The sequence below is a fragment of the Mus pahari genome, chromosome 17 (genome assembly GCF_900095145.1).
Source record: "Mus pahari chromosome 17, PAHARI_EIJ_v1.1, whole genome shotgun sequence".
NCBI lineage: Eukaryota > Metazoa > Chordata > Mammalia > Rodentia > Muridae > Mus > Mus pahari.
The window spans coordinates 39,541,004-39,676,649 of record NC_034606.1 but is presented as its reverse complement, the minus strand read 5'-3'; the positions used below and the strand labels follow the sequence as shown (position 1 = coordinate 39,676,649).

Genomic DNA, 135,646 nt, shown 5'->3' with positions numbered 1-135,646 from the left:
GGTGGGCGGTCCTGCCATGGCGGTCCGGCGGTGGGCGGTCCGGCGGTGGGCGGTCCGGCGGCGGCGGTCCGGCGGTGGGCGGTTCGAGGACGCTGTGTTCCGGCTGGTCTGGTGCGCTCCAGCTGCTGTACTCCGGCGTCCCTGTAAAAGGCAGGACCCAACAACCAGGGCCGGAGCTCTATCCACAACAGTGCACATCAACACTACAAATCTTGGTGCGGCTGGCATGAAGTCTCTGCAAACAACACTCAGGATGAGCAGCCAGATTGGAGGCTGGGTGGACCGTGGGAGCCAAGAGCAGAGAAAGCATGAGGAGGGCAGGCCACGGCTAGGGGTTATGCCCATAAGAGGCTGGGCTGGGGAAGGGGAAGGCCATGTCCCTCCAGAGCACCAGGGGACAACTAGGGACATGAGCCTGTTGGGGACGGGGGGAGGGGGGAGGCAGCTTTGACAGCATGTGTGATAGAAGGTTCCACTAAAGTACAACAATATGCCTCCCTCCATCTTGGGCACATTACAATAACTGTATTTTTATGTGTTGCTGGAAAATTCTAAAGGCTTAAAAGTGGTTAAAGGCTTAAAGAGGCTTAAAGAGCCATCAGACAATGAGCTGGTGTAAGAATGGGGAGGGAAGGCACTGAGAAATCAGGGTCTCTGAGGACTGATGAGATCATGGCACTGGGGTTAGAAGACAGGCCCTGGCTCCCACAGGCTGTGCTAGGCTAACTCCAAAGGCTCCCCAACCTGTGGGGCCAGGGAACGCTAGAACCAGAGGAGCAGGAGTGGGGTCAAGGCCTGTCCAACCCCAGAGATCTTATCTCAAGAGTGGTAGAAAGTGGGACAACCCCCTCCCCTGCCTTAGACCTGCATGTCCCAGTGCACAGGGTCCTGTGCCCCCACCTTTGCCCACACCAGAGGAGGTCACATAGTCACAGTCAGGTTAAACTTCCTGGAACTCTTCTTACAAGGTCAGGTCCAGCAAGCACCTGAAATTCCTCCTTACGCAAATGAGGAATCCTCAGCACCCTGCCCCCCAATGCTGTACCTCCACCTCATTAGCTCCTATGCACCCCAAAGGTTTAATACACCCACCCAATAAGCCCCTACGTACCCCTAAAGGTTTAATGCACTCACCCAATAGCCCCTACTCACCCCCAAAGGTTTAAAACACCTTCGCTCCCCTCACCACGCCCCAGTTAAGTGAGCTTCTTCCTGAAGCCTACTCCCGAGAAGTCTGTTTCTTGCTGCACTTACTCATTGCCTGAGGTCTCCGTGACCCCCTGTTGCTCCTGCCTCACTGCCCCTCTCTGGGTCTTCTGGCTGTGGTCACAGATCACTCCATAAGGGAAGTGGAGAGGATGGGAACAAGAAGCACCCGCCCATTTCCAAGATGGAGGGACAGAGCTTCCCTGCAGTGAGGCGCTCCCACCATGCACCTTCTTTGTACAGACAACAGGGTTCAACCACACACACGGATGCCTGACAGTCACTTAGAGGCAGAAGGTCCGTAGCCTCACCAGAGGAGCTGAGAGCCGTCTCAGCAGATTTCGGCTCCCACGAACTTGAGATACCACAATGAACAGAACAGAACAGTTAAAACGGCCATGCGTGAAACAGACAGGACAAATTATCTCACCGGAAAGGGCTAAAGAGAACGAGATGGAATTCGGAGAAACTCTCTAGAACAGAAGAGACGCTCAAGTCTGTGACCACAAGGAGAGAGGTGCATACCAAGTAACAGAAAGCAACGTAAAGAGTGGGCTTGAAAACGGAAAGGAAGAGACACCCCACCCCACCCCACCCCACCTCCAGGAATAACAGACAGCTTTGGAGCAGAGGTGATGTCAACTGGGAGAGAGTACAGTGACATTCTTAGTGGCTGCCCCGGAGTATGAACACTAAGTTCCAAGCAGAAAGGCAAAAGTGATGGAGACAGAATTATTTGAGTGTCCCTTTAGACAGGGATTGAAGGGCTGTCCACGCCCACAGAAAATAGAACTGGCTGCTTCTCCCAGAATGCTACACTAAAGCCAGCACAGGCTAAGATGGGCCGCACAGAGAATAGCTTCTAAGGTAGCAGGGGTCGGTGGAGAAGACGGATGTCACCTGTGGACATCTGGAGCAAACTCCAAAGGCACAAACTGTTCCTGTACTCAGGAGGTTGAGGCAGAAGGATGATCACAAGTTTCAGGCAGCCCGAGCTACGTGGCTTCCTCAAAATGAAAATGAAAATCTATGGCAAACAAAACCACCCCCCCCCCAAAAAAAATCCTAGCAACCCAACATCCTGGGAAGTATCACCGCCACTGGGTGTGCGGCCGCTGACAGATACGTGGATGGCGTGAAGGAACCACAGCAACAGCTAGGCGGCTGGATGGTGCGGCCAGCTTGACTCGGAATCACCATGGAAACACACATCAGGGTGTGTCTGTGAGGATGTATCAGAAAGGATTAGTGGAGGAAGAAAGACCCACCTTGAATAGGGGTGACACCATCTGAGAACTGGGGTCCCAGACTGAACTAAAAGGACAGAGCGTGCTTAGCCCCAGCACTGGGCTCTGCTTCCTTGCCACGGGTGACAATGTGACTGGCTAGCTGCATCACACTCCTGCCTCGTGGGTCTTTTCTTCCACAGTGAGCTGTCTGCCTTGAACTGTGAGACTTACCAAATCCCTTCCTTCCTCAAGCTGATTTCGTCAGGTTTCTGTCACCGTGAGGAGAGAAGGAATTAATACAGGTGGGCTACAGAAGACACAAACAAGCCCAGAGAAGCAGCGACGTCAGCAGAGGAATGGGTCAAGAACACAGGGGACAGTTTACAGAAGACCCAGGGCCAACAGATACAGGGAAAGAAACAGAAGCTTGAGGATCACGAGGGGCACTATGCCTGCAACCGAGCCCTCTACACTTCTTTGGTAAGTCTGACAGGCTGATGGCTGCTGTGTGTGAGGCTGTAGGTACATCACGGCAGAGTACAACTGGAGCACAGCCTGATGCCACATGGCCTGACAAAGACCGCAGAGCAACGCTGGCCGGTGGTCCAACTCCTGAGTTCTCACACCAGGCTACAGCTGGCCGGTGTGAGGTTGTGTCCAGCAGGAGAGCTCATGAGATCAAGTTTGAAGTAATTGGAGAAAGCATGGGGAATGCATACACAAAGCATCGTGAGGCCATGAGGGGGGTCGGATAGACGGAAACCTCTCTCCTGCTAGATGCAGCTATATCCCATGTACTGCACAGTTGCAAAGTGTTCTGGGCTGGTCTCTAGTCTCACTTTCCCTCTGGTATTCCCTGACCAATACTCAAAAGTGATCTAAAACCTAGACACGTCCATCAGGCGCCATCAGAAAAAGCTACCTGTTTGTGGTCCAGGAGCTGGAGATGGCTCCTCTAGGGAGTTAATGTCCCTCTGCTTTCTGCGTGCTTCTGTCTGGTGCTCCAGCCTTGGGAAATCTTGACTCGAGCAGTACCAGCACTGAAGACACCGACCTCAGAGGCAGGTGTGGGGAGTGAGAGAGCAGGGGATGCCCTCGCTTTTCTGTTTTCTCTTTGCCTCCTTGGCTCCTGAGCCAGGAGATGACCAGTTGCACAGATGCCTCATAGAGCCAAGAATCTAAAGCTCCCATTTGGAAAGCCAGTTTTGCAATCTAAAATTAAGTAACCTATAGAGAGTCTGGAAAGCCTCGACAGTTGCAAAGGGAAAGGACACGTGACGGATTGCAGGCCAAACGAGGCAGGGTCCCAAGGGTGAATGTTTAAAGATTTTACACATCCCTTTGTCACCATTGCTCTAAGATGTGATGCCATAGGCAGGAAACAGAGACGTTGCCACAGAACACTGATGAAACATGTACAGAGGGACAGGGGAACGACAGGAGGATCAAGCAGAAAAACAAGAACCAAACAGAGAAACAAGACCGGAAAAACAGAATCAGACAGGATCGAGAAAAGAAAACAGAGTAATCAAACAGAGAAACTGGACAGAAATAAGGCCCAAAGCAGAGGTGCTGACTGGAAACAAGCTGACGGGCAGAGCCCACTAGAACCCAGGAGGAGCCCGATGTGCCGTTCCCTGAGAGTGAACTGAGGAAGAGAGGCATCATGGTACCACATCCTCTTAACTTCCTTCTTGCCCAAAAGTTATCAAATTGGGAGCATGGCTGGAAGGATGGCTCAGGGGTTAGAGCACCTGTTGCTTCCTCCAGGGACCCAGGTTCACTTCCTGGCACATGCATGTTGTTCACAATCATTTGTAACTTTAGTTTTAGGGGACCCAGCACCCTCTTCTGAACTCTGTAGGCACGGCACACACTTAGCGCACAGACATACACACAAGCAAAACACCCACACACATAAACTAAAAATAGAGGCTAATTTGTTTTGAATTTTAAAATGAAGTTATGAGAGTGTCTGTGTAGGGGTAGTGGCAGCTCACAGCTGGAATTCTAACACTTGAGTGACTGAGCCAGGAGGAGTGCCATGAGACGGGGGCCAGCCTGGAACTACACAGTGGGTTCCAGGCTAACCTAGACTAAAGTATTAGATGCTGTTTCCAACCCCAAAACCGTCAGAATGGATGTTAGAGAAAAATGCAAAACTAAAAACTCCTAGACTTTAGAGAAAAATGCAAAACTAAAAACTCCTAGACTTTAGCAATGAGTCCCTAGGAGTCATCCTGAAAAAAATCAACAACCCCCCCCCCCGCAGTGTTAGACCTCTTCACAGACCTTGCTTGGAGGAGGAGGGGTTGGCCCAGAGCTGGGAAAAAGTGGAAGAAAGAAGTTAAGAGAGACAGTACTAGGCACCCTGCGTGTAGTATGATGGTTGGAAACAGCTAGACACACGTGGTGAGGGAAGGCAGGTGACGCGTGGCCTCTGAGGCAGACAAACTAAATACAGTCTTGACCTTCTTTCTGGTCTAGACATTATGGTCCAAGGGGTTTACCTGAAGGAGGTGAAAGCCTATGACCATACTGGAGAAAAAAAAAAAAAAAGGACTTTGACAACAGTTTCTTAACTTCCCCAACCAATCTAGATGCAATTTGACAACAGTTTCTTAACTTCCCCAACCAATCTAGATGCAATCTAGATACCTCTCAGTAGCAGACTGGATTGACATGTTGTGTTCAAATAGTGAGCCACTGGTTGCTAAAAGAGGCAACATGTTAAGCCATAGCAGCAGCCTTATATGCAGATTCTGAGGTTAAAAAACAAACAAACAAACAAACAAACAAACAACAACAAAAACAAAAACACCAGCCTAGAGTTGGGGAGATGGTGCCGTGGGCAAGAACAAGGGGGTACAGGCTGAGTTTAAATTCAGCATCCACGTGAAAGTCAGGCGTGGCCATACACACACCATGGTAACTCCAGTGTTGTGGAGACAGGCTGATTCCAGAGCTCACTAGGCAAACAGTGAGCTCTGATTTAGTGGAATAATAATAATAATAATAATAATAATAATAATAATAATAATAATGAGAGAGCAATAGAGAAAGACACTCAGTGTCCTCCCCTGGTCTCTACATGCATCTACACGCGTGTGTACACATAAACGGAATACGCCTGCCTGTAAAGGCTGCCAACTATGCAAGCCCGGAGACTGGAAGGCGGAGGTTAGAAGATCATTTATTCCAGACGAGCATGGGAAGCTTTCTGTGCCCCGGACTCAAGGCTGAGAGAGCAAGTAGGGTACGGCTCAGTGATGGGATGTCCACCTACCAAGCATGGGGCCCTGGGTCCAATCACAGTGTTGCAGAATTAAGGAAAATCAGGCCAGGCTCCCAGGGGAGGATTTGATGGGAAAACGAATTGGAGGCTTGGGACGCTATTCTTGGTCCTGCCCTTTGCCTCAGTTATCCACACCCAAGTCACAGGGAAGCACACACTTGAGCAAGCTCATTGAACACTCCAAATGCACAGTTCATGGTACATATATATATATATATATATATGAATGCTGCCCTGCTTCACTTGAATGAAATGGTGGAACCCAAGAACCTATGGCCGTGTTCATCACCATGTGTTGAGTATAGCTCTATGTAATTTGAGCTGTGTGCTTGGCTTTATGTATTCTTATTAAAATAACCCACGTTGAGAGAGGAAAAGAGGAAGAGGTAACAGATCGGATGCACACGTAACAACCAGATGGGTGGCTTTTAAAATGTGCTTAGTGGAAAATTTTTAGATATGGGTTAAGATAGAGAGCAATACTGAAGTGAGATGTGCTTTGATCACTGGGCCCTGGTTATTATGTAAGGTGCTAGTGGGAGGGGACGCTTGGGAAAGGGCCACCAAACTCACCACAATCTCTTTGCACTTTTCTCTATGCCTGGAATGGTCACCGAAACTGCGAAGGAGCCTTTAAACAGAAGCCACACATCAAGAAAATCAAATCGCTCCTTACAGGCTTGGGCAGGATTGTAGGGACACAAGGAAAGCCCGGGGCTTCTCAGAGGTCAATAGTAGAAATAAGTGGATGTGGGTAACTCAGTCCTTGACAGCAGAGAGACAGACTGAGGGAGGGAGGGAGGGTTAGGGGAGGGAGGACTTTGGGAGGGAGGGGGAGGCAGGGAGGGAGAGAGATCAATAACAATCCAATAACTACTCACTGTAGTCTTGAAGGCTTATGTCCCAGGAGACAAGCCTGGGATCCCAGCCAGTGACCCCAGATGAAGCCCACACACCGGTAGCACAGGTAGCACCTTACACTGCCAACAGAAATGAGACGATAGCGTCCCACATGCAGAGTTATCAAATACGGGACTGAAACAGCAGATAGAGTCCCTGGCCACAGCCAGGGTCCAGAGCAAGGTTCTGAGATCCTTGAGCCGTTGAGAGTGATGTGTATGTATGAGTGTGTGTGTGTGTGTGTGTGTGTGTGTGTGTGTGTGTGTGTGTGTGTGTGTGTGTGTGTGTGTGCCCTTGTGACAGCCTGGATCCTTGCATTCCTCAAAACACACAGAGCAGCCTTTGACAGGACTGCAGGGAATTTTCCACTACGACAGTGGGAATTTTCCATATGTCTTTTGCAGTCACTGAACGGTTGAGCAGATACAAAAAAATCCCAAAAGGTTATGAGAAAAACAGCAGGAAAGAGTCTCCTGCCTGACTAGTCACTTCCGCCACCAGAGAGGCGCACCGGCTGTGACCTTAGTAGCTGGGTGCCCTTCATCTCACCACACCTGGCACCTGGACAGGGTCAGACGCTGCAGGCTGAGGGCTGCATCCTCTAAGATGCCCAGCTGTAGACCGTCCTTTGGCGCTTCTGAGCACCTGGCTCCCATCCTCCACCTCTGGCTTGCAGCCCCTTCTTAGGTGCAATACTTACTTGGAAGTCTCCCGACCTCTGTCCTTGAGGAGTTTCTTGGGGATGACAGTATGTAGGCGTGGCTGGTAAATTACCAGCCAGAGCAGCAGAAGATTAGCCATCCATAAGCCAAGAAGAGAGGCCTCAGGGGAAGAAGCCAGACCCACCCACACCTTGATCATGAACCACAGCCTCTAGAAAACACCCATCCCAAATAATTGTTTGGCCACCAGTGGTCGATTTAACCTTCACTGTTAGTCCTTTCTCCCTTCCTGGATGTCTCAGGAGACTGGCAGTCTCCACTCCCTAGTCCTGCCAGTGGGCTTTCCTGTGAGCAGCCACTTCCTCAGGCTGTGGAAGAGCTCCTAGCTTGTAACCTTCACATTAGCCTACCAAGGACATTCATCACCCCCAAGACTCCACAAGTCCCAGGAGCCAAGTGCATATGTGTGTCAAAAAAGCAAAGACAGGAACCCGACTTTAATAGATCACAGAAGTATAGATTTGAGCCCTAAAACTGACCATCCCGACTTCCTGAACATGACAGTGACTCTACTCTGGGCTGAGAAAATGTGGTATGGAATATTCATGAGAATGGTCACATCTTATGCAACAGAGCATTTGTCATACAGACCGCATTCTACCGGAATGATAGTTAAATCAGGACTCACAAGTGGGGGTGTACACCTCTGATCCCAGCACTTGAGAGGGGTGAAAGGGTCCCCTGTGATCGGGTCCAGACTACCTGGGGTACCTAAGAAGAAACCACCCTGTCAGAAAAAAAAAGAAAAGAAAGAAGTCATAAACTGAGAGATATGTTTTTTTTTTTCTAAAACCCTAGCTTAGAATTCTTAAAAACGTGTATAAAAGAACTTGTCTACCCAAAGACGGCTTTCTTGTTAAAATTAGAAGAATAATTACAACTGAATGATAAAAATAATGCGTACGGGAACCTGTAGGATGGAACTCAAGTGACACGTTGAGAGAAGCTGGTGGCCTAAGATGCTTATATTAGACACTCAGAGAGGCTAACAGCTCATGTGGGAGGGATCCAACTTGAGCTGCTTGTCTGCCTTCACTACCTTGCTAAGGCAAAGAAGGAAGTGACAAGCAAGGATTCACACAGGGACCCAGAGGGCACGCAGCTGTGTCCTCAGCAAGGTGACCCAGAGAAAACATAGTTCCCACGTCTCCGGACTGACAAAAGGGACCAGACGTGTCAACAGTTCTGAGAGCAACAAGAGGTTATTATGAGCCCTGCCAGGCAACGTGGCCGAGGTAGATTCCCAAAGACATCACATGAAATAATTGACATAAAAAAAAAAAAAAAAAAAAAAAAAAAAATAAAAAAAAAAAAAAAAAAAAAAAAAAAGCCCCGCAAAGTCTGCACAGGGTTGTAATTAACTGCTGAGAAGGATTTGGTTAAGGGGTGGTCTGGAAGAGCATGGGGTGGGGACAGCCTTGCGTGAAGGGTCCAGTGGGGACTCCAGGATGGGTAGTCAGGAGGGATCTGAAGCCAGCAGAAGCCGGAAGTGGGGCAGTGCTGGGCCGCTGGGATGTGAGTGGCTTTGGGAGGGTGACTGCATTCTTCTGCCTGATCCTGTGCTGAGCCACTTTGGCCAGACACACTTCCTATTTGAGACTCCATGAAAACCCCAGGCCCAGATCTGCACCGCTCCTTGTTCTTGCCTTGGTGTTGATCTGGCAATGGAAATTGTGTGCGTCCTCAACTCTATTACATGTGACAGGAGACATGTTGTGGGAACAGAAGAGTAGAGAGCAGCCTAGAGTCTGCCTGCACCCCACTGGCTTACTTCCACCTTTGGCTGGGTGTGCCCACCCACCCTCTTCCTTAGTTTCCTCCTTTACAAAGTAGAACAATGGCAATTAACGACCCTCCCCTCGGGGTCCTGGAAACTCTTACAAATATCTGCCCTTACCATCCCTCCATTTAGTTCAGCCACGTGATGACCCATCATGACCGACACCACGCGGACCCTGAGTTGTCCTGTGCTCCAGGGTCCCTCTTAGGCACTATGCTGGCAAGAGCCTCCTTTGAGCCCATCTTTTGGTTCAAGGTCCATGTCTTGAGAATCAGCCTGATAGGAGGCATTTAAGGGTGAGCGAGGGGTGGGGCCAGGCCATGCCAGGCCGTGGAGAGGAAGGTCTTAGCAAGATCTGGGCTGGGTGCTTGTTGCAGATGCGGGCGGACTGAGGGAAAGTCGTGGCATATGAAGAGAGTCACACCCCTATGGTTAATTCACTCACCCCTACTCACCCCTGCCCAATTCACTCCTTACTCACCCCTGCCCATGTCTATCTACCCTCCCTTTCTCCCATTCTGGTCTTTGTCCACTGGGAGTGGAGCCTCTGAGAGAATCCTTAAGCCTCAGCAGGACCTGGTGGCACCTAATAAAGGTGCTAATCAGTGAGGAGTGGCCCCAGCTCCATGTCCACGGTAAACTCAGTGAGTCTTAGCCACAGAGCCATCCTGGCTTGCAGCTCCATACTTCTGTCAGAAACTCCAGGGAGAGAGAGAAAGAACAGGAGGATGTTAATGGGATGGCTGCTTCTAGCCTCCCCCATCCTTGAGTGAAGTACATATGGTGTTCCCAGGAAGCCATAAGGAACCCAGCAACACCTCCTCTGCTTGGGGACAGCTGTGTGTCACTGTCCCGCCCCATGTCAGCCTCCTTACACCCATCTGGTCCCATTTCCTAGTGAGTCCATAGTGGTGGTGAGGGGAAACTCCCAGACCCTATGGGATGTGTGTGGGCTCACACAGTGTCACTGAGATGAGGTGACTGATGGCCCTAAGAGTCCATACTACTAAGTTCACGGCTCCAGCTAGAGGCTTCTAAAGTCCCCAAACTGACCTTCCAAGTTCCAGGACCCAAGAGCAGACCGCTTTAATGAATTGCCTAGTAAGCTCTGGGCACCCGGAACAAACCAGGCTCCCAGGTCCCTGAGTCACACTGGCTCTGGGGGATACTCTGAGGGTGCAGGGAGGGAGGGAAGGTTCTGGAATCCACGTCAGTGCCTCGGAGCTTGCGTTCTGTCTTCCGCTTTGCCTAGGCCTTATTTGGAGGTGCTTCCGCTGCGTGGGGTGCTGGCTGGCACATTTGCGAGCTACTCAGAGTTCCTCCTGCCTGGTTATTTTTAAACCCTGACAAAGGGGAGCCCGAAGCTTTCTCGACTACCCAAGGAGCTTTGAGTTAAAAATCTGGGGACCTGGGAGTCCTCAGGGACTTGTGGTTGGTCCCAGGAGGGGACCTGAGACCCAGAGGGGAGAATGTGAGACATGGTGAAGAGTAGACGTGACCTTCTTTACCTGGTCATCCCTGGGAGGTCCGTGAGGCAGCAGAGACCACCCCTGGCAGGGTTGCGCTGCATACACCCAGCTCAGACCCTGATGCGCAGGTGCTCTGAAGCCAAGTCTGAGATGCCTCCTCCACTTAGACTCCTCCTCAGGAGGCTTGGTTCCTCAGGACCAAGGGACTAGAAAGGATCCGAGGACTGAGCAAACCAGGACCACAGAACTTTACATCTAAGAGTATTACCTGGCCACCCCTGCCCATGCAGAAAAGCCAAGGGTAGCTGAGAGTGATGGTTTCTGGGCTCTTTGGGTGTTTCATCAGCTGCCCCATAGCCTCATGGGCATTTAGAAAGCCACAGGGAGCTGGCATCTATTCAGCCCTCATCTTCCAACACAGCCCCCACTTCCCAAGGCCATCACAGGGAGATGAGGGCAGGCTGAAGAAGGGAAATTCCATCTAGCAGAAGATTCTGGAACAAGTCAAAGAGTCAGTGTCATCTTGTATGTTTGATCCCATCTGGGACCAGCCGAGGGGAAGCAGGGCTCAGGGAGGAGAATGGGGTGAAGGAGAAAACCAAAGGGTAGAAATTTCCTGGGCAACAGGAACCCTCATGTGACAGAGCGCAAGGCAGATGGGTTAGATGCAAAGGACTTGCTCGTAGTACGTCTTTTTGTCATGTTGGGGTCAGGAAATGGAAGAAAGGTCACTGTAGCGCTTTGGCACAGAGGTTTCCAGCCTGCCTAGAGGCAAGGCATTATGGGAAGGGGCAGAGCATCTCTAAGGCCACTCTCAGCAGCGTTTGCATTAGTCACAGGTGGAAATGAGCAGACAGAGGCAGGTAAGGAGGGGTGTCCTCCAGATTGTAGGGGTGTGGGTGTTGATAAGAACACAGTACTTGCTGGCAGCTGCTCCTGCTGGCCGCACCCCCAGTTGACGCAGGAACTCATTGTCCTCATGTGTCCTTTTTCCTTCACATTCCCCAGTCCATAGGAGTCAGGAACCAGTGAACTGTAAGACCCAGGTTCTAATCCCATCAGCGCCATTACCGTACCCAGAGATCACAGTAGCTACTGCTGTCCACCACCAGGCACCACCAGGACAAGTGTTAGTCACAACCATGACCACCACCACCACCCTCACTAGCACCATTACTATGACTATGTGACTATTTGTTGATGTTTCACTATTGCTGTTATCAGCCTTACCAGTGTCACCATCACCATCATCACCAACCTCACCATTACTCCATTACCTCACCGACATCATCACCACCACCATCGTGGCACAACCATTGTTAATTATGGTTAACCTTACTACATCATTATCACCATCATCACTATCACCATCATCATGCTCACCACCAGTAAAATCTCCAGTTCTATGTCTATAAACCAAACTTTCACCACCAACGTTACCCGCCCCCAACACTGTGCCAGAAACAATGGTGACCACCATCAATTCCAAGACCCACATCTCCTAAGGCAAGGTAGTTCTAATGATGGCAGATGGCGGGTGGCAGCGAGTACTCTCAGGTTCACTTGTGACGGGTTGCTAAAAAGGGTGGCCGGGTACGACAGCCAAGTCACACAAGGAAGGCCTGGGAAGATCTCTCGAGAGGCTCAGCCATCTGAGGTGCCAAAGTATGAGAGTGCCTTATGGTGGTAGAGGCAGCTAAGGATGGTGTTGGTGGCCTTAGGAAAGAGACCCATTGGGGGAGCATCCAGGAGAGCTGAGTTGCCGGTAAAGCCCTTCCTGACCTACAGCATACCAGCAGCACGCTCTAGTTACCCTGAGTCTGGGTCTTCACTATAGACAGTATGATGGTTTGTATATGCTCAGCCCAGGGAGTGGCACTATTAGAAGGTTTGGCCCTGTTGGAGTGGATGTGTCACTGAGTGTGGGCTATAAGACCCTCATCCTAGCTGTCTAGAACTGAATATTCCACTTTCAGATGAAGATGTAGAACTCTAAACTCCTCCTATACTATGCCTGTCTGGATGCTGCCAGGTTCCCGCCTTGATGATAATGGACCGAACCTCTGAACCTGGAAGCCAGACCCAATTAAATGTTGTTCTTATAAAAAGTTGTTTTGGTCACGTACTGGCTGGTTTTGTGTGTCAACTTGACACAGGCTGGAGTGATCACAGAGAACCATGGGGGAAGCACCTCCATGAGATCCAGCTGTGGGGTATTTTCTCGGTTGGTGATCAAGGGGGGAGGGCCCAGTGTGGGTGGTACCATCCCTGGGTGGATAGTCGTGGGTTCTATAAGAGAGCAAGCTAAGCAAGCCAGGGGAAGCAAGTCAGTAAGTAACATCTCTCCATGGCCTCTGCATCAGCTCCTGCTTCCTGACCTGCTTGAGTTCCTGTCTTGACTTCCTTTGATGATGAACAGCAGTGTGGAAAGTGTAAGCCGAATAAACCCTTTCCTCCCCAAACTTGCTTCTTGGTCATGATGTTTGTGCAGGAATAGAAACCCTGACTAAGACAGGTCACAGTGTCTGTTCATAGCAAGTAAAACCCTAAGACAGACAGGATCATGACCCTGCTTGCCAGGTGTTAGGAGCACAGCACTCCAAAGAGACCTGACAGCAATCCATGAAAAGGCTCCTGTCCCCACAAGGGTTCTGGGTCAAGGTGACACTTGGTACTTGGTATGGACTCCCCTTTGGAATGTGCATGGAGCCTGCTGGAGTGGGGCCCACTGGAGCAAGGCTCAGGGTGCTGGTGAAGTTCAGCCTTTGCCGGCCAGCTTCCTGTGCCAAAAGTAGATAGCAATTTCCGTTATGAGTCTCTCTAGGAGGAGGAAGAGGAGCCAGGACTCCTAGCACAAATATCCCTCCAGAGGGAGGGCCTGCAGTGGGGGTTGGCGGGGAGAGCTGCCTCTGGACACACTGCATTTTGACAGAGCTTTGACTCCAGCAGTCAAGTCTCTCCCTTCACGTGGATGGTATGAGGGGCTAGGGTATTCTTGGCTGCTTTGTGTTTTGTTGCAGGTGGAGAGGACAGACAGGGACAGGGCTTTCTCTACCTGTACCAGTAGACCCTCTCAGCTTCTTTCATTGTTTAATAGCTAGTGGTGAGGAGGAGACTCCAGCCACTCAACTCATAGGGAGCTCTCCAGTGCTGAAAGGTAGGACCTTTGTGCACAGACAGCAGGTGCATTATGATAGTGATTCTTCATGTGACCAGCAGGAGGCGCTGTGATGGGGGCTTAGAAACCTTCCATTCCAGATCATAGGCACCGGTGCATACGCGGTTCACATTAGCCATGGCACGGTCTAGGCTGGGTCTTATTTTGTTGCCAAATCTCACCGAAGCCTTGGTGGGGTGTTTGTTTTGTTGTTTGTGGTCTAGGGTCTATCCTGGGCTCTACATGCCCTTCTCTGGCCATCTGTAGACTTGTCTCTCCTCACTCACCATTCAGCCGCCCGTGTTTGTGCACCCAGGGGTGTGAATAGCCATCCCAGTTACCTGAGCTCACTGTGGTCACTATACCAACAAGCACTATCCCTATCCTGTCCCTGCTGCTAAAATGGACGCTGGGGAGGGGGCGGCGTGTCAAAGACAGTGAAGGAAGGAAGGGAGGGAGGGAGAAGATTTGGGTGAGGGTATAAAAGGAACCTATATGGGGCTGGACTCCTTTTCTAGCTGTTAGTATTTTGTTGGGGTCCCGGAGGCTTCACCTGTCCCTCAGGGCCAGTGGTCTGCATCTGGATCCCAGTTCACACTGGGGTCTGAAGGGTTCTGCCTGCAGAGGACCAGGTTTGTGCAGTCCCAGCGTTCGGGAAAGGAAGGATCGGCTAGCTTCCCAGCCAGACTCCTTGAGTGGCTTAGGCTTCCCCCTGCTGGAAACTCTGGGAAATGCAAGAATGTTGATGCTGGGGTGGCAGGCATCTGGTTGATTTGTTAGGGAATCTGACCATGCTCACCAAGTTCACACCACTGATAGGACCGCCATGGGCTGGGAACAGGACAAAGGGAGCCAGTACTGGGCCCTACAAAACAGTAGGGCAGGCCTGTTCAAGATGGGCTCAGGGGAGCTGCTAGAACCCAGCTACAACCCATATTTTGTTTCTTTTCTTTCACTATTTCTAGTTGTTTTAAAATTGCTACCTGTAAACTCTGTCCTTCCCAGGTGACTCAGGGGGCCAGGGAGTAAAATTAAGTCCAGCCTCAAAGGACCATGTGGAGGGCCGGCACCCAGGGCAGGACAGGACAGGCCAGGACAGGCCAGGACAGGCCAGGACAGGAGTTGCCTACTGAAGTGGAGCCGCTCTGCTACAGGAAAAGAAAGAAAGAAAGAAAGAAAGAAAGAAAGAAAGAAAGAAAGAAAGAAAGAAAGAAAGAAAGAAAGAAAGAAAGAAAGAAAGAAAGAAAATAAGACTACAAAGCTGGGTTTTTAATTCTTTTTATTGAAGAAAAGAAAGGGAGAGAAAAAATAGATTCCCCACCCCGCTTCTTTCCAGAGTGGTCTCAGTCCTGTCCCAGGGGGTCTGGGTCAGGACCATGCTCTCTGCCTGGGTCTGGGAGGGGCCCAGGGTCCTGGAAGGGAGTGGGGGGTCTGGCTGCTTCCCAAGGGGTAGGGGTGTCTAAAAATCGGAGCCAGGCTGGTGAGCCACAGGCAGTCCTCTGCAGTGGTGGCTGAAGTGGGCATCCTGGGGACGCTGGCCACACCAGGCCTGTCCGTGTTCACAGCAGCTCGCCTGCCTGCCTGCCCGGGCTTGCCCAAGGAGGGCAGAGTCTGAGGCATCATCTGGCCTCTGGATCCCTGTGCCCGCCGGCCATGCCACCTCCTGTCCTGTGTCTGGCTCTGGTCCCAGCACCGCGGGCCCTCTGCCTGGCCGCCTCTGAGCGCCCTGAGGCCGGGGCTGGACCCGGCCCGCCACCGCGAGCGCATCTGTGCCCGTCCTATGGCGGAGCGGGCAGAGCAGCATCCCACCTCCTGGCCCGGTGTGGGGCCACGGCCCGCCCGCTCAGACCTCGGTCTGGAGGTCAATGATGTCCTGGCCAACCAGTGGGATGGTGGCACCCGCCTTCTCCCACTCCACGCTCCGCAGCTCCATTGGAGACGGGGGCAATGGCTCCAGCTCCTTCTTTACCCAGGCAGGTGTCCCGTGGGGCTTGCGGAGGCTTTCCCAGGCCCTCTTGTTGGGAGTCTGCTGCTTCTCTGGCTACTCAAGGCCAGGGGTGGAGTCAGGGCAGAGGAGGAAGGAGAGAGAGAAGGGCTCTTAGGAAAAGATTGCCAGACAGAGCAGTAACGCACGCACGCATCCCACAGCCCGAGTCCCGGCAGTAGCTGCAGTTCCCATGCTGGGGTCAGTGCTGTGGAGAAGGACAGTCTGGAACCTGCCAGATGGAGCCAGGCTCGGGATCCCCCTGCCCTGCCCTGCCCTTTGCACATCTGAGAAGGGGCAGCTAGCCCAGGGAAAGGCCAACCAAAGAATCCAGGGAGTGAGGGTGTGAAGAGAGTGGGCAGAAGCCCGTGGTGGCTGGGGCAGAGCCCCTGCTTCTGACCTTGCTGTCTACGCCTGGCACCTCCTTCTCCTTCTCAGCCGCATGTTGCAGCTTCCGGTTCAGGTCCTGGAACATGTCCTGGTGTCGCTTCCGTGTGTGCATGATCTTCTGTGGGTTGGGACCACGAGTCCTGAGCCCGGATGGGCATCCACAGCCACCCCTTCGTCCTCCCTGCTGTTGGTCCCTGCCGTGAGCCCCTCTCCAATTCCCATTGCTGAAATGGCCCTGGTACCCATCCTCTCTGGTCAGAGAGAGGCCCCTGCACTTACCTCAAAGTCCAGTTCTGCATACCGTGATTTCCGCCGCTGCAGGAGAAAGGAGTTGTGTGCATGGGCAATGTGTTCCCTAAAACTGCCTTGACCACAAGTCCAGGCCCTCTGGCCTGACAATTGGGGAGACACCAGCCTGCCTTCAGGGGTCTTGCTGAGGGTGCACCAAGTACCCAGGCTGCCTATTCCCGAGCTCTGGGTTTGGAGGGGCTGCTGAAACTGAAGGGGAACCCTTGACAATGATGGAATGAGGATGGGGTCTCTGTGAGCAATGAGGACTCCCATCCCTGCTCTAGGCCCATTTGCCTTTGCTCTCCCTCTGCAGTGTTGAGCTCAGGCAGGCCACACAGGTCACATGGTTGGACCCCCAACAGTGAACTCAGTGCTGGTTGCACCTAAGAGGTAGAAGGCTAGATGGTGGCACATCCTACTGTGGGTCAGGGGCTCCCCAAGGTTGCTATCCTAGCCTCTGCCCCTTGTCCTAAAGGCTGAATAAGGTACAGGGGGAACACAAGCACTGGGTTAACCAGACTGTTGTGTGCTACCAACTATGAAATGGGATGGATTGCAAAAAGATCCTGTCCCTGGGCTAGCCTTACCCACTTCTGACATACCCAGAGCCTACAGGGCAGGGAGGCACCAGCCCTTGGCTGGGGGTCTACCCATCTCTGCCTTGGCAGACTCTAAACCATCCTCACCTCCAGGGAGCTCACTGACAAGGTGGCCACGTTCTCATTCTTGGCCCCAGCACCTGAACTGGGTCCCGGGTGGGCCGCAGGCTCCCCCGTGTCCCCCAGGCTGGGAGGTGCAGGCTCCAGGGTGGGTGGTGGGGGTATGGGCTGCTGGGGTGGAGGGGGTGGTGGAGGTGGTGGTGGTGGGGGCTGGACAGGGGGCACCTCAGGGGGTGCACCGCCTGGGGGCTCACGGGTGGGTGGGCTTCGGGTAGGGAAGCTGGCATCAGGCGCCATGCTAAGGTGGATGAGGCGGGTCTGAGGCATCTGGTCGATGTTGATGCTGTATTTGGGTTCCTCCTTGGGTTTGGGCCGGAGTGTGGCCGTGGCCGTGGGCAGGATCACGTAGCTCGTGTCCAGAGCCTTCTCCTGGGCTCGGCTCAGCTCGGAGTCCAGTTTCTTAAAGATGTCCCCATCGCCAATAAAAGAGGACTTGGGAGCCTTGTCCTTTTTGAGGGTGAGTGAGTGATTAGGGAAGTCAGGCAGTGGCCCACCAGGATAGCGGGGTGAACCGTGCAGGTGCAGCTTGGACACATTAGCTGGCAGGCTGTTGAAGGTGGGGGGTGGGCCCTTGGCCAGCTTCATCTTCTCCTCTTCAGGCAGTGATGGTCGCTTGAAGGTACCTGTGATAGTTGCTGTGCGGCAGGCTGCAATGTCTTTGTTCAGCACTAGTGGGGGATCATCGGAAAAGACAGTCGACAGGAAAAGGGGATCAGAGGGGTAAGGATGGCCTGCAGCAGCAGGGGCTCACTCCCAGCCAATACTGCTGCCACCCTGGTCTCCACCCACAGCAGCCCTGACATCCACTCCAGACTCATGGGGCACTTGGGCAGCTAAAGCTCCTTTGTCTTTTCTAATGAGGCTGGCCCACAGGGGTTTCTGTCTGCCTCCCAAGACAACCGGACTGTTGCTCATACAAAGCCCCCATCATGGCAATTCCGAAAGGCAGGTGAGGGCGCCCTCTGCTGGAAAGCGCAGAGCGAGGTACTTCCAGGCTGAAAGAGCTCCCTACCCCACTCTCCACCAGCGCTTCTGCAGCACACAAGCCCTTGCGGAGGGGAGGATGTGCTTGGCATAGACATATCGGCTCCAAGCATCATGAGACCTAGCACAACAGGTCACTCCCTCTGAAGCGCTCTCCTGCATTAACTTCCCTTGTGCCTTCATAAAGACCCTTTCCCTGAAGTGTCCGCCCTGCCACCTCTCTTGTGGTCCACCTGGCATCTGGCCTGGACTCCGGTTCACCAAACATCCCATCTGTCACTTGCCCATCAACCCAGCCCCACTGGCCGGTAGAGTACCGGATTAATTCTCACCCAAGGCAGCTGTCCACGCTGCCCTTCCTGGGTGCTCTTTCCAGAGCAGGGTCACACTCTCTTCTTAGGAAGACGGTCCCAGGTCTGCATACTGCCTGTTCTGGTCACACCTAGCCCCACCTAACCCTTGGGGCTCACCAGCATTTCTTGCCGTCTTATCAACTATGGTCACCCACAACATTCTAGCTTCCCAGGCTGAAGGTCCCTCACCCTCCCAGCTCGCCTCCAATGACAACTATACTGTCACCCAGTATGGCGGCTTGAATAAGAACAACCCCATAGGCTAATATGTTTGAATTCTTAGTCTTCGGGGAGTAGCATTATTTGAAAGGAATCAGGAGGCGTGGCCTTGTTGGAGGAAGTGCGTCACTAGGGATGGGCTTTGAGGTCTCAGAGCCCGTCTCAGGCCCAGGGTCTATACCTGTGGATCGTGGTGTAGCTCTCAGCTACTGCTTGTCTGCTGCAGTGCTTCCCGCCATGACGATGAACTAAAACCCTGAATCTCTAAGCAGGCCTCCAGCTAAATGCTTTCCTTTCTACGAGCTGCCTCGGTCACGGTGTCTTCCCAGCAATAGGACAGTGACTAAGTCACCCAGCACTGCCATCCTCCAGCCCTTCCCCAGTACCCCAGCAGTGAACTAGCCACCTTTCTATCAATTTGTATGCACCTTTCCAAAGACCAACCCCATCTCAAGGACCTCTGCGGCCTGCACCCAGATCAGCCCAACACCCTCCCAGTAGGGACTCTGCCCCACCATGGACATTTATACACAGACACCCATTCACTGTGTGCCCACCAGCCACATTCGGCCCGTGACATCACGAGGCACAGCTGGGTGTAGGGAGCACAGAGCACACCACTACGGCTGGGTCAGCACCCAACCCCTAGTGCCTGGGTCATCTCTTTGGTAGGCTATGGAGCTGGGTCTTTGAAGACTTAGAAAGGATTCTTCTGCCCCAAGTCACACCTCCTCCAGGAGTCTTACCCAGGAATCAGCTGACATTGCCCGGCACAAAGCCAGGTGACCTCTCCACTGTTGGCCATCGCCCTAGTCCCTGGTTCACAGGTGCTATGACTTGATGGTGGGATCACGGGGGGGGGGGGAGGGAAGACACAGCGTCCCTTCTTGACTGTGCTTCCAGGAAGATCTGCATTGGCAGAGCGCCAGGAGCAGTTCCTTCCCCTTGTGTTCTTCCTGCCTCACAGAGATGCACCCCGCCCCTCCCCTCCCCCGTTGAACAACAAAGAAACAAAGACAACACAGAACACTGGTGCTTGGGAGAGGGCAGGCAGGAGGCAGGTGAGGACAGTGAGTGTGCAGACAGAGGAGGGGCAGGGCTGGGTCCCACACAGAGCTGGGGCCCATCTGCTCTGCCCTATGAGAGGAGAAGGGAGAGACGGACACATGAACAGCAAACAAAGATGGTCCCAGCCCAGCTCCACAACAGCTTTCTGGGGCCTCCTGAAGCCCTTGAGGGGGAGGGGGCCCAGACTGGGCCATGTGGCAGTAGGTGTGGGATGGGGATGGGAAAGGCACACAGATGCTAGGAGTGAAGAAGGAAGCAGAAGGGCCGACCGGCCACCATGGCTCTCACCTGTCAGGCGCTCACCTGATCTACAGGCCAGATCCACGTCCTTCTCAAAGTCGGTCTGCAAGACAGAGAGCGAGGGCGAGGTGAGGGCAGGGCTGGTAGCAGGTGGTGCTGCAAGCGGCAGGGTGGTAGGAAAGGGGCCACCAAAGCCACACCCACACCTCGGAGGTCACAGCTGTCACCAAGAACCCCGGCCCGCATTATTAGTCTATGGACCACACAGTGTGGCCGTGCATCTGTATGCTTGTCTGTGCAAGCATGGGTGTGTCGGTCAGCATTCACATGCATGTGTGTGCCGTGTTTCTGTATGTTCGCAGCGCGTCTGCCTTTTCGAGTACACAGGCGCACACTGTGTGAGCATGGACATAGATGTTGAGAGGAAGACCGTATGACTCACAATTGAGCCGGAGTTGACCTCTACGAATTTACGTGAAGGGGCATATGCACGTGTTTCTCCATGCATGTGTTTGTGTCTGTCTGTCTGTGCGTGCGATCAACCATGCGTGCTCTCCCTCCAAGGCATCACGGAGCAGCCGGCCTCTGCCTCTCTGGCCATGCTCCCCCCAAAGCCATGCAGCCACCAGGGCTTCCAGAGCCTCTGCCATTCCATCCAAGACAGACAGCAGGGGACAGACACAGACCTGGGCCAGCACCAGCCTCCCCTAGAGCAGAGACATGGTCCCCCCTGCATCTCTGAGGACAGCAGCTGGGGAGGCCAGAGTGGTGACCCAGGACCACCTTAGACGCTTGGGTCTACAAGACCCATCCATAGGCCACAGGGCTCCAGGGGAGTCAGTCTGGCCTTTAATCTCAAACTGGAGGTCTTTCCCTGAAATGCAGGAGCCAAGATGCTGGGAAGGCAGCCATCTTCCCCTGAGGTCAGAGGTCAGGCCAGGAGAAACATCAAGAGGAGGGAAAACAGTGTCCCCCAAATGACAAAGTACCTGTCCAGCTGACACTTGTTCCCTCTAGATGGTGGCACTGAGGCCCAGAGGGTTGGCCCTGTGTAGACACCACCTGGAGATGTTCCCCAGGACCTCACCCCGGGGGGTGCTGGACACCTGGGACAATATACGGGTGATGCCAGAGGGGCAGGAAGCTGGCCAGCCAGCAGAGCCCAGGGCTCTGCTCAGAGGCTACTGTGCCTAGATCCCATAGTTGAAGCAGTCGGCATGGGTTAACTCACAGTTGGCTTGTGCACAGTTCTGGAAGGGCCAGCTTTGAGGAAGGCAAGAATGCCCCCACCCAACTCACCAACAGCCTTACCCAGCTCAACACCCTGCATCAAGGATTTCAACTTGGCCTCAGTTTCTCCAATTGCAAACTGAGGTCAGAATTCATCTAATAGGGCTGCCAGGGCCCAGCAGAATTCTGGGCACAGGGAGGACCTAGAGGTCCCTGGCGGGACAGCTTGTATCTCCAGGCAGTCAGTCCTACCATGAGCTGGGCGTGGCCGTTCTGGAAGGAGCCCCCTGAGTCCCCGTTGCCCTCCTCTTGTCGGTCCACCACACGGCACTTCACAGCATCCTGGACCTGGAGGAGGGAGAACATGTCAGCAGGGAGACATGGCCCCCACACAGCACCTCTGCAAGGAGACTCCTTGGAGCACAGCAGCATACTGTACTGCCTGGTTTTGAGTGTCAGCTTGACACCGGCTGGAGTTATCACAGAGAAAGGAGCCTCCCTTGAGGAAATGCCTCCACGAGATCCAGCTGTAAGGCATTTTCTCAATTAGTGATGAAGCGGGGAGGGTCCATTGTGGGTGGTGCCATCTCTGGGCTGATAGCCTTGGGTTCCATAAGAAAGCAAGCTGAGCAAGCCAGTGGAAGCAAGCCAGTAAGTAACATCCCTCCATGGCCTCTGCATCAGCTCCTGCTTCCTGACCTGCTTGAGTTCCTGTCCTGACTTCCTTTGGTGATGAACAGCAGTATAGAAGTGTAAGCTGAATAAACCCTTTCCTCCCCAACTTGCTTCTTGGTCATGATGTTTGTGCAGGAATAGAAACCCTGAATAAGGCACACACCTTGCGCGAGAAGAGAGCATGTAAGATGAAGACATGTGGAGCTTCTGATGCTGTGAAGGAGCTGGAGGCACCACTGGCTGGAGGCCACTGTAAGGATGTAAGCCTGAAGCAGGCACCCAGCTTCAGGGCTGGCCTGGACCCCAAAAGCCTTTATTGACTGCAGGCGGTGAGCCTGCTCATCATGGCAGGCTGTATGGGCAAGGCTAAGGCCAGCCACAAGGCCGGCATAAATCTTGGCAAGTAGAACCAACCGAAGGACACGAGATCACATATTACCTATAATCTAGGCTCTGGAGACAGCCTGTATCAAGAGCCACACAGGGTTGAAGCTGCTTCTGTGTGCTCACTCTGCCCAACATGGAACTGTAGGCCCTTAGGCTGTTAGTCACATCTGAGCTTTTTGACCACGAGGCTTTCGACAGATCCCTAGGCTAGACCTGAATGGGATGTTCTGCTACTCTTCTGACATCTGTCCTGCTGCCCTTTCTGGAGTGCCTACTTTGAGACAACTGGTCCTGCAGGCCTCTCCTTCCAACTGACCTTGTAGTCTTTCTTCCCATCTGATACGCTTAGGCGGGAGAAGCCTCACTCTCCCCAGCCTAGCTCTGAAGCTGCTGTTCTGGAGTGAGGAATGCTCAAGCTCCTTCTGTCTGTGTAAGGCTCCAAGGTCCTTTCTCACATGACACTGCTCATCTCATAGAAGGAAGGCAGAGCACTGAGAGAAGAACAGAGGGCAGGAGGGCAACTTCGGAGCAGATCGGGGGCCTTAGAACCTGAGACCAGACTTCACTTGCCTGTGGGCTGAAAGCTGTGGCATCTGATGGAGGGGCTATTGAGAACTGCGGATTCAGTGCTTAGGTAGCTGGGGCAAGTGGGCTCAGAAGTCTCTTCTCTTCCTGTGAGCTGCCGTGGCACTTGATGGCTTCTCACAGTAGCTTCCTTCCCACAGCTGAGTGACACATGACTAGTGCAGGGAAGTGGAAGGAGGGCCTAGACTGTTGTGGGGATATGTTTTGCAATGCAGGCAACCCTCTTTTCCAGAGTGTTCCACCAGAACCTCCCTAGAGACCTCCTCCCTGGACCTCCTCATTGCCCTGCTGGCTCAGTCTTTTCTGTCACCTGAGGTTCCCCACCCTGGTTCCTGCAGCTACAGTCGATTGTGTCCTCTCATAGCTCCTGCTTTTTAAGTTCCTCAACAGCATTCTAAAAGGTTCTGAAGAGAATGGAGGCAACAGGCTCTCTCTTGGCCATAGCCATGTCCTGGCTCTGTTTGGGGCAGACGTACTTCCATCCACAGGGCTGTCTCTCTGAGGTCGGGACAACCACCTAGTCTCATTACTACCTCCTCCTGGTGGCCATCAGGACATAGCTGGACGGAAACATCATATTCTCACCTTCCAAAAGATTCAGAAAATGCTAGACGCATCTAGCACTGGCTCTCCTACTCTGCCCTGTCAGCTGCAGACCTCCCACAGCTGATAAGGCATCCTGGGATATGAGCTATCCTCCAAAGGGGGCTATTCCCAGCAACGCTTGTACCAAGAGATGGGCACGAGTCCACCTCGAGGGACACAGGTGGCTCCCAGACCCAGGGCGCCCACCTCTCTGCGCAGAATGCAGTGCACCATCACGATGACGAAGCCCTCCAGTGAGTCAAAGACAGCGAAGAGGATCTGGAAGAGGGCGGAGCGGCGGTCGGTGACAGCAAGCACAGCAGACATCCAGGTCAGCGCCAGCAGCGGCAGCACCACGCAGGAGCTCCACAGGGAGGCCCTGGGGATGGAGGGCATCAGGGCGGCCCCATGGGCGCTCCACCTCTCCTGAGGACACCCCTTTCCCCCATCCCCAGGCCAGAGGGCTTGGAAGGGACCCAGCAAAGTAGAGGAGCGCTTTGGGAGAGAACTTGGACCCTGTCCGGGAAGTTGACGGGAGGGAGACAGACAGGAAGGACACTGGGATGGGAGAGATGCACGGAGCAAAGCAACCCCTGATTCCATCTTCTAGGCCCTGAGCCCTGGACCCAGAGACCCAGGGCTCCAACTGCAATGCAAGATGGCCGTGGGGGACAGGAGTCAGGGGGAAAGTACTGAGAGAATGAGAGAGAGAAACTGTGAGGGAGAAACAGGACAGACAGTGGACAGTTGGACAAGGCCAGAGGGTCAAAGGAGAGAGACCAAGACAAACAGAACAGACAGAGGGTGTTCTTCCTCTTCCGAGGCTGCAGCTGCTCTCCTGGGCCTCAGCGCCCTCCTGTGGCCCTGACCTGTGAGCCACCCCTGCCATCATCCCTCAGTCTCTTGGAGCATCAGGCTGGCAGAGAGAGCCTGCAGCCTGAGCCCTCCACCAGTACCTGGCCTGCACCTACCACGGAGCTCAGGTAGGGATAATGGTACTGCCTCGAGGCCGTGGGACAGGTAAGTGCTTGAGAACTGTGCCTGGGCCCCAGCCCCAGGACTCTTGTGGTTCCAGGAGCCACTGTGGCCTGTCTGTAGCCCCTGTCGTTGCCAGGAGTCAGGGGTGACATCAGGATCACTTCTCCCTCTCCTCTTGGGGGGGGATCATCTTGCTGTCCCCTCAAAGGAGCAGATGGGAGAAGGGGACTGAACACAGAGTGGGGTCTAGGGCAGTGGGGCTGATGGGAGAGGCTAGAGGATCTGATGGCCCAGTTAGGCAGAAGGTCCTCCAAACTCCCACCAAACTGGAGAGTCCAGCCATGGCAGGGGTCCTCACCTCCTCGCTGGCCTCTGGGGCCATACAGCTAGCTACAGTAGCCCTTTATCATCACCTCGTCCAGGCCTACCTCTGTGCCCTCTGAAGCCATGCTACGCTGACCCCAGGGATCTTTTTGCCTGCAGCCGGAGCTATTACCACTTGGTGAACATAGTAGCCGCCAGTAGCCAGAGCACACAGGACTGGCTCTCTTAGCCCTGCCCAGACCTCTGTCTGCTCACCTTCCCCAACTCAGGCCCCAGTCAGGAATCCATCTGATGATCCCAGCCTTCCCCCATGCCCTGAAGTATGGGCTCCTAAACTGTACATTATATAGCCCCCACCTCCAGTCAACTGTCATTCCCTTCTTAGAGGCAGGAAGCCCCAGTTTCTGGATCCCTACTACCCCACTCATATTTTCGAAGCGGAGGATAGAGTGGAGTCTCCCAGCACAGAGCTAGCTACTCCACCTTCCTCTCCCTTGCTGCGTAAGCCAGCTGCTACCCTGACCCCTACCCCGGCTGTGAGCTCACCTGTCCCTGAATCTAGAAGAGAACAGTGGCAGGCTGGCTCCCCTAGTAAATTACTTCCCATCACCAGCAGGAACATTCTCAGCTTTAAACTGGTTCCTACCACAGCACTGGGCCCAGTGACATCTTCCCTCTCCTTCAAAGCAGGCACCCTTTGATCTGGGACCCTGACGCCTCCTGTCACCCGTGTCTGGTATAGGAAGAGATCTTCCCGTTAGCAGAGACCCCTTGGCTTCCCACAAAACCAGCACTGCCATTTCTCTACTTCCCCCAGGCCACCAGTTTCCAAATCATTTCCCCAGAAGCCCCGAGGAAGAGGAGCCATACGTTCCCTAAAGACTCAGATACCCCCAAGGCAGAGGAACTCCAGGGAGGCCTGGGTGTCACCACTTCTAGCTGCTGCCTGACCTTTGGAATCCTGACCCTCAGCTGATTGGCTCAGGTTGGAGCTGAGTTCGTCTGCATTCTACCTAGAAAGACTGCTGATCCAAAAGTTGGGCCACCGAGACTCACAGCAGCATGGGCCCAGCATGGGAACAGGCCAAGCTACTTGGATGGGTCCTCAACCATACACATCTTCTTACCCACACAGCCTGAGGTACGAAGAGTCCTGAGTTCCAGTGTCTGCTCAAGAGGGTTAGCGTTTGGGGTCTCTGCTATTGTTATTGCTATGTCCCGAACAAAATGAGCTTTTGGTTGGACCTTCTATGCTGAGCTCCACCCACTCAAAACACAGGTAAGTTGTCACACCAAGTCAGGGAGGGGTCAACACGCCCTTGGGCTCAGTACCCTGTTTCCATGGCCATATCTTCCTGAGCTCCTACACAGCACATATACCTATAGGGGATAAGACATGCATCTATATGCACTTGTCCATGCCCAGTTACACGTTTGCAGGCACACACACACACACACACACACACACCCATCCACACACATACTCACACCGACTTACCATTCATTCACTTGCTTGCAAGTTCACACTTGCATACTTTTTCCTCACATCTGTACACACCAGTCACTCTCTCTGCCACGTGCAGCACACTGTCCACACACCCAGTTACTCTCACATATGGGAAACTCTCTGCACAGCTGCATACTACAAACATACCCACTCCCCCACACAGGCACCATCCCCGTGCACACTGGCACATGTAGACTATATACACATCCAACTACTCTTACACATGAGCAATGCTAACAGGTTCATACCCCCCCACACCCCAAACACTCATATGTATATACACACTCACATGACTCCAGCCTCTATCCACTCATCCTATGGAGGTAGGGGGCTGTGGCTAAGCTCTGGGCCAGCATTGTTGGGGGCACTCAGGGAGCGGCAGGAAGCAGTGCAGACCCACCCCAACTGACCTTGGACTCAGTCCCATTCTGCTACCTTAGCTGGCCCACTCCTTGCCTCCCAAGTATCTTATATGCTGCATAGCAAGCAGGTCTTGAATTGAGAAAGACAAGCCTGCAGGCAGAGGGTGGGTAGAGGCCAGGGCTGCCTTGGAAACCCAGAGGGGACTGCAGAAATGAAAGAAGTGAAAGAAAAACATAAAAACAAATAAATGTGAGTCAGGGGGGAGCAGAGCCCGCGCAGGGCTGCTCCAAGGTGGCAGCGAGGCACTAACATGGCATTACTGGTGGCGTCGGAGGTGGCTTCGGCCGCAGAGAGGACTCCGCATTCAGCACACGTGAGGGCACGCCCGAGGGGGGGCACGGGCAGCTGACTGCAAGTGAAATTAAAGGCTGAAACAAAAGCAAACAGGTTCCCTCGGAAACGCGAGGCAAGGAGCAGAGATGGCAGCCCGAGGCTCTCGGGCGTCTAAGGGACCCAAGCCGCCTAGGGCAGGGACTGCAGGCTGCCTGCAGCTGCTGACTGACAGACAGCACGCCTCAGTGTGGAGAGCAGTAAGATCTGAAGGAGGCTTTGCTATCTTTCCTCCTCCCACATAGGCACAGCAGATGTTATCACATGGGCTGCCCTCACAAGGAGAGCAGAAATAGACAGGCTGAGCTGTACGACAGCCCAGTCCAGGCATGCCCATGGGTGTGCGAGGGGGGCGTGCACGCACACAGCGGGAAGACGCCCCCTCATCTAGGCACTGGCCCAGGATACCCACAGCTGGGGTCTGACTCTAGCTCCCAGCTTTCCCCATCTCCTAAACCCCTGTTTACTCTGATAGGAGGGGGATATACACATGGAAGCTTGCCCTGTGGCTACTCTAATAGCAAATCAAGCAGGCCAGTGCTGGAGAGTCCAGGGGGACCTCCACATCTACAGCTTCAGCCACAGTTCAACCCACATGTGAGCTGGGTCTCAGACTCGGATGTTGGCCCACTCTTCTGGGGTGGACAGCCAGGCTGGGGCGAGAAGCCCAGGCCCAAGCTCTCCACCACAGAGGTAAACCCTGCACGCTGACAGTTCCCTAGCCGGCTCAAGAGCTCTAACCAGGACCAGAGTCCACCAGGCACCCAGGGAAGTCACCGGGCAGAAAAGGAGGAACCAGAAAAAAGAGAAGACAGTGAGAGACAGAGAAAGACACCAAGCAAGACAGGCACAGGGGGGAGGGGTGGGGGGAGGACCCCCCACAAAGACACCAGCACACCAGCTGCAGGATGTGGAAGGCTGGACAGGGAGAACGCTGGGCAGGGCAAGGCTACCACCCCAGTTTCCTGCGACCCTTTGAATGTCCCTGAGCCAAGGCAGCAGTGACTCCCCCCCACGCCCCGTGTCATCCCTCACTCCCAGGACAACCCACAGAGCAGGTGCCTGAGTAGTGTGGGAGGAGCCTTGTCCCATCTGTCCCTAGCTATCCTCCAGTGATGAAGGCACCAGATAGGCAAGGCCTCTTGAGGTGGGAGTCAGGGAACAGGGATGAGGGCTCCCAGCCTTGGGCCTGGGGTGTCCTCCCACCAGCCTGAGCCCAGTAGGGGGCGCGCTCTTTGAGAAATGAGCCTTAACAGTTTCTGGAGACTCTGCAGGGTCCCGCCTTGTTACAGGTCAGGTAGAGAGACGGGGGCACAGAGCAAAGCAGAGACCAACCGGCTAGAAAAAGCCTTTGTATTCTATGCCCCAGTTTCCCAGCCTGTTCCGGGACACCTGAACTGTCAGACTGGATTGGGGACTTCGTGGTGGGTGGGCTCTGGGTCTTTCCAGCCAAGAAGGGCAAGGTGCCAGGGCCACAGGGCCTACCCTGCCCGCTCCTTCAGCTTCTTGTCCGTGATGCCGTCCTTGGACACGAGCTTGTTGAACACCAGGATCCCGATCACCATGTTCACCTGCCGGGCAGAGGCAGGAGTGGGCCAGAGCCCGTGGGTGGCTAGATCAGCAGTGACCATGCCCAGAATGTCCACAGTCTTCTAAGGGTTCCTCATGTGCCCCCACGATTCAGACCCCAGTGCTGGCCAGGTGGGTCCATCCAGAGCCCCGTTCTCAACGTGCCCACACCACCAACACCCTTCCCCTGGCCCCTGATGATGGCAAGCTCCTAGTTGCAGGTGAGTCCTAGGGTCAAGGATGGCTTCAACTGGCTAATACTGGGTACCCCTTGCTCTTGATCTCCTCCGATCCCACTGACGCTCAGCCCCGTTAACAATATTCACTGGGTGCCTCCTGAGTGCTTCTTAGGTTGTCAGGTGTATCTTCCAAGCTGCTCACTGACTTACTATCCAAGATCAGAATCAGTCTCAAGTCCACTGTCAGAGCCTCCACGCCCTAGGACCCTGGCACCTTGCCTGTCTTTGATTATCTCTGCCAAGGTATGGAATAAGGGATAAGGTGTTGCTCAAATCTTTCTTCTCGTTCCACTTTGAGAGAATTCCTGAAGGCCTCGAGGTAATTACCTTTTTGTAGAAAAGCTTCCAGGACCTTGACCTGGCCCTAAGGGGCAAGGGGCAAGATAGGGAGATACTCTGGACTCTTGTGCCAGAGACCATGCCCAGAGAGGCTTAGGGGCTGACAGTTTCCATGACTCTGCAGTCAGGATTTCATGTGCAGGGCCTTGCTTCCTGGTGTGGCCCTGCCTCATAGCCTGCTGACCACATGGCTGGGTTGCAGGTATTCTAGGACTGGCTCCCCTCCTGCGATAGTCTCTGCTTGGCTGTCATAGGATGAGTGGTCAGGGTACAGGATCCTATGATGCAGCCCCTGGAGCCTGTTCTTAAATGGCACCTGTTCTGACCCAGCAGCTATCCTCAGGGGCACTGACCAGTTATAGCCACCTGGCCTTCCATCGGATGCCTTTGAGGAAGAAGAAGCAAGGATTCTGGCAGCCACCCAACTGTCTCTCCCCACCTACACACTCACCCCAGACTCGAGTCTCACACTCTGCAGGGTCAGTCACTCCTGGGCCACCTGTCTACCACACTGACTTGAGCCAAGCTCTCTGACCACCCCTCTCCCACAGAGAGAGTAAGCTGGGGTGACAAGAGAGAGAGCATCTACTCCCATGCTGAGCCAGGCCAGTCCTGGCTCAGGGCCAGCCCCCAGCTAGAGTTCTGGACTCCTCTCCAAATGGGCGTGTCAACTGAAGGACCAGGAAAAAACAAGGTCCCTCTGACACCAGGAAGCAAGCAACCTCAGGTCTTAGCACGCTGGGTGCTGACAGTTGTGGTGGACATGCATGACCCGAACCAAGTCTACTCAATCCCTGTAGCTTCAGCTATCCATCTGTCCGTCTGTCCCCACCTCATCAAACTCACAAAGACCTCCCAGCAGGTACGTATTCAATGCCCAATACCCAGGCAAGCCATGCTCATGGAGATAAGAGGGTGACAGGGTACCACACTGAGTGACTGGTGCGGGGTGACAGTGCTGCCACTGCTGGTGACCAGAGATCCCCCACAGGTCATCTAAGGGACAGGTAAGGACCCAGGGGTCCAGCCCGGGAGGTAGGGGAGGGGTAGGAGTGGGTCAGTACCAGCACAACTGCAGCCGCTGGTCCCACGAAGGCATACAAAAGTCCCCCCTCCAGGGAGAGCCAGCAACTGGGGAAGGAAACAAGCGGTCAGAAACCAGCAGCGCCATGCCCAAGAGAGAGTAGGCAACAAGTGTGTCAGGGAGAAGTGTATGAGCCCGGCAGCCATGGCAGAAATAGGGAAATTTGCACACACTTTTGTTTGTTTGTTTGTTTGTTTGTTTGTATCCCCAGGAGTCCCTATGCAGACACTGCTACCTCCAATTACGCATGGAGGTATGGCCCAGAGCAAGGGTAGGCCTCCTTAGAAGCCCTGGGGCTCCTCTCTGTTCTCTGTGAGTGGGGGCACTTCTGGCTCTTCTCCCAGAGTCTCTGGCAGACCCTGAATGAATGAGGTTCCTGTCCTAGGTCCCTAGCCCTAGGCTCCAAAGCCCCTGGACACCTTCCATGATAGCAGCACCCTAGAGCGGTGCTTCTCAGCCTTCCCGGTGCTGGGACCCTTTACTCCAGCTCCTCATGCTATGCCGACCCCAGCCACAAAATTACTTGGTTGCCACTTCGTAACTATCATTTTGCTAGTGTGGTGAATTGTAATGTAAATATCTGATATGTGGGGTATCTGATATGTGACCCCTACGGGGGCTGAGACCCTCTGGCTGAGAATCACTGACAGAGAGGGTCCTCTGCATGCCACAGACCTGTTCCCAGCTCTGGCCTGGGCACTCTAGCCAATGCTGCTAAACGCACCCCTCTTCATTCTTCAGAATCCCACCGGTGTCTTCGGCATGGCTCCAGCTCACCTCCCGGGAGCTTCCGAGTAAGTCAGGTTTGCTCTGACCCACCCGCTGATGGTTTCAGCCACCCAACTCCCAACTAGTGTGAGCCAACCAACCCTGCAGGTCTCTGTTCCCCTTTCTAGCTCCATCCTACGCCTGGGATCCTACACTGCCCGTGGAGCCCACTCTGCTTGAGATCAGTTGTTGTGGTCCCAGGGGCTTCATCTGTGAAACTGACTGACCCTTATAATGTTCACAGAGAGGGTGCATCTGCTGTTCTCAGGGGGTTTCCTCAACACTTCACACATGGAGAGGACGACCATAGGGGCTCATGGCCATCAAAGTCACCCACTGAGGAAGCAAGAGGCTCTGATGGCCCTGGGCATTCTTCTCATCTCCCTGGCCAGGCTGGACAGGACCTGATTGCTTGGGAGCGAGAAAGCTATCCAATGTCTCGCCCTCCTAAGCCTGGCTGATACAACTCCATCAAGGCTGGGCATGTCCTGGGTCTGCAGAACACCATCCCATCCCCACCTGCCCAACTCACTAGTTCATGGTGCTGTAACCCTTGGCCTTGGTGAATCCCACGGAGATGGCCACTACCAGTGCAGGGAGCCCTGGAAGAGGAGCAGAAGAACAGGGGTCAGTCCTGCCATCCCCTTTCCACGTGAGTTGAGGGAGGGACAAGCTGCATAAGGGAAGCCCCAAATGAGAGCAGTACTACAGGAAAGAGGTAGGCAGGGATGGGATGGTGCAGAACTGCAGATCAGGGGGCCAGGCTCGACCTGTTAACCACTCACTCTAATAGAAAGAGCATGTGTCCCAAGTACTATGAAAGGTACAGTATACTGTCATTGTCATCTGAATGCCTATGGGACTGGACCGGTTGGGCTGCATTTTCTGGCAACCTTATAAAGGAATGGCAGCTCAAAGGGAGAAGCCAGAATGGCAAATGGAGACTCTAGAAGACGCAGAAACAAGCAGGGGCCAGAACAAAAACGCCAAGAGCAGAGTTAGCCCATCAATCATCCCATCCAGGCTACCCATCCCCTGAGGGTTTGCCTAACCCAGTCCACTGCATACCGTCTCTCCAGCCGCATGTCCTCACTCCTCACTAGCCCCAGACCACTGCCCACCCTCACATACCCCAACACCCCTAGCCACAGTCCGCCCTCACCCCCCCCAACCCCAGCTCCCCTGCTCACCCCAGCCCAGGCAGAGAAAGCGTTTGCGGACGAGCCGGCTCCGGAGGCGGCCAGTGACGGCCATGTAGGATTGCCAGGCCTCGGTGAGCACCCAGCAGAATGAGGACAGGAAGAAGAAGTGCAAGAAGGCAGCCACCAGCGTGCACACAACCTGGGCGGGCAGGGGCCAAGGGGACTGGGCAGGTGCTCGAGGGCTCTCACCCATCCCCTATGTACATGTGGCAACAGATGGGAAAAACCTAGCACCCAATGACTGAGACCAGCCAAGTTCCTGGGCGGGAAGCAACCTGGTCCTCACCCTGAGATGGACCACTGGTGGGTCCCCCCACCCCCAGCTCCCAGCAAACTGGGCCCAGGAGTCCACTGAGAAGCCCCAGTCAGGTCTATTCCTGAGGGTCGGGGGTCAGGGGGAGTCACACCCCAAGACCCGCATCAAGTCACAGGCAAGGCCATTGCAACTGTGAGTTTCTACCATGGCACACAGCAGTGTCTGGTGCTAGACCTTCTCTCTGTCTCCAACACATTAGGGTGGCACGTGAAGACAGCCTCCCCCCCCCCCCAAAGCTTAGCCCCTGGGTCGCATTTGTCAGGACAGGGAATGGCGGTCACAGGGTAGGAGTGAGGAAGGGGTCCTAGGAAAGGCACATGGAGACCCTTACACTGAGCTGCCCAGTGCAAGGCAGGGCAGGGCAGGAGGCTGCCTACCTTGTTGCGGGTCTGGGTCTGCCCGATGAGGATGAGAGCATTAGAGGAGATGATGGACAGGCAGAAGTTGATGAGGATGACGGACCGCTCTGAGCGAATGTACCTGCGAGAGGGGTCAGGACCTGAGGTCAGCACTTCACAGGGACCACAGTCATGTGGTCTGCCTAAGAACCAGAGTTCCATTTCCTCCCTGAAATTACTGCCTGTCACCACCATCATCACCATCGCTACTGTCATTACGAAGCCCATCACTACCACCATCACCACCCCAATCCTCACCACCATCATCTGCACCTCCACTCTCACGTCTAGCATAACCATCACAACCTACGTCACCATCATCGTCACTACCACGGTCACCGTTATCACCACCATCATCATTTCATCTGTCCCCCCACTCCCTAACTGGCCATCGGGACGGTTCCTGTCTGCAGCTCACAGGGCACAGTGACGCCAGCGAGGCTCACTGAGAAAGGTGCTTTAAATCCCAAGATGCCTCCTGTCCAGGTCAGACTTGAGTCCAGCCTCTGAGCTGCTAAGAGACTGCAGAGGGAGTTCTATGGGAAGCATTCTGGATATTCTGTCTCTGGGAAGAACACAGAGGGCACCTGATGCTAGAGGCTGCCTTCCTCCCCAATCACATCAATCTCTTGTTGTTGCCTGCAGGCACTGACTGGCACATCAATTTCGATTATTGGCTACCATCATATGGGGTAGAGAATTGGAATAGCCAGCCACAGGGGCCAGCCATGGCTGCACGGGGAGTCCTAGAACAGCTCTGTGTACAATGACCTTGAATGTACCTCAGTGTAAACGACTGGGTGGGACTGGATGCTGGCGAGCAGGGAGGACGCCATCCTACTGGCTCATGCCTGTGGTTACATATACACATGTGCACTGACACACCTGTGACCTGGGTGAGCTCCTAATGCCTTCACCATAAGGGGAGTCACACAATGCAAGTCTCCTATATACACACTTGCCTGGAGTTTAGCCAGGCTATGCCACCCTATAACCTACACAGGGGCAGATAGGGCCTGCAGTGGACATGGTCCTGATGATCCTTGTAGCCTTGGGATCCTGACCCCAGGGAGTTTGCAGGCCCAGGTATGAGAGTACACGCGAATACTGGGTAGCCACAGGAACCCGAGTAAGCAAAGGCTAACTGCTCATTGTGCCCAGCTGGGGCCTGGGCTCAAAGTTGGTGGCTGTCAAGGAATGTAGTCAGGTGACAATAGGAACAAGAATCTGCATATTCAACATGTCCCCCCATTCTGCCTCTGTGGTCCCTGAGTGACCCAGAAAATCAGGAACCTGGAATGATAACAGAGATAGCATGGGACGAAGGGGTCAGCTGATCCAGAGTAGATGGTACAAGGGAAAAGAAGGGAGGGAGGGAGGGAGGGAGGGAGGGAGGGCTGAATCTCTGGCTTCTGGAGTGGGCACCTACCTCCACACAGACACGTAGATGATGACCAGCATGAGCAGGGTGAGGGAAGACACGCCACAGCCCACAATGAGCGTCACAGAGGGCACGGTCACCTTATCCATGGTCTGGGAAGCAGGGGAGACAAGGAATGAGACATGACCCATGATGAGCCAACAGAGATCTGGCCCAGGCCCCAGGCAGCCCCAGGGGTCTTGTGCTCTTCCACACCAGTCCTCTGACTTTCTCTGCTGGGCAGTTTTTGTCCCTGGCTGAAGACAAACCCTCACAAGTATAATGACAGTCACAGGTCACGTCTGGCAATAGTCCTCACCTCCTCCATGTCACAGCCCCGCAACTCCGGGAGGGTATGCCCCACATCACAGGTAGGGTGAGGGAGGCATAGACTCAGCCCTGTGCCCACAGTCAGCTCTGTGACTCTACACTGCCAGAGCCCAGGATGGTGTCTGTCCCCAGTTCCCACTATATCTAAACGGGCAGCCAGCCAACACCCCTAACTCCATGGCTACCCACCCCAACATTCTTCCCCCAGTTCCATTTCTCATCGCCTCGCCAAAGCTCCTCTTTTTGTCTTCCCCCTGCTCTCGTGGGGTACCTTGATTCACCTCCATAGCTTGATTGTCCCCTCCCCGCTTGGTTCAGGCCACTGGGCGGCCTTGTTTCCCTCTCAGAGTCTTTGTATGTGAGACTCGCTCTGCCCAAGACTCACTTCCCAACTCCACAAGACTAAGGCCTTGGTCCTTCTGATCTACCTGTGTAGGGGCAGGGCCCATAGACCCCACCATGCTCTACTACATGCCCAGTACAACCCAGAAACAGCAGGCTGGCCCGGCTCACACAAGGGAATGTTCACTGCAAATGATGACACAGACCATGGCTCATACCATAAGCCATGTGGTGTCCCAGGCCATAGTCATGGGATTAAGAGAGGAACCTCTGCACCATCACCCCAGCTCCTCATGCCCCCTTCCTTTCCCTCTTCCCAATGAAAAGAGGTCTGAGGAGGCCTAAGTAGGCTCTACCCCCAGGGTGACACGGACAATATGCTTAACACGCCCCGGCACCCACCTACCTGATCTACCTGATTCACATACAGATATACAATATATATATATATGCCTGGCACAAGCAGGAAGATTCCTGCTCTGGCTCTAACACCAAGCCTGCTTTTCATGCCTGCTGGGATTCTATGCTCCAGCCAAACCTACTCTGGAAAGAGACTGAACTTCTGCCGCAGGAGCCTCTAATTACCCTAGGCCCCTGAGCCTTGAAGGCGACCGGAGTGACCAGCCCTGTGACTCAGTCACCGCAAAAGTCTCTAGCCATAATGGCAAGTGGAGACATCACTACATCCACTACACTGAAACGTTGGACATCTTTCCCCGGGCAGGAGCCTTCTAGGATCAAACAGTCTTATCATACTTTCCTTTACCAGTGAAGAACCTGGGTCCCAGGTGAGGGGAGGCCAGGTGACTGGGACAGGTAGGGGTTGTGGCCAGCAAATATTCCAAAACTCTGGGCAGGTCACAGTCAATTGAGCAAGTGGCTCACACCCATGCCACGACTGACTCCACTTTCGACCTCTATGGCCATCTGCCTTGTCTGCCCTCATTAGGCCTGGCAGCCACCAGACACCCCTAGCCTGCTTGCTTCTCCCAACTGGCACTCATGAAAGCCTCAGCTCTGGATTCTGTGGGGTGGGGTGGGGGCAGCAGCAAGCTGTGAAGCAGGAGTGTCAAGAGAATGCCAGGCCTTATTAGGAGGGTCAGACTAGAGACCCCAAGGACAAGAAACAGACCCTAAATCCTAGAGAGAAGACAGGACCAGGCTGGCCCACTGTGGGACATCAGCTTTAATGCCAAGCTCGGCATGCCCGAGGGCCTTTGCACAGACTGTTCCCATCATCCATCACTGTCTTGACCTTCATGTGCCTAGCTCTTCTCTTAGCTGAGATGTCACCACCTTCTAGAGACCCTAGGAACACTCCGTCTGACCCAGCCTCAGGTTCTCTGCCTGTCGCTTTCTCTCAAGCGCTCTGAGCGACTCACCAATGGCGTGTCTCGGTTGCACATTACACAGTTACTGTTACTTTGCACCCTGTAAACTCCTGAGTCTCCAAATGGTCTACACACCTTGCCTCCTAAAGAGCAACTTCCGCCACTCAATGCCAGCTTCCTCCTGTTCCTGTCTCACTGTTATCTACGGCTCTGAACTACCCATAAAGTACCCCACCTCAGAGACTAAGTCACGTGATAACGGTACATATTCCTCCATTGCCCATCACCAATAACACATACTGAGTCTTGATCCCAGTCATATTTCCACTCTGCTTCTTGATCTGGTGCATATTCTGAGTACCGATATCAGGTAGACATCGAGCTTTGATCCTTATCATAGGCTGAGCTCTGGACATAGTCACATACTGAGTCCTGACTCTGGTCACAAGTTGAACTCTGACCGTGTACATACACACTAAGCCCTGATTCAGGTCACAGGCTGAGCCACAATCCTGGCCACACACTGAGCCCTGATCCTGGTTACACTCTGAACCCTGCCCCTATTCACACACTGAGCCCTGATCCTGGTTACACTCTGAGCCCTGACCAATCCCAGTTATGCTTTGAACCCTGTCCCTGATCATACCCTTGAGTGTAACCCTGGTTACACTCTGCTACCTGACCCTGCCACACCTTGGCTTGACCCTACTCACACACCTGCCCCTATCCTGGTCACATGCTGAGCCCTGATCCTGGTGACATACTCGGCCCCGAGTCAGGTTAAATGTTGGTACCAATCCTGGTTACTTACACACAGGATTAGGGCCTGGTCCCCGACCAGCTAAGTCTGAGACATGTCCCAGAAGCAACGACACCAACAGCTGGCCTCACATTGTGTTTACTACGGCCAGGCTGCGTCGGGCACCATAAACACACTGCCTAGTCCATCCACAAAGCTCAGGCAGGTGGTGCACCCCACTCACAGGTGTGACTCAGAGCAGTTACTCACCTCCCGCAGCCCCAGCCGCAGCCCAGCAGCATCTGCGCCCACACCCTGGCTCCCAGCCAGCTCCCCGCTCCTAGGTCTGTCTCCCTCATGGCATGCCTTGACCAGTTTGCAACCCTGGCTTTGAGTGTCACACACTCTACCTCCACCTCAGGTCCCCTGAGCCACTGTGTCTGGTACATTGTCTCTGCCCAGACTGAGATGCCTTCCAACTATCTGGTTCAGATAGTCTCGCTGTCGGCCAGGGAGAGGAACACCTGTCTCTCTCTGCAGCCACCTACCCCAGCTTTGGCCACCGCTCTGAAGCCAGACAGGTTGTCCATTGCTTGCTTATTCCTGCCAGGGTCTCGTCTCCCCTGCTGGTCTCTGCCCTGTCTCGCCTGTCTTCCCTTCCCTTGGTATGAAGCTAAGCTCTCCCTCACACCCTGTCTACTTTGTCTCTCCTGTCCTGTGCTCCATGCCTCTCTCACATCCCGCACATCCCTGGCAGCCCTGTGCCTTTCTCACCTAAATGGAATAGCTGTCACCTGCTACCCCTAGCTAGGCTTGTGAACTTCTGTGTGCCCCCAGGACCTCACGTCAAACCTCCTCTTTACAAACTCCTTCTAGATGCTGCTTTCGGGGAAGGAGGATCCTGCCTGTTTCCAGGTCTCCCGATCTCCCTACAGGGCACCAACCAGGTTCTGCCTAAGCCCCCAGTCCTGAGCATTCAAATGTCAGCTTGGGCCAAGTAAGCTAGCTAAAGGTCAGGAAGACCTTAACAGGAGCACTTTCTGGACCCTCCCTACCTTCCAGCATCTTAAGTGGGGTCTCACCCCTACGGAAGCCAATCTGGGTGAGATAGGAGGGGTAGGTAGAAAGGAAAGAAAGACCAAAAGGAGACCTGGTAGGAGGTAAACAGAAACCACACCCACAATAGTCGTCTGCCCACCTCCACTCCCTGCTCAAGCTCCGCACTAAACATAGACTGCTTTCAAGGGAGTCCTGCAGTTAGGAGGGCGGGTTGCTATCGCATCACACAAGGGAAAAGGCTCCAGGAGGTACCACCTGGCTCTGAACTCAGCTTCTGGGGCCTGGCTTGGGCTACAGAGACTGGGAGCTCTGAGAGGACGCCCTGCAGAGACACTGTTTTGTGACCACTGACCTGATAAGCAGAAGCCCCCAGAGCACCCATGGATTTCTGCCACACAAAGCAGAGCTGGGGACAGTCCATCTGCTCCTCCCTGTCAGGGTGGCCTCATTCTCCCTGTCCCAGGCACTTATCATGGTCAGCTCAACCTGTGAAGGCTCCACACCCAAACCCTCTGCTCCCTCCCTGCATCAGGAGCGTCACACCAGCTATGGCTGATCCAGGGGTCCAGCTCACAACAACAGTGCTCTTCCCTAAGGACAAAGGACCCCCTCCTTTTTACAAGGGGAACTGAGACTCTAACAGACAGAAGGCCGATCCAGGATAGTGCCATGTGTAAGAAGCAAGCCCATTTTTTCCAGTCTTCGACTCCGATCTCCTACAGCCCAATCTTAGGCTGGAACAAAGGAAGTAGGGACATGGCCTCTGCATGGCCCTGTTCTGGTCCTACTTCCATGTCCTGAGGCACAGCAACATAGGAGCCCAGGCTAGACCTATGATGCCCAGGTCGGCCTCTGGAAGTCCTGGAATGAACATGCAATGGCCATCTATACAGAAGTCACTTCTTGCACGGAGTTTCTAGGGTGGCCCCAGCCATTGCCCTCGTCTTGCCCACAGACTTTTCAATATAAGCAGTCCTTCTGAAGGATCTGTCCAGTTGGAAGGCACATGGGACCCAGACTCACAATGGGACCCGGAACTGGCCCTTCTTGGCCTCAGATTCCATGACTATCAAAGAGGAGTTTGGTAGCAACTATTGAGGTCCCTCTGGTTCTGAGCATCCATGAGACCCCAGCTGACACAGTATGCCCTCCTCGCTTTCGGAGAATAAGAAGGTGGCCAAGCATCTACATGGAGTTTGGGCTCTCAGAGGGCCAAGATCTGTCTGCCCACATCCAGGAGAGCCAAGTCCTCTCCCCAGAGTCCTTCATTCCAACCCTGGGGCCCCTTCCACAAGAGTGCTGGGCTGGGCCAGGGGCCAGGTCTCAGACCCTGGCTCTTTCCCTTCCTGGGCCAGTCTGTCCCAAGAACTCTGCAGCTCCAGTCCCTACCCCCACTCTCCTGGCCTTCTTGAGGCTGTAGAGACAGGAAAGCCCACCAGTCTAGAGGGCTGGGCCAGCACCCAGAGCCCCAGGCAGCAAGCTGGCCTGAGATGCTGTCACCATAGAAACCAGCAGCCCCCACAAGAATCACAGGAACAACAACAAAAAAAAGGAGGCCCCTGAGACCATGGGGCCTGTCTAGGGACTTGGGCCAGGCCCAGCAGCCTCAGCCACCCCCAGAACCCTGCCTGGGGACACAGCCACCTCCGCAGCTCAGGCTCCACAGGGGCGGGGGCAGGCAGAAGCGCTGTGCGAAGGAGCTCCTCTTCTCGGTTCTCTGGCAAAGCTAAGCGAAGGGGTCCACAGGCCCGCCTCCCAGCCCCAGCTTAAGGTCTCCAAGGCCCTAGGCCTCCAAGGAGAGTGGAGACAGGACCCACCTAACAATCACTTCCTGAGGGTCTCTTAAACTCCACACTGCCACCCACCAGGCTCCCACTCACCATCTCCAGGACTTCAACGGGACACTGTGGCTGCCAGGCGCTGAGACCCCTGGTGGGGAGCCGGGCCTGGCCCTGCGCCTCCCGCCCGCCCGCGCTCACGTCCCCGCCCGCGTCCCGCGCCCCGAGCCCCCCGCCGCCCGGGTCTCACCGCGTCGGCGCTGAGCTGGGCTAAGATGGCGAAGGTGGAGAGCCGGTCACACAGGCAGCGAGTCCGGAGGGCATCGAGGGGCACCGTGCGGCAGCCGCGCCACGACCAGGGCCCGAGCTGCGGGGGGGCGGAGGAGGAGGGTCTGCGGGCGGCGGGACGGGAGACAGCGTCAGCGGCGGCGCGCGGGCCCCTCGCCCGCCCGGCCCGGCCCGGCCCGCACCTGCGCCCGCCGCGCGACCGCCCCGCCGCCAGGACCCGCCGCCCCGGCGCCCATGGCCGCGCTCTGCACCGCCCGCCGCGCGCTGGAGACGCGGAGCGCGGCCCGCGGGAGCGCGGGCCGCGGGAGCGGCGGGAGGGAGGCGGGAGCTGGCCCGGGGCCCGGCCGCCCCGCCCGCCAGCTTGCCCGGCCGCGAGCCCGCGCGAGCCCGAGGCCCCGGCGCGGGGGCGCGCGAGGGGCCGCCCCGGAGTACCCCAGCCTCACAGCCCGGGGCTCTTCGGAGCTGGTGACCTTGGGATGGCTCCATCCCGCGCGGCCGCGCGGCTGCATCCTCCAGGACCGGCCGCCAGGGTATCTGCGGCTCCAAGTCCCGGACTAGCACAGCCCTCCCTGCAGGGAGCTGGCCAGCTGCTGGAAACTTCCCTCTGCGCGCTGACCCTGGCCCCTCCTGCTGCCTCCAGGCCTCCGCTGGCCCCATTTCAGTTAAGCAAAGTGCTAGCTAGCTATGTTCTGGGTGCACCAAGATCTGAAGGATTCCAGCAAATATCCCCCCTCCTCCTTTTTCTACCTCCCCTGGGGCCTACCAGGCAGTTCTCTGAACAGAAAGTTGCCAGCTTCCATCCTTCACCCTCTGGCCCTGGGGTTGAGCTTGCCCTGCAGGAAGTGCCAGGGGGCACCTTTTTGGAACTCAGTCTTGTTCCTGTTCCAGAAGCAACCCCCACCCCCACCCCCATGATTTGGACTAATGAGAGTCGCAGGTGGGAGTGATCTCTTGAACCCAAGGCCAGGAAGGCTTTATCCTTTCCCAGCCCAAGGCTTTGGGAGGCCAGCCAGATGTCCTCTTTGTGCACTCAGGAAGCCTTTAGGCTGTAGCTTCCATTCCTAGCCAGAATGATGGCTTGAGGCCCTTTTCCAGGCCCCCTCCACAGTGCCAGTGAAGACTATAAAATCCATAGACAGGAATGGGCCTGCCTATCTACACCTGTGGTGGGTTTTCTTTGTCGGGTTGCTTTCCCTGGTGGCATTGGACAACTTCCCTGTGCACAGCCCTGACCAACCCATAGTCCCGACTGCACATACATACTAAGAATGAAAAGACTAGCACCTCTGCTGCATCCTACCTGCAGGAGCACAGTTATTCCTGCCCCCCCCCCGCCTCAGTTTCCTTGTCTCTAAAGAGGGGAGGGACCCCCAACACAGCGCAGCACTGCACAACTCAGTGCCTGACTGGAACGCATGCTGGCAGCCAACAGCAGCCTTAGCTGTCAGGAGTCTAAGGCTTTCCCTTAATCCCCAGTGACTCCTTCCTTCCTTCCCCCTCTTCTCAACAACCCAGTGAGTCAGGCCCAGGGAGATAGGACCCGCAGCATCTGCATCTCCCTCTCGGTCCCTCTGCCCCTCAGAAAGAATGACTCCAGAGAAGCCTGGCAGGTTACGAACTAGCCCAGGGGCTGCAGCGCTGCTCTGGGCGTTGGGGGTTCCTCTCCATCCCCTATGCTGGTTACCTCACTCTGAGAGATGCAGTGCACGCCGAACTACAAGGCTCCTGGCCCATGATTGCCAGGATTTGAGGCCCAAAGTTTGAGAAAAGGCCCTCCAATGCAGAAGTTTTGCCCTCAGGAAAGTCTCTAAACCTTGAGACCCTGTCCCATCAGAACTTTGCCTGTCCCCAAAGGGCAGCCACAGTATCAACTCCAGGGAACGGAGAGGACCACTACTCAAGTACCAGCCTGTTACCCTGCACAGCCAGCACTATAAGTCCCTGGTTATAGCCCAGGACAAACATATATTATCCCCACTAGAGAAGACTACAGATCCTACTGGGAAGGACCTAGGGTACAAAGAGAACAGGAAAGGAAATGTGGGCTCCCCCAAAAGCCCCTTGCTCTGAACAGCACCCCAGATTCGCCACCATCCCTAGAGGTTTTCCAAGATCAGACTTGTGTGCCAGACATGCCTCTGGCTACCTCTACCTCCCCCTCCAGGCCCACCCTTCAGGTCAGGAGCCATGGTGTCTTGGCTCTCACGGTACCCACTCTCAGGGTTAGGAGTGACAAAGGGACAGTCTCACGCCACAGACGACAGACCAGACACAGAAGGCCAGCACAGACTAACAAATGTCATCGGCATACACACATTCCAAGAAAGTCCTGTGTGCTGGGCCAGCATGCCACCGCTGGCCTGACCATGTTGTTGGCCAATGGGACCCTGAGATCTCAGCTAACCTACCTGCCTGACGGTTGCTGGGAAGATTCAGAGGAATAGCACCCTGAGGCAGGGTGAGGGAAACGAGGCTGGCGGCCTGACAGCCTCGCAGATACCCACTGGGCGCCAGGCTGACTAGTGCTGGCCACCACTGGGAGACCGCCAGCCTGAGAGCCAGAGAGGCCCAGGATCTCTGCTTTAGCACCAATTAGCTTAGCCTCCCAGGGGCAGGGGAGGAGTGGCTGCCGCCTTACCCAGATGAGGGTCACCAGGGCCAGACTCTCCAGTTCCAGTCTGTGGGAGGCAGGGAAGGTACCTGTGTGGGCCCAGAGACCCAGCCAGCCAGCCGGGCTTGGCATGGAAAAGGGGGCAGAGCTAACCTCTGTAAGCTGCCCAGACTGCCATATGGGCCCGCCTCTGCCTGCCTACCTCTCTAGTCAAGTGCCGCCACGTGTGTTAGGAGTACCGTGGGCACCCCACGTGCCGCCCAGGGACAAGTCCTCTCCTCACCTCCCTCCCCAGCTTCCGCTCTGCTCTGAGGCACCTGTGCGTTTCATCTTCCGTTCTCTGCTGCAGCCCTCGGGTCAGCTTTGTAGACGCTGAAAGGAAGCTGTAGGGGTGCGGCTGACCACACAGCAAGAGGGCAGCGGGGCCTAGATTCCAGCTTTTCTCCACTGCTGCCCCCCAGCTGTCCCCATCTGAACCCTGGCTGAAAGTAGATCTGATCAGGCCCCTTTCAGCAACCCAGAATCCCAGATGGGCCCCAAGCCAGGAGGAGAACTCAGTCTGAGAAGCCATGGAGGAGCTACCCCCAAAGCCCTGGACCACAGGCCTTTCAGCACAAGTTGGAGGTTGCCCTAGTCGGTGGACTCTTGTACTTCTGACACCCTACCTGTTGAAGGTGGGAGAAAGCCCCCATCCCCCCTTTCATAAAATTTGGGGTTCTGACATCTGGAAGTTCTTCCCCAAGCCTCACTGAAAGCCACCCTGCTGTGAGAATCTCTACTCACACAGGCACACACAGCACACACAGGCATCCCTTTCTCCCTTGCTTGCTGCTCCCACAGTGGAAGCTGTTGCCACCTGTCCTCTGGGCCTCAGAAATGTGACCTGGGTCATCCAGCCGGGCCCCTATCCTGAACCAGGACTAAGGAATCTGGGACAGTCATACCTGCTCCCCCACCCACCATGTCCTGGCAACAGATCCAGAACTTGGGAAGGAGCTGGACCAGCGACACCTTTCTGGACAGAGACCAGCAAGAAATCATAACAAGGAACCCCATCATCCTGTGTAGGTGGAGGCCTGCAGCCCTCAGACGGGTCCCAGGGTGGACCTGGATACTGCCCATCTCTATGCCACTCATGACCTTTCTCCATTATGGGAATTCTATCTGGCTCCTGCCGCGATGCCCAATGATATACATGTCGCCACACATGGCCCTGGAGGCAACTCCCTGTCCCATCACTCCACCTCTAATGACCCCCTGGCCTGATTCAACTTCCTCTACCCCAGGCACAGGTTCTGACAGGTCACCGTCACCCCCTAACTAGCAGGCATGTTTGTAGGGTAGGGTATCCAGTACAGACCCCAGGCAAGGAAGGCAGGCAGGAAGGATAAAGGCCCAGCAAGGCTCTGTGGATGCCACTCATTCACTCTGTCCATGGGAAGTGTGTCCATTCCCTGCTTCCCCAGCGCCTGCACATGCTGGTCACCTGCCCTAGCAGCCTCTGTCAGGGTGGTTGCCTCCCGCTGGCCTGGCCCTCCAAGGGGACCTGCTGGGGATCTACCACTATCACCTGGCTTCTGCGTCCCAGCTCAGCCTCAGCCCCGCTGTCTACATGACCTCCTAAACCATCCTCTGCCCGAAGAACTTCCCAGGCTCTATCCTCACACGAATCCAAGGCCATATTGCTCCCCACAGAACTACAGGACCATTGGGGACTGACCCCAGCCACACCAGCCAAGAACCTTAGCTCTATGTCGCTCTCCCTAAACCTGGGAGCAGCCACAACTCCCATTGCAGCCTCTGAGCCAATGTAGCCCCCTACTTCATTTCACCCTCAGCTCCAAGAGCAGAGTCACAACCCTATCCCCAGGTCCCAGGGACAGTGGTACAAAAAAGACATTCATTACCAATTGACTGCCTAGCATCCCCTCCCCTCCCTCCCCCCCGTTACAGGCACCTCCAGTAGTGTCCAAAATAGGTGGCCCCAACAAATTAGGAAGACCCTGAGGGGACATCCCTGCAGCTGGCCACACACGCAGCTTCTGATTTTGCTCTCCTCGTACCTGCCAGCCCAGGAGAAATGAACCTCTGTTCTTGACCCTACCTCACTCGGAGCCGAGCTACCTGTTAGGCAGCGGGTAGGCAGTTACCTGTACTTGTTCTGAGAACGATAGATTCTTCAGGGCCTGTGTGTTTGAGGAACATGAGGGGACAGTATGCAGAGAGTGCATGGAGCCCACCACCCACCCACTGAGCAAGGGCCTTCGCTGCATCGTGATGCCTCCCGCCAGCCCACGAGCAGGTGCTATTATAGGACTGCGCCTGTCGGGGTCCCCTTGGATCTGATGGGCTAATTCACACCCCAGTATGAATGACTCATAGGGTGTCCACCCACAGGGTATAAAACAGCCAGGAGTGGGCACAGTGCACTCCACTGGGGGATCTTAGGCTCTGGGCAGGGGTGGGACTGAAGCTCCTGCAGTTGAGGGGTTCTCAACTGGGCCTTTGAGAAACCCTCACGAGCCAGCCTCTATCTGCACCCCAGAAATCAACTCCCCTGATCCATCTCCATCCCAGGTCTCAGCCTGTTTAGTCACACCTCCTCCATCAGGTGTGCCCATTTCCCAGAGCCATCTACCGACTTCTCGCTTCGCATCAAGATGGCTGCTGCTGGCTCCAGAAGACCAGATGTGCAAGCTCTTTGTCTTTTCTTCCCATGAGGAACTGATCACTATGCCCAGCCTCGGGGCTATTCCACCCTGCCGCTGAGCTGGCGCCCCTCCTGTGCTGTTTCTGAGACTCTAGTCCAGGCCTGGCTTTCTGAGATCCAAACACCTGGAGTCTGGTGCCCTTGCCTATAGAGATGCGGCCATCTGAGCCCTTCTTTGCATCTCAGATCTGTGCAGAGCCTTGGGGGCTTCTCCTGTTCCTCCCACCCAGACGCTAGTCTCTTCTCTCCTACCTGGCGCCAGACACTGCACTGGGGCTTCTGGTCTCAGACTGTCCCTCTCTATGCCTAGTGGCTCCTCTCAGGTTACCAGGCAGGGCACATGGGTCATGGCTGTCTGACGGACAGAGTGGGGGAACCTGAGGAGAGTGAACAATGGCTCCACAGTCTGGCAAAAACAACCTGTCCTGGAGAACAGGGTCCTACTGGCTGCACCTGGCTCAGAAAGGTGCCTGATGCCCAACCTGAGCCCTTGTCTCTCTCTCCTAGGTTCTTGTCTATGGCTCCTACAGACACATCCACTGGCCTGTCACCTTCCTGCCAGTCAAGAGGCTACTGTCCAGATGCCACAGCCCTCAAACCCTATTGTTTTGATGACAGCTGGGCACTGGGCACTCCTGGTATTCCCTTAGGTCCAGATGATCCATACCCCATGGCCACCATACCCAACCTAACCTCACCTACAAGACATCTTTCCAGACTTCCATGTGTAAGCCTTCCTCTCCTACTTGTCCTATCATGTCCATATGGTAACTCCAGACTTACCCCATGAAGAAGGGAACGAATACCCATTGGGGACCTGAAAATCTTCCCAGATCCAGCCCCCTCCCACAATACCTATACCCACCACCAAAACATTGAAAAAACACAAGGCCAGTAGCATCTGCAGTCATTATTTACCACATTCCTACTCCACCTACTCCAGTATACTCCACCACCTCTGCCACTGCTTCCATGTTACCAAAACCACCTCCATGACTACCACTATATCCCCACTACCGTGTCCTCATCCCTCCCCCCATGGCTACCACTGCCATCACTGCCACCTCCACGGCCCTTGTCACATCACCATAGCCACCATGGCATCACTACCACCTCCACGACCACCCCTGCACCAACTTTATGCCCCCCCGCCCCCCTCACCTGGTCACCACATCTCTGATCCCACCTCCATACCCACCACCTCATCACCAACACCATCCCACCTCCGTAACCACTGTCACGTCATGACACCACCTCCATAGTCACTGCCGATACTCCTTTCATGGTCACTACCATGATCTGAGACACGCCTCCCTCTGTGGCCACCATCATGTAACAGCTGTCACCTCCGTGGCCAGCCCCACATTGCCAGCATGCCTCTTACATCAAGTCCATCACCTCTGCCATCATCAGCATCATTTCACCAGGACCTTCAATCACCCCATGATGACCACTCCCGTCGCCAACAGAAGCACTGCTGCCATTATTACCGCCATCCTGTTATCGACACAGCCCTCCACAGCGCCATCACTCCCATCCACAACAGCTATTATGACTGATGGTACATCACTCACCGGCAGCAGCAGCCTCAGATTCACCAGCAGCAGTAGTGAAGATCACAGAGCCAGGACCACCACCATCCTGTTACCAGCCCCTCTCTCGCCACCCCATTCTCCACTGCTCCTATTCAGTGTACTAGCTCCCTCTCAACATAGACATTACCCAGCCTTCCTCCTCCCTCATCACCGCATCCTCAGGCCACCACCAGCATCACCTACACCAGCACAGATGCCATCACCATGTCCACAAGTGCAGCCCGCAGCGTGTATCAACAATACTGGGACCATCTGCACCAGCCAAAGCTCCACAGCATGGTGGCATTGCTTTGTCCAGTGTGCTCTCCTTCACCGGCACCGGTGACCCTCTGCTTGCCGTGAGCACGTGACTGCCCTGCCAGCAACATCAGCCTGTCTTGAGGATGTTACTGTCCCCCAAATTCAACAGTTTTCTTCAGCTTCATGTACCCAGCACAGTGCTGATGCGTGATCCTCCCTCTGGAACCTCAGTGTGCTCCCTGACAGGCCAGGGCAGGAAGAGCAGACAGACAGACAGACAGACAGACAGCCTTCATGATTGCTTTTGCCACTGCCACCTTCCTTGCTGCACCTCACTGTTCACCTGATCCAGCGGACCTGGTCACCTCCATCATTCCGACACTTCCAGGCAAGGGCCAGGAGCAGGCTCCTACACCACCCGATCCTCCCAGCTAACTGCAAAGTGTTTCTGTTGTGTCTTCCTTTCCATGCGTCCTGCAATCTGAGAACAGGACCCACACCAACTCTACTTCTCCCAAGTCGTGTCTGAGGCCAGAGAGCCTACTTAATCTCCACATCTAAAAAGAGGTATGGTGATTATAAAAGTCCCCCATCCCGGGCCAGGCCCAGGCAGCCGCTTCCTTGCCTGTATGTTCTCTGCCCCACTCTCTACCTCTCTCTCCTTGGACCTCCCCCTGCAGCTCCACCAACTCCAATTGCATTCTGCTGGGCTTCTGTGCACCCTGTGCTGTAGCCTTGGACTCCTGCTCCCTCCTCCCATGGTGCCCTCCAGGCAACCAGCATGCCCCACTGGCCTATGGGATAGCACTGTGCCTATGAGGCTTCTGACCCTCAGCACATCATCAACCAGGACAACAGCCCATTTCATAGGTGGAGAAAACAAGGCTCAACACGACGGAAGCTTGCCCACATAATCAGGTAGTCAGACAAAGGCCTCTGGTTCATTTGCAGTAGGCATAAGGAGCCCACATGCCCCACTGGCTCAGCCTTGGGAGTGGATGAGAATGTTGTAGGCAAAAGCCCAGCACTCTGGGACAAGGTGGGAACCTGCAGGACAAGTGGACCCCTGGAGTGGCAAAGGGTGATGGGAAAGCCCTTCAGTCCCGCCCCAGCTCAAATCCTCCATTCACTCTGAAGCTCCTCATTGCCGTGCATCGAAGGAAGCAGCTGTGGGCAGAGTATCAAGGTAAGGCTTCTTGTAGGGAAAAAAAAAAAAAAAAGCAGCTCACTCTTGTAATCCCAGCTGAGGCAGAAGAATTGCCATGAGTTGCAGGTCACCTGAATTACTGAATGTGATCCTGTCTCCACAAGGGAGGAAAGAAAAGAGAGGAGACAAAGGAATGTGAGGGTAATGAGGAGGAAGTCAAGTCAGGCAGGGACAGCTTGGTGGGGACAGTGCCACCTCACAAGCCCGAGGACCCTATGGAGTCCTGAAAGTAAGTCTTCCTGCCCCATCATAGAGTTGGGAACTGAAGCCCAGGCTTGCATAGCCAGTGTGGGCAGAATCAAGCACTCCGTAGCTGGAAAAGGTTGGATTATGGGATCCCAAAGACCAGCAGCCCTCGGAGAAGGACTCAGCTGGTACCCAGGGGCATCCTGCTGGGTGTATTCGGAGGCAAGTGTAGGGAGGGGAGCTGGACTTTGTCCTGTGTTCAAGGAGTAAAGGATGGAGTGAAAGAATGAATGAATAGGTGAATTACCACTCTCCCCAGGGAGAAGGTAACCTAGATAAGAGGGGACACACTCATTTCCTGGATCTCATTTCCTGGACATCTGCTGCAAGACCACTGTGTGCCTTACACAGTCAGGACCCTGTGGATAAGACCCGGTGTCTACCCCAAGGTAACACCAGAGACAGGCTGCATCGCTGATGGAAAGATGGGGGACAAGAAGATGGGAGCCCATAGCAAAGCAGGTTCAGAGCAGATGTTCCAGCCCAACCCCAAATTCTGGATGGGGTGAGGGTCTTGGTCCTGTGTGTGCCTAATGGCCCTATGCACCTCCTCCAGCTCTCCAACCCAGAGGCCCCTGTAAGAAGCCACCTTAAATTCACTCTGCCCTGCTCCCTTCTGCTTCCTTTGTCCCAGTAGGAGCAAACACAATGACGAGCGACAGACAGGCACAAGTGGCCCTGTCAAGTCTGCCTGGCATTGCTACCTGTCCACTCCAAGGAGATGGACTTTTAAAGGGGCAGACTCTGAAGCTGGAGAGATGGCTCAGCGGTGAAGAGCACTGACTGCTCTTCCAGAAGTCCTGAGTTCAGTTCCCAGCAACCACATGGTGGCCCACAACCATCTGTAATGGGATCCCATGCCCTCTTCTGGTGTGTCTGAAGACAGCCACAGTGTACTCATAAAATAAAGGGACAGACTTTTGGACTGGGCAATAGTGACACACACCTTTAACACCAGAACTTGGGAGGCAGAGGTAGACAAATCTCCGACTTTGAGGTCAGCTTGGTTTACAGAGTGAGTTCTAGGACAGACAAGGCTACACAGAGAAACCCTGTCTCAAACAAACAAACAAACAAACAAACAAACAGAGGGGTGGACTCCTAAGATATGCTTTTGCCCGGGTGTGCAGAGAGGGTTCCTGAACGTAGTGGGAGCCTTCAAGCCTAAGGTCAGGCTCTTTGGCTGTGAACCTGGGTGTCAGAGGACTGGGACAGGAGCTCTGTGAGAGAACTGGGTGGACCTAGTGGGACTTAGGAGATCCACCCAGGAAAGAATCAAGAGTTTGAAAAGGAATGCTTTGGAGAGGGACAGCTCTGTCAATGCCCGAGGTCAGAGCTCAGGCCTTTCTGTATGACAAGGGCCCCACTTCCTGTGACATCCGGTCCCCTTTCAGGCACCTGCTTGTCCTCTAGATCTCATTCTCCATTCAGTCATTCACCCTGTACCCCTGCGGTCCACACCCCGCTCCACCCCACTCCTGAGCTCCTACCTTACTTACTCGTTGCCCAGCACTGACCACCATGACCCGATCATCCATCTTGCCCTGCTTCCTGATACCCATTCCCACAAACCAGTTCTCATCCTAACAGGTGGCAGAAGACTCTGGGAATACACACGTGACTGTCACTGTCCCCCTCAATGGAGAGACACAAAGCTGGGGCTTTCTGGGGATGCAGCATGGTTAGTATATTCCAGCCAGGACTTCTCCTCTTCCTCTTCCTCCTCCTCCCCCTCCTCCTCCCTTCTTATCCCAGGCTCTCACAGTCAATGGCCATGATTCGCTAGGCTGGTAGAAACAAAGCACTTGAATCCCGTTGCCAATCTAGAGTTCAAGACCCAGAGCCAGTGACACAGATGACAGACATTACATAAGGATAGGATTACATCAGAGGCTCTGAACAAATGTTTAAGGCACCCAGACAGGCATCTCCGGCGGTTACACTACCAGAGTCCTTGCAGGCGTGTGGATATTCCTAGAGGAAAGGGAGGAAGAGGGTCTACACTGTAGGTGAGAACCCTTGGTCTGCTCTCTACATGAATGTGTCTCACTATCAGCTGTTACATGTGCCTGGAGGAGAAGGTGATCCCCGAAGCATGTGTCATATATGGAATGACTATCACAGAGTATCCATGGAGACATAAACGGTTCCAACGGAGCCAAGGAGCAGGACTCACCCTAGGACCAAGATCAGGGTTCAGTGTGTAATGAGGGTCAGAATCCATGTGTGACCAGAGACAGAGCTCAGTGTATGGCCAGGATCAGGGCTCAGAGTATGACCAGGATTAAGGCTCAGAACATGGACAAGGTCACGGCTTGGAGTGTGCCCAGAGTCAGGTCTCACTGAGCTCAGGATCAGGACTCTGTGTTTGATAAGAATTAGTATTCAGTGTGTGAGCTACATCAAGGCTCAGTGTATGAGCAGGATCCAGGCTCAGTATGTAGTTAGGAAAAAATGTATGACTAAGGTCAGAGCTCAGTGTGTAACTAAGATCAGGGCTCAGTTTGTGATGAGAGCCAGCATTTAGTGTCTGAATGGGAGCTTGGTGTGTGACTAGTGTTAAAGCTGAACCTGTGACCATGATGAGCATTTGACCAGAGCTAGAGTTCAATATCCCAGGTAGGGTCAGCACTCAGGTATGACCAGTGTCTGGTCTCAGCCCTCTTCCAGGTGGGGATCTGGACTCTGCCCTAGATTAGCATGGTTTGGTTATGGATCACAAGTCTATCAGGTAGCAGTCACAGAAGGCTGTCCTCTCCCCCTAGTGGCCAGGCCGTTCCTTGGCCCCCTGGCCTATTCTCAGCCAAGCACAGGCAAGCGCAGGCCACATTGAAGTAGGCCACTGCTCTGCCCCCTCTAGGACAATAGGAAAACACTCACACTCACAAGTCATAGTCAAAGTAATGGCCACAAGCTATGGACTGAAGAGCCAGCCACTCAGCCTAGGGGAGATGGGTGGCTGTGACTTGGAGAAGTTACAAAAGCCAGCCTGTCCACCATCTATTCCCCCTGTAGCCTCAGCTCAAGCATTCTAGATGCCTGTTCTGAGAAGCCCCCTCAATCACCATTGGGCTTCCGGCTGGTTGTAGCCTCTGGAGTCCTTGTAATATGTAAGTGGAGGAGTGATGCCAGGATGGACTTGTGTCTCTGCCTAGATGCGGGTCACTCAGCTGAATAGCTACCACTCTGCTTTCCTGGGGCCTGACCTCCCATGGTCCAGTTCTCTAGGGCTGGGGCAGATCCGGAAGGCTGAGGTCACTACCAAGAGCTGTAAAAAAAACAGGGCAGGCGGAGGCCACACTAACTTAAAACCTCTGAGAGCTCACCAGGGTCCTTTAGCTGTCCTGATCCTACCCAATGTCAGGCAGCTGCCAGCTCCAAGGACAGGAGCCTCAACTCATGGGGCGTCTGATGGGCTATAGCCTGGTGAGGGACAGTGTCCTTGACCTGTCTGGGACCTCAGAAATATTGATGGGCTCGCCCCACCAGGAGGCTGGTCTTCATGTTACTAGGAAGAGGGAGGAGTCTGCAAGGTGCCAGGATGGACTAAGAGGGTGAACAGGTTGGTGGCTCCTCAGACACACGCACCGCATGGAGCTTGCCAGAACCTTGTGTAGCAATCAGCCTATCCCACAACATGCACACACAGAGGCCACTATGCCCCTGCTCAAAAACTTGCCATACAAGCTGCTGTTCTGACCTCCTGGTAGGGCAAGACCTGACACTCATTTGGACCGACTTTTCTACTGTGCACCGTCCCTCTTCCCTGAGATGCAGAACGGAGTAACTAGGACCTCAGGACTCTCATCAGTGTTCACAGTCACCAGAAGATGACTGTGGCAGACAATTACCCCCACACGATAGCTAACAGTTAGCCACCAGCACCCCGTTATCCTGCCTCCTGCTCAAGCTTCCTCGGCCTCCCTGAGCCCCCCACCCCCGCCCCGCCCAGCCTCCCTGCTGATGCTGCGGTTGCACCTCTCTCAGAACCTTCTTCATCTCCCAAGCCGGTCGCCTTCCCGGATGCTTAGGGCACACCCATAACTGCACAACCCACAGCATCTGGGCTCGTTGCACACACTGCCAGCACCTGGGACCACTTGAGTTCCCATACCACCCACCCAGGGGAAGGGGACAAGGTCTCTGTTCCTTACTTCCAACGAGATCATCCTAAATACATGCGGAGGCCAAAGGGCACACACGGCCCCACCTCCAGGCCTTCCCCAAACCTTCAACCCAACCAAGTTCCTGACTTCCCCCACCACTATTCCAGCCTGCCTCAGGAGGTCCCTCCAGGCATCCCTTTCATTTCACCGGGGCCTCTTATTCTAGCCAGGACGCCCCACTCATTGACAGAGTGCCCTGGAGCAGGCTGGTGACCACTATGTCCTTGAGAAGGCCTGAGCACAAGGCCCAGGGTCATATGCTGCTAGGGATACCTGGATCCCTCCCCTCCCCTGATTGGCTGGAGTCTCGGGGTCCTCAAACCCTGAAGCTGTCTTAGTCCACACGGCTACTACATTCCTGATTCTTAGTGCTTGATACGTGCACCAACCCCAAAACCAGGGCAGAAGAGCCTGAATGCCCGACCTCAGCACCCAGCTAGGACACATCCCTCCGGCCCTCCTCTCCAAGCCATGGACTTTCCTAGGAGAATAAGGAGGGCAAACCAATTGGTTCTGAAGCCAGACCTGGGCAGGCAGAAAGGGAGGACCATGTAGATGTACCAGAGGCCAGAGGTTTCAGAGAATGGCGGTAAACCTGCCCTCCACTACCCCAGCATGCCGCAAGCTCTTCCCACCATCCTAGGGCCCCAGGGCTACGAAGCCCAAAAGAACTTACCCATCTGTCTCATCCCACAGGATACAGGTCTGGTTGGTAGTGCCCTAAGAGATAAGAAAGGGAGGTCAGGGCCACTGTTACATTTAGCCCCAAACTGGGTCACTGAATCCACTCATGGGGGCCCTACACATGCTGCTGGTGCCATTGCTCAAAAGACTGCATTGTGTAAGGGGGAAGAAAAAAAAAAAACCCTGAAGTTCAGAGCAGAGAGGAGTGGCTTTAAGTCAGTTAGGCCCGGCTTGACCCTCTCTCTCCAGTGCCCAACACAAGGCTTCAGTTCCTGCCCAGACCCCATGATAGGGCTGCGCTAAAGGACAAAAGTCTTAGGGTGAAGTGGCAGATGTGCCTAAGGGAGTGGGGGAATGAGGGGGAAGCTGCCCTGTCGCTGTCCTTGGTCCTGGAAGCAGGACCTGAAGAGTATTGCAGGGCCCCATCCCCCGTGAGAGCTACTTGGCTCAGCACTGGAGAAAAGGGAGGGAGCCCACCACAGTGGGGTCTGTCTATGCTATGCTCACAGTAGCTCTAGGCCTTGAAGACTCACGGAAATTACTTGTTCCTGTTTGATAAAGGAAGGAAGCCAAGGTGCAGAGAAGGTAAAAAAAAAACTCCCCCAAGGTCACAAAGGAACAAAGGACAGGTTTGAGTTCTTCCTGAGACTCCCCCCACCCCGGGCCTGAGGGCTAGGTCCTGGCACTGCCATATCCTGGCTGAGTAATGCAGTTGCCTTACCCCCTTGGGGTTCTTACTCAACCCAACCGGAAGCAGAGACAGCGGGATGCAGGAGCTTCAGCTCATGTCTTTGAAAAGTCATACAAGAGGGCTGACAGCCACTAAGGTCTCCTCATGCCCATCAAGGTATCCCTGGAGCTGGGGACCTGCCAGGGTCTCACAGTAGTGGCCTGGCATCCTAAGGAGTTTTGGAAGGATGCCGTTGGCACTGTCATCCCGAAGGCCCTGCATGATGGAGCCTGCTGGTCAGTCCTGACTCTGGCAGAAGGTGGCTCTCACACGTTCCCAGCAACCTGGGCAGGGAAGGGAGCAACTCCTAGGGATTTGGAGCCCTGGTTTGGGGTAGATGGCCTGTCACGCAGCTCCCAGGATGCTGGGTCATGGGCACAGGAAATAGCAAGCAGATTCCCTCTGGGGATCAGAGTCTAGAGTGGAGGCATAGAGCACGGGATTAGGGTTAGGACGCAGGTCAGAAATGGGCTATAGTTCAGCATCCACATCAACCTGCTACGTCGCCCTGGGTGCCTGAAGACTGCTTCCTCTCTTGAAATTCAGGCGAGAGCCACTTTGCTTAGGACCCCAAAAGCTACTGCCCGGGAGGAGTGTACGGGGATGCACTCAGAACTGATGAAGGTGCCCGGGTACCCACACACGCGGGCAGCACTCACGTTGTACATGTGGGCAAACTCGATCTCCAAGGGTGTGAGCAGCGATCGAGGCGGGGGTTTCACAGTCACGGAGATGACCTTAGAGTTGAGGACGGTTGTGTTCCTGGGGGACATCCAAGCAGCAAAGGCTGTCACAGGTGTGGGGTGGCACTGAGCCAGCCTTGTAGCCCAGCCCCAGTCTCAGGACATGCTTTGCGCACCGCCCCCCCCCCCCCATACCACCATGCCCAGCCTACCAATCCCTTACTGGTCACCTGTAGGAGCTCAGGCTATCTCCCCTTTCCAAGTCACCCACCTCTGCAGGGCCAGGAAGCTGCCCAAGTTTCGGTAGAGCACAGTACCAACCACGAACACAGATGAATCGTCAGCTTCTGGAAGGGAACACACGTTACCCCAACCCTGCCCACTACCCCGCACCTCGCCCCAGTGGCCTCCACTGTCTCATCGATATGGTCATGTCCAAGGTCCTGACAAGAGAAGGCATGTCCCATCACAGATGCAGTGGTGCAGCTGGAATCTGGGGCAACAACCTGGACTTTATATGGGGAGAAGGAACTCGCTCATCTCCTCAAGTGATCTCACAAGAGATATGGGCAGACAGGATACATTTCTTCCCCCCTGGGAAGCTGCGTCCTTGTTGCTGAGTGATCCACCCAACCCCTCGCACTCTGCCTAGCCTTCTGGTATGTTCTCCCATGGAGGGAAAGGGAGAGCTTCTGGCAAGGAGACGGCCTCGGGAGTAACAAGGAGTACCCGGGATACTCCCTGTCACTGGAGACAGTGCACTGAACCCTACTAGAAAATATCTCAAGTTGATGAGTCTCAGGTCCTAGGACCCTGGTTCTTCGCCAGCCCAGCCCATTCCCAAGCCTCACCTGCCAGCCCTGTGGAAAACACACTCTTGGACACGGTGACCCTGTCCTCTGGCACCTTGGCCCAGTCTCCTGTGGCACGCCAGCCCTTCATAGGGAAGCTGATGTCGGTGGCCCCACTGGCCGGAAGCTTGTGGATGCTGAGCACTGAAGCGGGGTAGGGGCGAGACAAACGGAGCATCACCTACCTGGAGTGGCAGCTGGGACCGAGGCAGTAGGCTTTGGTGCAAGATGGTGGTGAAAGTTTCCTGAGGCTGAGGGTGGGCAGGGCCCACATGGCCAGGTGTCTGTCAGGAGATCTAAGCCTGTGGACCCTAACTTCCAGGTTCCAGAGTCCCCAACCCCCACATGAGCAAAGTCTCCAGAGTCTAAAGATGGTCGGTAGGGACTGTATGAGACAGCAGGCCAGAATCCCTACAGGAAGTCTGTTTGTTTGTTTGTTTGTTTGTTTGTTTGTTTGTTTGTTTCGAGACAGGGTTTCCCTGTGCAGCCCTGGCTGTCCTGGAACTCACTCTGTAGACCAGGCTGGGCCGGTCTCGAACTCAGAAATCCGCCTGCCTCTGCCTCCCAAGAGCTGGGATTAAACGTGTGCGCCACCACTGTCTGGCTCCTACAGGAATTCTTATCTTGAGGATTCAGACCCGACCAGGTCCCGTCTGGCCTGGTGAGTACCGAGACTCAAGCTCAGTCACTAGGGCCAGGTAACTTCTGTGAGCACCGAAAGATCCGCAGGAGCTAAGCACCCGTCTTGCTTCCCACTATCCGCCCAACTCACTGGGGTCATGGGTCAACTCTGAGACCCATTTTCCAGCCTTCTCTCCCTCTATCAAGAAAGGTGGGGGTCGGGGGAGTATGTATGAGGTGACTGAGCTTCAGGCATAGTCTCTCTGGGTGAGAGAGGAACAGCAGATGCGAAAGGAGAATTCAGAAGTAGTCAGGTAGGCTGTTACTCTCCTGCAGCCTAGCCTGAGAAGTCTCTGCCAGGGGAACTCGTCCTTGGAGCCCTCCCAGTTCATGCAAGACCAGGCTCCAACCTAGCACCGACCTCAGCAGGACGGTCCCTTCTCTACCCCAGACGACATCTTAGATCTCTCTCCTTGCCACCCTGTCTTCCTCTAGCACATGCACACTGGGCTGGGAGACAGAGGGAGGGCCCTTGTAAGAGAGGTGGCTTTCCCAGCTCCCCTTCCATGCCCTGTAACCCACTCCATGCAAATGCTCTACCCTTTAACCACTGCCACAGCCTGGGGCTACCTGTAAAGTTATGGAAGAGCAGGAACTGCTGAGCTCTGGGCCACACTCCCAGGCACACTCATGTCCTTTCTACCTTTTGCTCTGTGCCACCTACCCTGCTTGGACAGGCTCAGCAGCCTCCCCACCTGGCCCTGCCCTCCTGGGACTCTGAGGCCTCGGGAGCCCGAGGATTCTCCCATAGTGCATCTCCATAAGGCATCTGCCTTACCAGAGGCCATGGGGACAGACAAACCTTCCTGAGCTGGCCCTTGGTGCTGAGAGTCTCCCATGGAAATGAGCACACAGCCTCGTTTGGCACTTGCTCTGAGCCTGTATGCAGGGTCATTACTGATGCTGAGGACATGTGGGCAGCAGACCCCTCTGGGTGTGGACATGGAGTGGAGGCATGGCTTGTCAGTGGTGACAGCAAAGGGGGTGTGACATCCCCATACAGAGTAGCCAGGAAGCCCCCTGCAGAGTCAACTCTACATAAACCCTGGGGGACTGGGGGGGGGGAAAGAGGGGCATATCCCAGGGAGACAGAAGAAAAGGGAAGAAAGGTTCTAGAAGTGGCAGAGAGCAGCAGGGTGAGATCAGACTATGGCAGCAGCCCCCTGAAAGATGGCCCTGTGGGGTGGAAGGTAGGGAGGCATGGAGGCAGAAGCGTGTGACTCCTAGGTTCTGAGGGGGAGCAGCATCAGGGGCTCAGACATGGGATTTTAGGGACATGCCTGGGATGGCATGTCAGGGCTTCACTGGACCTGCGATGGCAGGCTCAGATGGACACTGGGGACTTTGGCCCAGTTGGCTTTCAGGCCTTGAAAGGATGAGGTCAGAGGCATATAGCTTGGAAAGTCATGACACTAAAAGCCCATGGGGCCTGGAGCCTTGGCTGGAGGGTCAGATAAGCAAGAGGCCTAGTGAGGAAAAGGGACGCAGTTAGCCGGCAGGGCAAAGGGCCAGTCTGCCCTGGTGGAGGAAGAGGGGAGATGGAGGGCATGGACAGGTGTCCGTCTGGGGTGGAGTGGGGTCCAAGGACAGAAAACATCAGTCTCATGCTGTAAGCGTTGAGGACAGACCAGTGCACTAGTGAATGAGATGGAGACAGAGCCAGTGAAAGAGTAAAGCCAACTGCTGAGGGGCTGCAGTCCCATCCTTAGGGGGACATAGGGGTGGAACCTAGATCGGGAAACATCTCAAGCACTAATACATATCTGTGAGGACAGCTACCAGCTACCCTCCGAGCCACTGCCCAGTCTACATCTGGGATTACAGGTGTGCGCCACCACCGCCTGCCTCCATCTCCACTCTTATGGTACAGGAAGGTGGAAACAACAACCAGGCAAACCAGTCCTCCTGCCCCGCGGCTTTGTAGAACTGGAGGGCAGACAAACAGCAGCTGCAGAGGTGGCTCTGGGGTGGCAGGAGGAAGGAAGCCTCAACCTCAGAGGTGGCTGGATTCCTGAATGTGACCCTAGCATGAGATCTCCAGGTCCCTGCCTGGGTCTAAGGTCCCCAAAGGCTCCTGATGTCAGCCTTCTAAACTCGATCTAAGCCCCAGGCTACTTACTATGTGGCTGCAGAAGGGTGTGGTGATTTCTTATCTTATAGATGAGGGAGAAAAACAAAAATAAGGCAGAGACTCTGCCAAGAGTTACGGACCCGGGCCATGGGGGTAACTTACCCAGATTGTCTGTCACCTGGTAGGCGTCCCTCAAATCCTTCATGCGGAAGCCGATGACATCCACAAAGTCCTCCACCAGCCGAAAGAGCTCCTTGGCATTGGGGCCCATCTGAGATGGAGAGAGGTGGGGAAGCCCAAGCCGGGGAAGATGCTTGTGCCGCCCTTTCTTCTCCTGCCTTCTCCCCTCCTCTGCTACCTCTTTTTCTGGGCCCTGTGGGTCAGTCCCTTGCATAGCAGGGTAGCAGGCTCCTGGCTTCTAAGTGTCCACTTGCATTTTATGGACAAGATCAGAGAAGCTGCTGAGCACACCACAGGGGATCCTAATCTGGAGCAAGGGAAAGTGTTCCAAATACTCCCTGTGAGGGTTCCTGCCCTGGGGTTCGTGTGAAAGCAGGTTTGTGGTCAGCTGGAACAAAAAAGAGCAGATGGGGAAGACTCGCCACCCACCCCCACTCCCGATCCAGGACACACCCGGTTCTTCTCATTTATCCCCACGGAAAAGCCACTGTACTCTTTCAGGGGTAGAGAAATGAAACCCACAAAGTTAAGGGGTGTTTTCAAGGTCATGCAGTCAACAGGAAGCAGGGTTGAGGAGACCCAGGAAGGCCCCACCATGGCTGGCCTGGGGTGTAGAGGGCCTAGAGCTGCCTGCTCCTATCCCGATCCTGTGGCTAGCACTGAGGGTGCCCCACCTCCACACATACCAGCTGTGCCTCCTCCCATTTATCCCGGTTTTCTTCTGCCAGCAGGTTGCTGATGATCTGGACAAAGTTCTGGAAATACGAACCAGAGAAATGGAACAAGGCATTGGTGCATGAGGATGATCACAGCTCAGACCATGGCTAGGGTAAGGGCTCAGTTTATACTAGGACCAGGACTCAACCAATGACCAAGATCAGGACTCATTTAGTGACCGGGATCGAGGCTGTGTGTGACCAGGATCAAAGCACAGAGTGTAGCCAGAAATAGATCAAGGCTCAGTATGCGATTAGAGTGAGGGTGTATATGTGACCAAGGCCAGAGCTCAGTGTGTGAGCAGATTCCAGCACGATTGATTTAATCTATGGCCAGTGTGACATGGGTCAAAGGTTAAACTCAGTACATGACCTGGAACAGAAACCATCCTATGACCAGGCCAGGATTCAGTGTGTGACCATGTTTAAGACTCATTATTATGGTGTGATCATAGCCCAGTCCACACTCAACATTGGGGACTGAATCTCTGGCTGAGGTCTAGAGGTCGGTTCCTTTGACAGTTCCCCAAGTGTTCCCTGCTGGAGCTGCCCCCCCCCCCCCGCCCTCTGGAGTCACCTGCACATCCCCGGGCGTGGGGCTGTAGTAAGCCCTGCGGAAGATCTCTGTCATGTTCCTCAGGACATCAATGGTGGAGAGCAGGTCGCCGCTGTAGCTGGTGCCATCCTGCGAGATCTCCAGCAGTGTCTGAATGACCTCTGAGACCCCCTCTCCTGGCAGCCCCCGCTGAGCCTTCGCCAGGTGCTCTCGGGTCTGGGGAGATGGAAAAGGGCTGTATGCTGTCACCGCCAGGTCAGGGCCAGGGACCTCCGATGCCTGGAGGTTCCTAAAGCCCCCAATCTCGTGTCCAAAGAGTGGGGGTGATTTCCTGGAGCCCCTGGGGTCAACCTCACCATCATCTGGATGTTCCGGTAGTCGATGGAGACGCAGCGGATATAGGTTGGCGGCTCCCAGAAGGCGATGCCCTCCTCGTCCAGCTCACAGCGGCGCAGGATGAGGCCTGGAGAAACTTCCTTTCCTCACATGACTGCTCACCAAGAAGCTCTGGGGGATCCTACCCACAACCCTCAGGCAGAAGTGCTCTGCTTGGGACCCCAGGGACCTAGAAGCAGGCCGTGCTGGCTTTGTTCCTGTGTGCCACAAACTCCAGCCCTACTCTGGATCCTAACAAGAACCTTATCTTCAGGAACCGTGCTGTGTGAGGGTGGGATCCTCAGCCAACCAGGGACGTCTGGGGTCAGCCAGAGCCACTCTTGGAGACCCTTGCAATCTAGAGATCGAGGGACAGCTGTCCTCTAGCCCCTGGCCATATCCTGGGACATTTACAGAACTTCAGGTGGCTTCCTGACCCCTGGACACTCGTACAGCCTTTAGGAGCCATTTGGTAACATAAAAAATTGATACCCCAAAACGCAAAGCTCCACTCTCAGAGAGAAGGGCCCCCAGAAGACTCCTGAGCAGGGACAGTGGAGTAAATAAATGCATGAAGACAACCACACGGGATGTTTCAGGCCCTTTTACCAGACAGGAACATAGGGTGGCCTGATGCAGAAATGAGGAGAATACGGTGTAACCGTGAATGTAGAAAGAGGCCAGGGAAGGGCACCATGAGGGATGGGTGCTGCCTTTCTTCTGTTTCTATATGCCAGCAAGAAGGTGTAGCCAAGGATGGGGGCAGCAAGCATGGTTTGCAATACTCAGCACCTAGCACCTCCCCTGCCCCTCTGGGCCAATTTACCCACTGCCCACAGCAGCCCAGGGCAAAGGATTACCCCAAGTCCTCATGTTATAGAAGAGAAAACTGAAGATCAGAGAAACCAAGTCACTTCCCCAAAGTAATATAGTGAAGGATAGCAGAGTCGGAGTTTGAACTGGACTCCTAACCTCCCTCCCCGAGGCCTCCCAGGTACAGGAACTACCCACATCCTTTCAAAGTGAAGAAGGCCAGTGTATGAGGCTGGGCAGGCTCCTTTCCCATGGCGCCCATTCTGTTTTTCTTATTCTCTGAAAGTACTTCGTCAGCCCCCAGGGCTTACATAGGATTATAACTACCGGTGTTCAAAGGCAACGTTCCCTCCTGCTGACTGCAAACCCAGGGTAGGTATGTTGATTGCTCTCTGCCTGCTTCCCCGCTATACAGGGGCAATGGTAGAAGGATCATAGAGCTGTCTATACTCGAAAAGAGATCTCTCAAGCAGAAGGCTTGGTATGTGCCCTGCTATGCATGGACTCAGGACACAATGGCTGCCATGATGTCCTGGATGCCAGGAGCAACGTGAGCATTGGGTCTCAGACAAGGCCTATGGGGACAGCTGTCCAAAGATGACCTCTCAGATCACTACTCTTACCTGTAGCGTTGCGGGGACACCGGACTGCAGCCACCTCTCCAGCTGGAGTCTCCTTCCAGACCACGGCCCCAAAGTTGTCCTCGTCACAAATCTCATGGGGCTCTGCAAAGGGCCAGACAGTGAGGTGGACAGGGATGAGTGGCTGTGATAGCCAGTTCTTCCCCATCCTTCTGGGCCAGAATGCAGTGGGAAGGGTCTCACCAGGACATCGTTGAGCGCCACACTGTCGGTACTCGTCCTGGGGGCCCTGGCAGGCTGCTCCCCCAAAGAAAGGCCCAGAGCAGACACGCTCCCGTCGCTGGCTTCCACCTCCACATGTGACACTGCAGCTGCCCCATGAGGCCCAGGCCTGCCATTTGCCATCCACTGCAAGGGTGGCCAAACACAGGGCACAGATGGCAGGAAGGGGGAGGTAGGGCCCAGGATCAGTAGGGAAGTGGGGTCAGGGAGACATAGAGAAGCAGAGACATAGGGATGGGTCAAAGACAAAAGGCACAGGAGTGTTGGGCAAAGAGCCATGAGGAGACAGAGAATTGAGATCAACGAGGGAGAGGTCTGAAAGCAACTTGACTCTGAAAAGAAGCCGGATCTCATGTGCAGCTGAACCCTGTGACCTTTACTCCACGACTCCATCCTGAACCCGCTTAACACTTCACCCCACCCCATCCCTCTAAACTGCACTCAACCCCATCATTTTCGTCCTGTATGTTGTTGATCCCCCAAACCCTACCCTGCACCCCGACCCGACCATACTACCCTTAACCCCGACTCCATCTTCACCGCCCTGTACTTTCATCCTGACACTGTCACCTGAACTCCAATCCCATTTCTACCCTTTACCAACCCTCAACGGCCATACCTCCCCAGTGGGCACCACCCTTTGTCCCCACTGAGCCCTGAGAGGGCATCCTGACCTGGGCATTGCTGCAGGAAGCAGTCTCGAGTCTCCACCCAGTGGCCCTGGCACTCAGCGCCTCCATAGGAAGGACCGTTGCACTCTCGAGTCCGCTGCTGGCGGCCTTGGGAGCAACTGGCAGAGCAGGTGCTCCAGCTGGACCATTCATTCCAGTTTCCATCCACTGCCCGGCCCGGGGGAGGAAGGGAACACGAAGCTGGTGTGAACACCCAGAACCCCAAAGCCTGGCCTGGGACACATAAGGACACCCCAGGGACACCATGCAACAACCCACCTGGGACTAGGGAAGGAGCACCACAGGGTCATATCTCAAACTAGTGTGGTCTGAGGTTTTAACCTCTGAGCACCCTGAGGTGAACCTGAGGTGGATCAAGCTGGGCTCAGGAACTGGCAAGTGGCCAGTTCTCCCACTCCACTGCCACTCACTCCCTCTCACCTACCAGGGCACAGAGCAATGTTGCAGAACTTGGTTTGCTTCTCAGGACCCTCACAGGGGTTGCCTCCAAACTGAGGGGGCCTGCAGGTACGAGTGCGGTCACGGAAGCCACGGCCACAGGTGCTGGAGCAGAGGCTCCAGGGTGACCACTCATCCCAGGCTCCATGCACTATAGAGAGACAGGAAGCCACAATTGGTCCCCTTGTGCAGAGGCCCCACCCCACCACCCTTAGCCCCACCCACCTAGTCTCTGCCACACCCACCCTGGGCTCTGCCCCACCCACCCTGGGCTCTGATCCACCCACCCTGGGCTCTGACCCACCCACCTGCGCTCTGCCACACCCACCCTGGGCTCTGCCCCACCCACCCTGGCTCGGCCCCACCCTTCCCGGGCTCGGCACCACCCACCTGGACACACAGCTGAGTTGTTGCAGAGCCGCTGCTCCCTCAGAGGTCCACTGCACTGAGTACTGTACGAGGATGACACGCAGAAGCGGGTGCGGGTCTGCCATCCCTCACCGCAGGTGCTGGAGCATACGCTCCATGGGGACCACTCCTCAGCTGCTGGGTCACCTGTGGGTCCAGTCCTGCAGCATCATGGACCTGCCGTTCCCCTTCCCGTAGGGCAGTGCCAGGTTTGGAGATCCATTGGGGAGGCAGGACCTTGTTTGGGGGCACAGGCTGGGGTTCTGTAGGTCTCAAAATGACCTACTTTCCCACTAGCTTGGCTCCACAAGGTCTGGGTCTGACTGGGACAGGGTTCTAACTTTTCTATCAGCTCCCGTAAGCCAGTCTGCCTGGAGCAGGAGTCTGGCACAAACTGGATGAGATGCATTATAGCCGTAAGTTATTAGAATTACTACTGGCAACTAGAGGCCATTACTGACCTGGTCCCGGAAGCCAACTCTCTCCCCTCCCTGCCTTGGGCTGTGTGTAGGCCAGTCCTACCCACCCTGCCAGCTCACCAGTCTGGGGAGATGGGAACCCAAACTGCTGTAGCTCATCCCCAAACTCCTCACGTCGCCGGGCATCCGTGGACCTCAGGGACTGGCTCCGTGAGCTGCTGCGCCCAGTGGCTGCGGGATGGGGTTCAGGTCAGCATCCCAGTGGGATTCCCTCTGTCCTTGGCCACAGCTGGCCACCTACTGTCACCAGAGCAGTCTAACCCCAATGGTCAACTGGGAGGCCCCATGCAGAGCATGTTCCCTGGCACCAGCTCTCTTCTGGTCACTACGGGCACCACTCTCTAAGGCTCGTGCCTCTTCTCCTTTCGGCCTCCCCGGCTATAGGACAACTCCTTAGAATGTCTGCTGCTTTCTCCTACCCAACATCCCATGCCTCCCTCCCTGTGAGATACACAGGGTCCTCCCCAGCCTCCGGAGAAGATGTCTCCTCAGGAAAGAGCATCCAAAAAAGCAAAACAAAACCGGAAGAGTGACAGTCTCATTAGAACTTGATTTAACTTTATGGAAGCAGCTAAAAAATGCATGAGGTCATTAGAAAGCCTTATTAGAGAAATACATCCCGGAGGCCTCTCCTGTTGGAGCTCACTGGCTTGACTGCAGCTTGCTTGTGCCCAGTGCTTGAAGAATCGGAACCCACATCAAGCTCCAGGTACCCTGCCTCCTCATAGATCCTACCTGGTCCGGGTTAGGCAGGGCCTTTAAGGCTCTGCCATTAAGGCATCCCTGTCCCCAGGCAAGTTTGTCTCATCAAAATCCCGCCTACTTTCTTCCCATTGACGTCCTACCCCGCCCCTTTCTGTTTCTGACTCCTCCCCGACTTGGCCCCACCCACCACTGCAGCCCCACCTTTGCCCTGCCCACTTACGACCGCAGGCCTTGCGATTGCACAGGCGACCTTCTTCCAGAACGCCCTCACAGCCTCCGCCCTCCACGCCGAGGGTGGGTAAGCAAGTGCGGGTTCGAGTTTGCAGGCCTCCCCCGCAGTCCCGCGTACATTCGCCCCACAAGGACCACAGTTTCCAGCCACCTGGGGGAAAAAGAGAAGCTCAGGGCCCTGCTGTCTTTGGGGTAGGCAGAGGCCCGAAAGGGTAGCTATGGACTTTGAAAGGGTAAGGAGAAACGAGGTCTGGCAGAGGTAGACGACAAGGTAGGGCAAGGCCATGGGAAACTTTGCCCTAGGTTCCGACTCCCTTTAGAGGGTTGCTGTCTGCCCTGAGCCAGGCGGTCCTAGGTAGGCCTGGGATAAGTATCCACTGTGGTCCCAGACTGACTTTTTGAGTAAACAGTCACTTCCTGCTCACCCCGTGCTGCCTCTTAGTGTGAGGCCTGGTGACCAATGTGTGCCACCATTCAGAAACACCTGAATCCAGCCAGCCTCTCCATGGGCCTTCAAACCCTGAGATTGTTCCTTGGTATTCCTAGCCAATCAAGGTCACTGCCAAGGTCTTCACATCTTCACTCCAGAGCCAGGGTAGGGAACGACCACTCCCATTACTGGTAGCCTGAAACCTCCCCTAGACTATAGATCTGCCCACCTACTGGGCAAAGCAGGGCACAAGGGTCCAGGCCACTCTGGGCTACTCACCTGGCTGGCACGATGGTAGAAAGAGGCCCTGACTGAGCTGAGAACCTAGAGACGGTAGGTTCCAGAATGTGCATGGACCTGCCTGATGGCCCCATGGATCACAGGCATCTCTCCCCGGGGCCTTACCATCTGCCCAAGGAGAGCCAAATTCAGGGTTTGAAAAAGACCACAGCTAGAGCTGGCCCAGCATCCCTTGCTTGTGCTCAGATGGACCAGCAGGGGGCGCTGGGATTCCAGTGAGTGAGTGGCCCTCTAGTGAGCGATGTGCTCACTCTTCTGAGGTGGGTAGGACTGGAAGGGTCCTATGCCTTCCAGGCTCCTATGCCTCTTGCAGAGCCCCAAACCTCCACCTCTGCCAAGGTGCCAAGCTAGGGAGTCAGGGTTGCAAGATCTGAGCAGTAGCTATATCATCAATACCATCTTCACCTTCACCAGAAGGTCCCAGGGGTGGGGTCAAGGGCACAACTAGGGTACAGGAAAAGGCACACCATGATACCCCCTCCAAGACAAAGTTGAGAGTAGCGGCCAGAAAGTCTCCCGCACAGCCTCACATGCATAATAGGAAAGACAGCACAGCAGCTGTTCCCAGAACGGGGCCCAGGTGGCCGCTCTGAGGCCGCCGGTCACAAGCAGGAACAGCTCATCCAGGTCAGACTCTGGGTCTTGAACCAAATCTGATTCCAGATCTCAGCCCCACCCTCCAGCCCCAGAAAGGCCACCTGCCAGGACCAACCATGGTTCAGCATTCTAGCCTCAGGAGTCTCTCACCTGCCGCAGCCATATTCCCCACTGTGTGCTTCCAGACAAAGGAGCCAGGAGTCTCTGAGGCAGGCCCGGCGTGGGGTCAGGGTTCTGTATCCTGCGTGTTGCCCCCTCACTGCTCCAGCCCAGCCCCCACAAGGAAGCCTGAGTGATGTGAAAACTGGCAGTGGGTGGGAGAGAGGGTGTCCAAGCTGGGCTAATCGGAGGATGCCACTCAGTTCCCATGGCAACTACTGCAGCACACAGCCTTTCAGGATAGACCCAGGTTAGGCCTCAGCTGCCAAAACACCCACTATTTCGGGGCTTGTTACCTTGGTGACCCAGGTGGTGAGGATGTGGGAGGGGGGAGGGGAGAGAAGAGGTGGGGCATATCAGAAGCTGGGGGAGAGGGGACCCTGTGTCTGAGGATGGATGCCTTCCTCTGGCTCAGCCCTGACTCTGGTCCCACCGAACCCTGATCCAGGCCATACACTGAGTCCTGGCTGTGGCTGTATACTAAGCCCTGATCCTAGACTTTCCTAGACTTTTACTGATTCCTCACCCTGGTCGCAGACCAGCATCTGGCCCTGTCCACTTGTCCCTGGTCCTTGGATGCTAGGCAGAGGATCCCTGATCCTCCATTACATACTGGGCCCTGATCTCAGCCACAGACTGATTCCCCAACGTGGCCCACACTCCTTCCACTAATGAATGTTCAGAAAGTGGTAACTGCTGTTTTTATTATCATTATCATTTTCATTTTTAATGTGTGTCCTCACACACAGCTGACATGATAGATGTTGGCCCAGACTGAAAGCATCCATGCCAGAGGGAGAGTTAGGAAGGAAGAAGCCCCAGGGCCAAAGTGAAGGGCACCAGGGGACACAGAGGTGCGTCTGGGCTGGGTGGGCACAAGGGGGCAGTGAAGGAGCAGGCAGGGCTCAGGGGTGGGCTGCCCCTCCAGGCCCGGAAAGAAGCTGTCATTCTTCCTAGCTCAATGCTTCCTCTGTCTGGCGGCCTCATTTCCATCTCATTACAGGCATGAATAGAGCCAATTATCGGCCAGGCAGGCCGGCCACCCAGGAGGGAGGGTGTGTACTGAAGAGGCTCTGGTACTCTTCCCACCCTAATGCCCTGGCTTGAGGGTGGTGGGTTCCCCTGATCCTGCACCCCAAGTGAGTTGAAATGGGGAGAAGAAAGGAGATTCCCCCCTCCCCCAGCCAGTCTCTCCCGAGTTCCTGGGATCCCCTTTGGAGGAGGAGAACCATGCACTTCCAACTTCGTCCAGCAGAGGGAACCCTACTCCAGCAGGTTGAACAGCAGATCTTTCCTGCACATTGCCACTTGGCTCACCAGGCTCTAGTGGCAGATCCAGGGACAATCCTGGCCCAGAGGGCTAGCAAGACCCCTGCCCCCGCCCTCACACACCCCCCCAGGACCCAGCTGGAGCAGGACTGTCACAAAGTACTTAGACACTGGTCCCAACAGCTGAGTCTGCAGCTCCTGGACCAGAAACAAGGGAGACACTAAGGGTAAAAGCAGGGGCTGCGGAGGAACCTGTCCCCACAGCCCTTCACTGGGCAGATCCTGATTCAGCCAGCTGCAAGCTGCCAGCAACTGTCAGGGTTGGCAAGGAACAGCACTCAGATCCCAGGGTAGATTGAGAGAGCAGTGACCAAGTCTACTGTCGACGGTGTAGCTCTGGCCTCTCTGATCCCCGTAGCCACACAGCCTCCTTTAGGCCTTAGGCAGACTCTACAAATGAGTACTGTCCCAACCCCAATCCTCAGGGGCGGGAAGAAAGGCACTAGACAAGCAAGCAAGCCACATCTGTAGGCAATTCCTGCTGCTGGGTGTTCCCTGTCCTGAGATGGGGCCTATTTAAAGGCTCAAGACATTTAGTCTATGCCGGAGACCTAAGACAAGTGGCCTCTGTCCTCAGATAGCACAGTGGGTGGCAGAGGCTGCCGACCTTCCTCCCATCACCGTGGCAGGCATGACCAGAGTTCAGGTCACAAGGACTTCTTGCCCCTGGCCAAGCAGGTGCAGTTCTGGCACAGAGCTGAGGCAGGTGACACAGTATGAGCTAGGGCACATGGGAATTTCCCTGTGGGTGATGGTATTCACCACATCCAGCGTTTCCACGGGGCCCTGTCCTGTTCTTTCTTTCTAGCAGAGTTGTCTATAATGTGCACTTAAGCATGTTTTCTATATTTTTCTAAGATGTGTGTGTACATGTGTGCATGAACACACACACACACACACACACACACACACAGAGCCAAGATGGCAATAGAATCTTCATAGTGGACCATGGTACCTCTCTATTACCCGTGTCACCCCTACAAAATCCACTGAAGCCCAAACCACACCTAGAGGCTCTCCCTAGGCCCAGCCTCTACTTCTACACACTGCCTCACCTCCTCTAGGGTGTCTTGAGGGACTGAGATGCACAGGGTTTGGGGGATCCCAAGCCAAGGAGGACAAGGGCTGCAGGCACAGTGAGGGGATCTGCTCTAGTCTTTAGGAAGTCATGAGCCCCTGGGCATCCCAGGACCCCCAGGCCAGTGTAGCATATGCACATACCCTGACTAAACCAGGAGACTCACCCCAGCCTTCCACCTCAGGCAAGTGCACTCAGATACATTTAGCAATGCATACACACTAGGACTCAAATATAGGCTGGAATGCACACCCACAGCAACACTCACAGGGATACATTCACAAGAACATATACATCCAAGGATACTCACGGGGAAACACAGGAACACAGTCATGGGAACACATGGGAGGCACAGGACTCACTCACAGGGACAAACTCAGAGAGATATACAAGGGCTCATGGGCCACACTCACAGCAGCACACGATGACACACAGAGACACACAAGAACACACGGAGACACACTCACAGACTCCCAGAAACTCACAGGCCCCACCTCCCAGAATCCTGCTTTTTCATTATCTTACATGTCATTTCTGCAATAATATTCTTTAATTAAAACATGAATATTTAAAGCAGCCCTTGAGAAAAAATGATTCATCTCACCAGCAGCAGAGACATGAGAGAGATAGAGGAGGAAGCAGAGAGATGGGGAACTGGGGACGGTGCATGATAAGGGTTGGTGCCAGGGCCTGGCAGCCTTAGAAGAATAGGCAGCAGGGACAGTTGCCCTAGCCTAGAATCCAACGTGCAACATGGCCATGTGTGTGGCATTTGGACAGGCCTTGTGTGGAGGGCAGGGCTGAAAATGGGCCACACACTCAGTGGGATGCCTGCTGACTCTCCATCTCAGCCAGGCATTGCCTGACTTAGGAGGGGATGGGTGCCCAAGCCTGCCTGCTCCCAGAAGACAGTGAGGGCAAAGGCCCTGGGCACAGAGCTCACAGGCAAGAGCGGAGCATCAGCCACACAACCTGACTCAGCATGGAGAGTTGCCTAACTTGCGTCCTTAGCCACTGCCACCACCGCGGCAGAGCTGAGTGCACAGGATGTCTGTCACCTGGTAGTCTGCCGTTAGTCCATCCCTTATAAGCTATGTGACCTTCTACCTCTGGCCTGATTTCATAAGCATGTGCTGGTGCCTTCTTTGGACCTGGGTCCTCCATACTTGGGAAGCATCAGTGAGTGGGGTGTGCCCAGCGTCTGCGGTGCTCACATTAACACAGGCAGTGAGTAAGAGGCCCACTGGAGGAGTTGTACAGCATGTTTGAAAGTGATTCTTGTTAGAGAAGGCAGAAAGGGAAAAGGTGTTTCACTGGGCAGGACACACAATGCTACAGGGACGAGCCTAGGGAGGGGTTAAGGAGGGATCCTCGGGAGGCAGGGCAACTGTGAAAAGATGACCAGGGCAGGGACAGCATCTGCTGGGGACTGACTCATGGCACATAGGTGACACTTCTAGAACAAAGTCTGCACTCAGCGACCAGCCATTGCTGTCACGGTTGGGCTCCTTCCCCTCCCACGGACAGGAAGTGGCAGACAGAGTCCGCATGCAGGATGCAGGCCCCTGGCATGAGCTGAGTGATCAGTCTACCCTACTCAGAAGAACACGCCCTCTGCCTCCTATGCTGGGCTCTAGCCCTTGTGTCCTCCAAACTACCTTCCAATAGGCCAGTGGCCAAGCAAGTCAAACAGACCAAGCCCACCCTGGATACACATACACACACTCGCCATGCACACACAAGCCTACATGCTCAGTGCCGCGTACATACATACCTGGTATATATACATACACCCACAGACACATAAGCAGTTGCAATGCGCTGCATGAACACCCTCATGTTCACACATGTACACATAAAAAAATTTTTTGGCGTATTACTAGGAGTCTGCCTAGCAATAAACAAGGACATATGTGGGCTCACACAATGCTGGCATACAGAGATGAGACTATACACACATAAATGCAAGACACTGCAAACACGATAATCAAACCAGTATAATCACTGGGTTTTCATGTGTCATACATGTGAACATGTGATTACATGAACTTACATGAACACATATGTGCAAAATACACTATATATATATATGCATAGCCACCATATACATATATATAAATGTGCATATGTGTGCACAAACAGTGCACCCTACCATACACACATGTACAATTCATGCATGTACATTCATGCACACCTCCTCCCACTTGCCTCTGCCAACACTGTCAGAATCCATATACTGACCTGATACTCACACTGCCCAAGCTCAACCTGTACACACCCCTGCCTCTGTCTGCCTCTGCTCCTAGGCTCTCAGAGTTGACCTAGCAATAAGCAAGAATACCGACGCTTCGCCATTGGCTGCTTCACCCCCACTCTTGTCCTCACAGAAACAGAAGAAGGCATTCTCAGGCCCCCAGAGATGAGAACTGAGGGGCTGGCTTAGAAACACAGGTGAGCCAGGGTCAGAACCAAGACTCCAAAGTGGGGTTCCAAGGCCGAAGTTCCAGCCTGGGCCTGTATGCATTCACCAGGGACCAGGGTTATGCTCACATACCCTACGACCTGTGTCACACACGTCTCAGCTTCACGTTCTACCTCTGCCCTCAAAATCGTCCTTAAGCTGCATCTGCAGTCCTGCTTCCTCTGTCCCACATGGATGTCCTCATTCCTGACGGGGCGAGGCTTGATCTTCTTCCTGCCTCCACACCCACCCCCTTTCATCCATAGTCCATCGGTTGCACCAAAAACTCTCCTCCTCCTCCCTCCTCCTTCCCACAGGCCAACACCAGCCACCTCCCCATCCAGGCTCCTGTGAGGAGCCCCGGTACATCACTCCATTGCACGGAGCCTTCCCAAAGTCCTTCTGTTCTCAAGGTCATGTAAACACTCCACAGAGAAACCTGGCCACTTCACGGCTCCCACGGCAAAGGCGCTCACATACTCATTCCTTGGGAAATAAATGCAGCTACACAGTGCCTCTGGCCCCATAGCATACAAGCACCTTCATTTGGTGCCCCTAGCATTTATCATGCCAGCCCCGGAGGCCTTAGCTGCTGGCAGCTGGGCCAAGGGTTTAGAGCAACATCCAGTAGTTCCCTGGCACAGTAGCTGCCCCAGTATCCCACTGAGGTCAGGCTGCTGCCAAGGGGTATGACTGTGGCCCCAGTCAGAAACAAATAAAATCAAAGTGGTGGTGCAACCCCTAAGAATCGTTTTGCAGATGTGGGAACCAAGGCTCATGACAGTTAAATGATGGGGAGTGGCAGAGTATGGTGCATGGCCAGATCTGCTCGTGACAGCTGGCCCCGTCCTCCTGCCTCTTCCCACCCCATCTCTCTATTCTTCCAGGGTTCCCTTTGGGCCCACTCCCATTCCTGTCACACAATGAAAGCTGCCTTTGTCAAGGTCACAATGACCTCCAGCCTAACCTGCAAGAAGGCTGGTCCTCCACTTTTCTTCCCAATCACAATGACAGAATCTTCAGAATTTCCTCTGAAGACCCCGAAGAGGCCGGCTCAGCCTCAGTCTCACAGAGATCTAGGCCTGGGACCTGTCACAGGGCCTTGACCAGAAATGTGCCTGGGGCATGGCCTTGTGGCCTCTGAAACGCGAAGGCTGTGGGATGCCCGCTCTGGGTCTCCTTGCATCAGGTCCTCAGCCAGGCTTCGCCTTGGCCCTACACACCATCAGGGAATAATCTTGTCTTCTTATTCCCCAACGTCCCCTTGATGTTGGCTCAGCTCGTGTCTCCAGCTCAAATCTTGGACAGCCCTACATCTGCTCTCCTCCTGTTACAGATAGGATGCTCATAAAGATATGCTGATAGCACCATGACCACCATGACCAGCCACCGACCCCTCGCATCCCCATCAGGCCTGGACCTTGTCTTCCTGAGGCCACTGTCCTCAGGTCTCCAGCCCACGAGACCTCTCTAGCCTTGAGTAAAGACAATGCCTTTCTCAACACTGGGCTTCTGGGTGTCCTTGACACCCTGGTTCTGCTTGGGATGGCTACATACTATTGGGTGGTGTGTCTTTCTCCTGTGGCCACTGGCCGAGGTTGGCATTGTGCCCCTGGTCTCACTACCACTCCTCAGTGGCAGCCGCTGTAGACATGCTACACTGAGCCCCCAAACCTTACCTCCTGGCAACAGCCCTGTGAGTACTCTGTCTATGCGTGCTCCCATGCGCCACCCTGGGGAGGCACTGACCTCCACTTTAGTCCCCAGACACCAGGTACTGTACCCTAAGGATGCTTGAAAATGTCGTTGTTGGAGATCAATGTCCTCCCACTATAGAAGATTTAAACCGAGGAAGTGGCTTGAGGAAACTGGCTACTGATCCTTTCTTCCTTCCCTCCCTCACACGCCACGCCCTATGTGGGTTGGGCTTTCTATCCTGGGAATGAAGAGCCACTGGCAATTTGAATTCTACACGTGGTCTCTCAACCCGGATGACAAAGTGATGCTGGACAGACCCCAGCCTCGGGGACTGCACTCTCCCTTACACTCTCATTATATCTGCTGCAGAACTGTACAGGGTTCTCTGGATGCCACTCACCTGCTGAGCCGTGACCACCTCGGTCCTGGGTCAGGCTGGTGAGGCAGTTCTCAGGGCCACCAGCTACGCCGTCCCTCAAGCAGACGTCCCCACGTGGGACCAAGGGGCTGGAAGCAGGGTCTCCAGCATCTCCACCCAGGCAGGCGCAGGGAGTCTGCATGATGCCACAAGGGTGTGAGCTTCGGCTGCCGGCTAAGCAGGCATCCAGCCAGCGACACAGCATCTGACAGGCAGCATGGCTGGGGTTGCGATTGCCCACCACCAGGTACTCCACGGAGAAGTCGTCACCAGAGCTGGTGAACTCGCCCTGGGGACCGAGGTCACCGTCTTGGGGTGGCTGTTGGCGTTGCATCTGTAGAAACTGTTTGCTGGCCTGAAGGAAGGCTAGGGGTGCAGAGGGATCGCAGAGTCGCAGAACTTCGTCAAAGCTCTCCACACCCAGGTAGGTGCGTGTGGACTCCAAGAAAGAGTCGAACTGGTAGGTACGAACTCGGCCGGGGCCACTGCAAGGTGCAGGTGCCTTGGCCACCTTCATGTAGAGCGTGTAACGACGAGGGTCCGGGTTGCGAAGGGTCCAAGAGCAGCGTGAGGCGTTGGCCGGAAACACAGCAGCCGCGGAGAAGTAGCCGAAGAACTTGCCCTGCACCAGCGTGGTGCACTGCTCTGTCCCAGGCCCTATGTCTGCCCCAGAGGCAGCGCGCGCCCAGCGCCCCAGTAGCAATAGTAACAGCAGGAGTGGAGCAAGGATCCAGATGGGGCCCGGGGCAGCAGCCTGACCCCTCATCCTAGCTCGCGGGGCCGCTGGGGTTCCGCGGGCTGGGCAGGCAAGTGCAGGCCAGGCCTTGACATGCCAGGGTCCGGCAGCAGGCAGGGCCGTCCAGGGCAGTGAGCCAGAGGCAGGGGCTGGGTGAAGGCAAGGTGGGGGCAGGGCAGGGTTTCAGGAGACAGTGGGAGCAGCGATGACTCCTAAAGTCCAGACTCCTGGTGTTTGCCTGTGGCTTCCAATGGTAGCTGAAAGAAAAAAAATGGTCTCAGGGCTTAAAGAGGCAGACACTTAGTAGGTCTGGTGAGGCATGAGGCTTTGCACAGTATGGCACCTTTTCTGTCCACCGGCTCCTCTGTCTCCACCAGTGGTCCAACCTAAGGGACCTCCTCCTCTCCCTTCCTAAGGAGGGTAAGCCATGCCCCTCCGGCCTTTACTGCCATGCCTGGTTAATTATGGGCCCTGAATCTGCTCACACTCTCGGGGCCTCTAGGAGTAGGAGCTTGGCTCCCTCAGACCCTCTCTAGTGTGCCTGGTTAATCGTGGGCCCTGCCTGGATCGACCCACACTATCTGAGCCCTAGGAGTCAGAGCCACTCAGTGGCCTTTCTCCTTCCTGAAAATCTGTCAATCGTACAGGCATGGAAGCAGGCAGGAAGGAAGAGGAGAGAGGTCACCATGTTATTTCCCAGGGCTCCCAAGAGACCGCATACCTTTCCATAAACCTGGACCGGGTACTGACTGTCATCAGAGGAGGTAGGATGCAGCCCTGGAGGCGAAGGGCGTGCTGTGGTGTTGCTATGACAGCACCTACCACCTGTTTCTCATTCATGGCCGTCCCTGCACTGCAGCTGGGGATTCCCTTCCTCACTCTCCTATCTGCCTCGTGTGCCCTCACCTTGCCTCTAGCTCTGTGTGGCTACACGGTTGGTTACCCCACATTTCATGATGAGGAAGCTGCCGCACAGAGAACACGTGACTTCCTCAAGGTCATAGGAAGTGGGTAAGAAAACACAACCTAAACCCTGGACTGATCATGGCCTAGTGTCCCCGGGGAAGACCTTCCATCCACAGGACTGGCACCATGAGGTGGTTCCTCGTGCACCCCTGAGGGAAAAAAAAAGCTTGAGAGCTAGCCTGGGCTCAGCAGGAGGCATGCCACCCAGCCCAGAACTCACTCTGTAGACCAGGCTGGCCCCGAGCTCAGAAATCCACCTGTCTCTGCCTCCCAAGTGCTGGCATTAAAGGCATATGCCACCATTGCCCGGCCTTGCCTTGTTAGAGACATCAGTTTCCCCACTGTCCCTCCACAGCTGAACCAGTAGGGGAGGAAGGGAGGCCCTTGCCAGGTTCCTCCTTCCGTGCCCTCTCAGCCTCTGGGTGCAGAGTCTCATTGCCGCTGCTGACTCTGTGTATGTGGCAGCCTGCCCCACCCCAGGGGCTCTCCGTGTCCTGCAGCCTGGGATGGACTGAGTAGCAGTTCAAGATCAGTCACAGCTCTGCATTCCATGCCAGCGTCCTTCCTGGACTGCCCCCTGAGCAGTCAACAGCCTCCAGGCTCAGCCCCAACCTAGGCGGAGGTTTCTCAAGTGATGGAAGCCAGGAGGCTTGAAGCTGGACAGTTCTCACAGAGCCTCTGTTTGTGCCTCCATAGAATGACAGGATCCCAACTATCCCTCAGAAGGAGGGTCAACACACACACAGACACACACACACACACATACACACACACACACACACACACACACACACACACACACACACACACACACACTCCAACCCCATCATGGTCTTTAGAAAGTCCAAACCTGCACTGCTAACTTATAACCATGGCAACCCCATGCACCCTGGGAAGGCCTCTCCATGTCTCCTCTCTCTACTCCTGCCAGCTCCGAGGTAAACACCGTTAGGGGTGACCTCTGATGTGACCTCACAGAGCCCCCCTGACCACTCTCCCTATTACAGAACCAGAGAAGCATGGCCTGAGTCCCCCGCAGTCTGCTGAGTCCTTCACTCGGTTGTTCCTGATACCAGTCCCTCAGTAGAGCCCCAGCCAGGGGTGTGCACCCCCACTATGAAAAGCAGAGGTCAGTTCCAGGCCTAGGGCAATGCTGGTAAGGTCTACAGGAAACATTTAGCCAAGCCTGGTACAACTGCCCATGCTATCACGATTCCACCCCCAGGGCCGGCCAACCTCACTCTGTCTCACCCAGAAAGCCCAGGCCATCTTAGGATGACTGTGATCTCCAAATCTTTTTTTTATGCCTTTTACCAAGGGGCCTACATAGCTTGAAAGGAACACTGGTTCCTGGGCTCTCTCCTCACAGGAGGGCATTGGCTCTGGAGTCCCCCGTCTCTAGATCTGAGGTCAGATACAATCACCGGCCCCTGGGCCTCTAGTATCCCATTTGGAAAATGGGCATGGCCTGGGTTATATTCTGAGCTCCCAACCTAGCCAGGCAGTGTGGGGTATCAGCGGTGTCCATAGAGCCCAGTGACACTGGGCTCCAAGGGTCAGCGTGGTGAGAAACAGGCAAACTCAGCTTGAGTTTTTGGAAGGACGGTACATGGCACATATTGCTCTATGCCAACATTCTGTCATTGCTACAGAGCACCTAAGGAATCCACTTCACATACGGCCAATAAGGTCCCGAGAAGATCCTACCCTTGTCCTTACTTACCACCAGCCCAGGACCCCAGGGCACTAGCTGAGCACAGGCCCTCCTGCCAGATTCTTGTCATCGGTCAACTCCTGTAAGATGGCCAACTACTCCTTGAGTCCTGGCCAAGGACATAGGTTCCCAGTGTCTGTTCCAGGGACAGGAGGTGGCCATGGAGGCCAGGGAGGGGCAGTACAGCCACAGAGCTGTCCCTTAAATGAGCCACCAGACATCCAAGGACTCACTTGCAGGCTGGGGACCAAGAGAGGATAAAGAGGAGGCAGGAAGCAGGGCCTAAAGTCAGAGACGGTTAAGGTCCTGGCTATTAAGGATGTAGGAGGTCACAACAAGGGAGATGGAAAAAGGGGCAGGTGAGAGTAATGTCCAATGTCCTCTCAGGCACCCTCACCCTCGGAAAACCCCAAAGCCTTCAACAAACACCACCTACGGAGTCTTTAGACAGGGTCCCTAAAACTCCCATGGGGGGGATGGGGCCACCAAGGGAGGGAGGTTCCTGCTTCTTCTGGAGGCACCCTCTAAAGCAGTGGTTCTCAACCTTCCTAATGTAATCCCTTGAGTACAGTTCCTCATGTTGTGGTGACCCCCCAGTCATAAAATTATTTCATTTTGACTTCATAATTTTGCTACTGTTATGGACTGTAAGATAAATAACAGGTATGCAGGAGATCTATATGCAACCCCCTCCAAAGGGGTCATGACCCACAGGTTGAGAACTGCAGCTCTAAAGCATCTCAGACTTGAGCTTGCCTCACTCTCAGCCTTGGAAAAGTCACTGCTGGCCCAAGGGCATCACAGCCAACACAAGAGAGAGCCATAACAGGGCCTGGCTGTACTCTGTTGCTAGGTAGGAATAGGAAGAAGTCTGGATGTCCGCACACTGGGCCTCTGCCTACACTCCAGTCTGTCCCCAGTGGCCTCAGCGCCCACTTGCCTGGCTCCTCCTACAAGTCCTCTTTCATCTCTCTCAGCCCAAGCCTCTGTGTGGGACCCAACAGAGACGGGCTCCTTACTGGCAGGGGCAAGGTCAAGCTCACCCTAAGGCTGGCATCTTGGAGGGCAGAGCCCAAGTGGGGCTCTGAGAGTAAGTTGTAGCTCAGGCTTCATTTGAGTCTTCTGTGGCTTTAGGGGACACAATGACAGAGAGAGAGAGAGAGAGAGAGAGAGAGAGAGAGAGAGAGAGAGAGAGAGAGAGAGAGAGAGAGAGAGAGAGAGAGAGAGAGAGAGAGAGAGAGAGAGAGAGAGAGAGAGGATTGGGGAGGGGAGACCTTTCTCAGCAGGGACAGAAGGTCATAGGCAGCGGATGCCAACTGGGGAAGTGAGGGCAGCTGGTGGCCCTCACTGAGATGGGGAGGTGGAACAGTCATGTGTCCTTTGCGTGACTGCATTTACATGTGTCTGTGCAAGCCCTGTCTACACACATGTGTGCGCATACAAGCACAGGCAAGGTGTGTTTATGCGATGTGCTGAGAAACCCAGCCTCAGAGGCATGCACACTGGGCTCTCCAGAGGGGGCTGAGCCGGTCAAGCTGAGAACGTTGGAATCACCTGGCCAGCAAGTTTCAGAACAACTTGGTGGCCAGGAGCTAGGCTAAAAGGGCAGCTGAGTCCTATGCTCTCCCACAGGAAGTGGCCCTGCAGCCCCTCTAGCATGCACACAGATCCTCTGCCCTGTGTAGCCTGTGTTCCTTCCCTCTGCCACAGCTAGTACACAGGCTGTTCCTCCAGAGGGTACCTGGGGTCCCCAAAGCTGCACCAGGATCCCTATGTTCCACACCTCCTAAGGCCATGCTTTGTACTTCCGGGGTGAATGTCTGGAAGCCCTGGCAGGACCTCAACAGCCTCATTCCTCAGAGATGTTCCAAGCATCTGTCAGGAACCCTGAAAGGAACTGCAGCTTGGCCTGTCGTGGGCTTCCCACATAGTTTTAGAGCCTAGAAGCTTCAAGACAGGCTAGAGATGGTTCATGTCTCCTAATCCCAAGTGTTGAGGGATCCTCAGGTTAAATGTTCCCAACTCATTATAAGATTGTTATTGGCTCTCTTTCTCTCTCTGGGAAAAGGAGAGACTACCTTGGCCTCCCAAACCAAAGGCCACATCTCTGGTAGAGAGTACCCTTCTCCAGGTCTGAGTAACACTGGGAAGTCTATATGCCTTCTACCCACTCTGGTTCCCAGAAGAAGGGTTCCAATTTGTACCAGATTCTCCCAATCTTTCCCAAGGCCCGATTGATCTACTTCCAGGAAGCTCTTCCTACTGTCTAGCCATCACTGTTCTGCAGAGAAGGCTGGCTACAGGACAAGGCATCTCCTAGGACCCCCCCCCCCAGAGAAGCCTCAGGGGGGTAGGAGAGGTGGTTGGGTGTCAATGGGGAGGTCCCACTGAAGGAATTCATAGATGCTTCAGCAGGTGGGGTGAAGAGCAGGAATCTGAGCGCCACCTGCAGGCAAGAATAAGCATAGCACCTCATGACCCTAGATTCAAGTCTTTGGGGAGTGGGGTAGGGGTGTGGGGGCGGCTATATCCAAAGACCAGAGGTTCCCACCTTGATTGACCCCAGCCTAAGAAGCAACCAGTCCAATGCAAACAACACACACACACACACACACACACACACACACACACACACACACACACACACAGAGCATCAGGCTCAGTAACAGTAACTTGGTCTCCACATCACATTCCAGAGGTATGGGGGGGGGGAATGCTGTCAGAAATCCCTCCCCAGCCTCAGTGTGTCCATCTCTTCTCAAGACCCTGCGCTAGCCCATATCAACAGATCAAACAGGGGCCTGGGCCTGGTGTTCCCTCCCTGCCCCAGGCTGCCAATGGCATCCTAGACACCAGCCACAAAAGCCACTCTGTAATCCTGCTGCATCTAAACAGTGCCCGCCTGTGTACTAGATGAGGCGGCCATGGGGGAGGGGCAGGTGGCCTGGGCACTGAGGACTGCCCAGGAGACAGGGGGGGGGGGAAGGCTGGGGGTGTCCCTCTTGCACACAATGCTTTCTCTACCCCTGCTCCAATGGGTCCCCCGAGCCTCAGTCACCAGTTGCAGAGGTGACCCTGCCACCTGCCTATGGGGCTCTAGTGGGGCCTCTGAAGTAGGCTCAAGGCAACCTGTGTGAAGCCCCCAGGGCACAGGGTCAGAGGGAGCCAAGAATCTGTGAAAGGCCTTCCAGGAGGTGCAAAAGCAAAAGAAGAGGGGGGTATCAGCATGGCTTGCTCCCCAGCCATGACCTCAGGCCTACCTGCTTGGTATAGCGTGGGCCAGCAAGGCCCCTTGAGGCTCCACATATAACAGGGAGGTGGGGTGGTCCATGCCTCAGTCCCACAAGAGACTTGGGACAGAAGAGCCTGAAATAGAGGTGGGAGCCACTAAGGGGATGTTGGCTGGAAACCATGCTGACCTGCCAGGAGGAAAGATCAGAGAGAACATGGGGCTGCCCTGGCAGTATCCAGAGGCGCTCTGTCTGGGCCCTGCTCTTCTCTGGGCCAGTGTGTAATCTGCCTTGGCTTAGACCTCCCAGAGTGGGCAGCACAACAGTGGCCTCCCCCACAGGGAAGCCAAGCATCAGCTGGCTCCAGGTCCCTTGAGCAGAAAAAGGCTGTTGTCCCTCACTATCCCACACCCCTGTCCATTGCACCTTGACCCCTGCGTCACTGCCCTCCTTCCCGGGTAGTATCCGGCACCCCAACCCTCCTGGCACTAAAGGCATGCCATATGCCCCACTCTCTTGGCCTGTGCTCATACTATGCCTCCTCCCTGCTGCTCAGGCCCAAGAAATCCAGGGCAGGTCTGAGGCCATGGTGGACAAGCAGGGCTCCTCCTGGCAGAGCTCGGGAGCTAGGTAGAGGAAAAGGGGGAGGGGGTGTTCCTGAGCCAGGACCTTTGGCAAGTCTCTTAGTGGCCACTCCTCTCCAGCTGCAACAGAACTCACCATAAGCCAGTGCTCACATGGGGATCTAACAGGAGGCTAGGGCCTGGACAGCAGGCTCCACCCTAGCTGCTACCAAGGGCAAGGAGGAGCCTCTTGCTTGGGAGAGCGAGGCTGAGGAAGACAGGGCATGTTCTGCAGGTGCATGGTTAAGCACTGAGGGTCTAGGGTGTGTATGCCTGTGCTGAACACTTTTGCAGAGCTGACTGTCGGTTGGGACATTGAAGGGCATGTGGAGTGGCAGAAAGATAGAAGAAGGACCTCAAGGTATGGCTTTGGAATTCCCCAGGTCATGTGAGGATGGCCCGGACTCTTGTGGCTGACCTTGACAAGCTCAGACATGGGGATACTGAGGGAAAGGTACCAAGTTCCAGGCCTACCCACTGACGTCCATGATCAGACTTCTCCATGCCCCTGAACCCATAGTAGGCCGCCAGAAGTCACTGAATGGAAACCTGGGCATGCTTGTTGGCACTGTGACTTTAGACAAGCGACTGTTCTGCCATGCCAGGTGGATGGGGGAGGGGGTGGGGATTGGTCAAAGTGAGATTGCCAGAGAACGGGCATACAGAGTGCCCAAAATAGGAGTGGAAGACCAGGCGTGGGGCACTGACCTCTGGGAACTCATTAGGTCTTTCAAAATCTGAGTGGAAACAAATATGGCTTCAGTGCTGGGGAGATGGCCCCCTGAGCCTGTGTCCTGTCCATCTCCTACATGTTCCTGCTACCCAGCCTGAGACCCAATTCTCATGCAGCCCAGGTTACCATGCCGATGGCTCTGGCAGCATTATCCTGTGACCAGAGCACACTGACCCCCAGAGCACACAACCTTGCCCCAGCATGCCACAGACTTTGTGCACACCTGGTTCCTTGCACCTGCCCAGGGGTCAGTCTCTCATGGACCGTTCAGTATACTGTGTTTGCACACTTGGACTTACACACAATGCTGTGTGCCTACCATGTGTGTGTGATAGCACATGCACAATACCACATGTACACTGCACACACAAGCAGGCTCACATCCTTGTAACTCAGAGAGCAAACATATGCTGCCACACACAAATATACATCCCTCCATCCTCATATATACTGTAGGAGCACCCTCATATTCAGAATTGTGTGATTCACACTCTACCTGCACACACACACACACACACACACACACACACACACACACTAATGCATAGGCAGTCCCTTTTTGGAAGAACAACCTTCAATTGCTGATCTTTCCAGGGACAAGTGACATGCTGATTCAGCCAGGTGGATTCTAGGGAACTGAGAGGCAGGGTTGGGCCACACAAAGAGCCCAGGCAGAGGATGACTTGAAGGAAGAGAGAACAGCTACAAGCCCTACAGTAGCAAGAATGAGGGGAGAGGTGGACACAGCACTCTTGACCTATCGTGGACCCACAGACCTTCTGGGACTGGTAAAATAGGTGGTAGACAAGTTGGGGACCTCAAACAGTTCTGAAGGAGGGGATTGAGGGCTGATGGTATGGGACAATGAGGGGCACTTGTGCATGGGCATGAGATGGTAGGGCTGATGGGTGGGGTGAGAAGAACCTCAGAGACCGATAAGATGCCAGCTGGTGATGTTGGCAAGGAGGGAGGGAAGGGTGCAAGGGGGCAAGTATGTGTATGGACTGTAGAGTGGAACTCGCCACCACCTGACTAGCAGAGGGTGCAGGAGGCCAGGGGCATGCCCTTCCTCAGCTGGATAATCTTGGAGCAAGTGACATGGGCCTCCCCAATGACTAGGATAGCCCCTGAAACCTGGAGCACATCCCACACCCCACCGTGTACATACGTGGACACACATGGGCACGTGTGACATATGTTCCACTTGCTGTGTGCTTCCACTGACACTAGTCCCAGTGAGCGCACAGTAGGTACAGGGTTTGGGCAGTGGTATGTGAGCCCTTTGTGTGTCTCTCTGTGGGGTACGTCTATGTCTGTTGCACACCGGCACATGGGCTACCTCAGGTCATATGTTTACCTATACCTTCTGTGCCACACACCCAGGGGTATGGCTGGCCCACACAACAGAGCATACATTCTGTCTCCTGATTGGTGTCCCTGAGACATACTACCCAAAGGGGCATCTACCACCTCTTTGGTAGGTCTATCGGCCCAAGTGACCCAAATGGCCTTCAGATGCTTCCTAGCTTCCAGAGTACAGGCCAAAGCCCTTAGGGCTCTTGGGGTCTGTCTGTCCCTCACCATCCTGTCCAGTTTCGGACTAGTCCTCACACCTGAATTCATTCTCCCAGGGCCTTTGGACTGCTGTTCCTCAACTGCCTTTCTGCCAACTGCAATGTGTTTCAAGGCCCTTTAGTCTTGGCCCTCCTGGGACTCTCTTAGGGGAATCTACACCTTTGGGCGACCTCAGCCCCTAGGATATGCCAGGCCCCTGTCTTATATCCTTATTAACCCACGCATTTGGGGTGTGCGTGTGTGGGAGGGACTTTGCCCAACCCTATATATGCTTTCAGCATGTTTGTAAGATGGGCACCTCCAGTGTTTGTTGTGCAACACTTCCTCTGTATGTATGTGGGATGTGCACAGGGTCCTACAGGCTCCGTGTTTACCCCAAATTCACAGGTTTATGCCTTGGTGCAGCTGCACCTCAGGCAGCAAAAGGGCCATGAACTTTCAGGCACTGGGTGGGGGTGGGGAAGGGTTACAGAACCGGTCAGGTTGTAGAACCCCTCAGGTTTACAAGAACCTTCCCCTTACTTAGGGAGGGAGGTGCTAGAGTCTTTTTCATGCAGTGGTGGTACAATGCAAACCTGTGGAAGGCTGCACGCTTGTACACATATGTTTGGAGCCTGCAGACTGTTCCATAAGCACGTGCATCCATTGGCACGTATGTACACGTGCCCACAAACACACAGTCACGCTTGTGCGTTGCACACCTAGGCAAGGCGAGTTTGGGAGAGGGTGATGCAGGCTCAGTCTGAGACACCAGGTGCGTCACTGGCTCTGGCAGCAGGAGCCAAGGGACAAGAGAGGGCGGCTAGGGGTTGCCCAAGATGGGGCCTGGAGCGCGGGTCTGCAGCGGAGGAGACGGAAGGGGCGGGCAGGGCTGGCGCGGCGCGGCACGGCGCGGCGCAGCGCAGCGCAGCTCGGGCGCCCTCTCTTGGACGTCCGCAGCAGCGCGCCGGGCCCTCGCCCTCCACCACCGCAGCCCGGCGCCGGTCGCTTGGGCCTGGAGCCCGCGGCATCCCCTGGGGACTGACTCCGCGTCCCCAGACCCGCTCTGGGAGACAGAACTGGGCCAGGCGGGCAGCCAGAGACCAGGGCGCCATGGGAAGCTGCCCAGGCCCCTGCCGCTCGCCGGGCCCTGCCTGGGGCCCGCTGCTCCCTGGCCTAACCGCTGTGTCCGCAGGCGCAGAGCCGCCTCGGAACCCAGCCGGCCTGGACGCCGCAGACCCAGCACATTGCGGACACCGGAACGTCGGTTCTCCAGATGAGCGCGAGGGGTCGGGGTTGCAAACGTTCCAAGAACATAAAGCGCGTTCCCATTTCGCGGTCTCAGCTACCGAGGCCCAAGAGCCTATGAGCAAAGGAAGGGGTCTCGGAGGGCTCAGCAAGTTGGCGGCGGCCCCTCCATGGCTCAAGGTCCATAGGAGTGCGGTATGAAGCCGAAGGCGACAAAATCGCCTCCTCTCCGCCCCCGCGCAGGATCGAGGCAGGGACAAGCGTCCTTCTCTCCCGACCCGAGGCAGCAAACTCCCTGGTCGCTCTCCCGGCGCATCGCGTGTCCGCGGGCCCTGGCACATCCCTTGGCCTTGGGGGCTTTGCTCCGGCCTCAAGGGCTGTGGCGCTACCCCGCCGGTTTCCAGTCCCTCGATTGAGGCGCAACAAGTCTGAAGGCAGTGCCGAGCAGCTGCGATCAGGGGAGAGGGAGGGTGTAGGGCCCCGTGCCGGGCGCCAGGCGCTCCGGGATCTCCGAACTCGCGCCATGTCCACCTCTCGGGACCGGGAGCCCGCAGGCAGGCTCGCGGGACTGACTCGGCGGCCAACCCCCTTCCAAGGCCCCAAATCTGCGCGCGCGGGGTCGCGCCCAGGAGCCCCTGCCCCCTCCTTCGCCTGCTTGACCTTGCTTGGGTACTCAAAGCCAGACCCTATGGCACCCCGGCGGCATCCGAGAGTATAGTTTTGAGGCCGCCCGCGATTGAGAAAGGTTTGCTACCTCCTCGACCTCCCTTGCTACTGCGGCTGCTGCAAGGGTCTCAGAGAAATGGAAGGCTTAAAGGTTCTGGGAGATGTTACATTCGCTTTCTCCGATCCCAAATACGGGATACCGCCTCTGAGATAAAGAAAAAGGACCCCAGCCTCTCTCCCCTCGCCTCCACCTGCTGTTTCTGTCCCTGCAGTAGCTCCCACGAGGGGCGTGTGTTTATGGTTCCAGAGCACAGAGGGTCTCCTTGGGCCCCCAGGGTGCAGACGCGCAGACCTCCCAACCCCCTCCCCAACACGTATGCCGAGCGGCTCCTCTGGGGCGGGAGTGCGCGCCCCGTGCCCACCCACGCGTCTTCAAGCCTTTCAACTCCCTCCGAGTTGCCGCTAAGGAATCTGCGCCCCAGACCCAGGGGAGAGGAACGTTCTGGGGACTTCAGGGAGGGAAGGGGCACGGAAGGAGTGGACTAGGGCTGGGCTAGTCTTAGCCCAGTCCGCGCGCTCCAAGAGAAACTTGGAAGCCCAAAATAAAAGTGGAAAGGGCAAGGGTGCCCAACAGGCCCGAGAGGGTGCCAGGCCGGTGCAGCCCTCTGGGTTGCCTGGGAGTGACCAAGCAGGAGCCACCGCGGCCAGGCGGAGGGACCCAAGCACAGAGCCGCAGCCTCCGACCAACCCTCAAGCCACCTAGCTTCGCTGCGATTCTCCATTCAGCCGCCCACCTCCCCGGGGCCAGGGATGATTTCTGTTCTGCTCATGCTGCACAGAGGACCAGAGCAAAGGGCTCCCGACCGGATCCCGAGCCCTCAGAATTTCAGGAGGGGGGCGGGGGCCATGCTCATTCCTAGAGGCAAAGGCACACAGCTCCGAAAGAGCGCAGCGGCAGCGGAGGCTGGTGGCCTCTGCCCACTGGAGAAACGCAACCGGGAGTGCTCGGTGCCCAGCCCCGCTGCTTCGGTCGGAGAGGGCAGCGGGCCGACCCAAAGTTCAGGGCAGCCTATCTGTGCCGCCTGTCCAACCGAACAGGAAAGAACACCGGGAAGGAATGAGCTAGGGCGTATGCGCGTGTCAGTTGTGATGGTGGGGGCGCGAGGACAGCCCTTTTTTCCGAATTTGGAGATAAGCCTCCGGGGGTCTCCTCTACCATTGTCGGGACTATAGGTGAGAGCTGTGACGGGAAGTCTGGGGGCTTTTCTGCCCGCCTCCAGCTCTGTTCTGGGGGTGGGGGTGAGATACAGCCGGGCCCTATAATATATGTAACGGGCTCTGGGTAAGATCAGGGAATGAGGGACACATCGGGTTGTCTCTCGCGAGCCTCCTTGGGCTGGCATAAGGAGCCAGGTGGGGCTCCCTCAGACCCCTGCTAGCATCTCTGTGTCGGAGCACCACGGGAACGCCTTCCCCGGCGCGTCCTGGGTCTGTGGGGGTAATAGAGCAGGGGGTCCTTCTCTGACCGAGCCTGCCAGGTTGGCCCGGCTCTGCCTGGTAAGGATGAGGGGGAGGTGAGGAGCACCAAGAAGCCTCTCCCACGTCCAGGGCGCCCCCTCCTCAGCCCGCCCAATGCGGGAGCGCAGGGACCTGCCAGATTCCATTGCCGCCGCTAGAAGAGGAAGGGGGCTGGGGGAATAGGGCTTGGGGGGGGGGGGCTTTCAAACTCCCGATCTCCAAGCCTAATCCTGAGAGCTGAGAAGCCCCAAACGGCGAAGTTAGGAAGTCCGGGAGGCCACCCCTCCTCCGACCCCCTCCCAGCGCGAGACGCCCCCTTTCGCCGCGCCCCCACCCACTTCGGAACCGTTCTTACCTTCCCCAGCAGCAGAGGCCCCACGGGCGAGCAAGGACTTGATCCAGCGACTTGCAAAGCCCCCGGAGCGCACCGCGTCGCCAGCGGCCGAGCCGCGCGCCCGAGCCGATCTGGGGCTACTGTCGCTGCCGCCCCCGACTCGCTTTGGGCCCCGCCGAGACGTTCCCAAGAGCGCACCCGCGGGCGCTCTCAGGCTCCTCCCCACCCCCTGCCTGGCGGAGCCCCCCGGGCGCCAGAAGGGTCCGGATGCCCTGGCTGCGGGCTGTGCTGGGCGCGCGGGCCCGGAGCCTGGCCAGGACGCGGCGCGGACGCCTGTGCCGCCGGCTCGCTCGCTCAGCTCGCTCTGCCGGGGCCGCCGCCAACGCCGCGCCCGCCGCCGCCGCCGCCACCACCGCCTGCGCCCGCCGCTCCCTCTCCGGCCGCGCCGCCGCTCCGGTCCTCTCGCCTGCCCGGCTCTTCTCGCCTTTTTTCCCTTCCTGAGGGGGGGGGGGAGCGGAGCGGAGCCGGGGGCGGGGCGGCGCGGGCAGAAGGAGGAGGAGGCCGAGGACGCGGAGAAGGAGGAGGAGAGAGGCAAGCTGCTCCCCCGCCCGGCTGCCGGCGCTCCCCAATCTCTCGCTCTCTGAAACTGGATCCCGAATCGGGAGCCAGAGACTGCATTACGGATTACATCAGGCTTTATAGAGCTTCCAGATCACACATTAGAGGGGGAGAGCGAGCGGGGGGCGGGTTGGGAGGAGGGGAGCGGGATCACGGAGAAGGGGTGCGACGTTCAGGCGAGCGCACCTAAGACAACCGACTCCAGCCCCACGCAGCAGGGAAGCCAAGAGTTGGGACTGTGCTCTCCTCTAGGAGCAGGGGAGTGGCTGCATCTGGGTGACAAGTGGTGGACCAACAAACGGATGGTTGGAGAAGAGTTAAGGGCTGTGCACAGACCTAGGTGTGTGGGTGGCGGAGGCAGGTGAATGTAGGTAGAGGCTGTCGGGAGGGTTGGTGGATGGACAGAGAGCCGTCAGGGTCAGGGTCGGTGGAATTGCAGAGGCGGGTGAGGGTGAGCAGGACTGGGAGAAAGTGGATTTGGTGGGTGGCACCATGGGGAGGGCTACATAGATGGGTGGGCCACGCAGATGGAAGGATGATGCACGCATAGGTGGATGAGTGGGTGGGTGGGTTGGATGAGTGATGGGTAAAGAGATGGAGTCAGAGGCAGGGACTGGGGCCCTTCCAGGGAGAGCAGGGGTGGGGCACTGAACCACTTCAGCCCGGTCTAGACTTCCTGTCCTGTGATGCTGAGAGAAAGGGAGCCCACCAGGGACAGAGTCAAAGGGGGGTGGGTTTTAAAGTGTCCCTGCCTGCCAGTTTCCATCAATGGGTGGAGATAGACCTACTCAACTGCTTTGTCTTCCATCCTAAGATCCCTGGTTCCTCCTCTGTTAGAGGTCCAAAGGGGTCCCTCTCTCTATCAGGTATGTTCACCCAGACATCCCAGAACAGCAATGAATGTGACCCAACACATGTGTAGGCCACAATGCCATGTTCCAATGTCAAAAGATTTGACACTCCAGGGTCTAGGCTGACAACAAGAGTCCTGGAAACCCTGGCCTCAGGAATGTTGCCTTGTATTTTTCCACCAGGATGCTTCTGCATCAGACCCCTTGCTCCTGTTTCACACTTTGTGATCCGCCCTGAATTCAAGACCTTTGGTACAGGGCCCGTTACTTTGCACACTTGAGCAGATCACTGGCGGTACCATTGCTACCCAAGAACACATCAGGTCCAGATGTTTGCATCTCTCGCGGGGGCCACTGTCAACAACAATACAAACTCACAGCCACTGTCAACACTCCCTGCCAGGTGTCAGAACCCACACTGCTGTCCTGTAACCCCCCACTAAAACATCTGATCAGTTCCATCAACATCATAGTCAACGTTCTTCCTACACCTCTCTCTCTCTCTCTCTCTCTCTCTCTCTCTCTCTCTCTCTCTCTCGGGGGGGGGGGAAGCACCTCGAGCCAATTAGGTACCCAGGCACTGAACGTGGTACTCTGCATACCAGTTACGGAGAGCAGGACCACACTGAAGTCCAGCAAGGTCCTTCCTAGACCATCCTGTTCGTCAGTACCCTGTTCACTTAGGCTTCTTGAGAAATGCCAATTCTTCTCAAGGTATCCGAAATCTCAGAAAGGAGGCAGCATCCCTCCCAGGAGACCTCTCAGGACCCTCATCTGCTCCGCTAGGCCTCTGAATCTTCCAGCCCAGGGAGTTTAGTAAGCCCTGCTTTGGCTTTTTTTTTTTTTTTTGCTGCAGTAACAGCCTGTGGTCACCAGGGGGCCTCTGATATCAGGCCAAGAGACAGCTGAGCAGCAGGATCTAAACACTTTCCACGCTTGTTTCTTGCTGCTAAGAGAGGGCAGCAGGAAATCCCTGGCAGGGATCTGGGGATCTGGCCTGGAGGCTCTTGGGGCAAGGCTGAGACCTGCTTGACCTGGGATATCAGGACAAAGAGGTCTCTCTTCCCAGACTGGGGCTTCTGGGGGAGGGGGGTAAGGGGCTAACCGTTCCGCTCCCTGTGTGGGGACTCCATCTTGCCCCCCCCCAACTGCTGCTCTCAGCAGTTTTCCCTCACCCAAGTTTCTGATCCAGAGTCCAGACGGTGCATGGTAAGACCTCAGTGGGAGCACCAAGTCAACTACAGCCTCAGTTGTCCTGGTCCCCCTGTGAGCTCCCTCCACCAGACACAAGTAACTTGAAACAATTCATCCATCCAAATGGCCTCAGGATTCTACAACTCTAAACCAGGGCGTTTGCCACCAGTTTACGACCAGTAACTCTTCTCCCAACACCCACACCACCTTAGATCTACCAGGCACCATTCTATACCCAAATCTGTTTCCTTCCAAGTACATGGCCCTTGATGAAAAGGCTTGAGTGGTCTACTGAGCAAGCCCCAAGTGGCTGGATCCCAACCAGGAGTCTCGTACGGTCAGAGGGAATGAGATTCTTAGCTTGGTACCTTCTTAGCATCAGAAAACAGACTACGGCCACAGTTAAACTCAGCCATGACATTGAACTCCACCAACCAGAAACTCTACTCCAACCTGAACTCTGACCCTGACCACACACTAAGCCCTTGACATTAGTCACAGACGGAGTCCTGATTCGGGCTACATAGAGCCCTTACCCTGTTCATAAGCTGTACTCTGACCCTAGTCGGCCTGAACCATCATTCTGTAATGATCCCATGAGGCACTAAGCAATAATAATGCCTCCCGTAAACTTTGCAGTTAGGGCAGAGTGCTTCCATTCTAAAACCCAGCATATGCAAGGCCCTCCCCTCTGCCAGCTCTGCCCCACCCCCCACCAATACCCTAACCCCCACCTAGCTCCACTCTAATACCACCGTCCTGTGAAAATGTCAAGATGGAACGTTGGAGGAACTGATGCTAAGAGCAGGTTCTCCTTAGCTCCCTCATCAAGGAGGCTCTGAATTCTGGGACTCTCCTAGGAAGCCTCGTTGGCCTCCTTATGTGGCCCCCGGGGTTTCACAGATACCTCTGCCTCAGCCCAACCACCAGCCAAATCATATTTTGCAACCTCCTTGGTCTCCCTGCTCAAGGGACTCTGTTCCTTGCCTGGGTCCAGAGAAAGTTGATGATAGACCTTCCAGGTTCTATGCCTTGAGGCCACCCAGGGCTAATGGCAGTCAAGACAACCAATGGGTTCCAGGAGCAACTGCCCAACCACCGCTCTGTTTCTGTGATGCACCTCAGAATTCCTTCATCATCTCCGGTACCACCAATCCACTGCAGGGACAGATTGGGGCCTCGGGGGGGGGGTACTTTCTGGCCTTTGTAGCCCTGTCCCAACCCCATGTCCCCTTCTTCCCAAATTCCCGTCTTTAGATCCCAGGGTGACAAAGGGCAGAGAAGGCTTGGCCTTTGGGTCCCAGCATCAAGGGGAAGCATCTGCCTCTAGATAAACATAGTCCTACCATGATGGTGGCAAAGCCTGGTGTCCATTCTGTCTGGCTTGCCCCACGTGCCACAGTGGCTAGAAACTGGAAATGTCACTTGTGGCCTGAGGATGGAAATTCATTTTTTTCTGACATTAAGTTCATTTAAATGTAAAAAGTCTCGTATGTGTCACATAGCTGGTGCCTGCTGGACTGGACTGGTGTTCTGGCTGGGTCTGGGGCTACCATACCTCACACACACACACACACACACACACACACACACACACACACACACACAGGCTGCAGGGTAGAGCGCCTGACACTTGTCCTTATCTCTGTCAACCCTGTGGTTTCAGGTGGCTGAGCAGGAGCAGCCCCAGCTCTCTTTCCCTTTCCCATCCAGGTCACCAGGTAAGGGTGTGACACCTTCCTGAATCCTACAGCCGGCTGGGCTGTGTCCTCGCTTCTCTGTCTTCCAGCCCTGTGAGTTCAGGAGTATTTCTCACTTTATCTGCGTTTTATCTGCTTCATCTGCAAACAACGACAGTAGTGATGCCCCCCCACACCCCCACCCCGGGTGATCTATGGCAGGTCCAAGTGAGCACATGGGTTCTCTGGTCCAAGTGGAGGCAGGGCCAGGGAGATGCTTCATATCCACAGGGCTCTGGTTGGTACACAAAAACCTTCCTGTACAACAGAGATTCTGAAATCTGAGATTCTCCTAGGATGCCTCATGGGTCTCCTTATGTGGCCCCAGCTGTTTCACGGGTCCTTCTTGTCTCAGTCCACCCACCAGCCAGTTCGGATTCTGCAACCTCCCTGATACCCCTGCCCTCTAGTGACACAGTGCAGTCTGCAGAGCTCTACCCTTTTGCCTGTGCCTCTCTGAGCAGCAGACATATCTACAGCCAATGGCCTCAGTCCACTAGCTCTTCTAACCCAACTCAGTCTCCCTGCCCCCACTCACCGCCAGAGTCGGGGAACTGGGACTGCCCTCTTGGTGAATGCCCAGCATCATGGGACACCTCCTTGGGAGACTGGGCCACCTGTGTGAGCTACCCCTAAACAGGGAAGTGAGCAAAAACGCCCCCCCCCCACCCAGGGCTCTAGCTTTTTGTGGCCCTGGCCCTCAGGAGCTGATCCTGCATGACCCAAGTATCCTATGCAGTCTTGCATGGACATTGCCCTCTGCCTTCTCTGTGAAAGACTCAAGAGAAGCCAGGTCTGCCTGGCCCAAGTCCTGGGATAACTGTGTGACCTTATGGATTTAGGGCTCATGTAGGGTATCAGGGTTGGAAAAATTCAGTCAGGATGTGTGCTTCTAATGGTGCTTCGGCTGGGTCACTCAAGCACTGGTTTGCTAGGAGAAAAGCCTAGAAAGTTCTGTTTGAGCGTAAGGGGAAACATTCCTAGTCCTGACCAGGACTCCTTCCAGTCCACATCTGTTCACTGGCCAGCTGCCCTCCTCAAGCTGAGGCAAGTTACATTTCCTTGCACACTGGAAAAAGCTCGGGGGGGGGGGGAAGGCACCCGAGTCCCATAGTGGCTTCCTACTGGCCAGGACTCCAACAGGTTGTCAGGGAAGAAGTCAAAGGAGGAGACATTGGGTGAACACTTGTTGGAGGGAAGAGATGGGGGTTGGTGATTGGGGGGGGGGGCAGATGCTTTGAGATGTTTCTCAATTGGCCACTGGCAAGGGCTTTAAAGCTAATTGCCTTTCCAACAGGCCCTGCCCAGACCAAGGGTCCCCAGGGAATGGACCCTCTCCACAGAACCAGGGCTATAGATCTAAGTAGAAGTGCCCTTCCCAAAGGGGCTCAGTATATAACCTGACTGTTCCCTGCCCACGCCTTAGGATCTGCTCTACCTTCCCCGAGGAGCTCAAGCAGCTATTTCTGACCACTCCCTGTTACAGCTCTCAGAGTGCAAACCAGGTGTGATCAGCGGGTTTTCCCAACACCCCTCGGGGCCTAGGAATATTGAATGCAGGTCAGGGAGAAGCAAGGTGGCACCAGTCAGGCTGTGGAGGTGACAAACCCCTAAGCCTCCTGGAGAGGAGGTCCCCTGAGGCCATAAAGGCTCCTACAAATGGTGAGGCCTAGACATATATTCTGGAAGGTTCCTAAGCAGTTTCGCTGGCCTTCTGGCTTGTTCTCTACCCCACTCTGTCCTCACACAGCTAGGAGAGGTGGCAGGGCAAGGCCCCCATCCAAAGTGGGTAGTTCGGCAGCTAAAGAGGAATGACTGCCCAAGGTCACACAGCCAGGGTCTAGGATAGACGCCAGAGCCTGAGTCACGTACCAGACCTTTGAAGGAGTTAATCAAGACTAACAGGGCAGAAAGGGAAGGAGGGGAAATGTTCCAGGGAGAGCATGAGGCACTTCAGAGAGCTGTGTGTGTGTGCATTTGCGTGCGTGCGTGCGTGCGTGCATGAGTGCATGTGTGTGTGTGTGTGTGTGTGTGTGTGTGTGTGTGTGTGTGTGTGTGTGTGTGTGTGTGTGTGTGTGTGTGTGTGTGTGTGTATTGCTAGTAATGGAACCCAGGGCTTCATGCAGGCTTGGCAGGTACTCTGCCACATCTCCAGATCCCTAGAGAGAGCTCTGGCCTTTCTACGGTCTGAGTCTGGGTACTGGTTACATACTTATCCCTGGTTATTTACTGATCTCTGTCCGTAGATTCAGCTCCAATCCATTAGCAGAGCCTTGGTTCTGAGTGTGTGCTGATCCCTACTCTCACACTGAAGCCCTAACTTCTCATTACCGATTGAGAGGTCATTGAGTACATACTGATCCCAGATCGCTGCTTATATATGTGCCCTCGATTTCCGACTGATTTATAAATCTGGGCACATATTTAGAAGCATTAATTAAGCCCTGAATCTAGGTTAGTCACTGGCCTAGGATCTATGATCATAGACTAAGTCGTGGTCCTCATTTCACTGATGCCTGAAGATGAGCACCGACTGTGGTCATAAAGTTTATCAAACCTCTTTTGGGCCTGGCGTCTTGCCCACGTTAGCCAACTTTCTAACTTGGTTCCTAAGGCTTCAAGACATCTGCAAACAGTTGCCTCAGCTGCCCCTTCAGGCCCCATATCCGGACTTAGTGAGCCCTCAGGAATACAGAATGCCAAGCTAGCTCTCATTGGAAGGGGTTTAGGCATTTAATAAACAGCACAGTGAAAAATCAATACAGGCAGGCAGACAGATCTGGGAGCCAACGGGAGCAGGCTGGAGGTGGGCCTGACTGGCTCTGTGTGCTCACCTGTTCAGCCTTGGCATTGCATTGGCTCCCTGCATGTGGACCGTCAGTTAGCCTGTCTTGGGCAGAGGCCACGTTCCTACCTTCCATGCCTCCTACCCTTTTCAGGCCCCTCTGCCCCCATTGACACAGCTGCACAATCTTCGCCTATACAATGACCTCAGCTGTCATCAGAAGATTTTCAACCCTACCGGGGCAGCCACATAGTTCCTCATACCCTAGGCTGAGTCCTACCCTACAGTTCACGAAAGAGGGTATGTTGTCTTCAGCTGTCCTAGATGGGAACTGGTCTGGGCATCCCAGATCATAACACAGACTCTGATATCAGGCTTGGGGATGTAACATTGTAAGGATGGGGTCCCAGAGCCATCTGTGAGAGGGTGGGTCAGACAAGTGCCCCTCCACCTCAGCCCTTACAGGCAGCTTTTATCCCTCAGCAGACTTGTGGTTATTTGTCCCTGTTTACCACTCCCCAATCCTACAAGGTGGCCTGTGTTGAGGTAACCTAGGACCTCACCAGGGCCTCTCCACATACCAATGACCCTGACACTGTAGCACCCGTAATATATAGATAGCACCCATCGTGTGTCTCATTTGTCCCTCTTGGAGAAAGGAAAATGAAGGCTAGGTTGTGATAAGAAGAATGAGGCACGTGCAGGGGTTGGGTCTTGAACCTCTGCCTCCCCTACACAGCCCTCTCTTTCTTCCCCACATTAATCAGGGAGGCCTCTCCTCGAACTGGACTTAAAGTGGTGTGTGACCATATCTGCAGGGATACCTGGGGGCAGAGAGAACCCATTAGAGGCCCACCACAGCTGGGATGTCCCTGCAAAGGCACAGCTTGGGTGAGCTCCCCTGTGATGACCAGAGCTCAATGCTCAGATTCACACCCATTCCTTTATGGCGACCCTCTGCCCTCTTCTGTTTATTAGAGGCGAAATAGAGGGACCAAGATTCAAGTAAGTGACATTTCTAAGACAAACACAAAGAACCACGGGACCCCAGTGCCTCCCTGTGGACCTCAGTGCCACACTTGTCTCTGGGTAGTTGTATGGTGGTGGCATCTCACCTTCCCATCACCTCTAGGGCACAGGAAGGGAGGTGCAGGGTTTTCTGCGTGCACAGCACTTGCTTCTTGGGGACAGAGCCAGGGGAATGTAGATCCTGGAAGGACCGGCCTGCAGCAGGCAGGGGTGGAGAGGTGAAGGGATGAGCTTCACTGTGCTGAGGCCCCCCAAGGACATGGCCTTTGAAATGGGTTATCAAGATGAGAGAGAGAGAGAGAGAGAGAGAGAGAGAGAGAGAGAGAGAGAGAGAGAGAGAATGAGAGAGAGAGGTTCTGGAAAGTCCATAAGCAGATGGAACAAACACTGAACTGAGGTAGCTGCAAGTTGAGACCCACCAAAGATTAGCAGGAGGAGAAGTATGTAGAATGACTCTTCCCAACAGCACAGCCTCTCAATCAGAACCTTGACCTCGGACTGCCCACCTCTGGAACAGTGAGGTTCTACAGCTTGAGTTCTCCAATGTGTGGGTCTGTTACCCTGGGGGTTACCACAGAGCTTCTACCTAACAATCTCATTGGTTGTAAGGGCGTGCACCATTGGTCAATGGTGGCCCATCTCATGAGAGAATTACTCCTTTGACTGGGTCAAACCTGATTCATCCATGAGTGAGCACTCTGGTTAAACAGTCGACTAGGTGTGAGGTACCCCTTGTTCCAGGAGGCCAAGGGACCCAGAAATAACCCCCTACTCTAGAACAAGAGGGTACTTGACGAGAGGGCTGAGCTGCCGGAAGTTTGGGTAGCATATTATGAGGGGCATAATTTCAGTCACAGAGAAGGGAGCTATGCTGTTTGTAGGAAACCAGATGCAACCGGAAGAAACAATAGCCAACGAATGAAGCCAGTCTGAGACAACTGTGTTGTTGCCTCTCATCTGTGTGCATTGCTTTATGGATTCATCAAATCATATATGTGTAGATTACATGAAAGTAGAAGCAAAATTGGAGAACAAAGAGCCCTAGAGGGAAGGAGGAGGCGTATATAGGGGAGGGGAGCTGGTTACTGGCAGAATGGGCTCCAACTTCAGAATACAGGTGCATGGAAATGGTCTTCCATAACCCAGAATAATCAAATCAAATACATCATAAAAAATTAAAAGTTCTCTGCAGAAGGCACAGGGTTAAGAGAGGATAAAGGGACTCACAGACTCAGGGAGAGGGCATGGGGTAGGGGGAGACATCTCCGACAAAATCTACTGAGGACCTAAGGGTGACATAGTCAACTCTTAAACTCAAGAGTAAGAAAACGATTTGACAATGTGAAAGAGCGCAGAGGTGCACCATGGGAAAGAGACATACAGTTGGGAAATAAGCAAAACAAACAAACAACAACAACAAAACAAACAAAACAACCACAAAGCAACCACAGAAGCAGATGTCAGGTGCACAGTGCTGCACACAGCACTAGGAAGGCGGGCTCAGCAGGGTGGTCATGGGCTCTAAGAACAGCCTTGTCTACACAGCAAGCTGCAAGTCAGTGGAGGGTACTTAGGCGACCTGGCCTTAAAGAGTGATGGGGGGGGGTGTCAGTGTCAAGTCAGTGACCTTGGGGAGTGGCAACTGAGGCAGAGGAAGGAAAGACTATGATCCTATGAGAAAGTCCACCTTTGGGAAGAGTGACACCAGGATGTGGTCACCAGGAACCTCAGAGGTTCCTGGTGACAATGCAGAACAGAAAAACTACTATGAAGAGCTGGTAGTTCACTGCAGAAATGAACCTTCTCATTACCCAGCAACCGTGTTCCTTGGTACATACCCACAGGACTTGGGGATGTACACTCACACGATCCTGGGCGCGGATGTGTCGTAGCAGCTCGAACCATAACGGCTCAAACTTGGAAGCTCCCAAGATGTCCTGCAGCAGGCAAGTGAACTGCTGCACGGAGATAATGGAGTAGTGGTCAACACTGAGAAGGGATTGAGAAGCCATGAGAGGACCCCGAGGAATCTTACGCACACATTGCTAAGTGAAGGAAGCCAGTGGAAAAAGTTCCAGATTCTGCATGCCGTCTTAACCCTTCAATGTCATGGAAAAGGGCAAATCATGAACGCAGCGTGGAGATCAGTGGCTGCCACTGGCTGGGGCAGGATGGCCGGGTAAACATAGCAGGCTCCCGAGATTCTCCGCATGGTAGAATGGTATATACAAGTCTTTCGATATGTGTTCAAACTTAGAAGGCCCAGCATCCAGCGTTAGCCCTGGTCCATATAATCTTGGCTGACTAATCTAGTGAATGAGCTACCCAAATGCAAGATGTAAATACGAGGAGAAGTTGGGGCTGGAAAGACGGCTCAGCAGCTAAGAGCATTTATTGCCATGAAGAGAACTTGGGTTCAATTCCTAGCACCCACATGGCAGCTTAAACTCCAGTTCCAGGGAATCCTATGTTTTTTGACGTCTACGGGTACTGCAAACACACAGTACACATATACACTTAGGCACACACAAACACATGTTGCACATAAAATAATAAATCTTTTAAAATGAGAGAACATAATTTTAAAAATCGGGGGAAATGAAGGTCAAGAGACAAAGGGAGCAGGTGGGAACCTGCCCTGTCAGATCAAAATTTCTGGAAGTTAAAATCACTCTACAGAAAAATCTATTTAACAAAACAAAACAAACAAACACCCGGCGTAACACAAAGGACTAGAGAAATGGCTCAGTAGTTAAGGGTGCTCGCTGCTTTTCTGGAGAGTCTGTGTCAAGAAACACACAGCTGCCTGCAATTCCAGTTCCAGGGGATCGAATGCTCTCTTCTGGCCTTTACAGGCTGGGCTCTCTCTCTCTCTCTCTCTCTCTCTCTCTCTCTCTCTCTCTCTCTCTGTCCCCCAACCCCTCTCTCTCCCTCTCCTCCCTCTCCCTCCTGTCCCTCTACCCCCCACATTACATACATACATACATACATACATACATACATACATACATACATACATTCAAACAGGCAGACAGACAGACAGGATCAAGGTGTGCTGGCACAGATCTGCAAACCCAGTACTTGTGGAGCTGAGGCAGGAGGATTACAAGATCATGTCCTGGCTACAAAGAGACCTATTTAAGAGAGAGAGAGAGAGAGAGAGAGAGAGAGAGAGAGAGAGAGAGAGAGAGAGAGAGAGATATCTGAAAGGTATTTTGCAGGCCCCAGATAAAAATCTTTCAGGGACAAGATGATGACTTGTCTTCCTTGTGTCCCGTGTCCTGGCATGGCACTCTTGGGAAGAAGGCTCCTTTTCCTTATGAGGAGTGTGTGGTTTTGGCCTCTATAGCTCCACGACTTTCAAGTTGGAGGTGGGGCTGTGGGGTGGGACCATGAGGTAGAATCACCTTTGTTTGCCCCATCAGAGATTCCACTGTTATAGATAATATGAGACCTCTGAGAACACTGGCTAAGGAGGGAGAGTGGAGGAGTGAGAAAAGACATAGAGAGGGGCAAGGAGAGAGGTGGTAAGAGAGGAGAAGGAGGAGGAAGAGGAAGAGGAGGAGGAAGAGGAGGGCACACTAGAGACAATGAAGAGCAGCTTGGACATCTGTGAAGACAGCTGATGGGCCAAGCACCAAGGTTCCAAAGCCCTTTATTTCCTCCTACAACATTCCCAGTCCCTCACACGCCTACCAGAGGCAGAGCAGCCCTTTCCAAAGGACTCTGCCGATCTCTCAAAGGACTACAGAAAATTTGCATGTTCATTTGCATACTGTTTGCATTCCAGTCAATGGCAGAATCAATCTTCCAGATTCTGAGGTTGATTCCTGGAACCACAGTCTCCCAAGGCCCACAACTGTGCAGCTGCTAGGAGAGGCTGAGGAAGGGCGTGGCTGGGCACAGTGAAAGCCCAGAGCCTTGGCATGGCACTTTCAGACTCACAGAGCACATGTAGACATTAACAGTGATTCCACTCTCAGAACATGGAAAGCAGAGGTTGGGGAGCATAATCTCCTCTTAAAAGTGGGGTAACTGAGGTTCAGATGTAACAAATCATTGCCCAAGGTCACATGAGAGTCAGCTAGCCTGGCAGTCCTCTCATGTTCTTCTAGAGCAGCAGTTCTCAGCCCATGGGTTCTGACTCCCACAAGGAGTCGAATATCAGATATCTATATCACAATTCATAACAGTAGCACAATTACATGTATGAAGAGGCATGAAATAATGTTATGTTGGGGGGGTCACCACAACATGAAGAACTGTATTAAAGAGTTGCATATAGCATTAGGAAGGTTGGAAATCACTGTTCTAGATCAAGCTGCCAAGTAGGCCATACAGACCCCCCAGAGAGGTGGTACAGCTCTCTGCTCATAATTTTCTGAAGTACACAGTGGTGGTAGAGGTGGTGGTGATGGTGGTGGTGGTGGTGGTGGTAGTATTGGTGATAATGGTCATAGAGGTCATGGTGACAGTGTGGTGATGAAGGTAGTGGTCATGGTGACAGGGTGGTGATGAAGGCGGCGGTCATGGTGATAGTATGGGAATGATGGTTTTGGTGGTGGTGGTGATGGTGGTAGTTTTGATTGTGATAGAGGGGGTAAATGGTAGTGATAATTATAGTAATAGTGGTGTTGGTGACGGTAGTGGGCATGATGACTTTGGTTTTAAAAATATTAAATACAGTGGCCCTTCCTGGTTGAGTGAGCCAGGGAGCTCACACAGGAGTCTGATGTTCTTCTATATGCCTACAGAGATACTTTCTTAATGACTTTGCCGTTCTACTTGTGGCTATCTCAGCATACTTGTGGTGGTTTGAATAGACAGCTCTATAGACTCTTACACTTGAATGCTTGGCCCACTGGGAGTGGTACTATTAGGAGGTGTGGTATTTATTGTTGGAGGTGTGTCAACTGTGTGGTCAGGTTTGAAGTCTCAGATGCTTAAGCCCACGCTCGGTGGCATACAGTTCTTTTTCCTGCCACCTTTGGACCAAGATGTAGAACTCTCAGCTCCTTCTCCAGCACCATGTCTGCCTGCACCTACCATGCTCCCTCCTTGATGATAATGGTCTAAACTGCTAAAACTGGAAGCCAACCCCAATGGCATGTCTTCTTTGATAAGAGTTGCTATGGTCACGGTGTCTCTTCACAGCAATAGGAACCCTAAGACCGTATTGTTCTCCAGTCCGATGGCTCCTGCTAAGTGCTATGCTTACATGCCCCTTGGTAGACCCCCCAGCTAGGCAGGAATGTCCTTACTTCTGCATTTGTCATAGCCCTTGGCACAAAGCTGGACCAGGTCATCTGATTTAACAACTATAGAGAAGTTGGCAAATGGATGAGAACAGATATAGGCAGACGGGGTCTAGCCACTCCAACCCAAACCCTTAGGATCCCCCATTTCTGTGCAGCCATCTCCTACCATCTCTCATGTCACACTGGCCCAGAGCCAGAGCCTCCTGCTTCCCTCTCCATTCTCAACTAAAACCGAGCCCAAGTAGCGGAGCTGGGATCCACAGATCCTCAGAGCCTCTGGATATCTGCCTTTACTTAGCCCGCTCTGAGCCAAAACTCCCACAGCCTAGGGTCAGGGATGCCCATGTGTCCAAGCATGCAAAGGTGCACACATAGCTCACACATACATTCATATATGCACACGAATGTGCATGCGGGTGAGAGGATGGTCTGTATCATACAAGTCTTCTGCCCTACCGGGTCCTCCTTACCCGAGATACCTACCTCACGTGTTTTGAATGCTATGCATCTCTGAGGGGCCAGGATGGGTGCTGCCTTAGTCTATGACTCCCAGAGAGGGTGCTCCGGATGCAGCAGCGTCTTGTTGAGACTGAGGTAGCCAAATTCTCTGAGCAGTTGGAGGCTCAGCAGCACATGGAGAGAACCAAGGTTCCTGTCCTTTCAAGGAGCAGTGATGGAGAGACAGGACATCCCTGGGTGTCACCTGTGTCATTTGCACCGAGCCCAGAAAGATGTCCTTCCAGATTCCTACTACTAGAAGGTAAGACACCCTAGGATCGCGGAAGATCTTCCTCTTAAGGGAAGCCTGCATATATCCACCTGCCAAGGCTCAGGAGTGTGCTGTTATAGAATGCACTTCTCCAGACGAAACAGCCACTGTGTTCACCAGATTGGGAGGCTGTGCCTGCTTGCCAATGGTCCATTCCCATCAGACTTATTGACCTGACATTCCCTCATAGAAGAAGGCATTCCAGTTGTTCTTCCCAGCTATTTGTATGCAATGCTTCCCTGAGTCTGCGGAGGTTTTAGGGTATATAGGCCAAGGGAAGTTAATTGAGAGGGGGTTCCATCTAGGTAGCTATGGGGAAGCCATCATCAATGCTAGGCAAAGATTTTCCAGGTCAGTTACTTTAGCATCACCCACATATCTGCATATGTCCTTTCACCCAGACTTGTTAGTATGCCCAATAACTAAAGGGTAAATTAGGATGGAATTGTACTTGAGTTTGTTGTTAGAATCTCATAAGGAGGAAGTAGACATTGGTGTCTCTCCAGGGAAGACAGTTTCACAACTCCGGATCAGTAAATACAACATTTCCTTTGAAGTTTACACAATATTTCAACTCTACTGAAAAAGTAAGTTGACTGCACAGCCCACCCCACCCCCCCACTTTGCATCACAAGCTCAGGGTTCACAGTGTCAGTCTCTCTTCCTGCTGCCTTTGACTATGGCTCTGTGCTCCTTCTTTGCATCTTCCTTAAGCTGCACATCAGTGTGAACAGCACAAGGAGGGGTCCTCAGGCTCCTAAGAACCACTGTCATGGGCACCCGGATCACACTCCTTCCACGCGGTGATTTACAGTCTCTGCTTTATAGGAAGATGTATTTCTGGCACAGTTTTGGCTCCATGCTTACTCATTCTTGTGACTGAATAGAAATTCACTGTGGGGATGCATACCAAGTCTTTCACCCAGCTCGGCCCCTGAATGGCATTCTTGCACATTCAACATCACCAGTTCTTCCACAAACACAGTACGTGATCATATGTGGTACACTGGGAATGGATGGGTCTGTGTGGCCAGGTCCCACTTCTGCCTCTCTCCCTAGAGCTCACAACACCACATCCCCATCCACCTCACATCTATATGGGGTTCTGTGACATTCAAAAGTGCTGGGGGTGTAAGGGCGTGCGTACCTTAGATTTGTGGAGATTGCCAACACTCCATCAGGAGGGCACATGACTATGACTCCACATCTGGCAATTGCTGTATCCTACTGTAACCAACCCTGCCAGAGGGTGTGGACCTGAATCTTACTGCCCACTTCGTTTATGCCCACCTGATATTCCTACTGGCCTCAGAAGCTGAGAGGGACAGGAAGCAGGGTAAGGTAGGCAGATCCTAATGTCCGTGCTGAAGATGCAATTAGTGGGGGGTCAGGGCCTGGCCTAGGTGCAACCTGATGTAAGATGTACTGATGGATATCTGTGGAGACAGCAACCCTGTTCGTCCAGAGAGTAAGATGCCCGTATGCTCCCAGCCCAGGCCTTTGGGACTTGGAGACGTTGGATGACTACCTTCCTCCATGCTTCACATCTGAACTCCCAAGGCACTCCTCACTTGGCCAGCCACACCCAGAGAATGGAAATGAATGCACGAGGAGCACAAGAATGCAAGGGGGGGGGGCAGCCATCAAAGACTTCACCCCAAGGTGAACCTTCACATAGTCGCGGGTTCACGTTACCCATTAGGTAAGGTGGGTGACTGAAGGTATAAGAGACGGAGTCTCAGCTCTCTCCTAGAGAAGACCCTTCAGGCTTTTCAGAGCCAGGCTTGACCAGGTGACCCAGGATGGGAGCTTCAGCTTCTCTGTCCCTACATGACAGTCTTCAACTCTCCAGCCTGTGCATTGAAGCTCACGTCGGGTCAAAGGTCAGGTCCATGGATGGATTGCACGCACACACACACACACACACACACACACACACACACACGTTTCCGTCTATCTGTCTGTGGCAGGAGTGGCAGGAAGGACACGGGTCTCTACAGAGGATGTGGCTGTCAACAGTGACCTCTGGGATAGAGTGAGGAACAGTTGCCTGAGTTCATTCTGTTGAGGGAAACGAAGGGCTTAGGAGGATGTTCTACCGCCTGAATAGCCTGAGTCTATTACAGAGCTTCTGATGTGCTCGTGCAGAGTGTTTCTTCCTCCCTACCCAAACCAGAACCTGACGGAATACAGGAAGGAGAGAAAGAACAGACCATCTGGGGACCAGGCTCAGGCCAGAAACCATCTGCCTCAGGCCCATGGTCTCAGACCTCTCTTCCTGTGTCCGCTGGCAGAAGAGCAGAAGGCGAGTGGGTCTGGAGATGGCGGGAGCTAACACTCACACCCAGAGGGGTCTGTTGGAGAGTGAGGACTGCTGTCTGCCAGATTGAATTAGGCGCCTTGAAATTAAAAATACATATTTATTTTAACAGGTTGGGATGTTTGGAGGGAGAGAAAAAGGAAGGGTAGATGGAATATTACAAATTAGATAATTAAGCAGCAGAGCAGAGCCGAAATGGGAGCGAGGGGGGCTCAAATTATGAATTCCCCACACCATGCCAATTTAGAGGGGGGGAAAAAAAAAGAAATTCAAAGCAAAGAGGAAAAAAATAAATAAACAGTCCTCAAAGCCCAACTCAGCCAGCCTGAGCAGCTCCCATTACTATTTATTTAGAGAATTAGCAAGGAGGAGCTAGATGCAGATAAGCCAGCCTGTGCAGTCTAGGGGTGAGGACTGCATGCCCACTGGTAGTCCCAGAGCTGGGATGCCAAGCCCCGGCTAGGCAGGGCCATCCCAGGCCCCAAGAGCTTCGAGGGCAGCTGCCGGCAGGTGAGTATGAACCCACTCAGGGGCAAGGATGACGATGGAGGTGCTGGCTGCTGATGTTCACAGAGGCCACGAGGGGAACAGAACCAGTGCACAATGGTATCTGGCCAATTCCAGTTGTAACCCTTCAAGGTCAGAGGCCAGGCTCATCCCCACAGTTCTCTGAGCATCTCTTTCCTTAAGGTCTTACTCTCAGTAAGCCCCATTAGGAATGAATACAAGGATCTGTGGGTGGTGGGGATGTGGCAGGCTGACTCAGTAGGGGGATGAGATGGGGAGTTGTATAGGACTTCGGGGAGGGGACCAAAGAGGGTAATGGATGGGTAGTGGAGGATGTTGGGTGGGGAATTGTGTTGTGCCCAGAGCACCAGAAGCCCTGTAGGAAGGATAAAGTCTATAAGGACAGCATGCCAGGGCATGTGTGCCCTTGTGTACAAAGGCACAGTCTCACACACCCACACATGCCCTGCAGCCCCAGCATCACACCCTGTGTGGGCTCCCTGCAGAACCTGGAGGGGACAGGGAGGAAATGTGGGTCAGGAGCTGGGGCTCAGCTTGTGTAACTGGGCCCCCTCTGGGCTGACCTCTTTAATACCTGTCGTGATGGAGACCTGTGGGCCCCAGATTTAGATGGCGTGAAGAACAGCAGCTCTCCAACCCTTAGAAGGTGGGAAAGGTCACTGCCTACAAAGAAAAGGAGAACAGGACACGAGGCTGGATCCACCCATTCCCATCTGCTGTCTATGGCCACGGAGGAAGGGCGGCCATAGGAACCTGAACTTTCTATTCTCTTACGCTGAGCTGAGGCTGCATGGTTTAACCCTCACTCCCCACCCAACACCACTGATGTCCCTTGTGATGGTTTGTATATGTAAATTTTGTCTTTTATAAGACTTTTCTCGATCATGGTGTCTATTCACAGCAGTAAAACCTTAACTAAGACATCCCTCAAATGTCAGGTAACACCACTGATGTCCCTTGTGATGGTTTGTATATGCTCAACCCAGGGAGTGGCACTATTAAGAGGTGTGTCCTTGTTGGAATAGGTGTGTCACCATGGGTTTGGGCTTAAGACCCTTCCTTACCCTAGCTACCCGGGTGGAAACCAGTATACTTCTAGCAGCCTTCAGATAAAGATGTAGAACTCTCAGCTCCTCTTGCACCATGCCTGCCTGGATGCTGCCAAGCACCCACCCTGATGATAATGGACTGAACCTCTGAACCTGTAGGCCAGCTCCAATTAAATATTGTCCTTTATAAGACTTTTCTCGATCATGGTGTCTATTCACAGCAGTAAAACCTTAACTAAGACATCCCTCAAATGTCAGCTAACCTGAGCAGTTGACTTGCTGGGAAATGATCTGGTCAATGTGGGTCTGACTTTCTTTGGAAAGATCTTTTCACATAGACTCACCCTGGGGCTGAGGTCCCCTTGAGCTCCATCTGATCTATGTTAGAGACAGATAGATAATCAAGATCCTGACCCCAAACCAAGGCTACCACACTAGAGAGTCTCCAGGACTTTGATAAGAGAGTTAGACTACTGTAAGATTCCAGGAATGCCTGTGGGCTAACCCATTCTTGACACATCAACCTGGGGCTCTGGATGTCTTGGGTCAAACAGAGGAGTAGGGCAATTCCTCAGAAGTGGATGTTGTGAGGGCTGGGCGGTACTCTGAGCTGAGGACACACCCCTACTCACCCTCACCTACCCCAAGTGACCTCTGGTCTTCCTGGAGTCTGAGAGGGAGGCAGGAGAAGAGTTGAGATAGCATGGTGGTTAGAGCCCAAGGCAGGATCTAGGACCTTTGCTGCTGGCCTTAAAGGCTCTTCTCCATCTCCATTCAGCTAGTCTCTCTCCATCAACCTGGGCTCTCATTCATCTCCTGCCCCCTACGCCCAGTGCTTCAGTCTCTGATGAACTGGTAGAGAAGAAGGTTGTATGGTCATGTGACTTCATATGCACCGTGTGTGTGTGTGTGTGTGTGTGTGTGTGTGTGTGTGTGTGTGTATCACATATACATGTGGGCTCACACATGCACACTCACAATTATGTGCCACTCATGAATGGATATGTACCTTACTGTATATGAGCACATCAATGTGTGTGTGTATGTGTATACTGCATGGACACGCATACATGTGAAACACATAGCATGCATATAGTGTGCACATGGGTCATGCACAACCACATCGATATGTATTATGTGCCATGGGTCCATGTACCCTTTATGTGTGAACTTAGCATGTGCCTATCCAGAGGGGTTGGAAGCAAGATGACCTGTTCTAAGAATCATAAGGTTTACATTGTGTCACTCATGACTCCAGGGCAGGAGCAAATAAGCTGATACCTGAGAATATTAAATTGGGCAAAAATGGGGTGAGAAAGGTGCCCCAGCTTGGGGCCCTGGGGCTGCCAGATTCTAAGTCCTGTTGCACAATGTACAATCATACCAAGCCCCACTGGAACTGACACCTTGCCTCATGACACAGAGGCTCCTGCTGTCATCCGCTTGGCATATCTCCTCTGTAGAGAGTCATCTATGTGTGTCCTGGCTCCTTTCCCTCCACAGGTCCCTCAAATGAGGACAGGGCATACCTCACAGAACATCAGTCTTTGGCCTCTGACAGAAACCCAGGTGAAGGAGGCTCACCACCAAGGGAGCAGACTGGCGCTGAGAACGGAAGGACCGGCTGCTGTAGACCTCAGGTGAGGAGTGCTGGCTCTCTGACTCTGCTGCTTGATGTCCGTCCTGGCTCTGCACCATCCCCATTCTTTGACTTGTCTTCATGAAGGCTCTCTTCCTGGAGCACAATGGCATCAGTAACCTTGTGTTTCACCAGCAGGCCATGGCCTTTACTCATCTAGTGTCTTGTGCCCCATGGTTCAACAAGACTTCTGGAGCTCCGGCTGTATGGTCCTTGGGCCACCAGGAAGTAGCAGGGAATAGAAAAAGTTCTTGCTGCTCTTGAAGTTTACCTCCCACTGTCACTGGTCAGCTGCAAGGCAGGCTGGGAGGCAACGTATTTGTTCTAGAAGTTTCTTACCCAAGTTATACCGGTGATAAGGAGGGTCACCAGGTAGTGAGTTTAAGCCGTTCTTGCTGCAAGACAGGGAGGCCTTAATGGAGATCATCAATTTGCAGCTGGGTCTCCACACCCCACTCTAGTTTCTGCTAAGAGAGTCAGGCTCTGAGGTGACCCAAATATCTTCCATCTCTGTCAACCCAGTCTGGAGAGGTAAAGACGAGCTTCCATCTAGAGCAGAGGGCAGTGAAGGGCTCAGGGACAAGGGGATGTGGGACGACTAATACTGAGGATGCTACTAATCACTATGGATGCTTTGGGTCACAGAAGATGGACACTCGGGGTCGTGGGAAAAAGCTCAAGGTCACAGTGGATGTTTGGAATTGCTATAGACCCTTGGGATCACTGCAGACACGTGAGGTTGGAGTCATTTCAGGAGGTCGTGGGCACAATGGATACTCAGGGTCACTGGGGAAGCATAGGGTTGGGGTCACTGCAGGTCAGTGCCACTGTGAAAACTCAGGACCACTGAGGACACTAATGGTCACTATAGATGCTTGGTGTTCACTATAGATGCTCATGGTCGGGGCAGATGCTCTGGACAGAAGCAGCAGGCATGGAGCCCCAGTTTGAGAAGAATCTGAGTCTGGCTCAGGCTGTGCCTAGAGGATCTATCAGCTGACCTTCAATTGTAATGCAAGGCAGATTGCTCAGAGGAGTGGACAGTGGCCTGCAGCAGATAGGGAGCACAAAGCATGAAGGATGGCCCAGCTGCCTGCCAGGTGACCATGAAGCCAACAGGAAGGGACAGGAACAGCTCCTCTCATCTCTCAGCCTGTGGCCACCCACACTGCAAACTCCTGCCCTCTGTCTTGCCCTAGATCCCTGGGTGCTGCCCCAGATCCCTGGAAGTGGCAGGGCCATTCACACTCACTGGCCACAAAGGGTAGAGCTGAAGTGTCATTAACTAATTAGCAAGTCTCTGATTGTAGCACCTGAAGGGATTTTAGCACAACCTAGTTAGCCTTCTACACATGGCCTCTGGGAGGCAGGAGCTTGCACATGAACAAAAAGGCCATCCCCAGAGGCTCATGACCAGCTCCCACTGGTCTCACTGGCCCTTCTCTAGCTATCTGTGACCTCTGACAGTAACCCCCAAGCCCAAGTGTCTACAGCAACTCTTATGTTTTCTCAGTGACACTGAGCATCCTGGTACCCTGATATGGTTAAAGAAGATGGGAACTGGAGGACTGGCCTAGAAGAGGAGAGATTCATTATAATAGATGAGACTAACATTAGGTTCAAACAGCAGTCAGCTGTGGCCATACAACCTCATCTTTCAGCTTCTCCCTAGCTTCATCTGGGAGGCCTGATGGTAGTGTGTGTGTGTGTGTGTGTGTGTGTGTGTGCACGTATGCAGTGGAGCAAAGCTGATCACCTCAGGGTAGGCAGGAGACATGTTCTGGCAAGGTAGACAGACAAGAAGGGGCCAGGGACAAAATATTATCCCCAAAGGCCTGGTCCCACGGTTCATTCAACTCTGAGTTTGTAGCAGACATGGGAGAAATGAAGATATTCTGGGTTTGTTGTTTTGAGACAAGGTCTTTCTTTATAGCCATAGCTGACTCCAAACATCCAGACACCTACCTGCCTCTGCCTCTGTATCCCAAGTGCTGGGGTCAAAGGAATATACCGCTATGTCTAGCTTGTTAGGAATAAAGATGTTCGAAAGAGACGTGTCTTTCCATCTAACTATCAGAGCAATGGTTCCCAAAGAAATGGGAATTTACTTAGGAATCTCTGTGGAGAAGGGGGTGCCAGTGGGATTGGAACTTGTTTCCTGGAAAGAGAGCTAACAGTTGTAACAACTCATCAGGCCATCTCTCAGGATGAGACTGAAGCTCAGAAAATGATGGGTCAGTGGTGGGCAGGACCACACCTTGACCAGGATGGCTTAGATGTGCACATCCGTTGTTTTCTATTGAAACGTTGCTCTTTCTTCAGGACTCAGAAGATGGACTTGGAGTGTTCATTGGATCTCTTTGTCCCTCTACCTGATGTGGCCACATTCAATAAACTTCCCCTTTCCTGCTTTCTACCTTGAATCTGGCTCTTTTAATTTGCTACTGAGGAAGGTGGCTGGGCCTGACTTGGGGCACGGGTGGTGACAAACCCCCAAGTTAGATAATGAGGTTTTCCTATGGGTTAACCCCTAGCTTGATTAGCACCTTTTGATCCAGCCAGCTCTCAACAGAACCACTGTCTTAGTTAGGGTTTTACTCCTGTGAACAGACACCATGACCAAGGCAACTCTTTTAAGGACATTTAATTGGGGCTGACTTACAGGTTCAGAGGTTCAGTCCATTATCATCAAGGTGGGGATCATGACAGCATCCAGGCAGAGGTGGGGCTGTAAGAGCTGAGAGTTCAGCATCTTCATCTGAAGGTTGCTAGGAGAAGACTGACTTCCAGGCAGCTAGGATGAGGGTCTTAATGCCCACAGTGACACACCTACTCTAACAAGGCCACACCTATTCCAACAAGGCCACACCTCTTAATAGTACCCCTCCCTGGGGCCAAGCATATACAAACTATCACCACCTCCAACTGGGGACCAAGCCATCAACACATAAGCCTTTCTGAGAGACATCTCATATTCAAACCCTAACATGGTTCTATGGGGGAGTTTCTCATACTTTTATATATAATGGTGATTGTGGTCAGGAAAGCAAAGACCTCTGTCACCCCAACCCCTCCTGCCACTCTCTTTTCCAGCCATGCCTGGCAGGTACTCCTTATTCCTCTGGGCTAGGTCTGTGACTCTGCCAATGTTAAAACAAAAGGATGACGCAGAGGGGCCACCTTCTGAGATGGTTTCCTCTTCCATTGAAAGCCACCATCTGGCTCAGGCTTCTCTGTCCCTGATGTACTTGTCTACACTGGCACACGGCACAGCTGTGCTGACATCTGCTCAAACACCCACCTGCAAAGAGGCGCTGGCAATTGGGAGTGCAGGCGATTGCATATGAAGACGTGGTGAAGGTTTCTGCAAACACAGAGATTATCATTTTCATGCAGGAGAGTGCCTCACATGGCATCCCTGGGTATTGCAATCTAACTTGGTGAGAAACCACCAAACCACCCAGAGTGACTGGGGCCATTTTGCTTTCCCGTGGGAGTGTGGGAGCCTACAGCTTGGTTGTTTTCGTCTCAGCTTTTTCTACGTGTGTGAGATGGTTTCTGATTGCGTCTGGAATCTATAGGCCTTCATGACTGATGACACCAAACATCTCACCAATATCCCCTTTGGTGATGTGTCTATGACTTTTGCCCTCCTTGTCTTATTTCAAAGTGATGACTATCATATAGAAAATTTCAAAGACAGTCGTTTCTTTCTCTCCCTTACCGTGGGGGGAGGGGCACGTGTGCCAGGTTCGGGTGTGGAAGTCAGAGGGCAACGTTGTGAAGTCAGCTCTCTCCGTCCACTGTTATGTGGGTTCTAAGGATTGAACTCAGCTTGTTAAGCCTCAAGCGTCTTTACCTTGGCATCATATTCCTTGCCTCAGGAGTGAAGTCTCTTGGCAGCCCGACCAGGTTGAGGGGCATCAGGAAGAACCTGCCAGGAGGCGCGTGCTGAGGGCACAGTTTACTGGCTGCTTATGGGGAATGCTGAAAGGGCCGAGGGAGACACTGGAAGGTTAGTGCTGGGGGTCTCTGCCATCCTGAGAGGACCGGCAGAGGACAAGCTCAAGACTCGAGCAGTCCTGGGGTGGGGCTGTCCTGTCCTTTCACCACAGGTCAAGTCCGCTGAGGGACTCCCTGGGACTTGGAGAGGAATAGTTGCAGCTGCTGGGAAGAAGTTCCTCAGCCCGACGGGGGTCAGGGGGTCTTTATGGAGACACTGAACTCCAGGGCCAAGGAGAGGCAGGATCGGGGCCAGAAGCAGGGGCTTCCAAGCACTCACAGGAGGCAGCTTTAGCAGAGATGCTCTGCTTACCTTACCTGGATCCGCAGGGCAGTAGAGTTCCAGGCACAGAAAGAGAGCAGGACTATGTGGGGGGTGGGGGTGGGGGACACACAACAGGAAAGCATGACAGGGGAAGGTATATCCCAGGGTGGCACAGCTCCTTGGCAGTGCACTAATCCCTCCTAACAACCCGGTGTCATGAGAGCCTATGCACACTATGGGAATGTCCGGAGGGGATAGACCAAGGCAGGGCAGAACCAGAGGACCCATCCCTTATAGGGTTCAGTGCTGTAGCAGAGTCTCTTACTCATGGACCAAGCTAAGCCTTATCCCTGGCCACACATTGAGTCCTGACCCTGTGCACTTGCTAGACACAATCTCATGGGCTTCCCCTACTGACACAGGCCTTGAATCTGAGAAGCCCACGCTGTGGTTGTGGAGATGGCTCCAGGCGTGGTGGGGTGCTTGCTATGGGTGTCCAAGGAACACATCACTGGATGCGCCAGCAGGGACCCCTTCTCCTGTGCTCTCTCTCGCACATCCTGGCCAAGGCTCAGCAGCAGGCGGAGAGAGCAGAGACCACACTGCCAGTGCTGCTGTGACTCAGCGGGCTCCTCCTCACTTTATTTTTAACTCCACCGAACCCTATAAATACAGCAACGATCGCCCGCCCAATACCGTCAATACTCCCAACGCCTCCCGCCCCGGTGCTGGCCCACTGTCGTGGGGGCGGTGTGGAGGGGACGCTGCTGAGCAGACCTGAGGCAGACATCACGGGGGTGTTAGATCCTCAGCCCCGGATCTCTGTGCCTCCCTGGGGGGCGGTCTGTACCTGTTCTTTGCCATCCATTACGGAGCAAAAACGTTAACAGCTGGGTTTTGTTGTTTGTTTTCTTGTCGTTCTTTTGCCTGAAACCGAAGGTGCACAACTGAGTGTGTGCAGCAGAGCCCTCATTGCAGTACCTGCTGGAGGAGGAGGGGTTAGGGTTTCTTTGATGGTGACTTGTGGCTGACCGATATCTGACAAGTGAATGGATGGACAGTTAGGCTGGAGCTTGGTGCTGCAGGGCAAAATGTGAAGGGACATGGAGACGACACCATCAGGCTGTCTGGAGACTTTCTGCTCTCTGACATTCAGGATGGGACACAGAGGGACCTAGCCCACTTTCTAGATGGATAGGCCCAATACTGCCATCATGGCACAGATAGGAGATGGACCCTCAGGCAAATCCAAAGACCTGTGGGTCTGTGGGATGAAATGGGGGGGGGGGTGTCATGAAATCTGACAACCAATCTTGTGTGGCACTAACCACTATGCCAGGATCCTTGGAAGCATCTTCCCATGATGCTCTCTGGTGTGTGCTTCTCCTGTGTGGAGCTGAGGCCTAGCAATGGGAGCAACCATCTGTAGTTGCACAGGAAGACAAAACCAAGAGTGGCCAAGGCTCACCTCAGGTCAGGTTTGGCTGGGCAGTGGGACCAACTGGGTCCCCGCCCTCAGCTAACCTGTGGCTTTTTTTTTTTTTTTTCCCCTATGCAATTCCTGAGGTTTCTCGTGGCCATAGAGCAGAGCCCCATGGCGGATAACATCACCAATACTAGGACAACCTCCAAGAATAGCTGCTCCTATGGGCCTTTAAGGCCCTGGAAGTTCCTCACAAAGGGTACAGGAACACAGCCAGTTGAGGTCTAGCCTGGGTTACCTTCTTCCTACCGTACCCGAGGAGCCTGAGATACCTGATGGTTCTGTTTGTGTACACATCATGGTCTGTCCACAGGTGTCCTGGAAATGGTAGGATGAGGGTGCTTGAGCCCCAGGGCTCTCAGTCCTTGCCTGTTAGTTCTTCATTCAGAACAAGTGTCAGGCTGGAGAAGAAGAGCTGGGCCCTCCTCCTTCATTCAGAGAATCAGTGTGGCTGCTGAGACCCTGGGGTAGGGAAGGAGCTGTCCAAGCAGGAGGCACCTTACCTGGGTGGTGGTAAGGATGGAGTTCTGTGGCCTTAAAGAACCCTTACCCTGTTTCTAGCCCGTTTTCTCTAGAATATTCTAGATGTTTGCCAGCTTTCCTGCTCAGTCAGTTTGAACTATCCATTCAGCCAACACACCGTGAAAAAAACACTCACATACCCGTGGCCACCAAACAGGAGCTTCACTTTGGGGTAGAGAGGCTGTAGGGTCAGTGCTAGGCTAGAGGAAGGCAGGCACTTATGTAACTTGGAGGGCACAAGGAAAGCTGCCTGGGCTAGGACCTGGGTGGGTGCGAAGGCAGAGCCCAGGGTGGGAGGAACTTCCAGGCCGGAGGTCCAGGCTGGAAGATGGGACATTGATGTTAGCTGAGTCAGAGAAGGTGATGGCCTTATCCCATGGCCCTGCCCTGTGGCTGCTCGATACTTGGCAGGGTGACTGTTGTACCTCCTTTTTAGGCTGGAGGAGGGAAAGAGTGAGGTGGGCTAGCTAGCTACCTGTTCTTCTGAAGGGGTTGAAGATTATTTTCCCCGCTGGCACTCCAGGCTATGACTGAGTCACACAACCAGCTGAGCTGGGTTCCTGTCAGAACAGAGAAAAAAAATGTGGTTCTACTGAAAAGGGTCCGAAGGAACCTGAGGCGAATGACTTAATGAGTGAACGAAGGCTGTTCATTCATTCATTGAGGGACTAGAGTGGGAGGCTCAGACACCTTACGCTGTTGGGGAGGGGGTTGTTGAAGGGACGGTAGAAGGTGAGACCCTTACTGAGTAGCCAATTCTGCTGGATTTGGAGATGTAGTCTAGCTAGAGAGATGGCGTCCAGAGGACCAGGGTTCAGTTCCCAGCATCCACATGGCAGTTCACAACTGTCTGTAACTCCAGTTCTAGGGAATCTGACATCCACACACAAATATACATGGAGATGTAGTCTAAGCCAGGGCCACCCATGTGGCTTCTGGGGCTGGGCTGTGGTCCTCATGAGCCTTTCAGGCAGCTGCAGTTGCTGAGCCCAAGGTCCCTCCAAAGGTGTTGGAACTATCCCAATCTAATGTCCCCAACCAGGGTTCCCCCCTCCCCTGCCTTCCAAGTATCAGAATCCACTTTGCAGAAGCCAGTCTCAGAGCCTTGCTCTGTGGTGCCTGTGATCTGAGGGAGTGGAGTGAAGGCCTGCTGGAGACCTGGTGCCAACTCTGCCCAAGGGAGCTCTGATCCTGGGCCTATCCCCTAAGCCTCAGGCAGGCTGCCTTCCTCCCTCCTGTTCCCTTCTCTGTATGCTCAGGCTGTAGGAGTGAGCACCCTACCTCTCTGTATGAGGCAAGATGGCCTTACCCCAGACATGAGAAGAGGCACCGAGCCCGCTCAACCACATTGCCCATGATGTGGGGGAGGAAGTCATTCTGGAGAGGTCACCTCGTGGAAAGCGCATTTAATTTTCTTCTTTGTCTGTGGTTTTGAGGATGGAACCCTGGGCTGGACCACTGAACCACACACCCAGTCCCCCCCTCCTCCTTCTTCATCTTGGAAGAGATAAGACGGATAAGTAAGAATGACTATCTAGACTTCACACAGGCCTTGGCACCTTGGTTACTCATCCTCCCAAATGCCTGAGCCTCTTCCCAGCACAGGCAGAGCTGGGCATGTGGCCCATCCAGCCTTCTCTGACCTCATCAATGACGGTACCATGAACAACTAATTGTCCCCATGCATGTGTCTGGACACAAACTTACACCAATGTGAGCTGGAATCCATGTTCACACCCAGTGCAGGGACAACCATCTCTGGCATACAGATTCATGGCCCCTTCTATTGTCACCCTGGCTTTTACGGTGTGCACACACACTAGTGCCTCAGTGTCCTGAACACATGCTACTATTTGGGTTCTCAGGTGAAGTACTCTTTCAGACACCTCCCAGGTACACACTTGGATTCACAAGCTCACTGGCACTCAACAATGTTCACATGCTCAGTCCCCTGCACACACACATTACAAACTTTAAGCCCCAGGGGCCAGAAGTTGCTTTAGAAATCTCAGATCACTGAGATCTACAGACTGATGGACGCACAGATGCACCCTTCAACAGGAAGTTTTGGTGTTTGGTCATATTCCCAATTCCCCTTGTCATCTGAGGTTGCCTAGAGCATGCTCAGTCCCTGGTAGTTCAGGAGTCTGTGCAGGGCGTGTCAGCAGGTGTATGGCCCTGCTAGAGAATGGACTAAGGATCCACTAGGCAGGACCATGTGATCAGCAAAGGCCAGAGCAAGTCATATTCTGCTGCCCCTGAATGATCTAGGCTCATCACGTGGCTGAGAGGCAATCACCAAGTGACATATCCTGACCCACGCTCCTCCCCACTCTGGCCTTTCCTCCCATGTATCCACTGGAGAATGAAGGGGAACTTTCAGGAAGCCCAGTGCCAGGCCGAGATTGAATATCTAGGTAGGATCCTCAAAGGGCCACCCGGAGTCAATACTCAGCTCCTAGGCATGGTCCTTGCTAGGGTACTTCAATTGCACTCCTCCTCAGATTTCCGGTCTGTGTCCCCGCGGGAAGTTCATGTCCACACTCCTGGTACCCAAGCCTTCTCGGCTAGGCGCGACTGAGGCTGGGTCCAGCTTCCTCCTTTTAGTTCACCCTTCATCTTACTGGACTTGAAGCTGAGCGCCTTCCCGACTGGCATCTTTTGGCCGAGCCAGCCGCCGTCAGGCTGTCTTCTTCCCCGCTCTCCTCATCCCCAACACCCCCCCCCCCCTGCGCGGGGCACGCTGGGACTCGCAGTCCTCTGTCTGGCGTGCAGAAGGCCACGCACCATTGGCCGGTTTTCTTCGCCACGTGATGTTTGGATGACCAGCTTTCAGCTCCACGCCCCACCTCCGCGAATGTTGGAGTACGCCCCAGAGGTGAGGCAGGTGAGGCAGGTGAGGTGGCGGGAGCGGACGTGGGCTGGGATATAGCCTTGGGAGAAGGCGGAGCGGCTCGGGCAGGCGTGAGGGGCGGGGCCTGGAGGCCCCCCCGAGTAGGCGGGGCCGGGGGCAAGACTGGTGTGCCTGGCTTGGAACCCCAGTGCGGAGCATGGGATAGGGACTTACATCACGGATGCAGCGCTAGGGTGCGTGGCTTGGGCACTGCGTGGGCGAGGGAGGTCCGAACGGGCAGAGCGGCTCCGGGTCTGGCTAGTGTACTTGCTACCCACCTTTGAGGACTGCGCTGTACCTGAAGCGTCCGCGAACTCACTTGTTAGCTGCAAGAGGTGTCCCTAAGGCTCTCAGGAAGAATCAACCCTTGGGCCCCTGTTGGAGATCTCGATCTCCTGTCCCTCCCCCTTATTCCGTTCTTCAAGTTGTACACGTTGCCTCACCGGTATCCCTTTTGAGGTTTCCAGGTGGTCTGGATGTGCGGTGTCCCCGCGGAATCCCTAACCTAGGGCCACTTGTTGTTGGTAGACTCCAGTCTCACCCTTCTCTCCACCGGGAAGCTCAGTCTCAGATGTTCAGGGTGGCAGTCATTAGTCACGGGTAACTAAATTAACCTCGAAGCCATTTCTGCAGGGTGGACAGCACAGCTGGGGACTTGAAGTCTTCCCAGGCAGTTTCCTGGGCCAGGATGCTCCTCTACCGCTCATCAAGCCCTGTATCTTTCCACTCACATCTTAGCACCCCTTCCTTCTATCCCTGCGTGGTGCCTGCTTGCCTTTCTCTTAGGCCCTGGGCTGGAGCCATCCGGTGAGGTCACTTTCTGACCTCACTTTTCTTCCGCTTACCCCATATTTGCACACTGCTGTTGCTTGCTCTATGTGTTCCTTTGCATGTCTGTGAGGCAGGGATTGAATTTGCTGCATGGCATGTACCTGCACGGTGGCTGTACTCACAGGCTTGGAGGTGCAGGTAAAACCTGTCAGTGGCAAAGGTCCAGGGTAACGTTGTACTTTCTAGTGACGCAGCATCATCCACTGTAAGCTTGCGGTGGGAATCTCACACACCAGGCACTTGGACCCAGGATATGCGTGGTCAAAAGTAAGCTGTGACTGTGGATGCTTGCGGGGGAGGCCCATAAAAGGCCAGGGGGATTCGTACAGGAGGTTGGGTTTTAGCTGGGTCACAAGTGTGGCTGACTAATGGTAGCTGGCATTCACATCCTCTAACTTTGTCCAGTCAAGTTTCCTCAGGTATTTCCCTGTATGGCCATATGCAGATGCTGGGATAACAGCCCAGGCCTCAGGGCTGTGTTTGGGAGCTCATGGGTGGGCAGATGTCATTATATCCCTCTGGTCCGTAGCTCCCTATTTGTAGTTTGAAGCTCTGTATCTGGCTTGAATCTAGGGCTCTAGTCAATAATTTTGGTTCTTTCTTCATGCTCACAGGCCCTTGTTTCTTGCGTACCCTATGTCTTTCATTAATCCCCTTGTTTGTACAGGCCAAGTCTGTTGCTTTGAATGCCCTTCATTCCCCCGTGCTCTTAGGAATCCGTGGTGTAGGTGCCTCTGCTTGCTTGTCCCTCAGCACCCACCCAAGTGGGCAACGTCAAGTTTGGATAGGCTGTAGAAGATGTGGAAGGGGAGATATGGATGTTGAAACATACAATCTGGAAAATTTGAGAACTGATCTATGTCTGTAGGGGTAGCCAGTCATGCAGCTATATGATGGGAGCCCTGCAGGGGGATCTTCCCATGATGTGGGATTTGGGTTGGGTCAGGTGGTGGGGCTCAGTCTGCTTGTTGGAGAGATGGGAGCACTCTGTAGGAGTCTCACTGATCATTGCCAGCCACACCCCCTCTCCTGGGTGTGGTCGAGCTCTGCTGAGGGTACTCAGTAACCCTGGGGAGAGGGCCTGATGTGATTTCATCCCAAAGGTGAGGATGGGGGAGGTGCAGGGGGAGGGGGAGGAACTGGGTTAGGCCCCTACTGTGCAGTTCTAAGGTGCTTTTCATGGGACCCAAGCACACACAGTCCTGAGGTGGTTGGGCACAATGTCGTTCCGCGGTGTTGGGGAAGAGTGTGTTGCTGTGTAAGGCACGGGCTTCTGTTGCTTCTCTTTTCCAGGGCACATGGGATGGGTGGGTGTGGGGCTAGGGAATCTTATGTTGATCTTAGGGATGGGAGTTTGACTGTGGTTGAGTTCTGCTGTAGGTCATTATGTCTCTTAAGTTCTGACTTATGAGTAGCAGTGAGCTTCTTAGTAGACATCAGATTGGTCTGTGTGTGGTCATGCTTGGCTCCTGTGTGGTCGCGGCTTCTGTGAGTGAGGGACTGGCTGACAGAAAGACTGAATATCAGAAGGGAAGGTGCAGTCAGGCCTGTCTTCTCCAGGACATGCTTCCTGTTCACTCTGTTTGGGTTTATGCTCTGTACATGGAATATTCTGGTCTTGCCTCCTTCAGTGTGCCAAGGCAGGTGGGGAGGAAACTGATTTTATATTCTTAGGAGAGAAACGTGCATCCTGACTTGAGTTGCTGGCAGTCTCCCTGCCTGCCACCCCGCTCACAGCTGGCTAGAGTATCAGGGCAGGGAAATCTTTGGGTTCCTGGCCAGGTTTTCTGAGGAACTGGAGGCTGTGAGAGAGGTGACCCTGAACTTGAAGGTCTCTGTACTTTTCTGTTAGCGTTGCACTGAACTCTCTTCCGCAGAGATGTCTTGGCCAGGTCCTCTAGCACAGTAGGTGGCACCTGTCAACAAACCACCGTGTCTTGGAGTTTTCCAAAGATTTTCATGTCTAGAGCACCTCACCTGGTGGTTGAGGCCATCGTTCAAGGGGTCCTGTTAGATATCTAGGGTTGTTGTCGGGTGTCTCCCTTCAGGTTGGCTGTCAGATTTTCCCATCAGCCCTGAGGCTTTCCAAGTTGAGGGAGAGCTGCTCTGCTTGACTTCATATCCAGAGCACACAGTGGGGGGTGGGGAGATGGGTGCAGCCTGTTAGGACTTACGTCAGCTTGGTGGCTGTTGCAGGCAGGCAGGTAGTTTGCTGGGGTCATTGGCCCACCTAGACAGGGGCCCAACAAGGCCTTTGCCAGGGACTCTCTAGTGAGGGCCCTTGTCTCAGAATAGTATTCTATGTGGCTCTGTGGTCAGGCCTTTGTAGGAGGCTCAGGACATGGTGTCCCAGAGAGAGGCTGCCTGCAGGCTGCATTCCTCGTAGAGTACAGGGGGAGTGACCCTGGAAGCTTGGGCAGGAAGGGAGGCCTGGACTTGGCAGTAACTGTTGGTGCTTTTCAAGAAAGACCTGTCGAGTCTTGTTGAGATTTGCTAGAGGGGGCTGGACAGGGTCTCGTGGCTGGAGCTGAAAGATCTGGATTGGTCTGTGCCAGGGCTCCACACTGTGCGGCTGGACTCCCTGTGGCGCAGTGGCACTGTGTACCCTTTAGTGGATCTGGGGCAGCTAGGTCCTTCCTGGACTCATGGCAGGGGCTGCTCATTATCTTGGCAACCCTGGGCTCTTCTTGGACTCCTGAAAACAGTGGCCCTTCCTGACTGGAAATGAGCAAGCAGGGCCAAGCGGTCACGCTGGCCCTGAGAGACCCTGGCCAAATGCTCTGGCCCAATAAACCTTTATGATTTTCTTCCACTGGATCGATGGAAGATTGTCTTGTTTCCTGAATCTGATTTCCCCCGAGGCAGGGATGGATCCCAGGCCTGACTTAGTCCACATTCTGGTGTAAGCCCAACATTTTCAGCATCCTTAGCTATGGGATGGTAACCGGGTCACTTTCCAGAGCTCCCAAGCCCCGCCCCTCTCATACTGTTATGATCACAGCTTCCAGGGGTTCAGCATGCCCACCCCAGAGCTGCAGAGGCTCCAGCCTTTTGGCATAGCACTCAAGAGTCAGAAGACAGTTCTGAAGCATGAAGAAGGGGCTGTGGCAGCAGGGGGATTCAGACCTCGGGCAGTGGGACGGCCCTCTTCTTGGCCATCTTCTGAACTGCTCCACTTTCCATTTCCTGCTCCAGACAACCTGTTCTGTCTTCTGATTGGGTGCTAAGGGCATGGCCTGCTTTTAAGTGAGTTATATCATCCCTGTGGTCATTAAGTGGTCGTCATCACTGTCTTCCCCCCCCCCCCCTTTAGAGTCTGTTGTCTTCTGTCTGTTGACCAGCAGGCATCTGCCTGGGTCTGCTGGCTTCCTTAAACATTGCAGGTCTGCATGCTTCCTGGGTTTGAGTAAGTTATCACACTCTCACAGGGCTGTAATGACTGGCACTTCCTGAACCCCAGCATTCTGCCTTTGGAGACAAGCCTGTCAATTGCTCTGCCCCTCTGCCTGCTTAGCAACCTCTTTGGCTTTACGGGAAATCCAAAGAGGCAGAAGCAGGAGGTACTGGAAAGCTGGAAGAGGCCCATGAACTAGAGATGGTGTTGACAGTGGCAGGGGTTATAGAGTGACTTCATCCTGGGATTCTGCCCTATAAGGAGGACACTCTCAGGGTGTATGTGGTTTAAGTCTGTGGTCCGTAGGAGGTATGTTTTTGCTTTTCTGATGGAGAGAGGAGGTTGGGACAGAACTCAGAATTCTTGTTCCCATGAGTGAGCTTCCTGGCATGACAGCTGGTCCTGGAGAAGGTGTCATTGCAGGGACATGCATCACCAGAGGATGTGGGGGCAGATGCCATGCTTAGGGAATATGGTCTGTCCGTGTATGCCTATATGTTTATCCTGGGTAGGTCCTGGGTAGAGTCTGACGGCTGCAGGTGAGCCTGTACCAGCGGAGTGTGGGGCACAGACAGGATACAGTAGGAAGGTATTCCAAGAGGGCAGGAGGGTTCAGGTCTATGCTGAGGGACTCACAGTCATCAAGGACTACAGGGAATCTATTGTGGAAAAGGCTGAAGAGCAGATGGGGTGCAGTGTCTCGCCTGCCCAAGCCTGCCTTGACTGCACACTGCCTCACTATCCATTCTAGCCAATACTCCGAACAAGGATACATTTTAAAGTTGGAAGCCCAGAGTTTGTCTCCCTACATTGACAAACACACAGCCCAGCAGCCTCTGTGGTGCTGACTTCCGTGACCACAGTGTGCCTCTGGCCTGTTAGCTGTAGTTAGGAGTCATCATAGGTACCCCATCCTTGCCATAGAAAGATTGGCTTTCACTTGGCATTGAGCTTTTGTTTTTACTGTCCTTCCAGCCTTGGAGACCCTGGGCCTACTTCTGATGGCTATCTTAACCTGTCCCTGGGTGCCTATCTTAAACTGTTCCCTGGTGTCTGTCCTCAGGCCCCCACTTCAGCTGCAGTGTCTTCATAGGGAAACCCCTCCCTGCCTTAAGCATGGCACAACGCTGTTGTGAGCAAACCCCTTAGCTTGCTTTTGTTCGGCTACTTGACTCTGTGTGTGTGTGTGTGTGTGTGTGTGTGTGTGTGTGTGTGTGTGTGTGCTCGTAGAGCTATATAGATAGATATTACCAAGGTGCCAGTAAGGTATCAGTCTGGTTGTCTCGCTGGTTGCTCTATTTGTTTGTTTGTTTTGTGGTGTTCCGTGTTGCCCTCCTTTACAGAGTTTGTCTCTCTCCATGATCCCAGCATCATATAATGCATGGTTAGGCACCCAGTGACACTTGTTGTGACAAGAGCTGACCATTGGGAAGAGCATGCGCCTCTGCAGTTCAGCTTCTGATGGCCCAAGGGCACCTACTCATCCACATGGCAGGAACAGTGATAGCCAGTGACAGCAGATACCCCCCAAAACAGGCCTTTCACCCTTACCTTACAGAAGGGAGGCAGGGGCTTGCTGAGGGTGGTGGCCTGCTGCTGTTTGTGTGCCTTGACGTTGCCTGGAGGGTTTGCACACAGTCTGGACGTCATGAGCACTGGGCAGGGGATGCAGACAGGCCATATGGGTAGGGAGGCTGTGGCAGTGTTGTAGCAACTGGGAGGAGCATGCCGTAGTTCAAGATGGTCACCCAGGAGGTGACATGTTCCTCTACGACTTCAGAGCAGATAAAGAACAGATCTGGGAGAGAATCCAGTTAGTTTTAGCCATTGTGTCTGCTGTCTGTTTTTTCACAGAGTTAGAAAACTGGACGAGGAATTGCTTTTAGGTAGAAAGTGGGTTTGAGTTGTTCCCCCAAAGCCAGGATCTAAACACCCCCCACTCTCAGCACCCACCCCTTCTGATACTGAGATAACTCTAATTGATCTGTTCATTTGTTGATCTTTTAGGATGAGCCATTGTAGAGCTCAGAATATGTCTGTAACTGACTATACCCCATCTTTCTGATGTGATATCAGAGGCCACAGCTGCTTATCCCAGTGGCCCTTCGGCGGTGGGTTGCAGCCCAGTCCTGCCTCCTTGGGTCGGACAGGATTTCGGTGCCTCTGTTCCTTGCCTGTGCCATCTGTACACTGCCTGTGCATGAGGGTGCGAGGTGAGTACAGGGTCGTTGTGTTGGCACATGGGCCCACAAAAGCCAGAGGGGCTCTGTCAGCAGGGAGTGAAGTCGGGAGCCAGATGGTGGTCAAGCTACAGTTGATGGGTGGGGCATGAACCAGCAACCACAGCCTGAAGTCAAAGGTCTGTGTGTGTGACCAACATCCAGAAACAACCACATGGCTCTACCCACTGGAGGACCGGTAGAACACCAAGCCACACTTCTCCTGAGGGAGGGGCGCTGAAGGTCTTGGATGAAGGGTATTAGTAATATCCATGCCCGCCATCTGAATAAACACCATAAGGTTAGGTGAGCTATCACAGGACAAAACCTATACTTGTTCAGACAGGGTCTCCAAAGGGAGAAGGGGGGACCATTCAGGGGGAAGGAGCATGACCCCAGTTCTTAGGAGTCTTTGCTAGGGTTACTCTCACAGACCCAATTTCCAGTTGTTTCTTTCAGGATTTTCTCCCTCTCTCTTCCCAACTGGATCCCTCCTATCCCCAATTCAGCCTCACCCACCCCAGTTCACCGTGCAATCTATTTCCTCTTCCTGGGGAGATCCTTGCATCCCCCCCCTTAAGCCCTCCTTGTTACTTGGCCTCTTTGAGTGTATGGACTGTAGGGTGATTGGCTTTTACTCTTCAGCTAATATCCACTTATGAGTGAGCAAATACCATGTTAGTCTTTCTGGGTCTGGGTTACCTCACCCAGGATGATTTATTTTCTTTTCTGGTCCCACTCATTTGCCTGCAGATTTCATGATGCCATTGTTTTATTTTTTTTTAGCAGCCGAGTAATACTCCATGTGTCACATTTTCTTTATCCACTCTTTGGTTGAGGAACATCTAGGTCGTTTCCAGTTTCAGGCTATTATGAATAGAGCTGCTATGAACATAGCTGAGTGAGCGTCCTCGTGGAATGATGGAGCATCCTTTGGGTATATGCTCAGGGGTGGTGTATCACTTGAGGTAAAACTATTCCCAGTTTTCAGTTTCATGAGGTCCCATGTTGATCTTAGTGCCGGTGCTATTGGTGTTCTGTTTGGGAAGTTGTTTGCTGTGCCGATGCATGCAAATCTATTCCCCACTTCCTCTTCTATCAGGCTCAGTGTATCTGGTTTTATGTTGAGTTTTTTTTTGCTTTTTTTTGTTTTGTTTTGTTTTGTTTGTTATTGTTGGTTTTTTTGTTTTTTTTGAGTCAGGGTTTCTCTGTATAGCTCTGGTGCTTGATCCACTTGGACTTGAATATTATTCGGGGTGACAGGTATGGCACTATCTGCATTCTTTTACATACTGACATCCAGTTAGACCAGCACCATTTGTTGAAGATGCTTTCTTTTTTTTTCCATTGTGTATTTTTGGATTCTTAGTCAAAAATCAGGTGTCCAACATAAGCTCTTTAGTATAAGCTAGTTGTGAGTTCATGTTGTTATAAGAAGTAAGAGAGTCAACCTGGGTACCTGTCCCCCTGTGCCCCCAGGGATAGCTTCTTGAGGACCAATAGCATACAAGAAGAACAACTAGTGTCACCAGGATCCTCTACTACAGAGAGGTATTACCCCTTAGCAACCTCTTCTTGGCTTCTGTCACCCTCTTCCTGCATGTCCGGGAGGAGGCACTGTCTGCTTGAGGCGTCATCTTAAGCGTTCTGTGGCATGGCATCATGTAGTCTGTGGCCTCTAGGAAATGGTCCTCCTGCTTCCTAGTAGTTCCCGTTGAGTTCCGGACGTTGCTGTGAAGTTTCAGAAGTTTGACAGTGTGGGCAGTCTGCATCTGAATGATTCTGATGCCATCTTATTGTAGATTTGTCCCGTCCAATAACAGTGTGTGAGGAAGCTGCAGGGGGACAGTTGAGGGTCCACCACCTGGGGGTGGTGGTGACTTTCTGACACATTTCTCTGGATCTTCATGAAATTCACTGGGCGAAGACATAGGTCTTCATGTCAGACACCTCCTGACAGATGCTGTCACCTTGCTGCCCACTCTGCCCTGGGATGTGACTGCTGCTGTGAGGAGTTAGAGGGGCTCTGCAGTCAGTACTGTTTCCTCTCTGACAGCTCCAGAGTGCTCTGGGATCGTGCCCTGCCACACTGTGCCATCGGGGCTCTGTTGTTGGCTGTATAGGCGCTTAGTAGTTCCTGTTGAGAATGGTGGTGTCGCTAGCCCCCCTTGTTAGTATCTCCGGCAGCATATAAAGACAGGCAAGGGTTGGATCCCAGGTGTGTAGCTTTGAAGCTGTGACACACACACCATCAGATCACCTTCTAAGGTGGATGTGGGGTCAGCGGCGGGGTTATCTAATTTGGTCTTGTGTCTCAGGGCGCACATCTGTATTTCCCTACAGGAGTGAGCTTGGAAGAATTTTAGATAAACCCGTGTTTCCTTTTCTGCGGTGCTTTGGTGACCTGTTCACCTCTAAACACCTGTGGCACAGTGTGTATATCAGCCTGTGAGTGGTCTTAGCTTTGTGCTTTCCTGCTGTGCCTCTTGTTTTGCTGTAGTTATTCAAGTTAGGTCTCCTGGTGTTAATGTGAGGACTCGTGTTTCTGTGTCATAGTTCGGAAGGATTTCCTCAAGTTTAAAATGCAAGTCCCCTCCCTCCCCTGAGCAGTCTCGACCCTACCTCTACTGTTTTCCTCTCATATCCTGGTGTATGGTTTGACTGTGGCTTCCCTATCCTTTCCTCTACTGCTTAGTAATCTTGTCTCCTGCTGGTGTTGGTTTCCAGAGTGCTGTACTGTGGTCTCCTTTGCATCCGATGCGGTGCTTAGAAGCCAGCCCTTCTCCAGTGTGATTATCAAGGCTTCATGCTGCACTCCCTGTCACAAGGAATTATTGCTTTGCTTGTTGTTAGGCTTTTTTTTTCTGTGCCCAATTTAGATTACTTTTACATATGAGCTCTGCATTTACATTTTAAAACCCAATCCTTCCACTATATGTGTATACACACACATACACACACACACACACACACACACACACACAAAGCAAACAACCCGGTTTGCTTTACTGTGAAGCTTGACCACATTTGTAAGCTAATTATAATTAATGTATTTTTATTTAATTTAATAATTACTCAGTATAAAATTAAAATAATTAATAATTATTTAATTATAATTTAATATGTAATTATAAATATAATTAGTAAATATGTAATTAGTTAATAAGGATGTTGGGAAGCAATACTCTTACTTTACTAAGTCTTCCATTTTCAGAACATGGCACATCTTTCTGGTTGTTGAACCTTACCTAGCATTTGTAACCTTTAAAGAATAGTACTAATTTTTTTAAGGCTCATAATGCAGGGTGGTTTTGAACTTACTATTCTCTTGCTGTTGAGATGTTGGGAGTACTGTCATGCCGCCATGCCGAGTTTACATTTTCTTTATTTCAGATACTGGGTACTAGTGCCTTGCCCACACTGGGCAAACCCTACACCACTGAGCTGTATGTACCTCATTCCTTAACTATTTTAACTGACAAGTTGTGGGTCTTGATGATGTGCGATGTGTGTTGGGGACTGGATGGACAGAGATGAACAGTAGGCGAACCTTACAGACTGACATGATTCTGTGGAAAGAACATTTCAAACCTGTCTCTTACTGATGACATTCTGAGTCCTGAGACTGTCCTTTGCTCTCCACTCCCAGATCACTCTCCCATAGTTCCATGCTGCTTCTATGACTTCTGGAATTCCATATGGGGTGGAGTCATGCCATGTTTGCTGTCCTGACTGTGCCTGGCCCATTGCACTTAACAGTGCCTTCTTGGGTTACCCCATTGTCACACATGGCAAGAATTCCTCTTTTTTGAAAGCTGTGTAGTGTTGTTATGTGACTTCTTCAACTTGATTCTGTTTCTTGGATGCTGGGATCAGTGCTGCTTTAAACACAGGGCACAGATGGCTCTACACTCTTTTGCTCAGCCCCGGGGATTGCTGGATCTTATGGTACCCTTTGTTTAATTGTGGAGGAACCACTATACTATTTTCTAAAATGTCTATACAAGATTGTTGCATCCTCATTTGTACAAAGATTTTTTTTTTGTTTATACTTTGGCTGTCCCTGGTTATCTCTCATCGTCTCGGTAGTCGCTGATCCAGGCAGCGGGGGGGGGGGGCGGGGGGGATAGCTCATTGGGACTTACTTGCATTTATATTTTCCTGGTGACAGTGGTGTTGGGTGTTTTCATGTGTTCACTGTTTTCATTTGTTTTAAGAAATGTCTCTCCGAGTCCTTTGCCCATCTTACCATAAGGTCTTTGGTGTCCTTGCTGTTAGTAGTTTTCTATGATTTTTTTTTAAAAAAAACTTCTGTGGTAAGTGGGTTCTCTCCCATTCTAACTACTCTTTTCATTGTTTCCTTTACCACACAGGGCGTTTTAATTAGATATGATCTCATTTCCATGTTCTTCCTCCACGCTTTCTTCCAGTGGCTTTCCAGTCTCCCGCCAACTCCTTTACTACATTTGAGTTGATTTTTGCACCTGCCACGAGAACAGGGCTCGATCTCTTTTGGATGTGCAGTGCTTTCCTCTCCACAGCACTGCTTTTGGAGAGACCGTCCCCTCCCATCATGGATCCCATTGGCAGTCTGTGTAAAGTCATGTGACTGGGAGCACGTGGGTTTCGTTCTGGGCTGTTTGGGGTGCGGCAGTCTCTGACTTTGAATCATGTTTTCCTTAGTCCCAAGGTCTCGCTCTTTTACTGTTGCTACGAAGACGATTCGTTGTTGCATTTCCTCGAGTATTGATTAGTGTGATTGTTTGGTTTCTAGATGCTGGTCTTGTCTCTTGTTCTTCAGCAGTTTTCCTGGGTTTTCTAGGAATGGAGCCCTGTCAGCAGCACAGAGTAGTGCTTAAACCCCCTCCCCAACTTTAGTTCTCATGGGCAGAGACCTTTACGAGGGACCTTTGACATAGTGTTGGTGTTCTTTGGTGATGGCACTGCTGGCACCCTACTGTCTTAGTTAGGGTTTCCGTTGCTGTAAGGAGACACCATGACCAAGGTAACTCTTATAGAGACAACATTTAGTTGGGGCTGACTTACAGGTTCAGAGGTTCAGTCCATTATCATCATGGCGGGAAGCATGGCAGCACCCAGGCAACCATAGCCCAGGAGGAGCTGAGAGTTCTACATCTTGTTCTGAAGGCAAACAAGAGAAGACTGTCTTCCAGGCAGTTAGGAGGAGGGTTTGAAAGTCCACCCCTACAGTGACACACTTCCTCCAGCAAGGCCACACCTCCTACTAATGCCACTCTCTGGGCCAAGCATATACAAACCACCACACCTACTAAGCAAAATGTGTCTTTGGATTAACATAGGTATGTTAAAGTAAACCCCCCCTTTTTTTTTCTGGGTCAGGGTCTCACATAGCTCAGACTGGTGTCGAACTTGCTATGTAACCGAGGATGATCTTGAAGTCCTGCCTCTGATCCTAATCCCTAAAGGTTGAACCACCTCCCAGACTGTGCCACCAGCTGGAGACAAAGTGTTTAAAAGCATGAACAATGGGGACATTTCACATTCACACCACAATGCCCGGCTTATCGTATTCCCCTTTTCTAAGCATTTGAAAGCATTCTGCATTCAGCCTGATGCTTGCTATAAGGAATTCCCCTAGGTATGGTTTCTCTGAACAACCCCCTTGCCCTGCAGTTTGAGTGTTTGGTCCTTTTGGTCCATGAGCATGGAGGTTTTTGAGTTCAGGGTTTGGTTTCCAGCTTGTGCCACTGTTCTGGATTTAATAGCAGACAGCCGAGCCTGTTGGTTATTCTCTCTGCACATTTGGTTCTCAGGAGGTTCCCTGGTGGCCCATTGTGGTGTCTGTTTCCTTGAGGTCCTGCCAGGGCTTGCAAGGAAGGTGGCATTCCATTCTGTCTCACACAGGCTGGATGTGCATAGCCACTCAGTTCCCTCCTTTACCTGTAAGCTGTGTGTACCCATCTGCCTCTGCTTCTGGAGAAGAGGCCTCATCTCTCTTGCTTTCTGCTCCCTGAGAAAGAGACCTGCAGTGCTATTGGGAACACCATTGTTTAAGACCTCACAGTGCCCTCCGTCTGTCTGCACGTCTGGCTGAAAGGCCGTGACTGTAATTCCTCTGGGTGAAGTGTGGTGGGAATCCTTTGACTGGCCCCTGCCAGCCATCCCCCAGTCTCAGGACTAGAGAAGGTCTGGCTCCTTTCCCAGAGCTTAAAGGAGTGCAGCCCAGCGACTGAGCTGATCTGGTGTTCTCGGGCTGCCTAGTTTGTGGTTAATTGTGGTGTGGCAGCAGCAGGAAGCCAGCACACCTTCTGTGGGTGATTATCACATTAGCCTGCTCTCTCTCTTTCTTCCCAGCCCTCGGTTCCAGTCAGCGGTAGTACTTTGTCTGCCTTGCCTTTGTACTGTCACATCACCTTATAGCTGCTCGTGAACTGTTGGCTTTACATACATCCTTTGACTCCTGGCCTTGATGATGCACTGGAGAGCTAATGGCTCTTTCCCTCCCCTCTGCTTGTGTTTTCCTGGTTTTTATTAGTGCCTACTCCTTAGCAGGGCACTGCCTTACCTGTGTCCTGCTCTGTCATTGTAACCGCTGCCTTCTGCTAGGCGCACAAGGCTCGGCTCTCAGAGGAACCACTGGCAGCACTTCCCGACTGTCCTTTCATAGGGTTCTTTAAGTAAGGCTCATGGGAATGGGGGTCTCCAAGTGCTGCAGGTCCCAAGGGCCGCAGAGGGGCAGTGTGGCTGGGCTGGAGTCCTCAGTTGCCGTGCCAGTCACGTAGGTGCCACTTGCTGCCGTCTGACTTTAGTGGTTGCTCTGGAGACGGCTGAGAAATCTGCCTGGTTCCCCCTCCTCCCCTGTGTACCTCACTTTCTCCACTCACCTCATATTTGTAATACTTTTAAAAATAGGATTCATTTTTTTTTGCACCGAGTTTAAACCAGCGTATTCTGCGTAGTCAGCACTCAAGGGTACATCTTTGCCGACGTTTCCTCCTGCGTGGGGAGCTGCCTCTTCCCTCTTGGTAATGTGCTTTGATGCACACATGGTCTCCATTTCGATAGAGTTCCATCTGTCTATTTTTTTTCTTTTGTTTTCTGTGCTTTTGATGTCATAGTTAAGAAATCATTGCCAAGTCCAATGTCATGAAGTCCCCCCCCCCAGCGTTGTCTTATAATTTTAGCATGTACATTTAGTTCCGTGACACATTTTGTGCTAATTTCTGTAGTGGTTTGAGGTGAGGGCCCAGTGGCGTTCTGTGTGGGGATGTGTGCTTTCTCCAACACCATCTGTCCACCCCTTGTGGGATGGGCTTTGATACCCTTGTCGGTGATCACGTGGTTATCCACACAAGAGCTCACTTTTGGGCTCTCTGTTTTAGTCCTCTGGTCTGTGTGTCTGTCATTAGGTCACACTGTTTTGATGACCAGAGCTTTGGGAAAGTTTTAAAATCTGGAAATCCAAAGTCTTGTTACCTGTCACTCTGTTCTCAAGATTGTTTTGGGTTTCTGGATTGACTGATCATCATGGAGTGAATTGGTTCTGTTTAAGGTCAGCTCTTCTTTAGACACCACCCCCCCCACCCCCCCACCCCCCACCCCCGCCCAGTCTCCTTCCAGAGCACTGAGCACGCGGCTGGCTGCTCTGCCAAGACCCTTTCTAGTGCTGCTCAGGCCTAGTGGCTTCTTGGGAGGCTTTGTTGGTATCTATCTAGCCAGCTCCTGTTGGGTTGGTGTTTCAGAGAGATGGTACAAGGCTGCAGAGCAGGATGGTAGAGGGATGCTGTCCTACCCAGGTCACCCCTATAACCCTGATACCCCCTCCTGCAGCCCTGCAGCTTCTCATTGTGCCCTGCCATGTTCCTCCACCCATGTCTCATCCCCTGAGACCCTGCAGCATCTTTATGTCCCCGTGGTCCTGTTGCCCCTGTCATCCCCCACCCCCGAGGCCCTACCGTTCCCCTACAGGCATGGCCCTTTTCATAGCACAGCAGGACTTTGTCTTCTGCCTACTCTGGTGGAATTTCTTATCTGACTTGGGGCCTGAAGATTTTGTTTCCCATTTTCTATAAACATGAAGTTTAGATTTGTAAACCTTTTCTTTGTTAGTTCAGAGGCTTCCCCTTTGTCATTTTAGCCTGGTTTCTAGAGAGAAATGGGGAAAGCCATGCTAACGTATAGCTGACCACTTGCCATCAGTGTCTCTTTAATGATCTCCTAGAGATCCTGCCCCAGGGGCTGGTCACAGGAAGAGCTAAGCAAAGACTCAGCCACACTCTTGTCCCCTTGTGTGATGGTGGTGGGAATGGGGAGAAGCTGAGCTTGAGCCTGAGATGGAGGTGACACCAGTCGGGATGCAAGAGCAGCAAGACCCCTGCAGACCAGGGTTCACCCCGTTCCAGGCTTGATGTGCTCAGAACCTTGGATAGCGACTGGTTGGGGTAAGTGATGTCTTTGCTTAAAGGGTGGTGCCTGCAGCTACCTGACACCTCCTTTCTGAAGGTCATTGGGTGAATGATGGAGGCATAGAGCTGTCCTGATGTCTCATACCCCATCTTGTCTTACTGCTTTTTATCTGCTGGTTGGGGCAAGCATTTAGGATGAGGAAAAGTATCAGGAGTCGTTAATGGACTGGAGGAGATGGGGGCTGGGTGGGGGGAGGCAGAAGGAAGAGAGAGGTGGATCTGGACTGTGTAAGGGGCAGCTTTTATACAGATGATGATGGAGCAGGCTCTCCAGTGTTGCCTCATCTGGAGGGATCAGGACAGGCCTGCTGCGTGCCTTTTACAGGAGGGGACGTAGACTCTGGAAAGTTAAGGGAGCAATGTGGGTTCTCAAGGGCAGAGGTGCCCGTCTTGAGTCGGTGCCAGTGCATGTGCTTTTGAAGCAAGTTGTTGGAGCCGAGCCTGCCTCTCGAACTACCTGTATCCAAATGTTTGCCCAGGGTGTGAGCTACCCTGTCTTCCCCCTCCCGTTGAGAGCCTCTGAAGTTCTCCAGACGGTCCACATTTTCATATCTTTTGTCCCGGCTACTGGTGGAGTATGGCACCAGGGCTCTGGTACTGATCAGACTTCCCCTCCTGCCTCCAGTGGGTTGGCCTTCTTATGAGCCTCCCGTGGACTGCCGGGTCGGCCTCCTAGCCCACTGCCTCCCTGTCCTAGCATTTCCCCTGTGAAGCTTCGGGAGCTGGCTGCCTGAGTCTGCCGAGAAGGCTCGGGCATTGAGCCCATGTTGCTGTGGGCCGTAGCCGTGGTCAGGGTTGGCCCAGTTCTCTCTCCATCCTGGCTGCTCAGCCTGGCACCTGGTTGGGACCTCCTCTGAGCCTCATGCAGAGGGCACACTGCCTCTCTCAGGAGTCCCACCCCAGACATCGAGAGTGGCTTTGGGCATTGCAAGCACACGGCCACCTTCCTGTCGGCCCATATCTTCCCAAGTTGAACTTGTGCCCGGGCTTTGCTGACCTCCGTGGGGATCTGGATCTGGCAGTGTCAGGCAGTTGTTCTAGCCTTGCAGGCTTCCAGCTCCATGGCTGTGGCTGCTCCCAGATGTAGCCAAAGCCTGACGAGCGCCAGTACAGCTTGGCAGGAGAGGTACCTGAGTCCAGATTCCATCTTGGCCTCTCACCAGCTAGACAGCCTAGGTCAGGCTTGGACCTCTATGCGGCTGTCTGTAGGCTGGGATGTGATGACGTAGATTCTCCATCCATTCAGGCCTGAGGTTTGCATAGAGATGTAGGCATACATCCCACTGGCTGAGTTGTCTCCTGGTAGGCTGGGCCACCTGCTTGAAGGAGGTTTTCCCTATGAGTGGGATGTGCCTAAGGGAATGAGGGCCACACCTCCCTCTTCTGCTATGATCTTTTCACCCAGGCCTTCTTGCTTGCCCGCTGTGCTAGTGGCGCTCTCGGCCTGTTCCTTTGTGACATAGACACTATACTTTTCTGTAACTGCCATCCTAGGGAGAAGGGACTCACTCGTTGCTGGAACAGTTGCCTGGCCTCTTGTGGGGCTCCTGCGGGTAGGAGGAAGGGAGGCTGTGATGAAGACAGCCTCAGCAGGTGGAGTTGGGGAAAGGGGTGCCCACGGCTGGCATTTTGACCGCCCTTTCATGGTGGTAGTGATCCAACTTCTCTGCTGCTGATTCTAGGCATCATTTTGCAAGGTGCCCAGGGGGTGCCTGGCTGCATTCTGTTTGACGCAGAGTTGAAGTTGCTATAACAACACTGATTCATGTAATTGTACATCCCTCATCAGGGCCCTTCTCTGGCTCTCAGTTGCACATACAGGCACATATACTTAGACATGCCCATGATCAGGAGATTATAAAGGGCCAGAGGCTGTGTATGGGTAAGCCTCCTATCCAACCATAGCACTGTGCCTCAGGGCACGTGACCTTCGTTTGAGGGGGTATCAGGTACCAAAGGAATAGGAAATGGTCTGCTCCCCAAGTGGAAGACTCCATACTAAGAGGGGGTGCTAGTGTGAGCTGTGCTCTGACTCAGTATCTCTTGTGTATCAGTCACCAGGATGCTGGCTGCCCTCAGTCTGGACCTGAACAGCTCTGGTTGCATTAGGGCTTTCAAGATTCTGGTGCTTGGATGTGAGGCAAAGCCAGGTCCTAGAGGCTGGCTGGGCTAGTACGTGTCTACATGTGTCGGTGTGTGTGTGTGCCGGTGCACGCATGTGTGTGTATTTGTATATGCATATTGGTCTGAGATTGGAAAGGAAGCACACTGGAAAGTTTTGATACATGTTTTTACCCTTTGTTTTAAAAAGAGGAGGCTGTAAAGAACTAAACTGGCAAACTGCTTACTCTGCAAACATGAGGACCTGAGTTGGATCCCCAGAGCCCATGCCAAGCTGGGCATGGTAGTGGTCATCTGTAATTCAAGAGCTGTGGAGGCAGAGATGGGAGGAACTGTCAGGCTTGCTGGCTAGCCATCGTAGCCTTCCCGATGAACCCCAGGCCAGAAAGACCCTGTCTCAGCAGCAGCAACAGCAGCAGCAGCAGCAACAGCAGCAGCAGCAGCAGCAGCAACAGCAACAGCAGCAACAGCAACAGCAACAGCAACAACAGCAACAGCAACAACAACAGCAACAGCAACAGCAGCAGCAGCAGCAGCAGCAACAGCAACAGTAGTAGCAACAGCAACAGCAACAGTAGCAGCAACAGCAACAACAGCAACAGCAGCAGCAACAGCAACAGCAACAACAGCAACAGCAGCAGCAGCAGAAGCAGCAGCAGCAACAACAGCAACAAGAAGACAGGTGAATTCTAAGGAACAACACTCCAGGTTCTCTTCTGGCCTCTACATGTATGTATACATACATTCATGTTTGCCCATATGCAGATTGTATGCACATGCGTTCATGTGCACACGCCCCTCCATACACTAAACATGGAGGGTTTCATTACAGCTCCTCCAAAGTAGAACTTCTTCCTTACAGAGCGCTCATGAGTGAAGGAGGAATACCCATCCCCTCATTTCCTGTAGGTAGTCCCTCATACTCTTCTCTAGAGTTTTCTTTTTAGTCTTTCTTGTTTCCCTTGTGTGTGTCTGCCATGCAGCTTGCTGCTTCTCTGTGAGGTAAGGCAGGGCCTTCTTGGGTATGGGCGGCTGGCAGAGATAGCACTGGGCAGAATGAGAGCCTGTGAGATGGCCACTTTCTGAAGTGGGGCTAGCCTGGGGTGGGAGAGTGGAAGGACTTAGGCTGTGGACATGTAGAGCAGGATCTAGACTTCTGATTGTATTGGTGTCTGGATTGGGACCCATGGCCTAAGGCTGTCTTCTTACTAGCTTCTGGGACAGTTCTTAGTGGCTCGAGTCTCTGTGATGCTTCCTGTGAAGCCCAGGCCCATAAGCATCCCTGGGAGTTTCACCTCTACCCTCACACCCCATTGTGTGACATCTGTGACTGCAGCTTCCATTTTCTGAATGGCCTGCTTGAGGGCCAGGCTGGGCCACACTGCTGATGTCCTGGGGCTTTGGGCCTGTTGATTCATCTCTATACCTCATTTTCCATAGCTCTGTGGAAGCATGTTAGTGTGTCTCATCCTCTCATCTGTAGAGCTTGTGGGAGTATGTTAGTGTGTACTAGTATGTTTGTGCTTCTGAGTGTTAGGAGGAACACTTGGTATCAGGTAAGTGTGCCACAAAGGCTGGAAGGTGGAGCACCCTCTCTTGTCATCTTCCATGTGTTCCCTGTGATCTAGAAATTTCCAGTGTAGAGCATGGAGTAGGTTCGTGGATCACCGAGTTTCTTCCCTACTGGACAGTGGCATAGGGACTGCTTAAATCTTGGAGGGCAGAAGTGGGTAGCCCCTCCTCTCCAAGGACCACACCATTCTGCCTGGGTCCCATGTACCTGCAAAGGTTCTTTTTTCAGTAGATCTTTTTGGGTCAGAGTGAGTATCCCCAGAGGCCAACTGAAGCCATTAAACTGCTTCTGGGGGACACCCTAGCCTTGTGGCTCACAGTGGTTGTGGCGCTGGAGGCTGACCGCCAGCCTCCGTGCTGCCCTGTCCACTCTTCTTTTGGGCTAGGGTGGCTGTTAGCTTGTCCCCCTATGGGAGAAAGGGGCTTTAAGGGTTTGGAGGTACCTGCTTCAGAGTGCAAACTTGGGGGTGCCTTTCTGCCTTGGGGATCCTGGAGGGAACTGTGTGGGTGCACTCATTTGGGAGCTGTGAGCCATTTTTCCTTTGGTTGTCTCCCTGACCCATGTGCTCCATGGTTACTTAGCATGTCTCCCTGTCCAGTGGCTCCAGGCATGACCATGTCAAATCTGGATGTGTGGGATGATTGCTGGATGGAAGGGTTGTGGACAGTGGCAAGGTAATTGACCTCTGCTATCGCCATGGGAACGTCCACTCTCTAACATGATGCTCGTTCCGAGCTTGATGTGTGCTTAAACCCACTGCACAGATGAGAGGAGGCTCTTGGGGTGAAGTCCTGCCCCTGCCCAGGGCCGTATACCGGGGGAGGGGGGAAGAGAGCAGGAGGACATGACTCCTCTCCGAGGCTCCACCCCTGAAACTGCAAAGCTGCAAAGGACACTGCAAAGCTGATGTTGGCACTTTGCTGGTGGCTCAGGGATAACACCAAGGTTCTTAGTGGACCAGGCTGGGTATTGGTGCGGAAAGACTGTGACCATCTTGGGCTCTGAACAACCCAGGCTTGCATAGAGTCATGAGATGGGCCTGAGGAGACAGTACCAGCTGAAGGTATTGCTAACAGGCTCCACAGCCGCCCTCGAAGCAGAATCCACCCTTGTTTTGGACCCAGGGAGGGAGATAGGAGGCCAAGGTCAGAGGCCTTAGAAT

At 53.8% G+C, this 135,646-nt stretch overlaps 1 protein-coding gene across 4 annotated transcripts; it reads right to left on the bottom strand.

Annotated features, from left to right (window-relative positions):
- Positions 1 to 15,026: 15,026 nt before the first annotated feature.
- Positions 15,027 to 87,297, bottom strand: Adgrb1 (adhesion G protein-coupled receptor B1). 4 transcript variants are annotated; one of them, XM_029547927.1, is made up of 32 exons: positions 86,977 to 87,297; positions 73,616 to 74,626; positions 65,153 to 65,314; positions 64,288 to 64,398; positions 63,731 to 63,895; positions 63,327 to 63,491; positions 62,885 to 63,058; positions 62,172 to 62,336; positions 61,971 to 62,072; positions 60,516 to 60,622; positions 60,181 to 60,375; positions 59,574 to 59,642; positions 58,870 to 58,978; positions 55,956 to 56,099; positions 55,376 to 55,451; positions 55,081 to 55,183; positions 53,684 to 53,727; positions 40,195 to 40,336; positions 34,375 to 34,478; positions 32,925 to 33,027; positions 32,220 to 32,370; positions 31,562 to 31,631; positions 30,242 to 30,308; positions 28,516 to 28,601; positions 26,951 to 27,049; positions 23,676 to 23,847; positions 21,489 to 21,584; positions 20,055 to 20,109; positions 17,110 to 17,810; positions 16,412 to 16,447; positions 16,143 to 16,250; positions 15,027 to 15,799 (listed from the first exon to the last, which is right to left on the bottom strand). In XM_029547927.1, the coding sequence occupies exons 2-32, from the start codon at positions 74,397 to 74,399 to the stop codon at positions 15,602 to 15,604; spliced, it is 4,863 nt and encodes a 1,620-aa protein (XP_029403787.1). In that variant the 5' UTR covers positions 74,400 to 74,626; positions 86,977 to 87,297; the 3' UTR covers positions 15,027 to 15,601. The 4 variants fall into 4 exon arrangements, with proteins under 4 accessions (XP_029403787.1, XP_029403789.1, XP_029403790.1 ...); XM_029547929.1 differs by having other exon boundaries at positions 62,885 to 63,049; XM_029547930.1 differs by lacking the exon at positions 26,951 to 27,049.
- Positions 87,298 to 135,646: the final 48,349 nt, after the last annotated feature.

What these genes read in the sequence shown, in the direction of transcription:
- Adgrb1 (XM_029547927.1), bottom strand. Translation starts at nt 74,399, where the DNA reads ATGAGGGGTCAGGCTGCTGCCCCGGGCCCCATCTGGATCCTTGCTCCA. An exon ending in TGGCGCTCAACGATGTCCTG is followed by an intron (nt 62,073 to 62,171) that starts GTGAGACCCTTC and finishes GGCCCTTTGCAG; the next exon opens with AGCCCCATGAGATTTGTGAC. An exon ending in CCCAGCTCAGCGCCGACGCG is followed by an intron (nt 34,479 to 40,194) that starts GTGAGACCCGGG and finishes CCTGCTTCCCAG; the next exon opens with ACCATGGATAAGGTGACCGT.